Below are 144,179 nucleotides of genomic sequence, written 5' to 3' on the forward strand. Positions count from 1 at the left end.
ATGGTCATTAGCATTGCAATATTGCTGCTGGACTATAATGCAACATAATTACCCTTTTATAAAAGCAATCACATAGAAATTCAAGACATCTTTATTTCAAGAAATTTGTGCTCTCAAAAAAAGGTCTTCTCTATATTAGTCATCAAAATAACTCAAAGATGTACTTCATTACATCATTCTATTTTAGTTTAAGAATTTCTTCTTACAGGAACATACAACATGGTAAATCAAATGTTAAAATTCCACTTTTAATTTTGCCATGTGTATAATTTACGTGAAAAGCAATAAATTATTCAACAGTGGTTTTATTAGCATTATATGTCGTGCATGACAGTAACTGCTTTTATATTTTACAGAAAATGTGCTCCTTTTCTCATGTGAACTTTATAATTTGTCAGATAAGGAGTTAGAGTCGTTACTGTGTCAATTAGTGTTCACTAGCATACCAAAACATTTGCTTTACTGATATTGTGGTAGCGTTATGTGATGATGTCATAATTATAATTGCCAAACCTAATACCATTTCAATTAGTGTTCACTTGCATACCAAACAATTCTTCTCGATGTAGATATTGAGGTTTAGTTATAAGATGATGTCATCCCAGACATTTATTCCCTGGAAAGTGTAATGTTACCATGGTAACTGTCACTTTGGATTTACAGATAGGTATCTGCAATGTGCTAAAAAAAGAGAGAATGTTCTTCGATAGGTGACTAGGTCCTATGCTTTGTGAGTTCAAAACCCATCGAGAATTTACTGGCTTCCTTTTAACAGATAAAATAGCCATTGTACTGTTGTCACCTGTAGAATCCTGTTGCTTGTAGAAATGAACATGTCTGATGATGACACAAATTCAAAACGTACCTTCATGTTAAAGATTTTTATTGTCACAGATCTGATGGACCAAAAACGTGGAATACCTGATGATAGAACGTTGATGTTTAAACTTTAATGAACCAGCAGAGGTTTATAGGATGAAAAGAAAATGCCGATAGCATCAAGTCGTTGCGAAGTCTTGTTCATTCAGAATGTAGATGGAGTACATTTCATTAGCTGTTTTGAAAACTACAATCCCTGTCAGAGTGTAATCATGGTAAATTTTGTGGAATTATCATCTGATGTCACTGGCTCCACTTCATGAGATAGGTTGCTGTGATACCATCTTGTAGGGAGAAATTGAATATTTCCATGGCAACTGGTTGGCACATTGTCATTTGAATAAATCAGTAGAAACTGATACATATACCATGGTAACATTTTATGAGGTTATTTTTCTGTTTTTCATGCATATTCCATTTTTCATTTTGAATTTTGTTTGATGCGTTTAGTTTACATAGTATGATATCATGCTTTGATTCAATTCTTTATGTGCAGAATTTGAACTTTGGGCTACTCTTACAGAACAAGACTGTATATCAAAATAGAAATGTACTTATTATTTTAAACTTGCACAAGAGCAGTTTGAATAACATTTCATTGATTTTGATACACGTTCCTTTGTAAATATCTGAAATGAGTCAAGGAAGTCAGTTTCATTAATGTTATTAAATTGTTCTAAATTTGAACTGGTTTTTCGCCATTATTTTAATGCACAGAAATCCAATATTTGCATTGACAAAACAAAAACATCAATCAATGCCAGCAGTGAGAGCATTGACTGACAAACACCTTGGTTGTTGTATAATTTACAAGGTGTCATTAATGATTTATTTCCAATCAACAGTGTCTTCAGCTTGCCTTTTCAGACATGTAATAGTTTTTGAAATAGTCTTCTAATATTTGATGAACTGCTCAGAGTTCGTGTAATTCATTAAAACTGCATAGGGTAAAGTTTGGATGCATCAACTCTATCTGTTTATTCTCATTTGTCAGTTTTTTTTGTGATGTTTTATGAAATGTAGTGATGTAGATCTACCTGTTCTAGCACTGTCCAAGTTGTAACTGTCACATGTCATGAATCAATCTGGGCAGGATCAGATGTATTTGATGTATAAATTAGTTGCAAAATGACATGTCAAAACTCCCAACACCTGAGGTTCTGGAGTTAAGGAAATTTGTCATACATTATGAATGCAGTCACCCTATTGTCCTCTGTAGATGTCTGAACTTTGCTTTGAAAGTTCCAAAATGGTTTAACCAAACAGAACATCAATATCCAACAACATATAACTTGGCAACTTGTCCTGCATAAGTAGTTTTCATTTCTAGTTACGCAGAATTTTGTTTTCAGGACAATTTTCACGATCACCCACCACTATTACCACCTTTTTTTTCTAATATCCAGATTATATTTTGTGATATAATGAATGACTGTATTTTTGAAAACTTTCAAAGGCTGGTTGGAAGGAATGTAAAGCAAACATATTTGATTTTATTTATTATAATGTCTAATGTTATTGTGATGACAAATTAGTGTTTGGCGATTTGAGACACATCTGTATTATTTATGTATTTATATCAAATCTGGCTGGTTGACATGTATCTGGTGTTAACAGACATTGTGACCAATTTAGGCAATTGAATACTGATAGCTTTCCACACCAGTTAACTTTATGGAATTTCCTGTTGATAGTTGTTGCACATTTGAACATTTGTACTGTGCATTTGATAATAAAAAACTGAGTTGTAGGCCTTTCACAGAGTTGAACTTAAAATCCCTTCAATTTTTATCACCTGCTATTGTGTTTTTTGGGGGGGGTTGGAAGGGAGGGCAAGGGAGAATGGGAAATTCAATATTTTCTAGGGAAAAGTTAATAAGCAACTATTAGTATCATTTTTTCAGAAGTTTTACACTTGAAGTAATTTTCTAAAAGTGTAATCATAAACTGTAACTGATGCAGATATTTTTTTTCGACTCTTTCTAAATTTATGACTGAACTCCCTCTGTAAAATGTCACGTGTAGTTGTCTCCCTGAATTTCACCTTTTCATAAATTTGTCATAGACTGCCATTTGTCAAAGTGTACAGTAATAATTCCTTCTACATTTCACAGTCAATTTAGTTTTTTGAGAACACCAGTTTGTTCTTCCGTGATTGCACACTTCTCTCTTTGCATGGAGTATTGTTTTCACATTGAGATACAAACTCTATGTCACCTGTTAAATAAATTAAATAAACAAATGAACAATATATCAAACATACAGTCATTGTCTGCCGTTTCTATGTTGTGGCTTGCCATGCATCCAGTGCCTGTGGCTTGCCATGTATCCAGTACCTGTGTGTGTTGGCTTTAACAGGAAATCTGAGCATGATGATACATGCAAGTTTTGGAACAGAATACCAGAACTATGGCGAGGTTCCAGATAACTGGCTTTCCTTTTTGCTAATCTAGGATTACTAATAATCCTAGATTAGCAAATGGGTTGCTGAGGTTAAAGGAAATTTTGCTGCATCGTCATAAAAAAAAAAATTTTAGAAGGCAGCATTGAAGATTTGCAGCCAAGACAGAACAAATGTACCGGTATCGTCATTTTTCACGTAGAGCAACATAACAATATTTGCTCAAAATGAAGATAACTGCAAAAAACAACAAAATTTAACCATTCCTTCATGAAATACAGACCTGGTCACAAGCTTTTTGTAGATTTGTAATTTTTCTTGTCATATATCAAGAACAATGCAATACTGATCAGTGTTTGAATATAGTATTGACAGATTTATCTAACACATATATCTATGGTTTGATGTATCGAGAGCTGAAAGTGGAGTACTTCTTACTCTTGAAATGAATAATGTCCAAGAATATCTCACATGGCATTGTCTGAAAGTTTCAAATTTCACAGGTTTCTATTTCACAAAACAAAATCAGTCATTTTTATAGGATGCAAGCTAGCCTAACCTAGCAAAGAATACTAGGAAAGACATTGATGATCAAAACCATACAGCTATATCCTCACATTAATTTCTGGAGGTTTGCATGGATGAAGAATTACCTGGGAAATTCAGTGATCAACAACATATTACCTGTGCATGTACCGTACACATGCTGCATAAACAAGCTGAATACTGGCCATTATTTCAAAATTTTAACAAATATACATGTTTGGGAGATGAGTCTGAATTATCTTGTGTTGAATTTATATCTCTAATAAATCTTACCATAAAAAGTAGATAAGTATCAATGTAATGCTGCAAAACAGTAAATCCTTCTTGGGCTTATTACCCAACACACACCAATTTGCTCATGCAGTCATTACCTAAATCCTTCCGTATTTCTGAGATCTGTACTCTGGCAAGTCTAAAAGCTTTTAAAGGGATAATTTTTCAGTTGCCTAGGTGGTCTAGTGACTAAAATACCTTGAAAATTTAATTTGGAAAACATAGGATGTGAAGTGGGAAACAAGACAGCACATCTACAAAAGCCTGAACCGTAAAGCTCATTTCTTTTTGTTATTACTGTAGCTTACATCATCTTCTTACGTCTGGGTATATGTTTCTATTGATCTGAGAACCATCTGTCTTCAGCAAAGCAAAACAAAGACTGGCAGACAGCAAGCATACATCATTAGGGATTTTCACAGCTTTGGTTTGCAGCCGAGTAATTGATGAGATTGTAAATTTGGCCTGAAGGCAGCTATATTATCAGCTATAACACAAAGATTTGGCAATGGCCAGAAGGCATTCTGCTGTGTTCACATGGCTAAGTACCTGCTTACTACTGGGATATGGGATTGTATCGTCCGACTAATTATTTGTCTGGAATTACTCAAATTGCTAAATTGAGAAATGACATTATTATGTTGGGGATTTTTTGAGAAATGTTTTGCACAGGGTATTGCAGCTGCAGGCAATTGTAACTTCAAAGCGATGATTTCTGCTTGAATTAAACAAACTCTATCAAATCAAAACCATTAAATTCGTTGACGTGGGTGGTTCAAACAAACCTGGCGTGAGTGTCTGAAGAAGAACGGCAAACATTTGTTGTAGTAGAGGACTGATAATCATCCAAGCTGTTATTCATGTTGGGTTTACACTCAGCATATATTGATTTTTGTATTAAGAATAAATGAAGAAGGTTGTTGTATCTTCAAGTTGTTGTGAAGTTGAAGAACTGACCGATTTGAATGTCATGGCAGTCATGACACTGAAAAGACTAATCACATTAAGACAGTTTACCCCTTGAAAGTGAAATTTTAAAGTTTCTGTGAGGTAACTCTAAACCGTTCCCTTTTGAAAAAAAGAATAAATGTCAAGAGCCACAATGCAAAATTTGGTACTTGAGAAACAAGTTCGCGTCGGGCAATACGCTGCGCCAATGTCCTCGTGCATCCTTTGCGGTATTTTTGTAATAACCTTATTATTATACATCTTACATTCCTGAGGCATCAAATTGTCAGAGTAGTGACCGTTTTCGTCCAATGTCAACAATTTTTCTTCCGATTTTATTGTGCCAGTGTGGAACGCTATCTCGGACACGCTTCTGCAAGCTTTGGAGTGTGTTCACTACACACAAACGTACATACTGAGCGCGTGCAAGACTTATTCTGGTACTCTTCCAATGGGTCCCTTGAAACCGTTCTACAGTGAACGTGCAGATATAGCCGCAGAGAATGGGGAGCCTTGATACTGTACGTGTTACGGAACGGGCGTTCTGTACAGCTTTTTTAGCGCGCGCAAAATTCTATTGTTCTCGATGGTAGATGTATAATAATACCCAAGATTTACAGACACTTCAAATTCAAAATGGTCGCCATCCCTGTTAAATTCTAATGGTGAAAAATAAAATTTTTGACTTTCACCAAAATAAGTCAGTGGAAACCATATTTACCTCACAAGCTTAAAAATGAGCCCCCACAAGTGATAAACAAAACAGTATTGCATAAGTTTTAGAGTCAAAGTATCTGTCACGAAGTGCATTCTACCTCAGTTAATAAAAAAGTCAAACTAGCACAATGCGTAGTTGTTTCTATTTCTATTTGGTTGCAGAATTTGGTGTCATACATTTTTGATTATTTGTTTGGTTTGTTGTTTTGTCTTTATTCAACTTTGTCCTGTGGATTATAGTTTTCACTGAGTCTGAACTAAAATGAACGATAATAATAATAACTATTATAAGTATAAAACAAATGGCTCTTGAGAAAATAGAACACACAAAAAAAATAATCTACAACTGTACATGATGGCTACATTGCCTCCATATACTATGTTACCTTCTGGACTTTTATCAATACAAATTGGTGAATTTTCTACGAGAAGAAAAGCCATTATCTACAATTTACTCATTAAAGCCAGCCAGCCAGCCAAGCTAAATTCAGAGTAATAACACCTGAGATTGGTATTGTTGGTAGAGAAACTGAAGGCAGCCATATTACTGTTTAACAAGCACAGTCAGAACTGATGGTAAACTACCAAAGGACACAATTAAGAAGCAGAGAGTCAACACTCAGTATGATGTTTAATTAATACCGCTATAGCATTGGACCAATGTCTGACATCCACACTGTTATTGAAATTTTACAAAGCCTAGACTGCAAATACACAGAACATGAAGACCAAGTGACAGCTCATAAGTTCACAATCCGCTGTCAGGAACAGCTGTAACATCTGCAGCATCTGAGACTTGCACACAGCATAGTATTGTCCAAATCACCTTCTCGGCACAATTACACCCGGGTTTCTAATGGACCACGGTACAAGAAAAATCCTCATGCAAAAACATGCGTTGAAAGATGTGTATTTCTACATAGTTAATTGGTACATGTACATGTACAAGTTGTTTTTTCCGAGCAGCAGCATTGGATGCTGTTAGACTTACTGACATCTGCTTCTTGCAAAGTCTGTTTACCAGATGTGATGTACCGGTGTTTAAAAATCCAACTCTGTGGCAATATTTATGGACAAGAATCAATACATGCAGTGATTAACCCTTTGAGTGCCAAAGTTAATTTTTGTCACCTTCACAAAATATAGCCCAGTAAATTTTTTTCAGATTTTTGCTAGAATTTTGCTAAAACATTGTAGCAAATGAAATATGGTGTCCATTTTGTACAAAATTACCAAATAAATTACAGAAAAATTTATAAAAATTTGAAAAATGTTGTACTATAATTTTGGTGGGAAAAATTACTGCACTCAAAGGGTTAAACTGTATGTCACTGCCACTAAATACCAAAGTAATCAATCTTTTTGGTCCATTGGTGAATGCATGACTATTGTTCATGAAGGTTTAGGCAAAACTCTAAGCAGTTTTAATGAACAGCATTGCATCCACGAATGGATATTGTCACAATATTTTCATCAATGTTGAAGAAGGGTGACTATCAATCTATCTAATAAGTCTGAGTTAACTTACTGACTGACTTACTGACTTACTGTGAGAAAATCAACAATGCTGTTCAAGGGACACACAGACAACATATATGCCAGATGAAATGGTCAAATACCAACATTTTTATTCTGTATAAAAATTATACAAGGAAAAAAGCCAAAAAGTTGAAAAGATGAATATGTCACAGTACAAGATTAGTGTAAATGTTTTTCATGCAGTCATTGTCAAAATAGTCTGTATGATGTCATCCTACAATGGGTGTCTTTTATTCTTGTTGTCAAGGATTAAACTGGCAATTCCATGGATCAATATATGTCATCTAACTGCATGATAAAAAAGCCATACCACTGGACAGGCCCTTCTACGCAAATAATAAAGTGATCATGCATAAACATCTTTCAAGTTCACAGTTCAGCAAAATTTCAATTGAAAATTGCTTAATAGATAGTACTATGTAAAGATCTGGGATAACACAGATCTAGGTTGTAAGTTCACAGAGCTAGCCCCCTTTCAGGATGTAGCTTTGTGATATTTAACTATACTCTTCTAATTATTGCACAGAGCACTTAGTGTCACCAAGCCCTGTTTAAGGCTCCTTGTCCAGTTTCATTCATTGTTAGCCACACTCCTCCTGGTATCCCTTGGTAGTTGTAACATCCATACTGAATGAACACAGAGTCTGTGAGGAGCACTTGTCACATGACCAATCATGGTTACTTACTTTATACAGACAAATTCAAAATCAAGTGCAAACCTGGTACCGGTAATCTGTGTTTCATGTAAAATTTTAAAACAACCTGCTATTATTTTAGGCACAAAGAGACTCTTTTGCAATGTTCATACTGGATAAACAGCCTTAATTCCGGTGCTGTATGCTGTAGTCACTATTTTGATTTTGAGCACCAACCTGAACTGATTCATAAACTCGAGGCAACATCTTTCATCCAATACTCAGCAAGCATAAAGACCATCTTCCGCAGCTCTGAAAGATCAAAAGAATTGATATATTTTCTGGTCAATGATTCATAAATATTACATCTAATATCTTGGAGTTGATCTTCAAGTAGGTAATGTCCAAAATGAGACGTCTCTAACATGTGGATTTTTATCACTCAGTAGCTTCTGATATTTTATGACAAGCAGATATCCCAGATATGTCTGATGAACGAGTATTTGTACCTAAAAATATCCAGGGAAAATCTCCAGCAGTCGCCACCTGACTCTTCAATCATACGGCTCATTGAAATCCTCCCATATACAAAGCGATAAACGTCCAATACTATTATTAGAAAAAGAATTCCTTTCAAAAAGTTTAAGGACATGGATTAGAGTTTCATAGGCTTTTAATGATTAACAGCAGCCAATACTGATACTTGAATGCAAACCAGCAATGGAAATAATGTGATTCACTTGATATTGAAGAATTCAAAGCAAATGCTAAATATGAAGTCGTGACTTATGGTAATTCCATAACCACTAAACCAAAGATAAATCCCTTCATTGCACCTGGAAATCTGAAGTGTAGAAAACTGGCACAAGCCTGTAGTTCTGTATACAGTATGTGAGATGAATGGATCTCTATCTTAACCCTTTTGAATGCCAAAGTCAATTTTTGTTGCCTTTAAAAATATAGCCAGACAATCTTTTTTGCAGATCCAGACGATCCTTCTTCAGTTAGTTAGAACAAATATTCCCTTCTATATTCTCATTTCCCGGAAAAGGATGACCACTGGAAATAGTGGTGCTTCTAAATGAACCATTTACCCTTTGAGTGCTGTAATTTTCCCCCAAAATTTTTGCAACATTTTACCAATTTTTAATAATATTTCTGTAATTTCTTTGATATTGTTGGACCTTATTGAATACACTTTTCATTGCCTACAGTTGTTGAGCAAACCTTGGAAAAAGTCTGAAGAAGGTCTGTTTCCTGTAGTACTGTAAAATTCCCATTATTGGTTTGTCAATGCCGTGTGTTAACACGTGACCTGCATTATTATTGATGATAACTGAATTCAAGTCCAGACCTGAATAATGATCATGGACTCAAACAATGCAGGATACAGGTACGCAATCAATATTGACAAGCTGATTACTGGGTATTTAAACTTGCCGTACGAAGTAGACTTAGAACTTGTTGCTACACATGCAAAATAAGCTAAATAATGTCAAACTCTATGGTTACTGGGCCTTTCAGATAGGAAAATTGTAATTAATACAGGTATACACTGATATTTTTCAAATATTTTAATTAATGGGTGACTCTAACTATTTACAAAAAATCTTAAATAAACTTAAAGGGGAAGTTCTCAATCCCTTGTTCTGGTATAAGTCCTTGTTGACATTGAGTATTTATGAGGTGTTAGTCCTTTGTTTTCCATTGAATTTGTTATCAAGTTGGTTAATTTGCTGCTATATAAAGCTGATAAATGACCAGCCCCTTTAGACTTGAAATCAGTTACAAAAGCAGTTTGTGAGACATTCTAACAAAATAAAAGAAATTCCCAAAATTATAAAAAAGAAATATATGAGTACACCTTGGAGATTGTACGAGTAGAATTTATAATCTATTTGATGAGTGGTTTCTCAAAGACCTTTTAGACTAATGAGGTAAAATTGAGTCCTAAAAAATAAAAGATTTGTTTTGCAGTCTGCCACATTATCAGGAAATGTGAATGATGTCAACGAGGGAGTCTGCAAAAACCATGTATCAAAGCACTGGACCAGCAAGAAAGAAGATATATGTTGACAGGTGAGGATAAATTACGGCAGAAAGCTATCATTTGATCAGTTTTGTATTGCTCCCATTACAAAGCCATCATAAGCAGAATGGTAGTCTCTACGGAGATGATCAAAATGTTCACTGAGGATCTTTTGAAAAACACAGTTCCTTCTTTTGAAAAAATGTATCATTTGCCCAAAGAGTAATGTTACATTTTGCCTAATTATCCTCTTGTATCTCTCTGAAACTATCGTAGCATAGAATACGTTGGATTCAAACACATACCGTAATGTATCAATCTTTCCAAATTAAGGTTTTCCTAACCTGTTGAGCTATTCCAAACAGAGTTAAGGAGCACAGTGCGGCAAATTTGCATATTTGTGATTTGGAAGGGAATCTGTTCAAGTCTACACTTAGCTGGGTGGTCTGAACTCTTTGAAACAAGTGTATGCAATCATGAATTTTACATTATTAGTAAAAATCCTGCAGGCTGCCAACCGAGGAATCCCACAAAAAACACTAAGCCTCTCTGCGTTGCAAAGTAATCCATCTATATCATGTTGTAAGCTTTACGCCAAGTGTAGCCGGTAGATTTTGTCTGGTAGCATACAAAACATTTGTTTAGTGAAAAGTTCTACTAGAATACCATTTTGCAAATATTTCGTATCTACTAACACCTTTACTAGAGTCTTGCCTGACTAGCTGTCTTCCCCCTGAGAAAAGCTCTACCACAAATACCTCTTATTGTGATGTTGATTTTAAAAAAAATGAAACTACAGACCATACAAAATGTACCAGCAGTATTTTTCATGTTCTCACAGCTGACCTCGGGAATGCAAAATACCGTCATAACTTTCATTAAATGTGTTCCTTTGGCATATTGTATTTTCCAGGTGAACAGATGCATTTCAATACAATAATTGTACAAAATAAATATACATGTATGACAATTTAACTTTTACTATTTTTTAAACATGAATGTTTGTGGATTGTTATGATATGTCTTGCTCTATACGGAGGAATGGCTTCAACTTGCTAATTTTCCGAATCATACATGTTCACTACAAAAGTTGCTAATCTTACCAGAAATCCTTGGCCATGCTGTAACATGAAAATTTGCTGGTGGATATTTTTAAGTCTCCACATCACTGTATATCAAAATTGAATTGCACATTAATGTTTGTATGCTGGCATTTGAACTTAGGCACACACTGTTCATGATCTAATAATATAATGTTATTCACAAAATACTGGGATTAATGTCGGAGTACATCATGTAGTGGAGGTATTGTCTGAGACATGTAGCATCCAGGACAATACTGAAGCATACGATGTACGAGGACATAAATCCTGGTTTTTTTGTGAATAACATTATTATACACCATTTTAGTCCAACTTTACCAGAAAAAAGTTGAAATTAAGGTGTTTTTGGATATCCGTCGCGCACTGCACTGAGCAATCTGGTAAAGCGTTTAGCTCTTCCACTTAGCACAGAGAACGAAATTTCAACCCTCACTGAGCAGTGCACATGGTAGAAATTTTAGGTCAGCAGCATAATTTCAGTCAAATTCACAGGTTTTGGACTGACCATGATTTACTTTGTGAAGTACTGAAAGTTAAGAGGTATACATTTTTGTAAAAAATGTACAATCTTCTCTTCTTTTTCCTTATGTTGACGTAAAGGTGTTTTGAGTTCAAACGTCAAATAGTGTCCAAGAACACCTCAGTGAAGTTATTGTACTCCACGTCAAAGTTATTGGACTCCGTGTCCTCTGATACCGAAACTTGCTGTATGACGAAACTCCATGTGATAAAAACGCAGGCGTATATTGATTAACTATTCTCACAGCATTAAATGGAATATTCTTTGATGAGTTATTCCAATGGTCATCTGTAAATTGATAGCGCTGAAAACTGTTTTGTGGAAATTTTGATTTATTTTGAGATGTGTTTCATTATTTCTTTTCCATTCCACGGTCAAATACAGCAGGTGTTGATAAAGTGCAGATTCAGTAATATTTCCATTAAATTGACATGTCTAAATCACTGTATTGTATCCGGTACAATGACTCTGTAACTTTTGTGTATTAATAGCAATCATACGGGAGAGAAACTGAAAAATGAATTCCCAAAAGTAAGATAGTAAAATAATCTATGTCATGGCCACAGGGAGAACATAAGTTTACAGTATTGCATGTCTTTCAAAACTTGGCTGAAGATCGATGCACTTTCTTGGTGTTGGTCAGTCATTAGCTCTCAATTCTTCTTTTACAAAGGTTTGATCCATTATAGAAATTTGTGATAGAACTGCTGTATGGCGTTGTATAGAATTCTTGAAGTGTCACAACAGTGGTTTCAGCGACACATGAATGAATTATCTCCATCACTGATCTTTCTTGCATCACAGATACAGTGAAAAACAATCAATGCAGGAGATTTTTAAATGATGTACACGCTGATAAGAACAAATGTTTCTATTTTTTGCCTTTTCTGATCATTCATCCTTGCATTAATATAAGATTGATTGGTTTAAAGATGAGATTAAACTAAAAAGATATCTTAATAGATTTCTATCATCGTAGAAAGCAAAAGCTTGAAATATGTGGATTGGATATTGAAACATGTCAATCAAAGTGATGTACAATATGTCAAGGGAATATCCCTTTAATGTGAAGAAATCACTCTCATTTGGTGTTGTTTTGTGTCAGGAAAACTTAAAATATCAAAGAAAGCATGATGTCAAATGGTGATACATCTTGTAAAGAGAGTTAGCTGTCACTCCACTTTACAACAGTGCACTGAGGTTTTCAGATTATTACCGTAAGAGCATTATCAGGACATTTGAGGACCAAACCATTGATACCGATATATAAGTAAAACCTGCACATGGAAAATTAAACTCATTCCACTTTGTCTCAGACCCCCTCCCCTCCCCCTCCCTTTCCCTAATTGAAGGTTTGAAGCGCAAATGATTTACAACGAAATTGTGAATTTGAGCTTCCTTGAAACACCATAAATTAATTGTTGGAAGTTGAAACTGTTAACAGAATTATGAACAACAAACATTTCAAAACAAACTCTGAATGGTGAATGAACATTATGCATACACAATGTCCATGTCATAACAGTGGCATACACTGTACACTCATATGCATTTGCCCACACAATAAGGCTTATGAACCCTCCCCTTTCACAAAAGAAATTTCAATTTGTCATGGGCATGTTTTGATTAATGATATGCAGCCCTTGTGTCAGTAGTCTGTTTCTGGTAGAGTCAAGAAATTCTCATGTATTTTATGACCTAACAGCAACAATAGACAGTAGAGTGGCCATTGTTCATTATCTTACACACTGATAGGGTCAATGTCTATTTCCGTATATTGCAATATGCCTGAAAATACATCTGCCATCTTGAGTAAAGCAGAAATGACAAAAATAATTTAACCAGGGTGTAACTTTGACCCTCTATACTGTTTACAATACCTTGATGCAATGCATTGTTTCTGTTGAATCTAAATTGACCTCTATACATTGTACCATGGTACATGTACATTCTATGGGGTTAAATCAAATACTTTGTGTATGAAAATACAAAAAGTGTGAACATACTCCACTGAAAATACATTTGAAAATTTTTATCATCCTTCTGTTCCTTACTTTAGATTGGAAATATCTCATGAGGGAACAGCTATTTTTGCAGTGTAGCTCTTAATGTACTCAAACAAGATGAAGCTCTGTCGATATTAATTATTGATAGCAGAACTAGGTCAGAAGATGACAATACACAATATAAGGGTGAGGTTTTGAACACATGAATATTTCATTAGCAAGGTACAGACAGCGAAATTCATTCAATTTGACTACAGGTTCCATAATATTGAGTAAACAAACTCGGACTGATGCATTCAATCAGGTTCAAAATTGAAGTGCGTATTAAAATTTGGATAAAAGATGTAATTTGGGGAAGAAAAAAAGAGTTCAGACTGATAGACTCCATCGTGAACATGATGATGATGAATTTTGTACACATTAACTGTCCTACATTTTGCCACAGGTATGAACTATACTTTGTTCTGTGATGAGATACTGGCAGTCAACTCATTCCCAAGTGTTCCATACTAATAGACTGTCATTTGTCCAGTTCGCCACGCCATTTATTGCCTGTCAAAAGTCAAATGTAGGATTCATCATCGTGCACTGTAATGACAATCTGTCAAGTCATTTTCTGATTAATGTTATTGTAAAGACTTGCCTGTACTCATAGACAGCAAGGCAATGATGTAACAAGTGAATTTTAAAATGTCTCAGCCTAAAAAACTTTGTGCACATAACTACCTTTTCAACTTATCTTTTTGTGATCACCATTTATCAATGATTGAAACATAGAGTTACTTGCGGAATTATTTCAAGATTATCTTCAAAACTTTACTGGTGTCAATGAGTTTACTTCACAATAGCACAAAGATTTGGAAGTTCAGTTGGCATATATCAGCACAGATCCCTGTATATCCACTTTGAGTTTGTATATAATTTGTGTTCTGTACTTAATAAACTCAGTACTGTCAACGGTCAACTTGTGCTTCGATGGTCTTTGCTTCGCTTGTGCTACAGAGAGGGGTGTGAGCAGCCTGTTTCCCTTGGACTGGGAGAGTAATATGAGATACTGGTTGGCCAAAATACATGTACAATTGTATCTGTCACTGAGGTGCATTGTCCCTTGGTTTTTAATACATGTATATGTCTTTTATCTCACTTGATATAGTGCCAGAGTCTTGCCCTGATCCTATCTAAGGGATCTCAACTCTGCCATCCCTTTATTTGATGGTAACAAATTCAATAAGCCACCTACTTCGCGATTGATTAAATTAAAGGAACAGTAGCTAAAACTTTTCATGATTTTTTTTCATTATTTTTGTTTTCGATGTCAATAACAGTTTCTTGCTCTACTTCTGAAAGAATGTTGAGATACACTGTACTCAGCTTGTAAACTCAGCCTGTACATGTATATACTTGAGCATTGTTAGTTTTTGTCATATGAATTATTCATGTCCTGACCAGAATTCAAATGTGCACAATTACACTACATTATACACATATAGATCATGCAATATCGACAATCTAACTTATAATTTATATTTCAACGTTGTTAGGGGAGTAGAACAAATAATTGCAACTGACATGCAAAATAGAAATACTGAAAAAAAATGTCAAATGTTACAGCATCTGGTCCTTTATGACATGAAAACATAATATGTCTTATGTTAACTGTCTTCTATACTGCAACACATCAATGTAAATATGCAAAGCGTAGCTGAGGGATGACTTAAGCGCCAACACTGCAATGTGATGTGCAGATATTTAAATATCCTCAGTGTTCATTACTTTGCACATGGAACCTGTGTCAAATATCAGCATTTCACCTTGGGGCTGCCACTGCTAACTATAATTTTGCCAATGCCTTCACTCCGGTACCATTAATTTTTAACTCTTCTTCTCAGAAAGTACCATATCCCTTGGGCATGTCATCGCAGTGTCATCTCAAATATTTTCTAGCTTAACACAGCATGTAATCTTGTAGTGTTGTTTATGTCCATTAGTCATGATGAAATGACAAGCTTGAATGAAAACCCAAAATGTGTCTTTAATACTAATATTCCATGTGGATTACCATGTTATAATTGTACATGAGCTGTAAGTGAGTTATCTTGGTTTTTCTGGCGCATACATGTATATTTTCTCTACACTCTCATTTTACCACCAAAAGAAAACAGCTAAACACAGTGTTTAATAACTGTAAACATTGCAACAAATTCACATTTTATCCAATAGTTTTGTAGTTTTCAAAATAAATCTGTCTTTGTCATTTCCAGGACCAGGCAGCTGGCTAGTTTTTTCCCTCGCACAGAATACAGCAAACATCCCAACAATGCACTGATATCACATAGCCTGCTGGCTATAACTGTATATACAAGCCTTACTCATGCATTACATGGCACTATGAAAGCTATTATACATGCACACCTGACGACCTCCGTGCAGCTGGTCACTTAAAATGACTTTTTTGTAGTATGATATTCCTGTTTCTACGTGGCCTAAGGGGAAATATAAGTTTCAATACAATTCACAACAAATTTCATGATCTTTTGTATTTTGTTTATGTTTAAGCTTTTCTGCAGCATCACACTTGCATCTTAAAACCTCATACTTCTGGTCCCTTCTCTCTAGATTTGGAAAAAGGTGTCTCACCACTAGAGGGCACTACACGACAGCATGAAAAAAATTAGGGTTAGCATGTGTTGGTATGATGGTGCACAAAACATATCTTTTTTTTCTCCACAGACAATAATTGTTGAATCACAATCTTTTGCTAAGTGTATGTATACTTAGTAAGCGTTATCTGTTCATTAGAGCTTATATGCCAGCTTTGGAAATAGATCAACAGCAAATCAACAGCAGAAATATTCATGCCATCCTTGGTACATGTTTGGTCACAGTGTGGAGGGAGCGCAGTTTGGTGTTGTTTCAAGTTGCACAGAAATAAACAATTTGGTACAATTACTGACCAATTAGTTCTTAATAACACACGTGCACTCAGTGCTTACAGAACCTGTTTGCAGTACGGATTCATATGCAGTGATGGTTTTGAAAATGACGATGAACACACTGAGATTTGAAAGCTAAGCATTCATGGCCTTTGTGAACAAGCCCCAGGCATTTACTTGATACAAAATGCTGGTAAACGGGATGAGAAATGTCAGAATGGTAACATGTGGTGTGACTTAATTTGAGAATCAAAATCATATCAGAAGACATTTCGCCCACTGGGATGCGCTGACCTCACTGATGAATTTTAATTGATGCCAAAAGGGATTGCCCTTCAACATCTTCACTGTGATAAGAAAAACGCATTATTTTTAGAAAATTTATCTTTCTTGTGAGGTCCTCTGATTAGTTTTTGGCTTATTTCACCTTGTGAAGATAAGAACAACAAAAGTAAGCATATACACTCAGTGTGACAGTTTTCGGACGACCTCAGTTTACGGACATTTAATGACATGCTGTTCGTTATACTCACTTCGCTCTGTACTGATAGCGTTTTACAAGTCCTGTGACAGCATATTAAGTCAGGTAACGCTACTTTCCCGTTTTGGATTTTTTTTTGGTAGACGCTATTTCGGGCGCTACAAACTTGACGATGTTAGCCACACCGTACGATACAAGGCGTCGAACGTAACACACAGAGACAGCCCATGTCCTATATGTAGGCACAATACATGTCGAAATATAGTTGCGTTGTCCATAGATTGAACATGACTAATTTATCACGAAATTTTACAAACAGTTTTCTAAAGACATCAAAATTGAAAATCGGGGTTTGAAGTTTCAAAATATCAATATTTAGCCCCTATAATCACATTCAAATATGACGTCCGATTACTGCGATAGCAGTCCCACTCAACATGGGGTCAACAATTTGGCAACTTTGACCCCCTAAATACCACTTCCGTCCTGTTAACAATTTGAGGATAAACACAATGAAGTTTCAAAAAATATCGTTATAAAATTTCGGACTGCTCGTCATTTATGAAACGGCTTTGAGCGAAATTCACTACCCTGTCCGAAAACCGTCACACTGAGTGTATAGATCACAATTTCGCCAACATCTATAATGTATATGATTTTAAAGTTTCGTTTGTTTGTTTGTTTGTAAACCAGAAAATTTGCTAATTTTGAACTTGTTGAATGAATATTTTAACACTTTATACTATAATCATGTGTATATATAAATTTTTGAGCTAACAATTTCATGATCAGTATTGTAAAAGTGCAATCAATCAAAACATCAGAATATCGGAATAAAGAGTTCAGAAATTGTCAAAGTGATTATTGGTACAATATCTGCTGTAATGCCTATAGGTAATCCTATTGACGGTGATAGCGCAAACAATCTGGACCTGCACAACCATTAAAGGTTCAAGTCCTGATTGATCCCCAAAACGGCTAAAAACAGCATTTCGTCTGATTATAACCAAAGTTGAAAATGCCTTGGTCAACACACTGAATCTCCTGCAGAGAAATTTTGTCACGAATTTCCTGATAATGTAATAAAAGGTGATCACACTTGACGATGGTATGCTGTTCACACCTCATTATGATTGACATGTTTAATGGATGCAGGGCAGGTGTCATTCAATGCACACCACTTACAAAGCATGCCCACAAAGGGAAACATGACAAGAACAACCTGTCTTATTTGTATAAAATATGAATGATACTCATTGGCAGCAAAAAGAATGTCAAAAACAATTACTGTGAAATTTAAAAACAAAACAACAACTTATCAATGAAATACTGACTGACCAGCATGAGATTAAAACATTTGTTAAATGCAGTGCATAAAACATGAATGTTTCAAATTTAACCTTTTGTAAGCACTAAGGAAGGGTTGAATCTGAAATGTTCATGTTTTTATCCTCTGCTTCGAACAAGTGTTTTTGTGTTCTGCTGGTTGGTTAGTAAATTCTTGTGTATCACTTTCTACTTGTTGCAGTTTTATCCATCTTTTGAGGCAGTTTGTCTTTTCTGCAACTTATCAATCTGTCAGTTTGACATTCATCACATCGCCTGGTTTGTGTTATGAACATGGCGAACAACTTGGTATATGTAAAGTTGCATCATGACAAAGCCTATTTGGAAAAGTCTGATGTTATTTCTTATCAATGTTTCTACCCACAAGGCAATCTTTATTTCAGACCCCTAAGTGATTTTGATATTTTGCCCTACTTTGTGGCCAAACAATTAGAAAGGCTATTTTTGAAAATTTAAACATGACATGGCTTTCCCCTGCTTTGTATTTACTTTAATTTGGTTTTGTCAATTGATCATGATACGGTGAACAATTTACATGGATTCTAAATGATACAAGACGTTTGCGGTAGTTCTCTTTTGAAGAAGTGATAGCCCTGAAAAGGATCATTTATGGTTAGATTAGAATTGAAATCACTAAGTTTATTCATCTTATTCCGTGCCAATACCTGACACAGTCTTGGCTTGCTGCACATACACATCTAGTCTGGCTTCACTTCCAGCTGTCAATGACAGGAAGTTTGACCTCGTTCCCAACACATACTCCAGAAAGTAACTTATCAAATCGTAAGTAAACTAATTTCATAGGAACAGAAGTTTTGAAAGCCAACAGAGTTTAGGTCAGCTTATGAGCTACATGTACACAAAGCATACCTGAAGTCATAGATATGCAAATAAGTATGATTTTAATATGAAACAAAAATAAACCTGCCAAACAAGTTCATGGTATAATGTCACAGGGCAAAATGGTTTTTTGTTCTTAGCATGTTTCTCAGGCCTGTGTGGGCTGTGTATACTGCAGAAAAAAACGTTTCACACCTAATCAAGTTTAGTCTTGTTGTTATTTTACAGTCATCCTGGGAGTTGCCCTTCCTCTTATGCAAAACTTATATCATTTTTGATTGTTTACAAAATACTAGTTGCTTATTGGAGAGCGATTACCTGCAGTTACCCTTGTGTATTGTCATTTTGATCACAGTCTACAAAGAGCTTTTCTCTCATGACAAATTACATATTTCATTTCTTCCCCCAAGATGAACTAATCGAAGGATTTGCATACAAATAATCGTAAACAGCAAACTTCCCATGCATTTGCAAATTAAAAATTGTATCCTGTTCGAAAATGGCCGCCTCCATGTAAAAATGTTAAAAAAAATGGTGGACACAGTTCATACACACATTGGAATCTTCAGAACATGCAGTTATCCAATGGAAAACATGACACTGAACATTGAAGATCTTATGTTGCACTCTCTATGTCCTTTATACAATGAGCAGGTTTTAAAAATTTGGGAAATCAAAATGAACCTGACACGGTTAGCTCATTCCGGTACAAATGTATACATGTATCGTTGTAATGCCATAGAATGCTACCGGTATTTCCTTTACTGGGCAGAATTTTAAAAACTTCTGAGAAATTCAAAGATATTTTGATATCAAAAATTACAAAGAAATATTAAAGCAGATCATAGGTCTCTAGTATTTGCCTATTTCTCTCTATAAGCAAGCTGTTATAGAAAATGGCATTTTAAATAGGGAATATATTTATAGAATTCTGAATATATCTGCTATTGTTTACACAACACCCCTACTTGTAGCATTCACTTGTGTATGTTTGCAACATAATGAAAAGTAGAGAAATATCATTTCGCCTTCGGAGCAAAACATCTGTCTGGAAGAAGCCGATACAATCCACATCCACGGAAAGCTGAACAAAGCTTTGAGATATTTTGGTAGTATTGGATTCTCCAGAGGGTTGCTTGTCAATTATTTTGTAGCCAAGGACTTACCTTCAGGCACAGACACGTCACATTCAAGACTTTTTATACTTTCTTGGACAGCTGCCAGATGATGAAGTGTCAGACCCACTTTGATTTGAAGAAGGTTATCCAAAGCATCATCATTCACATTCCGTTCCTTCAAGACGGTCATGGACGTATCAAAACAGGATGATTTTTCCTGAAGTTCATTCACATTGATGGTACGCTTCACTGGAATAATGAGAAGGATATTTTCATGTTGTGACAGTGAAATAATTATAGTACTTGTTGCTAATCAGAATGTTGTCAATACTAAGGGGCCTTGGATGATTAAAACATGTGCACAGTAAATGCAACTAAATTGCATTGGCCTCAACCCATCCCACCTCTAAACGAAAGTTTTGAAGTGAGCCTCATTCTGTATCAGCATACCTACAATCACTTATTACATCACAGTATGAAATCATGCACACGATTTCACTCCCCCACCCCTCCACCTCCCAACCCCTCCCTACATACCCCTTTAAAATTAATCTTTGTTCAGCACCAACTCAACAATGACGCAACCAATAGAATGAAACGAACTGAACAGTGTATCTAAAATGATTCTTACATTATTTTACACTTTTTTTTTATTCATTCCATCATCAAATTGGCGCTAGCCCATTTATAGGATGAGGTACCCATAACCCACTACCCGTATGGAGCACAGAGGAGTAAAGTGCCTTGCTCAAGGGTACGACACTGAGCTAGAGTCTCGAATTCACCGTCCACCAGCAGTGAATCCGCCACTCTGGATCTACCGGGTCTTGAACTGGGTCTCGAACTCACCATCCTCCGATAGTGAGTCCGTTACCCTAAGCACAGAACCACATGTATGTCAAAAGAATGCTGGGCATGCCGAACAATATAAACAAGTCATTGACAATGACATAGTCCCCACTTGTAATAGGAGTATTAGTCTTGAGGGGGCAGGGAAATGTGGTCATTAAGAAGTATCACTGGAGTGTATATGTTGAGATCTATGGGCACATAGGTCTACATGTATGTCGTTGTTTCCCATTTGAAACACATGAGGCATGTCTAAGTTATGGTTCTAAATCAGGAAAAAAGATCAGACCTCTAGCTGTATTGGCCAGCCAAGAAATACATATGCGCATGATAAATGAGGTACAAGATGTGACATCTTAAGGTCTAATATCCTATCAAAATTGGAGGGTATAGAACTTGTGGTTACTGAGTTATGCATATATATGTATAATCAAGGTCAAAGATCATCGAGGTCACGTGACATTTTGAAAAAAAAAATTGTATTGCTAATTAATCCCTATATGCCAAAAATCAGACCTCTAGCTCTATTCGCTTGCCCAGAATTAGATATGTGCATAATTAATGAGGTAAAGCATGTGTTGTCATAAGGTCTCCCATCCTACTAAATACAAAGGACATAGCACTTGTGGTTACTTATTTATTGACATAAACGTATATTTTAGGTAAAAGGTCATCGAGGTCACATGACATTTGGTCAAAAAATTTCTCTCCTATAGTTATCCCTTTATACCAAAAATCAGACATCCAGCTCTATTGGCTTGCTCAGAATTAGATATGTGCATAATTAATGAGGTATAGTATGTGGTGTCATAAGGTGTCCAATCATACCAAATATAAAGGGTGTAGCACTTGTGGTTACTGAGTTATGGACAAATATGTATATTTGAGGTCAAGGTCACTGAGGTCATGCGACTTTTGTCAAAAAAATTGTATCGCTACGTTATCCCTATCTACCAAAAATCAGACCTCTAGCTCTATTGGCTCCCTCAAAATTAGATATGCACATAATTAATGAGGTACAATATGTGGTGTCATAAGGTCTCCCATCATACCATACATGAAGGGTGTAGCACTTGTGGTTACTGAGTTATGGACAAAATGTATATTTGAGGTCAAAGGTCACCGAGGTCACGTGATATTTTGTCAAAAAAATTGTATTGCTAAGTATACCCTATATACCAAAAATCCATTCTCGCGAGCCAGAGCAATAATTTCTGCTCCGCTGACCTACGCAAAAATCAAGCTCTGGCAGATTATGCTGGGAAACTGCGGAAGTACGAATGGGGGTAATTAATTATTCATGAGAACATATCATCAGAATTAGCCAATCACGAATCCGTTTTACAAAGTCATGTCGGGTCGTAAGCTCCTCATTGTCTGTGTGTACACAATCGAGCTTTCAGGGCCTGAGATCCTCTGGTTCAATTGCATCTCTTCCGATATAAGTTGCATCACCGTCCCTCCACCCACCGGTCTGGAAACAGCTCCTGTTTCTTTGTTCCGATGCGCGTTACGGGTAAACATATCAATTACAAAAAACCCGTGAATGTCTGACACCTTAAAGGTGACAAGTTCGTGAATTTGCATGAAAAATATGCTAATTTTAACCAAAATGACCAGAATACACTGCGCTATTCACTACAGCGACTTTGCTGAATAAACTTGTCGATATTGTTACACAAATGTTTCGATATTGAGGTGGGAGCCTCAAGGTTCTTTCACCTTTTTTTTACATAAAAATTCATTTCTTTTCAAAGCTGTTGCGTACTCTTTTGGTCTCCAAAACAGATTGAGCTTGCAAGGAATCGCCGCTAGACAACTGTACGCGACTGTAGCCCTAAGTCTTAAAACGGATAAACAAAGACACAAACAAAATCACTATCCAAAAAATCATCGTTTCGGACGAAAAAACATCAAAATAAGTGTCTCACCATTCGTAAAATATCGTAAATTTAATGTTCAATGACTGAAATATGCTGAGTGGGATTAGATTCAAACATGGAAGGGAGGATAAACTTCGTGACCGAAGAACCAACGTGCGCGATCAAAGTTTCAAATGGCATCGCGGCAAACTCAACAGCATTCCGAAACATCAAAAGCATTAACTTTGAGTTATGTTAGACAAAAAATCGATTCTAGAAAATAAACTTTTAGGAAGACATACACCTCACAAGTTAAATTTCACAGGGAATTTTTATGTTGATTGGCAATTTTCGTCGTTCAAAAAACGAATTGCCGACCTATGGTGGACGCCATCTTGATTTTTAACAACAAATGCATCGTCGAAAACTCAGGCAATTTCTACAACAGAACAGAGTAAACGACAAAAAAACGCATACTACCAATTTTAAATCCCCATCGCTGATTGATCACGCCAAATTCGTTTTGATTTATTCTTATTTCTACAAGTGAAAGGGGGGGAAACTTTCGTACTATAAGGTGCCCCTTCCTACCTAGCGAGGTCAAATTTGGTGGGCGAAAATTCGACGGAAAAACACGGAAAATCATAGACGAAAATCTAAAAAGAAATTACTCTCAATAAGCACAGTTTCTCTGTTGTAGCAGAAATCCTGGATATGGTAACAAAGTTATCTGAGGAGCAAAGACATGACAATAAATAAAAATACTCCGCACCGCAAGATGTTGCCAAGCGCTACTGATGGCGTCCCCAAACAAGCATTTACATCCGTAACGCGCTTTGTACCAACGGTAGAGCAATTAACACCTTTAAACAATAGCGCACGTGTCGCGTTTCCAGACCAAATCAGACAGCTTTCAAAATTTTGACAGTTTTTCTGTCATGATCGAGAGCAACGGCGACACCATGTGAATACTATGGCTTCGGTATGTACACAGACTGCGGCCAGCAACGAACCCGGACCGGTCCCACTGCAAGGTCGTCCCCGTACACTGTGTGACTATTGTCGGACGATCTCAGTTCAGACATTATAAAGACATGCTGTTCGTTGTACTCACTTCGCTCTGTATTGATAGCGTTTTACAAGTCATGATACCGCATATTAAGTCAGGTGACGCTGCTGTCCCATTTTGAATAGTTAATTTTTTCGGTAGAAGCTATTTCGGGCACTATAAAACTTTGCGAAGTTAACACACCGTACGATACAACAAGGTGTCGAAAGCAACACACAGAGACAGCCCATGTCCGATGTAAGCACCATACACGTCGAAATATAGTTGCGTCGTCCATGGATTGAACGTAACTAATTTATCACAAAATTTTTACAAACAGTTTTCTAAACACATCAAAATTGAAAATCTGGGGTTTGAAGTTTCAAAATATCAATATTTAGCCCCTAATAATCACATTCCAAATACGACGTCCGACTACTGCGATAGCAGTCCGATTACTACGCACTCACCATGTAGTCTACAATTTGGCAAACCCATGGAACAAACTAAACCTCTCTTGGTTTGATTCTGTTGTTAGCGTAACTGTTGTGATGAATTAATGAAACATAATCTGACTTGAACAACTACGCAATTTTCCGAGATCTGTGATTTCGGCAGTGTTGAGACGATCAGGAGCCTAGCGTACATTTGTGATGTGTATCGCGGAGCACCAGCTCAAATGAAAGGGCCCAATATATACCATTAATACGTTTCTAGCTCCATCTATACCCACAGCACGATAAGAAAGCTTTCAGTGTGAACCTAAATGAAGAGATCGATACATAAACGTTTATACATAACTTGTGGTAAAGTAGATTTATGATCAATAGTTTTGACCAACGGGTTTTACACAGCGGTGTTGTTCTACGCCTGGGTTGGACACAGTGCACAGCGAGGCGTGGGGCCCAGCTGCTCCAGTTATGCGATACCCTTCGATAGAACGCTTGTGAAGCACGATGGCCCGGGACGGCCTGCCATGCCTGGTAGCATACAGACTTGCCACCCATCTTTTCCTCGTAAAATAATTATCAATGGCGTCTTTTTGGTGTGAATAGAGCGGTTGAGTCTAAAAACACTAAACATTTACACATTGCGCGCTCTTCGTCGCTGTGTGGTGCACCGGTGGTGGGCACCAAGATCAGCCGGAAGTCGTTGTGTATTGCTCATTACAATAATTATGCGCGTTTATGAGACCTACGTTCTGAGTGGCTCCGTTCAGCCGGCGCTGGAAACCAGCGATAGATCCGCGAATCTCTGCGTAATCAACCATGGTCTCTTGACGGGTAGCGCTGAGCTGTTGCCGTAAAGAGGCGCGTGGTTTACGACGATGCAAAAATCAGATCTCTAGCTCTATTGGCTTGCTCAAAATTAGATATGTGCATAATTAATGAGGTACAATATGTGGCATCATGAGGTGTCCCATCATACCATATATGAAGGGTGTAGCACTTGTGGTTACTGAGTTATGGACAAATATGTATATTTGAGGTCAAAGGTCACCAAGGTCACGTGACATTTTGTCAAAAAAGTTGTATTGCTAAGTTATCGCTATACACCAAAAATCAGACCTCTAGCTCTATTGGCTCGCTCAAAATTAGATAATTTTATGTACATAATTAATGAGGTACAATATGTGGCGTCATAAGGTATCCCATCATACCATATATGAAGGGTGTAGCACTTGTGGTTACTGGGTTATGGACAAATATGTATATTTCAGGTCAAAGGTCATTGAGGTCACATGACATTTTGTCAAAATATCCGAGATATCTGCGTGAACAGATGGACTCATGGATGGACTCACGGACGGACATGACCCAATCTAAAAGCCCCCTGGACTTCATCCATGGGGACTAAAAACTGTGTCACTGCATCCTTTTTGCAAATATGAATACGATGAGAAACTAAATTTTTATTTTTCTTGGCCTTATACATGGGAGTCTATGGACTGCCTTATACATGGGAGTCTATGGACTGCCTTATACATAGGAGTCTAAGGAGGTGAAAACTAAAAAAGTCCTCTAACACAGCCAAATTTGATCGCATTGTGAAACAAATCGACGTGCATCTGTATGGGGTAGGGTACTATCCTTGTGCAAAGTTTGAAAGAAATTGACCGGGGCATGTCTGAGATATCTGCGTGAACGGACGGACGCACGGACATGACCAAACCTATAAGTCCCCCCGGACGGTATCCGTGGGGACTAAATATAGCACAATATTTTACGATACAAAAAGTGTATAGCGAGGTGTTGCGATATAAAAACATGTAGTGCGATTTTTGCACACAGTAATCAAAATACAGAGTACAGAAGTTGTGTTTGCCATGTGCATGTTTTAATTATTCCCTTACAGGATATTATTAATCCATTTCCTTATTACCATACTATTCATTACCATCGTTTGAAGTTTTATTTATTATTTTGTGATACCCTCATTCATGGATATCTGAAACAGGAGACTCAGAGTAGGATTACAGTACAGAGCCATGTACATCTGCAGAATGACCCTTGACAAAAACAATTAAAAGTGGTTCACTCATGACAAAAATATTAAACTACCAATATTTACCATCAGTGATATAGACGTCCCACACTGCTTCAAAAAATTCCTGCAACTCCTGACACTTTTCCTCTTGGCTTTTGACCCTTGACCTCTCATCTGCTACAACAGGTTCAAAGGTGAATTCATGACCTTTGCACTGACTCTGGTGTTGTTTCCTCTTTTTCTTCCTAAGTTTTCTCCTTTGGTTCTTTGTCATTGACTTTGTTTCCTGTGATGGCTCAGTATTGTTGTCATGGAGACCACATCCATCATTATCAGCCAGTGTTGTATCTTTGGTGGCTTCCAGTGTGTGTTTACCTCTTTTTCGTTTTTTCTTTCTCTTTCGTTTTGATATTTCTGAATGCACAGCAAAGAAATAAAATATAGTAACCCTGTTGCACATGTTTGAGAAAATATCAGAGCAGAGGGGGAAAGGTATTTTACAAAACCTTCATTACACTGGAGATAAACACATGTACATGTGAAAAACTGAAAACCATTACATTGTTTTTTCACTCATTCTCAAATTCATAAAATTGACAAAATTAAACATTCAATTGTGCTATGGATACACAGCTGTCATATTATCTTGCCACACTACTCGGGAAATCGTTGAAGATTCATGTGTTGTTCAGTTAAAACTGAAAACATTTACTAAGGATTACTAAGTTTTGATTTGTGAGTGCAACCAAAATCTTCACAATAGTTTAAATATAACAAGTAATGATAAAAACTATGAAATTGCAAATCTCTTCACAAATGAGGACGGTCAAGCAAGTCATGTGCCATGTATATTGTAACTATCAGGCTTCACAAATTAATGAAACATTAGCTCTATATTTCTGTGATTGTCATTACGTACTGAATTCATTTATTGTCATACTAGTCTCTCTTATACATATATTTATGCATTTATACATACATTTAGTTTCTCATCCTGTTTTCTCATCAGGTCTATACGTAGTGTAGGAAGGTAAATTCAAGATACTTTACTAAATATATGACAGAAATAGTTTTAATTTTGCTGAGGACTATATTTTCACTCAGAAATCCATAAAATAAGATAGATCCAGACACACACCTACTTCAGACTCTGAGGAAGAGCTGCTTTCAGAATTTGCTGATTGGTTGGTCTCTGTCCAAGATTTCAATAGACTGCAGCTTCCCTCAGGAGGAAGGCTAACAGAGTATACCTTGACATCTTTCAGTGATTCCTGCTTCATTTCTGTCTTCATTTTCTCATCCTCTGTTTTCTTATCAAGGTTGTAATCATAGCTGTATTCATTTGGCAGTGCTTTCCTCTTGGTCACATCATTGTCTGACACTGAGGGAGATTTGCATGACTTGTTCTCATCCTTTGAAGACTGATACAGTCTGTCAAAGACATGCTGTCTGAAAACTGACATGAAAAAGGAAAATCAAAATTAATAGCATCCCCACAAACATTTCATAAAATCTTGTTGATTTTTAAACTTGAAAATATTTTGTCAAGCTAGACAATGTAATCTATATTCCACTTAGACTGGCCAGTTAAGAAAGGTGATAATGTGACAAAAGTGCATAGAGAACAGTAGCTTTTTATCTATTTTTCACTACATTTGTTTATTTTGTTTAGTTTTGTTTTGTTTTGTTTTTTGATGTCAACTACTTTGTTTCTTGTTTACTCAAAAAATGGTAAATTAGGCCAAAGTAATTCAGCTTGTTATCTCAACCTCTTCATGTACTGACTGCGTTGTTATTGCTGTTAAATAAATTCTAGTCATGACTCAATTTCAAATGAAATCAAAAACAAGCTTGGTGTAATGGATGTTTCAAGATGGAGAGTAGAACAAGAACTTACAGTTGCCATTACACGACAAAATAGCAAAAAAGTAACCAAAAGTGACAGCTACTGGGCATGTGTGATCAAACTGCCAAACTTAATATCAAAGTGGCCACTAGAGGGCTCTCTTCAATACAAAACCAACCATGCATACAAAGATAATTTACAAATTCAGAATCACAGCAGCAACATGGAAGAAATCAGCTATACAGTGGCTTTAGACATTCAAACACCTAAAGCTATCAAAGTGTACACTAAGACCATGAAATTGGTATATTTTTGAGAAAATATTATTTGTGTGTTTTCACAAAACTTCATTTGTAGTCATCTACAGTATCAGGTTAATGCTGCAATATTTATGTTAAAGGGAAGTTGTTGTCGGAACTGCACATGTGCTACTTTCTTGTCTACAAACAATGTATTTCATGCATGATATCTAGATGCATCACATCAACATACCTGCATCATTTAAATTTTACAATATTCATTGTTAACAAACATGTTGTATCTTTCATCAATGTACCAAAGATACAGTGTTAACATTGGTCGTAAGGGGTCCCTGGCAAACTTTGAGCAGAGTTCCGATAACACCCTCCCTTTAAATATATAAAAGTTCTATCTAAAGGTGGAGCTGAATGTTGCCAACACAGTTTTTTTCAAAGCAATAATTCTCATAAAAGATGACAAGGAAACCCCCTCATGGTATATATTTTCAAAAAGCAGAGACCCTTAAGTTTAGTATGGTAGCAGTAGTTTACTCAAAGGATGAAGTGGGTGTATATTTGGGGTAAAAAACCTCAATTTTGGTATTAATGATAAAAATTAATTTAAGTTAAAAACTTGATGCTATTTTCTGAAATGTAATATTTCACTTGAAAGAAAAGTATATGTTGAAAAAAACGACTATTTTATTTTGCATTATCTATCCTCATTCTAAAATGGCAATGGTTGAAAGCCTGACACTCAAAAAAGTGATTAAAATCATGATAAGCAAGATAAAAATGCCTCTCGTTCAAAATGTAAGAACTTTATCGCCAAACAAAATATTCCTTTCGTAATATAGCATTCAAAGAACATAATGTGAAAATTTCAGAAATTTTGACCCGGCCAGAGTGGAGTTAAACTCTTTTGAAATTTTGAAATTGGAAGGAAAAAGAAGCCAGGAAAACGGGTGATTTACATACATTTGCATAAATTAACACTTCTTTATTATGCAACTTATGACTGCTTGACAAGCTAAAAGGTAATCCCAACCAATATTTTAATCATTGGTTGACAAATTAATTAACATTGAATGAATATTTGCAAAAATGTAATTTTTGAGCAAAATACGCTGTGTAAGGTGCAGCGCCCCCTTAATCTAATTGGAGTTCCAAGTATGGAATTATGGATATGAGGTAAATTCTCTGCAATAGTCTTGGTATCCTAAGTAGTTGTAAATAAAAAGTTAGAATTTCCTTGTGTGCAATCTAATCATGCAGTTATGAAGATGTGTACTGTAAGGGATGAGTTTTCATTTATAGTTGAGGCCATTATTCTTCGGTGGGGCAAGTTGGTAATTACCTTCCAATTCAGCTAGGGATATTGCAATATACCAAGTTGGTAATTACCTACCAATTTAGCTAGGGATATTGCAGTATACCAAGGGAACTTCCTAAGCCAAACTCTGTTTTCCTATCTGGAGCGGCAAGTTGGTACATGTAATTACCTACCAATTTAGCTAGGGATATTGCAATATACCAAGGGAACTTCCTAAGCCAAACTCTGTTTTCCTATCTGGAGCGCCAAGATGAAATCTAAACTAACACAGCGGGTAACAAATTTTACTGCCACCAATGGTGATCTGATATCTGGGATGAACCATAATGTACTCCACTGTCCGCTTTATATTTCAGTAATTTAGCTGGTCAGAGGGAACTTTGGTAGTGATTTTGTATGTGTGGCTCAGTTCATTGTGTAGTATGTTGAACACTGTTCTGATTGTCGGCTGGTTTTTTACAGTACAAGTATTCTAAAAAAATACCGTCAAGGACAGTGTGCTCACATTCGGTTTGAATTGGTAAATTCAAGAAATATTTAAACCAGAAAAACAAGAATGACAAAAGCAAATAAGGTCTGCAACTTAGGTACTGGAGGTCATCTTTAGGAACATGCATATCAACTTCTATAGCAATGGGACAAGCAGATCCTACATACATAAGCAAATGTCAACAAAAAAATTAGCCAGAGAAGCTTGACAAAAAGAAAAGGTGGGAGAGTGGGGAAAAAATAAAGAGTGGGAAAAAATGTACAAGGGATCTGGTAAAAAGTAACGCTACCTCATCAATCTTCTAGCCCCTACCCCCTCCTGATGTTCAAACCCTTACATAAGACCAGCTGGCATGGCAGAAAATGTATTTACAACCTTGGGAATGTTTTAATTAATGCTATGAGTGCTATCATTCGAATGTAAACAGCACTTAAATCAGTTACAGATAGTGAAATGCCTTCCACTGGGGGGGGGGGGGGGGGATTACGACATCTGGAATTATCCTGGATCCTAATTTCTCATCAGTTCTTGTGTGTCTTACATGCAAAAGTTGCAAAAATTGGTTCGCAATGAAAAAAATTACCTCAGCATTGTTTTCTGGATCAAATTTTACTACAAATTGATATTAAATATGACAAAATTATGTTCACAGCCTTCTAAACTCTCTCACAACATATCCTGGGTTGGTGTAGGTCATTTAAGGTCACAAAAGAAAATTACCTAAAATATAAAAATTTGGGGGTTTCCCAACACTTTGAGCAGAAAATTTATCTCATAACATCCCTCGGGACTTTTGTACCAAATTACAAAGCTATCAGACAAGTAATTTTGAGAACAAGTTTTCTTGACCAAAAATGACAAAATTGTCTTAAAAATACAAATTTGTATATTTCAGGACAATTTCCACATATCTAACTATTGTCATCTCTGGACATCTGTACACCAAATATAAAAGCTGTCTGTCCAGGGGCTTTAAAAAGAATATATCTTTTAAGATTTTTTGACCAAAAATGACAAAAATTGCCCTAAAACAGTAATATTTCCAATTTTGTCGTAATTTCAACAATTAGAAGGGTAACACCCTTGCAAACATCCAATCAAAATTTGAGAGCAATTGGGCTAGCGGTTTCAGAGAAGAAATTATTTTACTTAAAATGAGAAAAGTAACCAAAAAATTCAGCAAAAATACAAAATTCAAGATATCTTTACGATATTCATTAAACTGATTTTGATCAACCTTAGGAACCTGTATACCAAATATCAGAGCTATCAGATCAGTAATTTTTCAATAAAAAAAGTTTTGACCAAAAAGTTGGAAAATTGCCCCAAAATTACAAATATTAAAATTTCAATTCAATTTGTATACACTTGACTGAGGTCATCCTGAGGAACATGTATACCAACTTTCAAAGCAATCAGATGAGTGGTTTCAGAGAAAAACATTTTTTGACTAAAAACTGAAAAAATTAACCTGCAAATTTCATCCCTAATTTTAAACACCTACTTTAGAATGCCTAAAGGAAAATGCACACCAAGTTTCAACCCAATCTGACCAACGGTTACAGAGTTTTAGCAATTTGCAAGGTTTTCCTTTTTTTCCCTCATTTGCATATTTCTGGCACTGACATGTTCATTTGAACAAAGTCACATCTCCAACCCTAGTTGCACCTGTACACCAAATACTAAGACAGTAGGTGCTGTGGTTTAGCTGCTTTTGACGTGGACGGACATACATACATACATATATACATACATACAGACATGCAAATGGCATGCAAATGAACTGATTCAGCTTATACGATTACCTCACATTGGTATACCAAATGTGAGCTAAAAATTTACAATTACCTCACATTGGTATACCAAATGTGTGCTAAAAAAGGTTTTTGTCAATATTTTACTGGCTGCTATCAAGGGTTTCTTCACCCACAAGAAATTAAGCAACTAGTTGTGCGGTTCATGTTAAACATTTTGATTGTGGCCTTTCAGGATGTTTGGGCAATGGTACTGAGATTGAGATGGGCGATGACATGCTGAAGTGCAGTCTGTGGTGCATTTATTCTCTGAGCAATATTTACCATAGTTTCAACTTCATGTAGCTGTATACGATTATTTTCCTTGTTAAAATATCAACAGATTTTGTCATCTTGTCTTGAATTTTGATGGAGCTTTCAAGACAGACTGTAAAGTTGACTTTTTTATGAGTCACTGAGTGCTTTTGAATTAGACTCCTGTGAACCACACAGTAAAGACTGGCTTTTGAAAGATCAATGTACATGGGGTGGTGATCTCAAACTTTTGTACAAAATACCATGTTCTGTAATGATGTTACTTCATACAGCCTTTTCAAACCTAGTTATGTCTAATATTTATCAAAAAGAAGACAAGGCACGATATGATCTCTTAAGATCATGTTTCATTCCTTATAGTTTTCATTCCCCAACTCAGTACATGAAAATGGTTCATCCCAGTTATCAGATCACCATTGCTGGCTGTATTAAAAATCCCATTACCCGCTGTGTTTGTTCAGATCTCATCTTGCCGCTCCAGATAGGAAAACAGAGTTTGGCTTAGGAAGTTCCCTTGGAAGTTCTAGGAAGTTCCCTTACAGCAAATGACACCTTAAAGTAAAATGTACCAAATCGTCACTTCACTGTATTGACACATAGTAAAGATAGTTACTACGAAAATACTGCAAAGGATGTGCAAGGACGTTCATGCAGCATATTGCCCAATGCAAAGCATAGGGTGACATGTTGCACTGATATCAGAGTGAATCCTTTCCGGTATTTTGTAATTATATCCACATTATTATTCTACTTCTATTATTATTCTACTTCTGACATCCATGGCTGGGATGCAAAATGAGCGGAGTATTGTCTCTTTTTGTGCAATGTAAGCAGTTTTTCTTCCGATTCATAGTCTTGAATGATTACCGTGCCTACTATTAAAGCTTTACTCGTCAGTTTTTACCACCATGCTATTGCCAAGTACATGTAAGTTGGCAGGAACATAGCTGCAGTACAGTACACCCCCTGAACCAGTATCCGGTCAGTACCATTACCTGGTCACTTCGCGGAAAAGACGTTCCAAGTTCGTTCATTACCTTCTAGCAAGTTGGCAATATTTTCGGAGCAATTACAGTGGTGTATACACAAGTTGGAGAGGAGATAAGGACTTGTCGGTAATAATAAAGCAGTCAGGCGGTGTAGAGTTGAACTCTTTATTTGAAATATCATAGTCAAAATTAATAAAATCAAATAAGGTAAACCGTTGCACAAAAACACCTTCCTCCCCACCCCAGGGGACTTTCCCCTGTACCCTGTGTACATATATCAGTGTTTGATGAATACCCTCATTGATAATCTGTTGAAGTTTTGGTGCCGTACATATCGTTCATTACCTTCTACTGCACACTTTATGGTGGCTACGCAAGAGCAACACTTTCAACATCGCGCTGTCGTCACTATTTTATAGTTTTTCTACCAAAATTGTTGTGTTAGCACTTGTCATGTCATCATGAAGAGGTTAATATCTGGTTTCAAGATTGGTGGAAATTTTTTTGCACGCCTTTCCCGTACGTTGAGAGGACGATACTGTAGACCAGTAACTGGTCACCTACATGTAGACTTGCTACATGTATAGGGCATGCATTACAGTGCACTTTGTCAAGCAAGTCCCGACTTCAGTGCCTTATTTGCCCTGGGAGTTCTTATATTCGTAACTTACGGGGGCATCTGAAATTGCGTACACTTTTAATCTAATTTGCTTTAAAACTTTTCGGTTCATAAAAAAAATGTATTGCTACTAATAAGAAGCCAAATTTTTTATGAAAATATGCATGATAACAGAGCTTCTGCAAGTGTTGCAATGTGACCGCATACAGGTCAAGCGCACCCGATCGCTAGGGGATCTCTTTCACTTTGACCTTTACCCGCTTGACCCCGATTTGTGATTGTTTGTAATGATAGTCCTCAGTGCCAAAAAAACATGGCCTTGTTCTAGTATCTGAGTTGCCGATGAAGCGCAGGTGTTGTTTTTTAGCTCATATTTGGTTATACCAATGTGAGTTTATCGTATAGGCTGAAGTCGATGGCGTCTGTATGTCTGTGTGTATGTATGTATGTATGTATGTACGTACAGTATGTCCGTCAACATCAAAAACACGCAAACCGCTGCACATTTCAGCTTGGTATTTGGTGTGTGGATGCATCCTGGGCTATAGATGGGATTTTGTTCAAATGAAGTCTGCATTGCCAAAATTATGCAAATGAGCTTACAAAATGTGAAAATGGTTAAGAATTAATAACTCAAGAACCGCTTTTTTGATTGCTTTGAAAATTTGTGTGCAAGTACCTTAGGTGAACCTTATACAGTTTTATGAATATTGTGACGATATCCTTAATTTTGTATTTTTGCTGAATTTTTTTGTGATTTTTCTCATTTTCAGTAAAAATTCTTCTTCTCTGAAACCGCCAGCCCAATCGCTCTCAAATTTGGGTTGTCTCTTGCAAGGGTGTTACTCTTCTAATTTGTTGAAATTATGACAAAATTGGGAAAATTACTATTTTTGAGCAATTTTGTCATTTTTGGTCAAAAAATCTTAAACAGTATTTCCTTTTTAAAACCCCTGGACAGACAGCTTTCATATTTGGTACACAGACGTACAGAGATGACAATAGTTAGATATGTGGAAATTGTCCTGAAGTATAAAAATTTGTATTTTTAAGACAATATTGTCATTTTTGGTCAAGAAAACTTTATCTCAAAATTACTTGTTTGATAGCTTTGTAATTTGGTATAAAGTCCCTTGTTTGATAGCTTTGTAATTTGGTATAAAGTCCCGAAAGATGTTATTAGATAAATTTTCTGCTCAAAGTGTTGGGAAACCCCAAAATTTGTATATTTTAGGTAATTTTCTCAGTTTGTGACCTTAAATGACCTACACCAACCCAGGATATGTTGTGAAACAATTTTGAAGGCTGTGAACATAATTTTGTCATATTTGGTATCAATTTGTAGGAAAATTTGATCCAGAAAACAAAGCTGAGGTGATTTTTTTCATTCTTGATTTCCTGATTTAAATATTCTCGAATAGACCAATTCAAACCGAATGTGAGCACATAGTGGTCCTTGACGGTATTTTTTATAAAAGCGACCGGATACTGGTCCAGGGGGTGTAGCTCGCGGTTTTGCCGGTTGTATATTTGGTCGGCCGTCGACCCTAAACCACAGGAAAAAGCGGGAGCTACTGTACAGCACCTAGCATGGACATTGTGATACAATCAAAGGCATTTGGTAACTGCAAAATTGTAGCGTTACGGTGAGGCGGTCGGGTGTTTTTGGTTTTTGCGACTTCGCTCACCAGTAGCGCTACCATGCCGATGGCCCTGTAGAGGTGAAAATAAGCGCACCCCATTAGACAAGGCGTGTTGATGTGACTACCAACTTCCGGTAATGGCAGCTCCAAGAAACACCGATGCCCAAAGCACGCCCAATGTTTATGGAACGCGATCGACGTGTTTGAACAAATTCCAAACCCAATTAACGACAAGATTAGTGAAGTATATGAGTCTTCAGTAGTGATAAATCAGTACGACTAAATGCAGTAAATATGTAGCATTTCACATCAACACGCCTTGTCCAATGGGGTGCGCTTATTTTCACTCTACAGGGCCATCGGCATTGTAGCGCTACTGGTGAGCGAAGTCGCAAAAACCAAAAATCACCGACCGCCTCACCGTAGCGCTACAATTTTGCAGCTAAGGCATTTGCGTACGTTACGATTCGGTCGAGAACCTGGGAAGTGGTAGGGCAATGGGTCGTCGCTAAATACTGCGGACTACAGTATGGAGAGACCTCCATGCTCATAGCGTACGGTATATTTTGGGCGGTAGACGTGCTTTAGTTGGACCATGGACAGTGATAATGATAGCTGCAAAATTGTAGCTCTACGGTGAGGCGGTCGGTGAGTTTTGGTTTTGCGACATCGCTCACCAGTAGAGCTTCAATGCCGAAGGCCCTGTAGCAAACAAAATAAGCGCGCCACACATGGCGCGGCATTTTCATGTAAAATCCCACATACTTACTGCATTTGGTCGTACCGATTTATCACTACTGAAGACTAAACACTATACTACACTAACCTTGCCGTTTATGGGGTTTGGTATTAGCACAGACACGTCGATCGCGTTCCATAAACATTGAGCGTGTTTCTGGAGCCGCCATTACCGGAAGTTGGTAATGGCGGCTCCAAGAAATGTTTTTGGAACGCGATCGACGTATTTGAACAAATACCAAAACCCCATACACGACAAGGTTAGTGTAGTATAGTGTTTAATCTTCAGTAGTGATAAATCAGTATGACCAAATGCAGTAAATATATGGGATTTTACATCAAAATGCCATGCCATGTGCAGCGTGCTTATTTGTATGCTTTAGGGCCTTCGGCATTGTAGCTCTACTGGTGAGCGAGGTCGCAAAAACCAAAACACCGAACGCCTCACCGTAGAGCTACAATTTTGCAGCTATGATAGTGAGGGCGTTTACCGCCTCAGCCTGTGGCATGCCAAGGTCCAAAAATACAGCTATCCTGCAACGTTTACCACACATTTGACGATAATTTTCACATCGGCATTAAATTTGTAACCGTGTATCTTACCTTCTTGCCGCTTCTTTTTATTCATATTTGCGGCTCAGTCTACTTGTTCCGCAGCTTCGTTGAGCGTAATGTCACCATGGGCGCCGCCATCTTTGTTTTGATTTCAGTAGGGATAAAGACTCTTGTTCCCCTGCCCCATTTCTACCGCGTGCTGCGCTGTGCCAGCGAAAAGTTAGAAAGGAACAGAGCTATTAAAACTCAGGCTGAACGTCAATACCACGCGAGTTTGTAATATCGATATCGGGTAGAATGTAGCAACGATACTGTTGTCTGCGAGAAACAAAAACACGGGCCTCGCGCACTGATACATCAAGGGCCTGTGGTTCCATGTACAGCGAGACTTTCAAACTTATCTTCGGGAATGTCAAGTGAAACCAGTTATTTTCAGACATGTTTACTCGTCTGGTGCGATTCAAATTACCATGTAATTAATTATTAATTAATGAATTAATTAATTCAGTAAGTAAGTAAGTAAGTAAGTAAGTGAATGAGTGAGTTGTTGTTGTTGTTGTTGTTGTTGTTGTTGTTGTTGTTGTTGTTGTTGTTTATTCCTCCTTATTAAAGAGTTCCGGCAACACAATTTTTACGGCCTAGTGAGTAAGTAAGTAGGTACGTAAGTAAGTTAGTAAGTAATGTTTATTTACCCAACAACAATGCATTACCTGTCAAGACTAGAAAAATAGATAGAAGGAAGAAAAGGGAACATGCGAAATCGGAAATAGCTGACAGCAAGTCTGACCCAAAACCTCGCCATGATAACTTGTAAGAAAATCAATGAAAGCAAAGATTACTCACTCAAAAAATAATGGTTATAACATTCGAATGAAATGTCATGAATCTTCAGGTTCCGTGAATAGATAAAAAGTTTTTTTTTTAATTTTTAGACTCTTTGCTATTTCCTCACATTACATTACTGTATCCTGCACTAAAAAGTAATTTCCCTAAAGAAGATAGAAGTAATTGGGCAGACAAAAGAAACGTTGTTTTCCACTGGAGTTATTTTGGTGGAAAAAGTACGCGTCTCAGAGTATCTGGTTTAGCTGCACTTCACTCATGATGTCAGAGTGGAGCATCATAATAGCTACCTGATAAAATAAGCACGATGCTTTAAGGACAACAATATCTGAAATATATGGTTTTAATGTACATCCCTTACCTTTAGACCAAAGGAGATGTGAGGTAAAATAAATGCGTTATACACTGAGTATTACTAAACTTATCTGCGGGACTTTAGGCTATATCTTAGTTTTTACAACATAAATGTACAGGGTTAACTTTCAAATCTTTTTTTTTCAATTCAGCAACATGCTATTAACCATGCAACTAGTTGTCCCTTGTGATCATAATAAAAGGAGTACAATTCATTTTGAGAGAGAGAGAGAGAGAGAGAGAGAGGAGAGAGAGAGAGAGAGAGAGAGAGAGAGAGATTTTAGTGAGGGTTAGCACGTACAAATGCTTGTAAATGCAATGCGCAAGCTTTCTCACATGGGGTAATTATTGTATGAATCGCCAACAGTACAGTGTACTCTCTATTTTTATTATAGTACGCGATGTCGTGCGGATCGAGCCTTAACATAAGTGTTAAATTATATCCAGAGATACATTACTTTAATTTTGATATTATGTTAAACTTGAAAAGCCATGAGGAGAATATCACATGGCGTTAGGAAGTCGAAAGCGAGGCTGGATCGCATCATAAAGTTGAACTCGAACGCGAGGCTGGATCACATCATAAAGTTGAACTCGAAGGCGAGACTGGATCATATCATAAAGTTGAACTCGAAGGCGAGGCTGGATCATATCAAAAAGTTGAATCGGCACGTCATAATGACAGGACAATATAACATTAAGGCACGCATGACTGCAACACTATGAAAAGTACACAACACAATTAGAACAAAGCAGAACATAAAGATAAGACCAATTACACGCAGACACAACACTGGGTGACTTAATGTGATGTCCAAACCACATAACATAGACGTGAGTATAATATTAATGTTTAATGTTCAATAGTTTTCTATAGTGTGTGTTTTTGACAATGAAATATTCGAAAGCGCTTTACAACAAGAAAATAAAAAATATACGATGAATAAAAATACATTAGGAAAATTGTTTGAAACTAGATAAAAAATATCATCCCATAAAATTTTTATAATGTAAAAAGCTGAACACAGCAGATGATAAAATTGTTAAAAGGAAATGTTTTAAATTTAGATTTAAAGTCGAATTTCTGGTATACACTTAAATTCACCTGAGGAGCGAGTTCCATAACTTTGAGCCACAGCTCGATCGTTAAAACTGCTGGTTGAAAGATATATGTGTTAGATTCATACCAGAATTTATCCGAAGATTATATCTATTGACCCTGACCTTTTCTGCCAAGTCACAAATATACTGTGTATCATGACATGTTAACATGAGTATAACCTCATGACAAGTTAAGGTAGAACCGCCTCGGGGACAGATATTCGGACTTTTAAATTTAATCAATTCTCTTCCGATCTACCACTTGTGGGGACTAATTTTACAGCGCTTGTCGTAAGAAAAGTTTTCACCGTCTTAGTTTTTAGAAAGTCGAAAATTTTATTTTCCCCCAAAGAGTCAACACAGAGAAAGGCAGCCTTTTTGAATTTCAAATATCGAAAATCTCAGGGACTTTGTCTCTCTGGTATCAAATTTTATTTCTGTGACCCCTGATTTTTATTCTTGATGTGGTAAGAGAATGGTCAAAGTTTCATTGATAAAAATTCACTTTCGAGGTGCATACTACCTTGAATGGAATATATTTGTTTTATCATATGGTATAATTAGAATCGTACTGACTCTATAACATGATGACAGGACCATACAATATATGTAACACGATACACAACATTATCACACACACACACACACCACACACACACACACACACACACACACACACACACACACACACATACACACATATATATATATATATATATATATATATATATATATATAATATATATATATATATATATATATACATATAACAACACCTTATGATTTTAATTTCAACCCTATGATATTCATCGTAATAACGCTGTGGATGATGTTGACAAGACTTAATCATATATCGACGATACTATGGCACAAAATACGGTTTACGTGACCCGAATGAGACTCTTTCATAATAATAATTGCATGGATAACACTACGTTCAGTTTAATGCCAGATATACTACGGGTATTGTGTACGATATTGAAAGAAACAACGCGATAGGAAAGCTATGCAACCGAATGACAAGACTTGACAGCAGAAATTCGATACTAAAGAACGTAATGATGTCAAGTGTAAACAAACTAGGACGGATGAAATAAATATTAGACACACTTTTCAAGTCCTTCATGTGTTGCACAGGTGAAGGCAAAACTCTTTGGGGGGCCTCTGAAATGATCCTTATGAAAACATTAGAAAACAATAATTAAAAATTACTCTTCGCTGTGGTAAGTTAATCTCTGAAACTAATAAACGTAAATAGATTTGCCCATTAACCCTTTGGGTGCTGAGATATTTCCCACTAAATTTTTGGTGTAACATTTTGACCAATTTTCATGAATTTTTCTGTGATTTTTAAAATAGTTTTGGACCCAACAGACATGACGGTCACTGCAAAGCATAGTGACAAGATTACATAATACAGTGACTCGATGACAATGTTGAATAAAACATACCCGCGGTGTCACAACATGAAATCATTACTTCACAACATAATTACACAATAATGAAACAAAACGGCCTGACTATACAACATAATGAAGCTACATAGCACAAACACTTAATCATATTTGATAGGAACGCTGATATGGCATTCAAAAATTCTAACTCAGGAATAATTATTTTTGTCTTATAGGCTATTAATATTACTTGTTTATTTATCCATCCATCCAATGCATCTATCAATCTATCTATCTATCTGCCTGAGTGTGTTTATCTATCTGTTTATCTACATCTATCTGTCTGTCTGTCTGGCTGTCAGTTGTCTGTCTATCTATCTATATCAGTAAGGCCAAAGTAAGTAAATTCTTTGTTTTGCGTCCGCGCGCGCCTAGGTTTTTGGAGATTTTTCGGAAAAAAAAAAAACACACCTTTCCTTTCAGAATTCCGCCGTTGGTGGCGCTATTTTGTCGCAAAAACAAGTCGTGGCTTTTGACTTTGCGACGAAACACTCCTTTACGGCAGTCAGATTTCACTAATGGACCATGCGGTGACGTAAAACAGTACTCTCTACACATTTACCCCTGTCGATACTCTCAGCCTCACGCCCGGGCCTCACGTTCTCGCTGTCTGTTGTGGCTTTGCCTGTTGTGGTTTTGTCGTCACGATAAAAAATGGATGAAAGCAGGGAAAGAATCGAAGTTAAAAAACAGGAAACCTTTGCGCTGCAACTTGAAGGCATGGTCACTGCAAGCAATCGGGACTTGAACAGAGAGAGATTCAGTCGGCGGATTGGACTTGGGTACCACGACTCAGAAGTATGGCAGACGGAAAAATCGGAAAGTGTTGATGTCTATCCTATTGGTCTTTTAGTATTGCCAAAAATTTGGTTATTTCGTCCATTTTAACTTGAAACAAAAAATAAACCAGTGATCAGTCCTGTAAACGAAAGGCCTTACGTACTTTTTTGTTCAGTTTGGGTATGGGAAAGTATATTAGAATCCCTCTGTGAAAGTTCAAACTTGTAGGCGGTCGTAGCTGCTCTTGAAGGAGGTCACACTTTCTTCATTAATGACATCGACTGGCTGGTAATTTATTCCAGGTGTCTGCAACTCTTTCTGAAAGTGTTAAGTACTTTCTTGTGTATCGAATTTTGTTAGTCGAACGGTTAGTTTATGAAGTTTGGGACAGTGTCCGCGAGTTTTCAAGTCGGCTGCTAACTCAAGTGAAAGGTTACAGTGGTCATGGCCTTTGATAACTAATTATAGAGTTGAATCATGTCGTCGCGAATTCTTCTTTGTTCAAGTGTTACTAAACCAAGCTGTTTAAGTCTATTTTGATAATTGTAGTGTTGGGGTTTAGGTATTATTTGCCGGGCTAAGATTTTTATGTCCTTTTGTAGCCATGGTGACCAAGCTTGTACTGCATGTTCGAGCTATGTTTTCACAAGTTGCTTGTAAAGACGAAGAATGACATCTTTTTATTTGATCGACAATGATCGTTTGATGAGATCAACATTCTGTTTGCTTTTTTGCAAACTTATCACATTTGCTTGAAGGTTTCAAGGTAGAATGAAGTAGATCGCCCAATTCATTTTCTTCAGTTGTACGTCCCAGTGAAATATGTTCATTTAGTATTTATTGAAGGGGTTGTTGTAGCCAATATGCGTCCGCCAGTGTTCACTCATTGTTTGTAGCTTGTCCGAATCAGCTTGTAGAATTTCAGGATGAATACAATTTCGCAAGGGATGATATGTCTTGGTATTGTCAGTAAATTTTTGAGTTCAGAACTAATTTAACCGCAAGTATGATTGATGTAGATTAGAAAGAGTACTGGTCCAAGAACTGAATCCTTTGGGACACCACTTGTGACGTATTCTCCATTCAAATGATGCTCCATTTATGACTACTCGCTGTTTTGTATTTGTCAATCATGCTTTGACCCACTGTAGAATATTTCCATTTATGCCATGATACTACATCTTTTCAATCGATCTGGGGTGTGGTACTTTGAAAGTGCAAGGAATATAGATGTGAAGCTTCCACCTATATTTGGGTCTGATGAGTCTGTGTGTGGAGACTGACAATTGCGAAATGCTTTCTTTTATTTGATGGAAAGGAAAGGTGCTGGTTTTACGGATGGTCCCGAGGAAGCTACAGGGAAGACTTTTGTCAATTATATCACCAATTTCTTCTTCTCTCTGATGCCCCATCTTTCTAAAATTAAATGCAGAGGCTACAAGTTACCATTTCTGTTTGTGTTTTCTTTCAAAACAGACACCTTTCAGCAAAACTATGACATTCCATCAGAGCATAGACATTACAAGAAACTTGAAAGAAACGTACAAGAACTTGAGGACAAAAGACCGCTACTGTATACTGTTATAGTGTACCAATTCCTCAAACTGTCCAGATTTAAGTAATTTGATGAGGCTGTCAAGTTGCTGTGCAATGGTATTGACATGTGGACACTTTTAATGCACAAGAAAGAAATCTAAAACTAATAAGAGAAAAGCAAACGTCAAAGAATGACTGTTTATTTGATCCATTTGTTATGAAAATGCATACAGTGATTATACAGTGTGTCACACTGTGACAGGAGTATTCATGTGGTTTGAGAAAAATTGTCCAATAAAGGCAAACAGATTTTGTGTTAAATTTTCTGTGTGTGTTTTTAGCCGCTTACCCGCGTACCTTTTAGGATTTTGAGTGGACGCAAAACAAAGAATTTACTTACTTTGGCCTAATGTTATATTTCTAAGCTCAAGGCTTAGAAGGCTTTAAAAACTTACTTGCAGATCCACCACGAGGCGTCGAAACAGAGAGAGATCAGATGTCCGATGCAGTGTATTTCTTTCTCTCTTTGATTTTGGTGTTGCTTTTCGGCAACGAATAGCATAGTTTTTCTCTGGTCCTACCAATCAGAATGTGGTACCTAGACACTACCTATTCAAACAAAGCCATAATCCCGCTTTCAAGTTTGTAAATAGCCCGAGGCACACCTTCACCACTATACCTGACGTATTTGTCATTGAAAGCGCATAGGTTATGTAAAACCTGCGCGATCCAAACTGTTCCGCCGCAAACTGCACTTTTGACGGAAGAGGTCCGATCTGGGCGTGTGCGTCCAGTTTTACGGAGTGAATGTGAATTGGCAGAGAAAAGTTGTTGACGGAATATGCTTGAAGACGCTGGCACAGCACATTGAATCGGTCAGATGGTAAGTTTTAATCATTTTAGAGTGTTCACTGTTTTTGTCGACACTTCGTCATCTTCACCCTGCCTTGAATTTCCCCATCAAGCAGATGATAATCGAACAGACTACACTGCGATTCCAGTTTTGCGTTTGGCCGATAAAACAAGATTCCATTGTACCCATCAGCGAGCAAGGACAAAATCCAACATTTATTGAGAATGATTTTGCCTGAAAACATCGTCTACTTTTCGGGGTCCAGGAACAAAACACCGAACAGTAGAACCAAATTCTGACAGTTATTTCACAAATGCCAAGTCGGAAATTCAGGGAGCTATAAACAAGAGAGTACTTAATGAGTAAACTGCGTAAGACATTCAACTCCGAATCAACTCTTGATGAACTTTACTCCGCTCAAAATGCTCAAAGGTCGAATCTTGCATAATACATCGGCTTTCAACAGCGATCAAACATGTCGATTGTTACCTATACTGGCTATCTAGTGTAAACGTAACATGTTTGTGAACAAACTCTCATGTAACTAATAATGTTGACTGATATAGCAAGCTTACATGCATTGACAACTTCAGGTGCTGTCACTGTTTGTGCATTTGATATCCACAAACTTTGCCATATTTCTGTTCATGAATTTATCCACATTGGTCAATTGAAAATTGAGAACCCTTAAAATTAATGTATTTTTGTCAGACTATAGTGATATCCTTTGAAATTGAAATTGAAAGCCTTGTCGTTATAAATGTCGCACACTTGACTACATGACTGAATGTAACTCAAATTTACAAAACTTCTCGCTACAGCACAAAACCAATCGGAGCTAAATCTCGCAATTCTCGAGATCTGTTTTCAAAAGCAAAGCTCCCGAGATCGGTATGTTCCATGTTCCTTGACATTTTTGAATCACAACGCGTCCTTTTCGTCCTTTCGTCCGAGTTGAGAGAAAACACAAGCACTGCCCAAGGATCTTTTTTTTTGTGCGAGTGAAAGTGTCAGTATAGTAGCAAGAGTGAAATTTGTGAAACATTTGTCCGCTTCTTCTGAGATGTCCTTGCTGTTCACACTGGTTCTTCATCAGAGTCAGTCAAGCGAGGCTCTCTTCACGCGTACACCAAAGCAAATCTTTTTTAACATACGACAACGAACCTGCATGCTGATAATGTTGTATGTCCAGGGATCAGGAATTTACGCATTAGTGAGCATTTGAAGTATACCTTCTTTCCGATGCAAAGCCTTAATGTTCGGTCATCGAGGAATTAAACCAATCAACAAGCTGGGAGTATAAGTGCTCAGAGAATAAAGCTTATCGCGATACTTTTGGTGTGATCGTTGATGCAATGCTACACACAATCCGCAAAGAGTGAATGAAAAACATTCCACAGGCAAATCGACTCAATGATTTCAACTAAATTTACACCAGAATAGAAGTGTTTGGAGCCGTAACAGTAGTGGGAGAGCTCTTGGGGATTGGTATAATTGGTTTACCCTTTCCCATCGTCTTTTTTCCCTTTCCTATAGTGTCTTTGGGAGAAGAGTTGCCTCACTCTAAGTCTCATTCAAAGAAAATATCTAGAAATAGCACATAAGGGGTTTATTCGCTGACGGACTGTATGACAAATCTCACACTGCCTACATTCCCTGTATACAGCTGTGATCGACGGACTGTATGACAAATCTCACACTGCGTACATTCCGTGTTTACATAGGATCATAAAAGTACAGCATCTGCTGCTTGCAGATCGATCACCTACGGGCATCGTAACGTACTATTGGAACGTGCATTTATTCTGTACATCTTTCTTACAGCATTCCTGGCCATCAACAATGATTGAGACTATTAGGTTTTAATTTGTGACGATCACCGTGATTGAAAGAAAACCGCCCGGACAAAACGGATGATTGAAAACCAGAATTTAGGTCGTATGCACCCCGAAATTGAAAGACTTAAACTTTTGCTCAAACTTTCGAAAACGAAACTTTCAACTTTTCTCTCAACCAAGCAAGGATAAAATCTGGAGTTAACGTGCAAAGCATGGTTATAGAAAAAAAAAATTTCTAACAGTGACTGATATTTGAAATTCAAAATGGTCGCCATTCCTGTGTAAACTCTATGGGGAAAATAAATTTTCGATTGACACAAAAAGAAGACCGGGATATCTTCACGTACTCCAAGGGCTTTAAATTGAGCTGCCACAAGCCGTACCAGAACAGACCAGAATTGTAATATTAGAGTCCGAATATCTGTCCCCAGACACAATCTACCTTGATATCTGCCCGTCGACGATTGTATAAACCGTTATGGGTACAACAGTGAACAGCTACACATATTTATGTGTCAACGCTTTCATGAGGAGATGCGTCAGACCAAAACACATTTAATGGTAGAGTATGCTGCTTCACATTCATGCACAAAAAGTGTAATGTTACAGCAGTGTTGTCCACTTATTAATTTAATTTACATTGAGCAATTCTACAATTTTACTGTCCATATGAAAGAATATGCCTGGAGCCAGGTGGAATACTTTTTCAGCGTTTCTTTGATTTTTTAAAATTCTGTAAGTTTATAGAAGGTATAATTTAGTAGAGTGTACATACAAGAATGTTTCGATGTCATTAATATTATGCTGTCTTTTATTTGACAGGTTTTTTCTTACCAATGTAAACGTAGTTTGGCAACTTCTTTTCTCACTATCTGTGTATCTGCTTGAGCCGATTCTGTAACCAATATGATTGTGTTTTGTTTGTTTGTTTGTTTTTAGGTTCTACAATAATTTGAAGTGACTTCGAGCGCAATTTTACAACGGGCAATACCAGTCACGATTCCTTTCCAACAAAATTTGGATGTAACGATGGATCTGATAGAAGACGAGATCGAGACGAGAGCTGAAACAGACTTTTCATTCGTTGACGATAATATTCAAAGAGAAAATAATAACACAAAGAATGGGGACGAGGACAAGACTGAAGCTATTCTACGTGCAGTATCGAGCGCACTAGATTTAACAGTCGCTGTTATCGAAATAACGGATGATTTCTTTGAAATTGGAGGAAATTCAGGTAAGCAACACAGGACAGACAGAATCGAACAGTCGACGTAAAGAACTTCTAACCAGATGTAGACGTGCTTTACATGAAAATATTCTATTTTGGGGTATTCAAAACAAAACTAAAACCTTGCGAAGCGAGTGAACGCAATACGTAACTTTCTTTCCTGTACGATTTAAAAGTCTCCGCTACTAGTTTCTCCTTCATATCATTCAAAACTAGGAAAACAAACTCTTGGACCCCCCTATTTATCAAAAGAAGTGGTCGGCATCGACTTCACAAACCCTCTGTTTGCTGTCCCTTGACAAAGTTTATGGCAGCTATACACAACGATTTGTCAACCGAAATTTCTCGGGGTCTATTTTTATAACATTACACAATTGAGTCCACATTATTTGGTTTGTTGACACCTGTCAAAGTGGCGGAGACAGTTCGTCCAACTTCAATTTAATCATTTTATTGCCCAATTTGGCGATCTCGGTTGACGAAACTCATAAATGCTATGGAATGATACCATACAGTATAGCTATTGTTTATCTTTACTAAATATTTGATTTAGATAGACCCGCCATTTGAACAGCAAACGCGAAAATCAAATTACCACAAATTTATTTACACTGACACTATTTGTCTGTGGCATACATAAGGTACTTCAATGCTTGGCAGAGAGTGTTCTAGGTCAACATAACATGTTAAGGTAGAATGAGCTTGTCTTTTTTCAGAAATGCGATACAGCCGTGTTTCTTTTCGTTACAGCAAGAAGCATTGCGGCGATAGCAAATCTACAGAGAATCGGTTACACTCTATCGCTTCATGAATTTTACCGTGCTGAATGCCTTCAGGACATCGTCAACGTCGCCAGCAAGACAACCTTTCCATCGAAAGTATTTGTTGATGGACCTCAAGAAAATGATAAAGCTGCCCTGGAGAGAGGTGGTTTCGTCGAAGGTTACGAAATTGTACCCTTGAACGAGGCTGTCTCTGATGAGATTCAGATGGCGATGAGTACATGCCAGGAAGCGATATCGTGTGGCGAATTTCTCGGTGACTGTGTGGAAATCGACCCAGGACACAAACTTCAAATCATTTACGAGTTTGTTGATAAGCTATTTCTTCAAGAATCGTGCACAAAGTTTTCCTTCCTCGTGAAAAATGAACAGGAGAAGGAGATAGTGGGTGTATCTATCAATATTGATTTCTACAATGACGATATCCCTCGATTTAAAGACCTGGATACCATTCCGACTTTTGAGTCTATAATAGAGGCGTACAGGGATTTGGAATCAGACGCCAGGGCGGCATTTGGAGTGGGCGCCCCCGGTGATTGGCTCTTCCAGGTAGTATCGGTTGCAAAGTTTGACAAAGACGAGAAGATGAAAGCAACAATATTGAGGATGATTGAGATGGGTAAATCTTCAAATATAATCCACTCTTTCAGACTTCGATTTGTAACACCCGATTTGTATAGGACAAACGAGATAATATATTTGAAACGTTTACAGCACGTTTGGTTAAACGAGTTTACACAGACCAATAAATTTACCCCGCACTTGTTCCGTTCTTGCTGCCTCATGACTGATTCATTAGCTTCAGGGTATAAGATATGTTTCTATTCTCTCTCTCTCTCTCTCTCTCTCTCTCTCTCTCTCTCTCTCTCTCTCTCTCTCTCTCTCTCTCTCTCTTACTACGGTTAATGTAGGTCACCTGTGCTATAATTACTCACTGATGTGTCAACAGACCCGTAGATGGTCTTAAAAAATCGATTTAGCGGTTCATATCGTCTAATACACCGTAAAATGAAAGTCTTATTATAAAACTCTTATTCAAATTTTGTCCACACAGGAAAATACTAACCCATTCTTATGAAAGCTTTTCGTTCAATTGGCAAATGGGGGCATTCAGCTGACAGTAATTGACATCTAACTGTTCAGAAATGGCGATCATTCTTAAAAACACGAAGTGGTAAAGGTCTGACGTCATTCACGAAACACCTTATATGATAATGTGTTCGTTGTATTTCTAGAAAAGTAAGGAAAGAAATGTTTCGTACTTTGTTTTGAAAACGATATTAAACATCAATACCTTGCGCTTATTTTCTTCATCCTTTCATGCCATCTCAATTTGTTTTTTCTTACAGAAAAATTGTCCATGGCAAGGAAATGCAGATTCCACGGCGTTGTTGGATTGTATTCCAACTCGTTCTCTCAATGGTTGGCGGCTGAAATTGGAATGGAAGTTGTCCTGCGATCAAAGATTTTCCGAGATCAATATTATAAGTACATTTCACAATCAGACCAATCCGATTGGAAAGTTTATTTGATGGCGAAGACCATACAGGAAAGAGGTATAATTGTGAAAGCAGTGCGCATACGTTGTCTTCAGAAACTGCCGGGGCTTGTCATCCGGTTCCAATATGGTTGTAAATCATTGTCAAAAATTGCATCGTCCCGTGCGAGTGCCGAAAGTTCTTTTTGATAGTGTATTCAAATGAAACCTGTCTTCCTTGTTATCGTCAGAACGTCTTTTTTTTCTATTTTGTCATTTTTTGGTGTTAAGTTCATCTTTGCAAGAATCGAAGTCACCGTAACGAACTGATTTATAGAAGATACCGAAAAAACTACACAAGCACAAAACGCTGTTCGGCATTCGAATGGAAGCGCGAGAAAATTTGACATCAAATGTACTGCAATGTGAAAGCATTGCCAAATCAAATTGCATGAAAATGTGTTATCAGTCAAAGAATATCAACTTTTATTCCTTCAGAGAAATTTTTTTGACGTTGGAATGTGCTCTTCGGAAAGGAAAATATGTTAACAATTTCACTATGGTATTTTACTCGAGGAAAAGTTGATTGTTATTACATTGACATTTTGTGGAAAAATGTAGACTATCACAATTTGAAACTTGCAGCTTTATATTTTGAATCTAAACTAGTGTGACAAGCCAGATACATTTGTAATCTGTTTGCTGTGATATGGAAGCTGGTTGCGATATGGATGTAGCCAGGTCATGTGTCAATCCGTGTAAAGGCGATCTCTCTGCGAATGAGAAAGACTCGCAGGTGTTCGAAACAGTAACCGACAGTTTTAACTGAGAAACAATAAAATAGGGATCTCGGATGTATGATATGACGCTCTCATTCCAGGTCATACTAATGTTGATCTAATCAGATGTCTTCAGACTACAGTGTCCGAAGTTATGGCATTGCCATTGGAGCAAGTATCGATACAAAACCCAGTCTTTGCCTTTCCTGACACAACGGACGGTAAGTCAACGAGTTTTCACTCCGTTCTCTGCATTTCCTTCAAAGTTTGCCTTTCGTGGCTGCAACACATGTGTTCGTTAGTTGTCTAGCTTCTGTGTAACTGGATGTTTAAGGCAAATGAAAGGACATCGAACTGCGACAGTTTTACTTAAAGGCCATAATGGAGCTCTGTGGTAATGATGTTGTCGCTCATATTTTAATCTAAATAAGGAGAACAGTGTATGGGGTACGAATTGTAGATATGGAAGCCTTTAATCGAACTTCAAAGAGATACGACAAATTGATAACACATGGAAATCTTCAATCGACCTTCAAAGGAAGTTTTGTTTTTTCCTTCACTCGAGCTCCTCCGCGAATTGAAAGTAATATTATATTTTCACGATGGACCACCAACAATGCGTGCGTGGTGTCACTTTTATCCAAGTCGACGCTCTGAAAATCCAAGGCAATTGGCAGAATGGCAAGGAAAAGAGACAAAGAATTGTTTCGCTCGAACATGTGTAGGAATTGATCTGTTTCCGTTTGTCGACAATAAACTATTCCAGTCTTTGAACAGGCAACAAAGGATTCTACAACCAAAATACAACAGATTGTTTCTCGCACACAATGTCTTTTTCATGGACGCAATTTTACTATCGAACGGAATTCAAACAGGGTAACTGATCACACGTACCATTAGCGCAGAAAGCTACAGACCCAGTTCTCCGGGTTTGTCGTAGAGCAGGTCCTACAATTTGTCCTATGGATATGATTTGTTGCCGGCCAGCCAGGTTAAAAGTACTGGTCGAACATGACCTGAGTTATTTGTTGAAGCACGAGCCATCTTTATGAATGCAAATTATTGCTAATTTGTTCTATTCACCGCAGACCATATTGTACAGGTGGTCAGGCAACTTCGAAAACAGGGACTGGATGTCAGCATAGCTGACTTCACAGACGTGGACAGATCTTTGGAAAGTATCGCCGACTCTTGCAAGATCATACAGCCATCACTTGTAACGCTGGCAACCGGAATGAGGGCGTGCACCCAATCTGATTCGGGCGGGCAGCTACCTGAGGATGTGCTCACCAACTACGATGTCGTTCTGTATTCAGACGTTTCTGAGACTGACATGTCAGAAGCCTTGGACATTTGTGTGGAGCATTTGTTGGAAAATGACCCAATGGTCCGTTGCCTAGAGTTGGACATCGACGTAAAACGCACATTTGCTGCCGCGGCGGTCAGAGAGATCCTACACAACAACACTTGCCAATCAGCGTCACTCTTTCTCCGAGACAAACAAACAGGTCACCTGACAGCCGCCATTTTATGTGCCGACCTCTTCTACCAGTGTCACGCCAGTTATGAAGGGCTTGCCAACATGCCTTGGAAGAGTTATGTCAACACCCTTGTTACCATGGAAATGTACTTTAAAAATGTCCTAGGAGTGACATCCCCCGGAAAGTGGGCTTGCCAAGTTTTGTCAGCGGTGCGATCAACAGACTTCAAAGCGAGAACCGAGATGAGAAAGTTTATTATTTCAGGTGAGTTGGCAGGTTATTAAGTGAGTCAATGCTGTCACTGTGCAACGACAGATTTTTTGAACATTTAAATTTCAAACTGAAGATAAAATTACTTCTTCAAAAAAGGAATAATCAGCAGATTACTGTGATAAGTCGCCAGATTTGAGAAGGATGTTATGAAAAATCTTTTATTTTGCGATTGTGGAAGATGAACAAAATAATGAAAATGTAGATAAACCATTCTGTCGACGTAAGCCCATAATGTTTTGATGCCAATGCACATCATGTTTTCATCACCACCAGCCTTGCAGAGCTAATAGCTGTCTTTCAAAACTGAGTATCCGTAGTTGATTAGTGTAAGTTGCAACAATTATAGTTGTCTCTTTATGTGCAATTTTACCCATACTGCCTAACTGACTGTTCACCCTGCACCTGCTGAAAATGCGAATAAATCATGACTTTGCAAATCAGGTTTCCCCTGCATAAATAATTTGCTATCTTCATGATCCCAGCATGACCATACATACTGTTGAGATTTATTATAAATTCACTAGTTTGACTAAACAGTCTGTGTAAGCCAACTCTGGTGACTGAATTCCCCCCGGGACTAAAAAATAGAATGGTGTACGGGTATGTGCCGCTCGAAAGGGTCTCTTTTCATGTAAAAATCCCTAAACATGGTCGTTTTTTCATCGTGAAAACATCCATAGCAAGGCAAATGTCCCATGCTTTAAGAAAACCTTCACGTGTAACAGAATACAGGTGAAAATATCCCAAATTTGTCAAGCAAATACCCACAAAATCGCTCGTATTGTTGGAATATACATGCGTAGATATTTTTGACTTGTGGGCGGCACACTCCGTATGTCGGGAGTACCCCGGGGGGGGGGGGGCTGAGTTCTTCTCACTGAATTAGCGCCAAAACCTATTGTCAAGGAAACATTTGCATTTGACTCCAATGAAAACTTGAATTTAGAACACCGTTTTAATGCGCTAGGATGTAAAGTCACATAAAGGTAATAAAAGTAACTAGACTATTTTGGATATTGATTACTCACAATGAACATTCTGGACATTCATTTTCAGAGAGCATTCGAATTGCCAGAAATAACGGATATCTGCACATCCTGTGTTTCCATAGCAACCTCACGTGCCAAGAAATTTCTGCTGAGGCAGGAATGGATATCATCGGAACATCTTGTCGTGTTCGAAATATGAAATATAAAGAGGAGCGTCATTTTGATAGGATATGTCCACAGGATGCACGAATTGTGGTGATGGCAAAGGATTTCCTCGACTAATGATGTGCGCCTCCTACGTTCAAACTGTCGCCAGGCCGATTGAAGTCCTGAAATCTACTCCCACTACGAATCGACTCGGAGACTCGGCTACGCATTGCCCCGTCGACAAATAAATGGACAATTTCATATGGAGACAGAAAACTGATATTACAACTCTGAATTTTTAAAAATTAATTTCATATTTGGAGGGAGGCAGCCTTCAAGCCAAGTAGTAGTGACAGGATGACTTCTGAAGATGTAGTTGCCTTAGGCCAGTCTTTGCTTTATCTGGTCGCCTGCGTCATTTCTACTCGTAAGGGACCGTTCAGTTTTTACGGCCGGGGGGGGGCGGCAAAATCAAGGGGGGGGGGTCATCGTAATTTTGGAATCCGCAAAGGGGGGGGGGGTCATCGCTTTTTCACTGGTAGGAAGGGGGGGGGGGTCACCACATTTTCAAAAAGATAATACCAACAAAAAGTTCACTTTATGCCATGGCCATTATCGACCCTCTTTACAGGCGGGCCGCCTTTGGCGGCCCACTACAATAAATATACATTATGTCTTACCCATGACCCTCTTAACGGGCAGACGCCTTTGCGGCCCACTCCAATTAGGTTTACTTCATGCAATGGCAATGATCGACCCTCTTTACCAGCGGGCCGCCTGCGGCGGCCCACTACAATAAATTTACTTTATGTAATACCCCACGGCAATCTTACCATAAAATTCCCGATTGAAGCCGCGGCTTGTATTAGAAACATTTTTGAGGGACCCCTGGGATCACGCACTGAATAATGGTAATGGCCACGCGCCTTCAGCGGCCCTGTCCAGTAAAGTCTACTTTATGCAATAGCCATGATCGACCCTCTTTACCGGCGGGCCACCTTTGATGGCCCTCTAGAATAAGTTGACTTTACTTAATGGCCCATGACCCTCTTAACTGGAGGGCTGCCTTTGGCGAACCACTCCAATAAAGTTTACTTTATACAATGTCCATGGACATGAGTTGTCTATGGAAATGAAGTTAAAAATTGCCTTACAGTCGTCCTAATTAACAGACGTTTCAATGGATGTGGCTGAGAAGTTTGTGCACTGGCATCTCTGCTACACGAATAAAGTGCGCCGTGTACCGGAGTTCAAATCCAAACCATGCGGGTAAATTTGACATATGGGTTTTGGTTATTTTCAGGGGGGGGGGGGGGGGTCATCAATTTTTTTCGTCTGACAAAGGGGGGGGTCATCCTTTTTTCCCCAAAAATGCAGGGGGGTATATATTTTTTTGAACACCGACGACAAGATTTTGCCCCCCCCCCCCCCAGGCCGTAAAAACTGAACGCTCTCTAAATTGGCTGCCCGGAGCCAATAAAAAGGCAGCGGTAGAAGTGGAGCAGGGGACCACACATCTGCTTCGTGCACCAACCAAACTTTAAAACTACTCTCCTAAAACGTGCAGACACACGGTGAGCTAAATCGGTTGTCGGCGATAAGAAAAATGCACTTGACCATGACACAGGGTTGCTTCACATACCATACGTTAGCCTCAGGAAGTAGATCAACATAGTGAAATTGCTTTAGCCCAAACATTTAGAAAACGAGGACTCTAGATAGAGTCATTAGGGTTTTAGTTGATATGAAGTTGTAAATTGTTAACAATTAGCTGAATACAAATAATCATTTTCGGTCGTAACAGCACAAACATAGCTAAAGATAAAACATGTAGTTTCAACCCAAATCCTTGCAACGAATATATGTTGGCTATTTATGAACAAACACAAACACGTCATTATGTATCTGAAACAAAATTAGAACTAGTTTGGAAATTTGATATATTAATTTTTAAAATTTATCAAAAGTGTTGGGTGCAATATAGCTATAGTAACAATATTACAAATTACCCATAAGAACAAGTTTACTACACTATCCAATTATCCCAAGTTAGTTCCAATCGTGTTTCGATTTAATTCGATTCGAACCTCAACTGTTCAATGCTTTGACTCAAGCCTTGTGTATTTTATACATTTCATTGCTAAAATCCCGATGACCGACATATTCTTTTGAAGATTGTATCCCCGACATTGACCTTCGATCGTATATCACATGAATAAAGAACAATATCTCTCCTAAGAGTTTTTTGTTTAACTCCGATGAAGCTCGCTACCATGTATTGAAAACCTATCACAACCTTGACGCAACTCCGATGTAATACGTAAACATATCACAAGACACGTTAGTTACCGATCAGAAGATCTTCGCAAGGTTGGTAGGATAGTTAATCTGCATCGATGGGGATTGACCTTCTAAACGATACCGTATTTATTCGGGTAAGTCCCCCTAATATAGGGTAAACGCCCCTCCCCTATATTGTGTGGTCCTTTCACAGCGAAGATATAGACTTGCAAACGTCCCCCGTCACAGAATCGGGAAGCAAATGTGATGAAGGAATACTTCTGACTGACTAACGATCTTACTTTTAGAATAAATTGTGAAAGAAAACAGTGTAAAGTATATCATAATTTGAAGCCTTGGCTACTCAAAGTCTGCTCTTGTAAAGCTTCGTCTTTCATTCGTCATTACCATTTAACATCGTTCCATGGTGTGCTGTTACGATCCTTATATCTTCGACTGATTGTCGCTCCTTGATTGGCTGGTTTAGGTATTGCCAAAGGCAGAGCCTCCGCTAAAAAGAAAGCAGAAACTTTTCACTGACAAAATAAAATTCTGTTGACGGTTGGTTTTCGAACTGCACTTTTTTGAGAGGAGGGCGTTGCGGTGGGCAGTTATATTTTCTCCATACAATAAAAGGCGTATTAAATGTGTGAAAGAACAATACGCAAGTCACATGCAAAATCCACAATGTGCAGTGCACGACTTGCACTCCATCAGTTAGCGACACTTCGAACACGACTGCAAAAGAACTTCTGACGACAGCATGTAGTTTGAATGATGACCACACACATTTAATAAATCATAATTCACTTGGGAAGAAATTTTCAATGTCTGCATTTTATCGGTCAGGCGAGACGTGCCATAAAGAGATCTGAAAAAGAAGCTGGAAAAATGCTTTTCCAAGCCCCATCCTATTCACGTACTTATATTGTGAGCAGTACACTTTGTCTTATTTTGTCTCCGATTTCTCTTATTAAGATTCAGCGCACTCTTTTAATATTAACTTTATGTTCATGTAATTATGGTGGGATGAACGTGAGGAAGCTTAATTTTTGTATTAAAAGCTAACAAAAGCTCATAATATTGACAGGGGTAAGCTTTTCGTCACTATCACCTTTGGAATGCTGAGTGTAACTCTGCTACATTGTAAGCAAAGTTTGTTCTCACAGACTTCGTCGGAAATTCATTGTTGTGCAGGCACGTGGTGAATCCCTAGGCTGCTGTGAAAATTGACAATCGACCAATCAAATATAACCTTCCGAGGACGCTGCACATCAGCAGAATTTGGAGATGCAGCGTCGGAGCACTTCGTTAAATCTAGACGAGAGTTTCATCAGATGGCAAGTAAACACACGAAAAAACCCCAGATGAACACACAACTTGAATGGACATACTACGCAGAAAAGACTAAAGAGAATAAAATACAAGAAAAAAAGACACACAAACAAAAACGTCAACAAGAAACACAAACAAGCCAACAAACAGTCTCCATTTGGCTTACCAAATACAACATTCAATATTTGGGAAGATGTCTTGAATCTCTGTTATCAATCTATGCTGTCCTTGGAACCGTCATTGGAATTGATTTGGTGATTTATTCGGTCAACTAATTTCAGGCGTGTACACGCGGGGGCAATATTGGAGTTGTGCGTTCATTGCCGAACGTTTCGTGGTCACACTTCGATAAGCAATGTTACATGTTGCATTTGATTTCAAACCATCTTATTGAGGCTAAATGCAAAGAGATACAGCCAATGCTGGTGTGGCTTTAAGTATGTTGATCAGAAGTTTCGTAATTAATTCAGAATTGCCCTTTTTGTATATATTAGACATATACTTGTTGCATTCAGTCTGTCTTGTCAGTTACATACAGTGGGTTTTTTGTTTGTTAACTCGTTTGCTCGTCTTTTTTGTTTTCCTTTTGTCTCTTTATATCATTCTTCTTATATCTGCATGATATTTGCACATTTGTTAACTTGTTTGTTATTCAGCCTGAGACCCCCGTCGTTAAACAACACATCGTAATTTCAATTCGAACGCGCGACGGTCAAAGCTAACATTGGGATTCCCGAGGGTAGCCTCGTTCCATGGTTATTCAACGCACAGCCTCAAAGCCACCCCATTTAAACTACAATAAAACAAGTATCATTGAACACAACTTTCACTAACACGGTGCTATGGAAGATCATTGTCGATTTCTGTGACAAGTTTTATGTGTAATCCTTTCTTTTTAAATATATTTGTTTAATTCGAACATAGACCTTCATTTGTTATCACTTTATTATTGATAAGCTCTTTAACTTACGTATTTCGGTTACAGAAGATGCCTTTCTGATGATTTACAGTTGACTGCCCTTCATATCATGTCTCATCTTCTGCTTTTTCTACAGTGACAATGAAAAAATAGTCTGTCCTGAGTGGATGTGTTTATCCTGAAGAATCTGAGTGACTTTCCTCTTCAAAACTTAGTAATATATTACGGAAAGTTGCCATTAGTTTATACCAACAATCTTTCCTGACAGATTGACGACTTGTGTTAATCTTATTTTGTCTTTAACTGAGAGGTTCCCGTACCAATATACAATTTGAATCTTAAGATGCTCTCAACAAGCGAACAATACACAGTTACTAAAATATTCTTGCTGACATTAAAGCCTCTCAGTTTCCTGAGAAGGAATAAGCGCTGCTGTGCTTTTTTACAATAAATTCAATGTTGTCTGTAAAACGAGATTTCGAATCTAAAATTGTACCAAGATATTTTTAAAATTGATACTCTTTCAATTTGTTTTCCTTCTATAGTTATCGGTCGAAGTAGTGAGACGGAACCTGATTACAATGCCTTTATTTTTACCTACATTTAATTCAAGAAAGCTTTGATCAAACCACAGGGTACAGCAGAAAGTCCCCTGGGGTTGGGAGGGGCGGGAGGGATGGAATTTCTTCATTGGTTTCCTCTATTTGATTTTGTTTATTTTGACTGTGATATTTCAAATAAAGATTCCAACTCCAAACCGTCTGATTGCTTTCTTTATTTTATTACAACAAGTAATTTTATTAATTTTGACTTTGGTATTTCAAATAAAGATTTCGACTCCAAACCGTCTGACTGCTTTCTTTATTACTACAAGTCCATATCTCCTCTCAAACATGTGTATACACCACTGTAATTGCTCCGCAAACATTGCCAACTGGCTAATCCGCTGTCCGTATCAACGGATTAATTGATTAAGTCAACACCACAGCCGTCACACACGTAGCGAAATAAATTATTATTTTACTACGCTTTACATATAATTCTCTCTATTACAGATAACGGAGGCCAGACCTACTGGATGTTGACAAATTAACAAACTTCTTCATGGACACAAGCATGAAATGTACACACGTAAAATGGCTCAATGAATAAAGTGTCTGAACACAAACGTAAAATCTATTAAAAATAAGAATACATTATGAACGAAAACTTTGAAGCTTTGAACATAAGAATGGCTTTTGAATATGAACATTAAATTAATAAACACAAAAATAGTATATTAAACATACATAAAAGTTATGAATATATAAAAACAAAATTTAAGAACACAAACATGAAATTTTACAATATAAACATCAAAACTTAGAACACACGTTTGTCTTTGATTTTATCAATTCTGGGCGTCCCTAGCAGTTGCCATGCAATGCCTACAAACTGGAGGTATTTCTTAGACTAGTAGAAAGATAAACACCCTTTTTTCGGTAGGTCACTGTGCTTAGTTTTTCACAATTTTGCAAAATATAGCCAGGAATTCACTATTTTTATACTCTCTCATGCTTGTCGTTTTGTGTGCTTTTCAGCTGGTGCCATCTGCGTCAGAACTACGCAATACATGTTTATTTTTACTCTGCTGCATTCCTATTATAATACATATGTGGCTATATGATAATATTTTTAGGGGGGGGGGGCTTGAAACATTTTGATCATATAGACGGGCAAGACTTGAAAATGTTTGAGCGTATTGAGGGGATCTGAAAAAAATAAATTTTTAATTGCGATTCCTCCAGGCCCCCACCATTTTTACTAAACGCACCCTAATATGAATATGCCTTTGTGTTTCATGAACGTCCTGAGTACAGCCGGAAGACAGTTCCAACAAGTAGTAACAAAATACGGAACTTGCCTTTACAGCAGTTTGCAATTTGTTTTTTATGCAGTATCAGGGGAAATCTATCATTTTTCAAATTCCATCCTGATTGAAAATCCATGCACCAAACCCGTACACTGTACATGATTTCAAATTCTTTAATTTTTATCCTTTTGAGAATTGCTGTGTAGCCATCAAAACTTTACAATTACTTTTTAAGACTCATCATTTCCCCTCTTTTTGTCATTACATTGTGGAATTCCCAAAGTATTTGCAGACGTAGGGTATCAGTACGGGTGCTCTACTTTAAAAAAAAATTGCCTGCAATTATGACTGAAAATGTTAGAAGTGCATCATAGTTATTTAGAGTAAAGGTTCTTGTGATTAATTCGTTCAAGGGACATTTCAAAGCACCACCATAAATATTGCAGTTCCTAATCCCCTGATAGAAACACTGATAAAGCTTTCAATGTTTTATCGCTGGTTTACTCTAAATACTTATTCACGCAAACCATACACATGAAGACTTGATATATTTGGCGGTCAAAATTATGTTCTTTGACACTAAATTCTTATTCTCAAAAGCAGTACATACGAGCGCTTGAAACATTTGGCTGTCCAATTTTGTACACAGATGGACGTACAGTATATGTGGGACTTTGCAAATCGTCTCTTTGGATTTCCTGTCACGTCATTGGACTGTACATTGCAATTTAATCCTTTCACCCCTAGCTGTAAGTTCAGAGGTCCAACTTTACCCACTCAACAATAGGGTTGTTTCAAATTGGTAGGAGAGAGGGTCAAACAGAGCAAAATATCTTTGAAATATTTCTAAAGATCATAGATGCTAAATATGAACAGTACTGAAGAATATTTTTCGTTTTTACGTACAATCTAGAAAGTTTGTCTATAATTGTGCAAAAATATATTATAAACAATAAAAAAGGCAACTGAATTTTAGTAAACACCTATTACCATGTCATGAGGGCTATATCGCCCCGAGGGCCGTTCGTTGTCAGAAGCACATCGCTATGGTCGTGGCCAGAGGGGTATAGCGATGTGATTCTGGTAACGCACGGCCACCCGGGGGGGGGGGGGTAATGAACAGGTGCTATAGCCCGAAAAAATACTAGGTCATAGGTGTTTTATTGCACGCCAACGCTCATGTTGTTTTATGTTATAGATCTTATCGTGTTTTTATATCATGCACTGCAACAATCCACGGTTAGAAGTTTACCTGGCGATTTCTCCGGTTCACAGCTGTAACAGAAGTACCAATTTCTTTTACAAAAATATCCTAAGCATATCTAGCAACATCACTTGGTCGCACTTGGATGTTTGTCGTCGATGAGCTGTTCATGTTCTTACGCTGTTGGAATGAAAAATCTTGCTGTTCTACAGAGAGACTCGTCGCTCATCCCGGGTGCTCATCAGGTTCTTGTCACCCGCTATTGTTTCAAATCTGCAGACGACACTACGACGCGTATACGTATGATCACCCGACCGGGCACTTCTCCAAATTTGGGCAAAAACCATACTCTCTCACGTCACTTTTGTCGATTCAATGGGGACCAGAAGTATCTAATTTCTCATCACATGTCGTATTCTGGCGAAAAGCAACGCGGAATGAGCATGTGGAGTGTTATAATGTACACTATAGAATTCATTTGCCAATTTACCAGTAACACTGTACACTCAGTGCGACACTTTTCGGACGACCTCAGTTTTCGGACATTAGTGACATGCTGTTAGTTACACACACTTCGCTCCGTATCGATAGCGTTTTACAGGTCATGTTACCTCATATTAAGTCAGGTGACACTGTTGTCCGTTTTCGATAGTTTTTTTTGTAGAAGCGATTGAGTTTGCTATGAGCGGCGGTCACAAATTGTCGTCTGATACCGCGTCAGTGATACTGTCAACATACTGCCGTCAGGTCAAAGTAACTGAAATTTTGACTAAAGTCCTGATTTAGCATTGAATTTTGAATGTGGGGGAGAATAATGATTTTGAAAATATTCTTTCCATTGTTCCCTACGATTGCATGTGGTTTTAACGAAAACTGCGCAGTTGTTTCGAGAAAAAAGTACATTTAGTGAACGTAAGAAGTGTACAAGTTTTCGGACAGACAATATTTAGCATGTGTATAAATGTAGTAAGTGACTTACCGCGTAAAAACTTGACAGGTAAATAATTCCATACAATGAAATATACTCGCTATTTTTCTTAAATAATGCCTGTACGATTCTAATACAAACAAAATATGCAATGAAAACAATTATAAGTAATACTCAATGAAAAACTTAGCGAAGTTAGCCACACCGTACGATACAAGGTGCCGAAAGCAACACACACAGAGACAGCCCGTGTCCGATATCTAAGCGGTATACACGTCGAAATATAGTTGAGTCGTCCATGGATTAAACATAACTAATTATCATGAAATATTCTTATATACAGTTTTCTAAACACATCGAAATTAAAAATCGGTGGTTTGAAGTTTCAAATTATCAATACTTAGCTCCTAATCACATTCCAAACACGACGTCCGATTTCTGGGATTGCAGTCCGATTATTACGCCTTCAACATGGGGTCAAAACTTTGGCAACTTTGACCCCAAAATTCCACTCCCGTCGTGTCAACTGAGTTTGAGGATAACCACAATAAAGTTTCGAAAGGTATGGTAATAAGATTTCGTATTGCTGGTCATTTACGAAACGACTTTGGGCGAAATTCACTACCCTGTCCGAAAACTGTCACACTGAGTGTATATATAGACGAATACAGTAAACAAGGTTCACACTTTGTATTTGAACATATTATGGGGAGAAGGATAGAAAATTCTGCTTCCTTTCTTTAAGAAATTTGATGAACATGTTAAAAGTTACAGCAAGATTGTGTTGGGACGAGGAAAACAATGAAGACAGCATCCTTAGTCTACATATTTTAGACTGTTGACACTACTCCTCTGCCTATTTTTAGCTCACGTGTTCAGACACGTGAGCTTATGTCGCAGCGATGTCTGTCTGTCTGTTTGTTTGCCCAATATCTCAAAAACGGCTGATAAGATCAGAATCGAATTTGTTTCATAGATTCAGTTTGCAAATGGCAAGAATTGATTAGTGTTTGTTGGGTGTTGCTTGCATGCTTTTTGCTCATTTGCATGATTAATGATTTTAGAAAAATGGATATACATAGAGAACAAATGCACTCATTTGATGAGATTTTCTACAAATGTTGATCACACCAGGATATATCAGCCAAAAAGGTATAAAGGGGTGATATGAAAGATAATAGCTAATTTGCATATTTAATGAACTTTCCTTATTAGGGATATATATGTGAATTGACCTGACCGAAGTTGATGAAACTTGCTATGTACATTAAAGCTACTATGATATAATATTACTGAAAGTCATTCGGCATTTTCAGTTCTGCAAATTGCTAATTTGCATATTTAATGAATTTACCTAATAGGCCCGATACTAACGACTTTACCTAATTAGGGATATATATCTAAATTGACTTGATCAAAAATGACGAAATTGGTATGTATATTGAATATATTATGAGTTAACATTTTTGAAAGTTATTAAGTATTTTCACCTCAGTTGATTCCTAATTTTCATATTTAATGAATGCTCCTAATTAGGACATATATCTTGATTTACTACACTAAAGTTGACGAAACTTGTTATGTAAATTGAAGATACTATGGTATAATATTATTAAAGTCTATAAACACATTTACTTCAGCCAGTTCCTAATTTGTATATCAATGATCTTCCTAATTAAGAATAATATCTTCTTTGACTTGACCAGAGTTGACGAAACTAGCTATGTACATTGCAGATACTTCGATTCAACATTATTCAAAGATATCAAGCATTTTACTTCAGCGATTCCTAATTTGCATATTGAATAACCTTTCCTATTTAGGGATATATACATGGATTTACCCGTTCAAAGTTAGCGAAACATATACCAGATTAAACAATATTGAGAGTCATTTTGTATTTTTCATGTCAGCTAATTTATAATTCGCATATCTAATGAGCTTTCACAGTTTGGCATATATAGCTTGAAGAACTTGACTAATGGCAATTATAAGTCTTGCTGTATAATGTGGTCAGACAATGACAGCAGTCAAAGAATTTTCATATTTTTATGTCAGCTTATTACTTATGAATTATTAGATAATTACTTATTTGTATACTTATGACGTTAAGAATTAATCTCTGGTGAATATTGTTCATGATGTTGATCGTAACAGTTTCAATGAAGTCGCAAACATGGGGCAAAAGTTTAAATTTTATGCAAAACTGCAACATATAGTGAAACACGTGAGCATTGTCAGTTCATATGTGGTATTTCATTGTATACCGTCCATCCAATACCAAGGCGAAGTATTTAATGTTTGGCAACTGTTGCAATGGACAACACACAATCAACACTGTGCTGCCTGGTACATCAAAATTAGTGATAAAAATCCATCATATCAAAGTATGGGGTCCTCTTTTAATATTGTGTTGCATTGAATAATGTAAACAATATTTGACATATCATTAAACAGTAATATTTTAGTAATATTTTAGAAAACAACTTATTACTGGCTCGGATGTCTTTGGTTGTTTTGCTGTACAAATCATCACCAACATGTAAAATTCTAACTAGCAGTTATTAGGATTTTCACCACTTTCGCGGTTCATTATCATAATTTTCGTCAAATAACTTCTTTTGAACACATTCCAATTTCAGATTGAGCATTCATCGACACACCAAGTAAAACTGTTAAATGTGCAGCAGTTCTCAAGTTTTTGAATTGGTGGAATTGAACCGGGAATTTAAGAATGAGGTATATTTTTGGACCAAAAACGGCAAAAGTTGTCGCAAAAAAACAATCGTGCAGGTTTTTGTCACAATTTTAATACAACTGATATTGATCATCTCTACGAAAATCCATACCAAATTTCAAAACCATCGGACATGCAATTTCAGAGAAAAAGGCATTTTGACGAAAATTTAGGAAAACCTGCCCCAAAACACAAATGTGAAAATTTCACCACAATTTGACAAATCTGACTTAAGTCAGCTACAGGAACACGCATACCAAGTTTTAAAGCAATTGGACTGGCGGATTCAGGGAAGAAGATTTTTTAACCAAAAACGAGAAAAATTGCATACATACTTCCGTACCTACCTACCTACCTACCTACCTGCCTGCCTACCTGCCTGCCTGCCTGCCTGCCTGCCTGCCTGCCTGCCTACCTACCTACCTACCTACCTACCTACCTACCTACCTACCTACCTACCTACCTACCTACCTACCATACATATATACATACATACACAGACACCACTGACTCAGCATATAAGCTATCTTTGTTATATGTACATTCACCAAATGTAAGCTAGAAGTCAGAAGAATGTGACCAGTATATCTGAATTCTTGGTTTTCTTTTACAATTTTAGCATTTTTAACCCCATTAGCATACTTTTGGACAACAACAACAACAACAACACAACAAACAACAACAACACTACAAAATCAATAGTGCACTCTGGAACCAGTAGTTAAGAGTGGTACCAGGTGTCCGTAATAGGTAAGTGTATCCTGCTAGCATGCTACACCTGTCAAGATTAAACTAAAGTGACAAAGTAGTTGTACCGCAATTCAGCTAGTAGCCAAATTACTATGTAAGTCAAAGCTAGGACTACTGTCTCTCGTCATCTGAGTGGCAGATTTGTCATACTTTGATATAAGATCTCAATATCTACCGCAGAACTTCTCAAATGATCTAGCCAACCTACTTGGTGAAAATCCCTGTCTTACTAGCTATAAGACTAGAAACTATGTCTCACTTGAAAGTCTTTGTATGAATCACAAGCTCTACAGTATCTCACGACTTGTGAAATGTACACACCATAAGCTGGTTACTGGTTAAGTAGGGAAAGTTAATGATTTCAAAATTGAAATCGTCCCTTTTGTCATACTGCTTAGTGTGCAATTTATTTTCAAGATGTGACGCTGACTTCGTACTTTCTGTTGTTTCTTATATTTTTAGTTGCAAAATGTACATTATGTATTTCCATGATACAAGTTTTGAGTTTTAAATATGTGTCACTTAAGGTAGAGAAATATGAGGCATTGGCATAGAGCAGCCAGCAGTACAGGGCCGGCTATCTATTGTTGCAAAGGGAAGTTGTCATAAAAAGGCGTGTTTCGGAAAGGTCAGTTAGGGTCATACAGGTTTTGCCAATGCATGCATGTCTATTGTATGCTAATCTGGTTTCTATAATTTTCAGTGAAAGATTAGGAGTCACTTGTGCTATTTCTAAACTTAGTCTTTGTGATGCGATTGAGTATTGAAGTCGGACAGGAAGAGTTCACGTAAGTTTAAAAATGAATATTATGTATTTCCATACAAGTTTTGAGCGCTGAATATGTTTCACTGAAGGTAGAAAAAAGTTGTGGCATAGGCATAGAGCAGCCAGCAGTACAGGGCTGGCTATCTATTGTTGTAAAGGGAAGTTTTCATGAAAAGGCGTGGTGCAGAAAGGTCAGTTTTGGTTTTTGAAAAACCTACAAGCCAGCCAGCAAAAAAACAAACAAACACACAATATAGATCAATCGCATAAACTTTAACTTTCCCATCGGTTTATGGGTCACATGTATGAAAAATCATCTGTTACATTTACAATGCAGTGTTTCTTATGCTCTTCATTAGCACGTTGAAAACAATGCTTGGAAACAAAGGTTATATTTGTATAAGTACAACAAGCATACTTAGAGTTAGGTGACTGTGAGTCTGAACAAAAATTCCATAATAAACAATGGCAATAAACACTATACCAGTACATAGGCCCTAGTGTACCACATGTACAGTGTGATAGTAATCAACTGGTTGTGTTACGCAGATCTATAGTTTGTCTCTGACGGAGGTTTATGCACTAGGTAGTCATAGGCAAGAGTAAAACTATTAAAATAACAAGATCTCAATTATGAATAAAAAGCATATTTGCGACAAATGTAAAAGATGCAAATTACGTATAACGACGATGTTTACGAAGTTTTGAAGAAAACAAAATATATTTGAATCAACACCTAATGAAGGAACATAAGAACTTCACCGTTTACGCAATGGCTTCAATTTTGCAACGTGTCTAAGTGACATTTGTATATTAATTATGACATGTACATTTAAGATCGAGATCTGTATTGATGTTTACGATTGGACGTATATTTCCATCTTTAATTCATATCTATCATATGATCCAAACCAAGCCTTAAACATAACGTTTAAAATCCCATTCTAAAATAATACGGGAAAGGGAATACAAAGGACAAGAGAGAAAATACAACAGACAGGGCAGGAGGACAGACAATTGGAGAAGCGTATCTTGAGCGATGGCAGCTGTCAAGCTTGTCTACCGAGAAATAATTAAAGTTTATGTAGTACCAATTGACGAACTCTGAACATCTCGTGTAGTCAATCGAAGATTACCAGCACCTCTCAGCAAGCTAAGACGAGTCCATGAGTAAAAGCAGGCCAAGATGAGGTAATGAGATAATAGGAGAAAAACGAGTAGTAACAGTTGTTTTGACAACTGTACACTATGTATTTCAACATGTTGGGGTAAGCTTAGAACAAAGGGTGCTCTTGCAAAACCTGAAAATTCCAAATATAAAACTGCAAAAGTTACTGTGAGTATAACAAAGCATGTAGTTGTCACTCAGAAAACAAATGCTAAACATCTTGGTAAAAGGCGAAACTGCTATCCTTTCCATAAAATTAATTTTTTAACAGTAAGAAGAGTGGGTAGCTGAACAAATCATAACAGCCTTGAGTACAAATCCTCCTTTTTAAGTGTCAAATGTACAACGTACAGCGGTTGATGTACCCCTTTAAGATAGGTAATCTGATTTGTATGGAAACGATCGTACAACATTTGCGTGTTTGCGACATTAAAGTAAATTACTGCGACATTGCGAACAAAGGAAGGGCACATCCCGCAATATTTTCGATCATACGATCTGTGTTTGTTTTTCAGATTTCGTCCAAAAACCCACCCGCACCACAGGCGACCCAATAAGTATTACTGAGTTTTCTCTATCATTTTCTCTTCTTTCTTCATGCTCTGAATGATCGGAATAAATAAAATAAATGGTTTCTATAACCTAACCTCCGTGGACTTATCAGGGATTTTACGTGTTGGTCAACATCGCGAAAGATAGGATGGTCATTAACATCACTATCTTTCCGATGTTGACCAACCTCTGATAAGTCCACGGATTAGCATAATTAGTTGTGTTGACTAATTAATTGCAGCATGTGTGTATGAGAGATATACGTCCTTGTAATGGAGTGTAAAATAAATAAAGAGTCACAGAGGCTAGGTTAGGTTATATAACCATTTATTTTATTTACTCCGATCAGTCATAGCATGGAGGTAGTAGCTACTACTACCGCCATAGTCATAGCATGGAGAAAGAAGAGAAAATGATAGAGAAAACAGAGAGAAAAACTCAGTAATACTTAATGGGACGCCTGTGCCCGCACGCGGGCGGCAAACAAAGAATTTATTTTACGGCGCCTTAACTCCAGTTGTTTGTTTAACTCCCTACATAGCACTCAGCAATAGTTGGGACAGCTAGCCGTAGACAATGTGTATTTGTAAAAGTTGGGGGGGGGGGGCAAAAGTATACCTTTGCCCCCCCCCCCCAACTTCACCATGGGGGGCGGCCGCCCCCCCCCCCCCGGTTCCTACGCCTATGCATAGGCCCAGATCACACGGAACAGCGCCAGCCTCTTTGTTCTATTCTATGTGTCAACAGAGACACAAATTTTGTTTTTTATCGAGCACTACAAAGATTAAATTGAGCCGCTTATTCAATTGCACAATATTTAGCATTGATGAACCAGACCAACCACAATTTTAGCAGCATTATCTACTAGAGACATGAAACAGAAAGTTTGAGCTAAAAGTTGTAATAGTAAATGGCAGCTGTTGATAACCGTACTGAAAGTAACTTGTGAAACCCCTTTCCAAATATTGACACTGGAACAGTGGAAGTCATACTAGGTCACGTTTAATAGGACACAAATGGTACAGTATACAAACTCTGACTTTGCTTTCATGAAGGGACGGGACAGAAATTACAGGGGAGGGCTGTTGTTTAGTGACAGGGTCGCCATTTTCACGCACTTTTTTGAAGTGTCGTAAAATTGACGCATGGATTTAGGGAAGGGGCACCAATTTTGGCGCAAATATAAGAAGGTAAATAAGATGTGACTGATAAAGTGCTTCACTAAATACAGGGCTCGAAATTAACTTTTGAATCTGGTGGTCTGAGTGGACCACCATAGGTTACATTTGAGTGGTCCAAACTTAAGTTTGGTGGTCAATCAATGCGAAATAAAATTTACTTAGTATGTGTTTACCATGAATGTTTATCATGGTCAAAGTAACTTAGTCACTGTCATCCAAACGGGGTCCATATGGAGTTGTGTAAGGTCTCTGGTCCTCCTGCCAGCAGTCCACCACATTTCAACAGTTGGGCGGGGATTAAACTCTTCCAATGGTACACCCAGCAACTTGATACGCATCAGCTCATTCAGCCTGTCAGTTGATAGACTACTCCTCCAATCAGTCTTTATTTTACCCATAATACTGAAACCTCGTTCACACTCACTGGTATGGATAGGTATCAAGAGAATAATCTTCACTAAGGTAAGTACATTTGTGAATTCCTGTGGTTGCTGTCTCAGCTAGATAGCGTTGCCAGAAATCAAGGTAGGTTAACTGTGGCTGATTCACTACTCTCTCATGTGAAGCTAGCTTGAGTTCACGCCATTCTAGTGGGATTGCATCAATATCACAGTCTTGTCTGATAAGCAAGGCCTGAAAGTGTGTAGCCAATTGTTGCACTTCATGATGGCCATATTGCTGCATTCCATTCATGTCCTCGACAGGCCAGTTTCTTTGATTAATCACTTTGGCATTTCGTAAGATTTCATTTTCTTCAAATGTATGAAATCTAGTTTCCAACTGATTCATACAATTGTCAATAAATTCTACCTTATCTCTGTTCACTGTCGTATCGCATTCTGGCCTGGGTAGTGCTCTACCTCTCTCAGCAGTGTTACACTGTAAGCCCTCAAATGTGATGATATCGCCATTGACTGTGATTTTGCCATTGAATTCCACCTCTCGTGGACCAGGGTTGTCTCTCAGTTCTCCTAGATTACCAATAGCAGCACGTAAACAACTCTCAACTGTTTCAACTGAGCTGTCATTTTTTTGAAACATTAATGACAGACGTGCCAGTTCTCTGTATATGTCAAGTAGTACGTATATATGGACTTTATAAATCTGTATGATTTCAATAGCCTAACAAATTGACTCGCTTTGTTCTCGGCGTCAGATAACTGCCCGTTGATCGATATCTGATCAAGGTGAGTGACAAGGGCCACGTAATTCTTCGTCACATTGTCAAGTGCACGCTCGTGGTGGCCAATCCATCGAGTACCTTGCACGTTGGACATTTTGTAAACACGCTGATTGGCAGCAGCTCCAGCCTCTTGCAGATTGGTCCAATTTAATGGTGAATTCTTATAAAACTTAAAAATGTTCAACAGGAATACATCCACTTCTTTGAAATACTGACACGCTTCCCTTACAAAAAAGTCCTATTGGACCCCAATAGGAATCAGTCTGATAGGATTGTCCAATAGTATTTTGAGACAATGTCCTATGAGACAGTCCCATAGAAGTCCAATAGGAATGCGACACCTGTCCTATGAGACAGTCCCATAGTAGTCCAATAGGAATGCGACACCTGTCCTATGAGACAGTCCCACAGTAGTCAAATAGGAATGCGACACCTGTCCTATGAGACAGTCCCACAGTAGTCCAATAGGAATGTGACACCTGTCCTATGAGACAGTCCCATAGTAGTCCAATAGGAATGCGTCACCTGTCCTACGAGACTGTCCCATAGTAGTCCAATAGGAACATTAGACATGTCCTATTAGACAGTCCTATGGTAGTCTAATAATAATATGTCCTATTAGACAGTCCTATGGTAAACCCATTGGAACATTCGAACGTTCCATTGAACTCAGCTTGTACATGTGTAGACATTGTTATTGTTGAGAATGAATTCTGGTCTGGACTAGAATTAAAATGTAAACAATAACAATTTGCATTTTACACATACAGACGCTAAGAAGACAAGCTATATAGCGGGTATTTCAACGTTCATTAGGGAGCAAAGAAGAACTTCCTTGCAATGGATATACTTTTGAACAAAGAAATTTTATTTCTATAATCAGAAAGAATGACAGGAAATTGAAGAGAAGTATAAAATATTATACAAAGCTGTATGTAGCAATTATCTAATTAAACTATTATAGCTGAGACTACAGAAGCAATTACACATAGAAATTAAGTTCTGCCTTCATGAAATTTTTGAGTTGCAGTTTTATATGGCTCTTGTTTTAGGTGATAAGTTCATTTGATGCTGCTATGTAATGTATCCAAAAGTTATGACACAAAACATTCAATTTTCAGTATCATAATTTTAATAATTCAATAGCCAAATGAGCTCTATCAGCATAGAAAGAATTCAGGTTTCATGATGGCAATACATGAGCAGCAATCATTGAGATATCAACTTCCTGTTTGTTATGTAACAGGGGGTCCAACCCCATTGTTCCATTGCTCCTTTGTCTCACATAAATATCAATGCATTTTGGACCATATGTATCCAATCATTAACTACATTACTACCTTGGCTTTAAACTTCACTCCTGTTTATATTCTTTGTGTGGACGAAATGCCATAGTCAACAAGCTAGAAGTCACACAATGGGCATACACTGATCATGAGCAGGCAATTCAAGTAGACAAAGGACTACTGTAAACCTGGCTATTTCCGTAACTATTCAGTCTTCAAAAGGAAAACACTGACATATCATAATCTGTCCTACCTAAACTTGCTGTACTACAGTGATATAAAAGCTGTACAACACCCGGTTATGCTGCCACACAGTCATTTTTCAGAGCTACAACTGCCTTTTGTCTGTTCTGCAGCGGCCATCTTGTTTTGATGATGCTAGCCCATAATGCACTGCAGCCACCCAAATGCATTCTGGGCTTAGGTTTTCCAATAGGACAGTCTCATAGGACTTTAGAAAGGTGTACAAAATATGTGTTGATCAGACATAGATAAGATAATGAGGTGATATTGATTCTCATTTATGAATTTGAAGTGCTGGTAGTTGTAATAGTCCTCAGTCTGTGGAAACTCAATGATATTGTAACTGTGTGTTACTTATATGTATGCATGAGCCAGCATGTAAACTTAATTGCTGGGCCTATTTATTGATTTATTTTATTGATTTAAGTGTTTATTTATTTATGTATTTTGCTTGCTTGTATATTATTTTTCATTTAATTTTAGAAATAGCAAAATGTGACATTTTTACAAACCATGTTTCTTTTTGTACCAGTCCAAAGATTAATTGCAAATTAATTTGCAAAATATTTTGCTCTCAGAGAATGGTAAGAATAATTTTGTCAGAACAACGGCAAAAGCTAATGATTCTGAAAGAATTGAATAAATCCTATTTGAATGTCATTTACAAAAGGATTGTCCTGTAGGACATTCAGAAATTGTTCCCATAGGACAAGCATGGTCCCACAAAGTTCCTATTGGAATTTCATTTACAATGGGATTGTCCAATAGGACTTACAATCATCATTCCTATAGGACAAGCCTGGTCCTACACCATTCCTGTGGTACGCCTATTGGACCACGGTCAATCCCATTTGGGTCCTATAGGACTTTTTCGTAAGGGTTGCAAAGAGTGCTTGATAGCAAGTTCTATCCGATGGGCCACACAGTGCACACCAATCAATGAAGGCACAACACGAGATAATCTCGCACTGACACCCTGATTTTTGCCGAAGTTCACGGCAGCCCATCTGCTCCAAATCCGACAATTCGCTCTTTCCAATTTTCTATATACCGAGTTCATCGTTGAAGGCTGTATCGATCGATTTCAAAATCCCTTCACTATTTGCACGGTCGAGTGCTTGCAAGGAAAAATATTTCGTCACAGGTCGCCCCTCTTCGATCAGACGAAGATACAGTATTTCTTCGTCGATAATTGCCACATCGGTAGCAGAGTCAATTAAAAGCGAAAACAATACACTCCTGTCAACAAGACTCTTCAGTTCTTCACACTGGACCACTGGACTTCGGCGATGAAATGTAAAAATGTATACAGTCCGGGTTATGTCCATAGAGAGGATATTACGATTGACCAATCAGCGAACCTGCCGCCGCAACGTCATGAATAGATAACCATGCAATCCTTGGCTCGCAGATTGTAATGAGTTCGGAATTTTCGGCCAGATTTCACTCTTTATTTTTAGCACTAGGTAGTTTTTAGATGTAGACGTTATGCACAATGTCAGTACGGTCGAGATGGCGACTGACACTGGTGGTTATTACATCGAATATTACTTCTTTGGATGATTTTCCTGGCCAGGTACCGCTCCTAGAAATCAGGATTTGACCCTTGTAAATTTGCAGCAAGTTATTTGTCGCCAAATATCGCCTATTTTTGGTCAAATTTAATTTAACCTTTCCATCTGTAGCATGGAGAATGTTTCAAGCTTTGCAATGATGGGTCAACTTCTTGTCAATGATCGGAGCACGATGGAGCGCGATTTTTTCGATCACCATGCATTTCCCGGTACGATTGACCCTTCGCTCAGAAAAACGCGCACAATCAATCGCCGAGAAGTTAACCAGAGGCTGGTAAAGAGTACGAAAAACGTCCAATAACTCTTTGTCGAACATGGTCTAGGGTAAAGATACTCAGAAAACTATTCCTGAAGAAATCCTTACAATTTTTAACACCGTAGAACGTCGCAAATTGACTCAACACCTACCGGGTAGCCAACTTTCTCATTCGATCGGTCACGGCGGATCTGTCAGCTCAGATCGCGATCTCAGCATAACTTTTCAAAGTGAACCCACTTAACCTTTAACCGTCATTACATGTACAGTATGTGATTGGTTCTTGCCTTTACCTCATTACATATACGGTACGCCATTGGCTTTTCCCAACTATCCTCTATATGGACATAACGCGGACTGGTATACGCTTGTTTATCATTTTTGTAAGCTGACCCTAGCTCGACCTCGTTCAATTCTTGCAATGTGCACAAAGATGGGAAATCAGAAAATGGCCGCTCGGCGATAGCCAAATAGTAAGCAGTACGAAAAAGTCTCTCAATTTTCTTGATTTGCTCACGTTCGACATTTATAAATCCCTGTTCGATCGGTGCATTTGTACGTGTACCTTCTAACTGCCTGACCTTGAACACACCGACTGCTTTCTTGTGGGGTTCGCTTACTTCGTGTTTCGTAGATAGACATGAGAAAGTTACTCGTCCCTTGGCGAAACGCACTGTCAAGTGTTGTGAGATCGCGGCACCACTGGCAGTACATCGTATTTTTTCACCACAGTAAACCAGCCATGGGCGAGAGTCTTTCCACCTGTCAGAAAATTTCTTGATTACTTTCTGTTTTTTTGGTGATAACGGGGCGACCTTACTGTCACTATTGCCAGGTTCATGTTTGTCATCGTCTCCGGGTACGGGTGATATGATTCAGTTTGTTGTGCAATCTGTGCTGGATCTTCCACGGCTCGCATTTTCTGATGAGGTGGGAGTATCACAGAGTCTCTTGAAACCGAACTTAAATAAACCGCCGCTCATGTTGTTTAAATACCAGTTTAAATATCAAAGGAGATTTCACCTCACGTGGGAACAGGGACAACGCAAACTTGTGATGAACCTCATGGCAATTAATTATTCATGAAAGTTCGTAAAAAAACTTGCGCGTATGCAATACCATGGTGATGTCCAATAGTAGTGTTGTACGTCATATATGATAAGTAGTTGTATTACATATTCAAACAGTTTCATGGCTCTCCACAAAACATGCAAAACAGACACATCAGTAAAAGTTGTACGTCATGTAAGTGGGTTACGCGAAACAGTTGTGAGTGACAGGTAGAGGGTGGTACGTGACTCAGCCATTTCACCTCCAGAGAACAAATACGGAAATACCAATTGGTCAGCGTATGGTCATTTTTCGCCGGGAACAACGCAGTTTTCGAACTCTTGCTACGCAGACAGTGGTGGTCCAAACGGACCACCAAATTTAAAAATTTGGTGGGCAAGAATGGAATAGTGTTGGTCTTTGGACGCAAGACCACCGTTAATTTCGAGCCCTGAAAAATATCAAATCGTAATACATGAGAGTCTATTCGGCAAACTATTAACAATGTTACCCTACAAAACATGCTATATCTGTACATTAATATGTGTTTGATAATTTATGTAAATGTACTTGTTTGAAGTGGGAGGTTGCATTTGCGTACATGAAATTAGATTTGGACTTCACCAAAATGTTGATCCACTATACATGGTAGTCTATAAGAAACCTATGAAATTTTTTCTCCAATATAAAACTAACAATATCTCTGCATGTACAGACGTTTGATATTTGATTTAAGAGGGTGAATACAAATACATATGTGTACCAAAAATTGGATTTTGGAATTTCACCGAAAAAAAATCCAATTCATTATATATGGCAGTCTACAAAAAACTATGAATAGTTTTTTTAAAATTTTAAAACGATCTTAATCTGTGCTTTTTTAAATGCTTGACAATTGTGACAATTGATATAAATGTACGTGATTAGAAGAGGGTGTTTGAAAGTGCAAACGAGGACAACAAATATGATATTGGAACTTCACCTAAAAGTCACTTCTCATGGTAGTCTATGGGTTAACTATTTACAACCATTTTCAGTATTAGACAGCGAAGCTACTGCAGTGAACTGCAATAAAACTGCTTACACTAATTAGTTTCAGCTGTAGCTAGCTGGCAAAGTCGACAACATTAACGGAGTCAGATGACACAAGATCGGCTTTAACTCTGCATGTGGGCAGTCAAAATAAATTAACAGAAACTGCCCAGTTATAACACACTACACTGACACGCCAATCTGGTTTGAAACATTTTATCGCAGGAAAACAAAAATACTGGTCACACAAATTGTTACAATACAGTATAATTCTGTTAATTTATTTTGACTGCCTACACGCTCGGTGATTATTTCCCGCCAAATATGCTAATTTTCACCCCAGGCGTCTTATATCCGCAACCAAATACCCTCACTTGCCGTTTATAACCTCTAATTACATCAATATTAGTAGGATTTTGAAAAAAGCTCAACAATGTTTGTATTTCTTGTTATGTGGGTCATTTTTCCCCACACTCATGACCTGAGTTTAATTAATCTAACACATTCTTTAGGTCACTGTCCTTCATGACCTTGAAGTCAATTAGTCATTTTTACAACTTTCTAGAAATTCTATAAGTCACAAGTGGAGCATATCAAATAAGTTCTCGATTGTTCTTATGTTCTCTTATGTAACCATTTAAGTATAAATACTGGGGCGGCACATCTTCAGTCAGACATTTGGGATCGTGTCTCTGACGTGTTACTTCAAGACTTTGGAAACTCCAGCAGTATTAATTTCAAGACTTTTCAAGACCTTCACAGCAACGCTGGATTTATTCTGTGGACTTTGTGCAACCTCAAGCCTGTAAGCCAAGGACTGCATCGGTCTGTCTCACTGTCTGACTCTGGAGCCTAGTGCCGTCCCAGCTGAGATAAGTAGCCTGTAAACTTTTACAGTTTGTACTTTATTTTTGTTTTTCGTAATAAATTTTATTAAAAAGGAAATTGCTGAGTTCACTGGTTTGTTCTTTTTTCCTCACATAACATTCTTAAAAGAACTCAAGAAATTTGGAGTCGGTTAAAATTTTTTGATTCACTTTTACAGAGCAATAATTGAGAGCATTTTAAATTTTTCAATAATTGTCTGGTATGGTAACGCAAAACAACAGAAGCAAGAAAGAATTGGCACATTAGTTAAAATCGCCGTAAAATTAATTGGATATAAGTTTGCACCTATTGAATTTTTATATTATGTGCGACTGGTCAGTAAATCGCACAAAATCATCGCTGATGCTTTGCATCCGGTCCATGACCTTTTCCAGCTTCTTACTTTTTAAAGTGAAGATCAATCATGTCAAAATCTCACTTACCTTCTGTTTAGTGTTATTGGTCTTTTTAATATGACGTTTTTACACTGTAAATTTGTGCGTGTTTATGTTTCTATGCATTGCCAAGGCACACTCCTTTTCGAATTTTTCTTCGAATTGGCGAAAAACATGACAGAACCCCACGGCGCTCTGTGGTTTTCAAAGGCATTTCCGAGGGATACGGTGTATTCTGCCTGTGCTTTTCCGAGCGAAGCGCCCTCCAAGGCCATAGGGTTCTATTATTATAACATATGTTCCGCAATTTGTCGCTCGTCCTCGAAAAAAGAGCTAATCACGACACGTCCTCATTGCATATAGATTCTATATAGTGTGCATTGATATGCTGTCGATGAACTTTTCATCAGCTGCGAGCTTACTGATTGGCTAAGGGAAACTGCTATTCTACTATTCATATACAAATATGTTGATGCAGCGTGTGCACTGTATTTCTATCTGGACCAAGACACGAGAATTCTCGACCGCGGAGTGACATCAGTAGGTGTAACGCATACGACCGAGGTGAATGAGAGATCAGACGATACAGAAGAGCGAATGAGACAGAAATTTATGTGAAAAAAGCAGAACTACAAGTTATGTCATTTATGTGTATTGAATCTTTGAATATTGCTTTGGTGGTTGAAAATCCGAACTTCAATTATTTGTTTTCACGGCGCTGTGACACAAAAATGACGTAAGAACCCGCAAGTACCCGGATAGCCCGCGGTCGAGATAGACACAAACAAACGCGTTTCAGGACAGAAATCTGAAATATTTTAAATACATGTGAATAAAATTGACACAGATAAACTGTAATAAAAATTCGAATGACTTAAACTTCAAAATTGTGCGCGAAATTGAGTCTTAGATCTCAGAATCAGAGTCCGAGTACTGTAAGACTTAGCTGTGGGTCCAGCTTAGCTGTGGTGTTTTCAGACGGGATTCCTGCCTTTTACGGGCTGGTTTTTGACTTGTATGATTTTAACCCCGGCACCACAAAATCGTTAAAGTCAAAAACCAGCCCATAAAAGGCAGGAATCCCGTCTGACAACACCACAGCTATGGACCCACAACTAGGTAGGACTGAACTGCATGTGCACAGACAGCATCTGTTGAAAAAGACGTTTTGTTCCTGTGGCCGCGATGTTGAATGTAAAGTTGAACACTTCTCCGGTGATTTGAGTATTGGGGAATAGCCAGGGTAACTACTGTTGAACTTGCTGGCAACACCATTGCTAGGATTACGAATTACTGATCGCCGGCTTGTTTTCAGGAGCCAATCTATAGGGAGATGGGATGGGTGTGGGTATTATCGCTCGCGTTGCTGGCTACAGACGTTTGTCTCTGCCATGGTAGACACTGGTACAACACTATCGCTTGTCGATGTGCTCCCTCGCGTGCTGGAATATTTTTGGTTTTTTGCAACTCGACCATAGGGTCCTCGAGCTCCGATGATGATGATTAAACATTTAAAATGAAGAAAAATAAAAATTATTTGGACTCAGTAAAGTTGTTGTTGTTGTTATTGTTGTTGTTTGTTAAGTTTTATTATATTATTAAGTAGTTGATAAATTATTTATTGTGAAATGTGATCTCTTTTTCCTCGAATTACTCGAAATCTTGCATAAGTAATTATTTGTGAAATTAAAAACTATTCTTTGAAAGTTCAAAGGTCAAATAAGAATTATATGTCAATTGAGATATTATTGATATGGACTGTGACACACAGGGTGGAGGGTCACTATTTTCTGCGCATGAAAATGGGGAGGTCACTTGTTTTCTGCAAACACTTTTGAAATGTCACTATTTTTTGTACAGCGTCATTTTGAAAAACACTGACCCTTCCCCCTGCAATTTCTGTCCAGTCCCTAACAACTCAGAATTATGGTGAGAATGAAAGTTTCCCCCCCCCCCAGGAAACATCTTTCTGCGAGAACTCCTACTTACCTGTAACTGTTACTTTTGGGTTATCTCATTTGCTGCCTTCCAGAACGAGGCAAAAATTTAAATACACGTGATCTCATCCTAGGCGGAAACCGCCATGAGATTCCATATTCAAATAGTTCTCAACCTCCATAATAGCCTATCAAAATAGTGGGGAGGAGGGAGGGAGGAGTGACAGGTAAGTAGGAGTTCTCACAGAACGATGTTTCCTGGGGGGAACTTTCATTCTGCTTCATCCTCCTACTTACCTGTCACTGTTACTTTTGGGGTACATGGAATCCAAAGCTTAAATGGAGGAGGGTATGTCAAACAAAGACTCCCAACCTAGGTAGAGCCACACCTCTAAGAACCTAAGCAAAGCTAGCTTCCATAGGCACATCCTTGAGGTAAACGTTAATAAAGGTATTCGGAGAAGCCCAAAAACCAGCTTTACAAATGTCATCCACTGACACTCCTTTAAACAAAGCCCACGAGGCAGCCATAGCTCGCGTATCATGTGCTCTGATGGAATGCACAAGTCTACAATGGCCATCGGAAGAATCATAGGCAAGTTGGATTGTATCCCTTAACCATCTAGAAATAGTGTCCTTGGACGCTGGTCCATGTTGACCTGGAGACACCTTAATGAACAACTGTTCTGTATTACCACGAAGTTGTGCAGTCATCTTAATGTAGTAACGAAGAGCCCTACAAGGACAAATAAGTTTATCCTGAGGATCACTTGAAATATTTTCAAGACTCGGAATGAATATATCTGTACCAACACGAGATACAGATTCATTCTTTGACAGAAAACCTGCCCTAGGCAACAATCTAACAGCTGTAGGCTCCCATCTGAGATAAGCACTGTTAATAGACAATGCATGAATCTCACTACGTCTACGCCCAGATGCCATAGCTATGAGAAAAACAGTCTTCATAATTAAATACTTTAAACGAGATTCACCAATCGGCTCGTAAGGAGCTGGCTTTAATGAGTCTAACACTAATGGAAGACTCCAAGGAGGCAAAAGTCTCCTCTGAGGAGGCCTCTTAACAAAAACCCTTTAATCAGACTATCCAAAAGTGGATGTTGACCTACACTATGTTCACCATAACTCGGAAGGAAAGAACTCCACGCTGAACGATATGTTGAAGTAGTTTGGGACTTTAGACCTCTAGCCTCAAAAAGAAAAACCAGAAAATCACCCACAAACTTAGAGGTAGGTGCAGGGATCAACATCATGTTCTTTGCACCAATCACTGAATACTCTGAACCTGTAATTGTATGATTTAATGGTTGATGATCTACGAGAGTTCGCTGCATATTCTGCAGCTCTCGCTGAAAATCCCTCTGAGCAAAAACGTTTCTTGACAGTTTCCAAGCAGTCAACTGGAGGACTGATGGATCTGGGTGAAGAAAACCCGACAACGGTTGGCTCAGAATGTCTGGGGTCCCTGGTAGCTTTATTGGAATCTCTATTAGCAACTCCAGCAATCGAGGAAACCACAGTTGTCTTGGCCAATTCGGCGCTTTCAGAATGACAACACACTCCTCATGTCTCATCTTGCTTAGTACTAGGGAATCAGAGACACTGGAGGAAACGCGTATGCAAACATGTTTGTCCAGGGAACTGTAAAGCATCCACTGCCTCTGCTCTTTGGTCTGGAACTGGAGAACAATACACCTGCAGATGGGCATATTGTGTGCAGTTGCAAACAGATCTATGTGAGGCCTGTCTAACACCTTGAAGAGGGACTCTACCACCTGGTGTTTTAACATCCACTCTGTCGGGATAGGTCGTCTTCTGGACAGAGCATCTGCTATAAGATTGCACCTGCCTGGTATGTGAGCTGCCCTGATCCTGATATTTCTGATAATGCACAAATTCATTAGATGGCAAGTGAGGATGCAGAGAGATGCCTGTTCAAATATGATACTGCGGTTGAATTGTCTGCCCTTACAAGAACCAATCTCCCTAAGATATGAGGGACGAAGGCCTTTAAACTTTCCCATACTGCCTGAGACTCGAGAAAGTTTATGTGCTCTTGTCTCTGGCGTACTGACCAGATTCCTGAAATGGTCAAATCTCCCATATGAGCCCCCCCCCCCATCCTTGCATTGAAGCATCCGTGGCTATTGTGAGGTCTGGGAAGTTTGTTACTTATTTCTTTTTCCTTATGCCTTATTCAAAATGTGAAGTTTGTTACTTATTCCTTTTTCCTTATTCCTTATTCGAAGTTTGTTACTTATTCCTTTTTCCTTATTCCTTATTCGAAGTTTGTTACTTATTCCTTTTTCCTTTTTCCTTATTCGAAGTTTTTCCTTATTCCTTATTCGAAGTCTGTTACTTATTCCTTTTTCCTTATTCCTTATTCGAAGTCTGTTACTTATTCCTTTTTCCTTATTCCTTATTCGAAATCTGAAGTTTGTTACTTATTCCCTATTCGAAATCTGAAGTTTGTGACTTATTCCTTATTCGAAATCTGAAGTTTGTGACTTATTCCTTATTCGAAATCTGAAGTGTGTGACTTATTCCTTATTCACAACCTGAAGTTTTTGACTTATTCCTTATTCGAAATCTGAAGTTTTTTACTTATTCCCTATTCGAAATCTCAAGTTTGTGACTTATTCCTTATTCCTTATCTTAGCCTATTCGAAGTTTGTTACTTATTCTTTTTTCCTTATTCCTTATTCGTTACTAATTAAGTCGAATTCTGTTGTTAGGATTGTGATATCAAACCATACTTCTTACACACTGTCGCGGCAACAGTACGTAGCTGTTGACTTTCGCGTAGGCTACCATAAGCTCTTTTGAGTCAAGTCCTGGTGTGTACCGGCAAATTCTACGGGGGACCGCTTCAGTATGAAGCAAAACCGAAGACTAAATGTCAAAGATTAATGGAAATAAAATAAGCAATTTCTCACACTCTTGTTTAAATTCTGATAAAAAACTGCATTTGAAAGTTATTTACGATCACGGCAACTACCAACATTACCTTACCTTGCCATATTTGAAATACGAGGGCAGTGCACAACCCCCGTAAACTAAGCGTAGGGCATCGGCGGGGGCATCGGCAAAATCTTTGTCGCAGCGTGAATGTACAAAAGCGAATCGAAAGCAACGACATTAAAAACTAATGAATATTACACAAGTGAAGTCGAATTCTAGCTTTTTTCAGGTTGAGATCATTGGTATTTGTAAGAAAGTTACGATCGCGGCGACTATATAAGCTGTAGCCTTGTGTCACGCACAGGCGCCATCTTTGAAATTAGGTGGCTATGTACCCAAAACAGATGGCGAGGGCAAATTCTATGCCGTACCATGATCACGAAACATAATATTTGAGATCAAAATGTCAAAAACTAATGCTTACAACATCTTTACAACTCAACTCGCTTGCTCAGTTTGTTGTAGTAAATTACGTTTTTGAAAAATTTACGATTACGGCAACCGGCTATGTGCTTGCATTGATCATGCACACCGCACTGTAAGTGACATAGCGAACTGCCCGCTCGCCCGTCCGTCGTCACTCAATCCGACTTAGACCTTTATATAAACTGAATGCTATTATGATTTTAGAAAAAACCGAGCTATACTTATAAGGATTTTTTTCTGTGAATTGTGTGAAATAAAATTTAAAGCATTACAGTAAGGTCTACAAATAAATGTTTCCATGTCGCTGACCACGGGTACGTGTGGCCACAGTCCCTCTATGTTGATAGAGGGACTGTGGTGTGGCCATGTTCAACGGGAGAGGTGACACGATGTACCGGTTACATGGGTTAGCCAGCCTGCTTCCCGTATGCTGACAAATTTTCCGTTGTCGGCCAAGAATTTTAAAACTTGCATTAGTATGATTTTTATGGTCTGTTATGCGAGAGTACATATTTCTAATGCCAAAAAATGATAAAAAGTATATTTCCAATAATATATTTACGGAGCTTTGCCCTGTCCCAAAGTTTGATGAGCCTCGTGCATTGTCTATGGGCTCAAAAGCAGCCATACGGGAGGTTTGATGTTGGTTTGTATTTCGTTCCTTCAATTATGTTACCACACCGTAACACACGTGTATTCCTTATTCGAAGTTTGTTACTTATTCCTTTTCCTTATTCCTTATTCGAACGTGAAGTTTGTTACTTATTCCTTTTTACTTATTCCTTATTCAAAATGTGAAGTTCCTGATTCCTTATTACTTATTCCTTATTCAAAGCTATCGAAATCTCAAGTGTTTAACTTATTCCTTATTCGAAATCTGAAGTGTTCAATTCAATTCAATTCAAATTACTTTATTATCCATTAATGAAAACACGCACATCCACAAATGGAAAATTTTCTTTCGACACCACAAATCTCCTGACTTACAATAAAAACACACACACATATATACACAGTCTTGGGGAAAAACAATAAATTACGTATAAAATTCTGAGTTTAAAACTGCCACAGCTGAAGGTATAAGAGACTTATTGTACAAGTTTTTACGCGAAAAAGGTACCTTAAGTCGTCGACCTGACGGGAGAATTTTAAATTCAGTGCTGAGTGGGTGTGTTTGATCCTGATGGATCTGAATGGCTTTCCTCTTCAAAGATTGGTAATATATTACTGAAAGTTGCCGTTGTTTTATACCAACAATCTTTCCTGCCAGATTGACAACTTGTGTTAATCTCATTTTGTCCTTAACTGAGAGGTTCCTGTACCAAGATGCAATATTAAACGTTAAAATGCTCTCAACAAGCGAACGATACACAGTTACTAAAATATTCTTACTGACATTAAAGCCTCTCAGTTTCCTGAGGAGGAATAAGCGCTGCTGTGCTTTTTTACAAATAAATTCAATGTTGTCTGTAAAACGACATTTCGAATCTAATCTAGTCAAGTATTTGACTTATTCCTTATTCACAACTTGAACTTTTTGACTTATTCCTTATTCGAAATCTCAAGTTTTTTACTTATTCCCTATTCGAAATCTGAAGTTTGTGACTTATTCCTTATTCCTTATTCGAAGTTTGTTACTTATTCCTTATTCGAACGTTTTCCTTATTCCTTATTCGAACTTGACGTTTGTTACTTATTCCTTTTTCCTTATTCCTTATTCGGACATGACGTTTGTTACTTATTCCTTATTACTTATTCCTTATTCAAAGTTTGTTACTTATTCCTTTTTCCTTTTTCCTTATTCGAAGTTTTTCCTTATTCCTTATTCGAAGTCTGTTACTTATTCCTTTTTCCTTATTCCTTATTCGAAATCTGAAGTTTGTTACTTATTCCTTTTTCCTTATTCCTTATTCGAAGTCTGTTACTTATTCCTTTTTCCTTATTCCTTATTCGAAATCTGAAGTTTTTTACTTATTCCCTATTCGAAATCTGAAGTGTGTGACTTATTCCTTATTCACAACCTGAACGTTTTGACTTATTCCTTATTCGGAATCTCAAGTTTTTTACTTATTCCAATTCGAAGACTTATTCCTTATTCCTTATTCCTTATTCGAAGTTTGTTACTTATTCCTTTTTCCTTATTCGAACGTTTTCCTTATTCCTTATTCGAACGTGAAGTTTGTTACTTATTTCTTTTTCCTTATTCCTTATTCGAAGTTTGTTACCTATTCCTTTTTCCTTATTCCTTATTCGTTACTTATTCCTTTTTCCTTATTCCTTATTCGTTACTTATTCCTTTTTCCTTATTCCTTATTCGAAGTTTGTTACTTATTCCTTTTTCCTTTTTCCTTATTCGAAGTTTGTTACTTATTCCTTTTTCCTTATTCCTTATTCGAAATCTGAAGTTTTTTACTTATTCCCTGTTCGAAATCTGAAGTTTGTGACTTATTCCTTATTCACAACCTGAACTTACAACATGGCTTTACTGTCAGCTACGAGACAAAAGCTCCAATTCTAATACCACGGGGAAACACGAGTTACAATCGATCCAAGTAATATTGGATAAACACGTCAACATATCTCTCCGTTCTGAAGAAATCAATAAACTTCTAAAAACACAAGAAGAAACAGAATACATGAACAATAATGGCGTCGAAATGAATTTTATTCCCAATGGAACTACATGGTTTGGTGGATGGATTTTGGAGAAAGTTTTGGGCTGCACTCGCTTCAGCCTAGATGAACTTATAAGTTAAAGCGCAGTGGTCTTCGTGCTGTGCATGCTCCTGAGGGGGTCCCCTTGTTGACAACATATCCGAGAATGCCGCATGAGGTTGAGGGTTGATTATTATGTTGCAATATTGCCGCTGATATGGCGGCTGATTTGTCACAAGCATACCAACTTACCAAATCTAACACACAATGAAAGGTCAATTAATTAAAGTTAAATATCGCTGAATATTGAACAGTAATCAGAGTAATTACACGCTGGATTGAGATCACATTTGATCATGATTTTCTTGAATCAGTTGAATGGGCTCGCTCGAGCCATGGAGCTAAACACTTACCCGTACGTGTGTGTATGCCAACAGACTATCAATGACAGGGCTCTGGTCTACGACATCGCTAGCAAGGACGAGAACTTTCATTTCAAGAGGACCAACAGGAGTACAATTGACAAAAATGCAAGCTGCAGAAATCTACAGCTCGCAGAAAAATGCCCGCTGCAGCAAGAAACATCTGTTCCGTGGTCTGCATGAACGTCGGTGTCAAGAGAACTGGGTATATGGAGCGCTACACTCGGCAGTGGAGAATCTAGCTCTGCATGGCAGGGCTGTGTGTTACCGGCGTTATACGGCCTCCCACCACAGCCCTGGAGACTGATATAGAAAAAACCGCTGGTCCACCTGCAGAAATACGGCGGGCAGTTTATCCGCCGAAAACAGCCGATTTTGAATCCAAAACTTGCATTGATCTTCGTTTTCGAGCACACCCACCTCGCCTAGGTACACGATGTGCCCAGCCGCGCTTGTAAACTTACGCAAAGCCTACTTTTCTCTCTCTATGCGAGGGAAGCGTTCGTAACCGCCGCCATTGTTAATGTCATTCAACCCATGAGCACTCAGGCGAAAACCAGCCTTGCTAACAAAAGAGCATCGCCTTGTTGCACACTGTAATAAATATAATTTCTAACCACCACTCAGCTATGTATAATCTACGATGATCATTTTCTGTTGACAAAATAATTTTCTTTTTTTCTCTTCAGGAGTTTTATATATTTCACAATTTTCTCTTGTTCCACTCCTCTCAGAACGTCGACTTTAGAAGCTCTATATCGCAGCTATATTATTGCATCTTCAATGTACATAGCAAGGTGGGAGGCCGTATAACGCCGGTAACACACAGCCCTGCCATGCAGAGCTATGGAGAATCCAACTCCACTACAAAGTGTACCCCGTTGGGGATGCAAACGAGAATTCCGAGTACATGTATCAAGTCAAGCGAAGGACCTTTCATAGGTCTTCTTGTTATGTGGGGGTTATCTCATTTGAAAGAGGATTCAGACCTACCCGGCAATCAGGAGGTACAACAACGAAGTTTGCGTAGCACCGGTAGGCCTACACTAGCTAGCCGTTGGATCTCTGCCATGACCGTGCACAGGATCTCTCAATGCGTCCCTATGTGTAGCCGTGCAATTTTCCTGCCAAATGCCGCGAAAACCCGCTCGTTTTGTCTATTGTGTCCTGTCATTTGACTATTTCTTGCCACATATTACTAGAACCGGGACCGGATTCTCGCATATATCCGTGTATGTCAACGCGGTGACCTTCTCCCTTATCGAGCAACAGCACTCCCGTGTCCTGCTCTGGCTTGCCGGTCATGGTCTTGAGTGAAATTTTTGTGTTAGGCATGTGCTTGTGCTGTTGTGGTCTACATATAATAATACAATGTTGATCACCTTTAGGATGCATTTTTACCGTGCTGTACATAGCATTGTGTACAACCAGCGTGACCGCGCGCGATCAAACCCATTTGTTCACTGTGACTGCATGCAGTAAACTCAGCGACATAATGTGCAGAGTGTCTCAATGTTCGTAGCTTACATGAGTTGATAGATAGAAATACACCAACTGAAGTTCGTTTCCGATCTTAATATTTTAATATTGCATGATGTTGAGTCTAACAACAGCGTTACCAAAGTGGGGGACGCTCCCATCTCACTCCGATTAAAGTTGAGAAGACTTATGTTTACAAATATTTATGTTTTGTGGAGGGACCTTGTGTTTATCAACAAAAAAATCGCGCACGCGCAGCGCGACGACCACTGCGCTTTAAGCTTCGTTATTAACTTGGCTGAATGACCACCCAGCAGGACTCATATGCGCATGCGCTTGCATGCGTTCTGGCGATGATGAGCGAAGGTCCACAACGGCGTGTGCATTGAAACAGATGCCGCTACTTTGAACTGTCGGCGACTGATTCTATGGTATGGGCATTTTTAACGTGATATCAGAGAGAGCGGCAAAGGTCACAAGCCGTTTTCAATACTTATGAACTGATTGACATGGATAAAACGACAGCACCTACGAATGTGATCGGTACCGGACAACAATTAAAAAACGCACAAGATATTTCGCAAAATTTATACATCAACACTTCTGGCACAGATGATCGACCGAATACCTACCTTCTTGCATGCACTTCGCGAACGTCACAATCTTCAGATTTTGAATAAGTGAAAAACTTCAGATTTCGAGTTAAGGAATAAGTCAAAAAGTTCAGGTTGTGAATAAGGAATAAGTCAAAAAGTTCAGGTTGTGAATAAGGAATAAGTCACAAACTTCAGATTTCGAATAAGGAATAAGGAAAAAGAAATAAGTAACAAACTTCGAATAAGGAAAAGGAAAAAGATATAAGTAACAAACTTCGAATAAGGAAAAACGAAAAAGGAATGTGACGAATAAGGAATAAGGAAAAAGGAATAAGTAACACAACTTCGAATAAGGAATAAGGAAAAAGGAATAAGTAACAGACTTCGAATAAGGAATAAGGAAAAAGGAATAAGTAACAAACTTCGAATAAGGAAAAAGGAAAAAGGAATAAGTAACAAACTTCGAATAAGGAAAAAGGAAAAAGGAATAAGTAACGAATAAGGAAAAAGGAAAAAGGAATAAGTAACAAACTTTGAATAAGGAATAAGGAATAAGGAAAAAGGAATAAGTAACAGACTTCGAATAAGGAAAAAGGAAAAAGGAATAAGTAACAAACTTCGAATAAGGAAAAAGGAAAAAGGAATAAGTAACGAATAAGGAAAAAGGAATAAGTAACAAACTTCGAATAAGGAATAAGGAATAAGGAAAAAGGAATAAGTAACAAACTTCGAATAAGGAAAAAGGAAAAAGGAAAAAGGAATAGGTGACAGACTTCGAATAAGGAATAAGGAAAAAGGAATAAGTAACAACATTCACGTTCGAATAAGGAATAAGGAAAACGTTCGAATAAGGAAAAGGAATAAGTAGCAAACTTCAGATTTCGAAAAAGGAATCAGGAAAAAGGAATAAGTAACAGACTTCGAATAAGGAATAAGGAAAAACTTCGAATAAGGAAAAAGGAAAAAGGAATAAGTAACAAACTTCGAATAAGGAATAAGGAAAAAGGAATAAGTAACAAACTTCAGATTTCGAAAAAGGAATAAGGAAAAAGGAATAAGTAACAGACTTCGAATAAGGAATAAGGAAAAACTTCGAATAAGGAAAAAGGAATAAGTAACAAACTTCGAATAAGGAATAAGGAATAAGGAATAAGTCACACACTTCAGATTTCGAATAGGGAATAAGTAAAAAACTTCAGATTTCGAATAGGGAATAAGTAAAAAACTTGAGATTTCGAATAAGGAATAAGTCAAAAAGTTCAGGTTGTGAATAAGGAATAAGTCACACACTTCAGATTTCGAATAAGGAATAAGTCACACACTTCAGATTTCGAATAGGGAATAAGTAAAACACTTGAGATTTCGAATAAGGAATAAGTAAAAAACTTCAGATTTCGATAGCTTTGAATAAGGAATAAGTACTAAGGAACAAGTCATCGTTGATGACACAGTCCCCACTTGTTAATGGGTACTTTGATTACAGGTCCTCAGAGAGGATAGAGTCCTCTTCATTAGGTCTGTGATAAAAATACTTTTGAATAAATTCGCTTGATACATGTCTGAGTTATGGTTCAGGACATGAAAAAATCGTAACAAAATGGCCACAAGGCGGCCATATTGTATCGTATCACAAAACAAATCATTGTGCATAGCTGTGAAAGTCCTTGTACCAACTTTGAATATAATTGGTTACATGCCTAAGTTATGGCTTTGTACATGAAAAAATCATAACGAAATGGCCGCACAGCAGCCATATTTGATCGTATCACAAAAACAAATTTACGTACATATGTTTGACATTGGTCAATCTCCTTGTACCAACTTTGAATAAATTCGCTCGATACATGTCTGAGTTACGGTTCCGGACATGAAAAAATCGTAACAAAATTGCCGCACGGCGGCCATATTGGATCGTATCACAAAACAAATTGATGTGCATAGCTATGACATTGATCAATGTCCTTGTACTAACTTTGAATAAAATCGGTTGAGATATGCCTGAGTTATGGCTCTGTACATACAAAAAAATAGTAACAAAATGGCCACACAGCAGCCATATTGGATCGTGTCACAAAACAAATTAACTTGCATATGTTTGACATTGGTCAACGTCCTTGTACCAAGTTTGAATAAAATCGGTTGAGATATGCCTGAGTAATGGCTCTGTACATGAAAAATTGAAACAAAATGGCCGTACGGCAGCCATATTGGATTGTATCACAAAACAAATCGAGTTGCATCTGTATGACATATGAAGTAATCCTTGTACAAAGTTTGAATGAAATCGCTTTTGGCATCTCTTAGATATCTGCGTGAACGGACAGACCGACGCACGCACGCATTGACGGACGGACGCACGCACGCACGCACGCACGCATGCACGGACATGACCAAACCTTTAAGTCCACCCGGACGGTGTCTGTTGGGACTAATAACTAACATACTTCACATTTTGAATAAGGAATAAGGAATAAGTAACAAACTTCACGTTCGAATAAGGAATAAGGAAAAAGGAATAAGTAACAAACTTCGAATAAGGAATAAGGAAAAAGGAATAAGTAACGAATAAGGAATAAGGAAAAAGGAATAAGTAACAAACTTCGAATACGGAATAAGGAAAAAGGAATAAGTAACAAACTTCACGTTTAAATAAGGAATAAGGAAAAAGGAATAAGTAACAAACTTCACGTTCGAATAAGGAATAAGGAAAAAGGAATAAGTAACAAACTTCACGTTCGAATAAGGAATAAGGAAAAAGGAATAAGTAACAAACTTCACGGACCCGCTATGGTAACCTCTGGGGCTCCAGGGACAGTGAAACTCCCTTGAAAAAATTGACTCTGTTGGTCTACCAATGAAGATGCTGTGTTAACAGGGCGTCTACCTTACAGGATGACTGAGAGGATTCTGATGCAGTCTCCATTAAGACAGAAGGAAAATTTGAACTAGCCTCATGTTCAACCTTGCCAAAGGTATGAGCTGAACGCAAGATGACATAAGACCTAGGAGGCGAAGAAATTGCTGCGCCGTCTGAAAACTGCCGGGCAAGAGATGATTTACCATTTCGCAAATAGCTTGAAAACGCTCTGGCATTGGAGTAGCAATCCTTTCCTCCAAATCTATTTGCGCCCCTATTAATGAATGCTCTGACTGGCGCAAAGTTCTGACTTCTTTTCGTTTGGTAGCCAGCCGAGACTGACAGCTGTCCTAAAATACGTGCTGTATCCCGCTGCAATAACCTGATCTGCGTCTGCCTGGCTAGCCAATCGTCCAGATACATGTGGACATAAATTTGTTGCTTTCGAAGAAAGGCACCCAAAACTGCTGTGACCTTGGTAAACACACGAGGTGCTGACGACAGACCGAAAGGCAGTGTCCGAAACTGAAACACCTTGCCCTGCACTGCAAACCTGAGAAAAACGTCTGCAGTCTGGGTGAATAAGGATATGTTGATAAGCGATCTCTTTGGAATTAGAAACATTGAGCTGTAAAAACCTTTTGATCTGTCTGTGACAGGTTCGATAGCCCTCTTTGAGATTAATGATTCTATTTCCTGAAGGATAGCATTTCTCTTTCCTAAACCCGACGGAAGAGGAAAATTTATAACCTTGCTTGTAAGAGGGGGAACTTGAAGAAATTCCAATCGATAACCTTCTGAAACTACCCCTAAAACCCACGGGTCGTTGGTTATCTTGGCCCAGTGCTGACTGAAAAGAGATAATCTTCCCCCTACTGGCACCTCCGGAAATGGAATTTGAATATTTAACTGTGCTAGATTTACACACTGAGCCCCTGGCAAACCGTCATTGTTTAAAAGAATGGTCTCTGGGCTTATCCGGAAAGGGCGGCACTGGTGGTCTAAAGCTCTTCTTATCCCTTTTACCCTTAAAGTAATTACTAGGTGTAGCAGAAACAGACCTCTTTACAGAAAGTCTGTTAAGTTAGCGGAAGGCTGCGACTTTGGCTGAAAAGAAGCAGGTCGCTTAACTCCCTGACGTGGTCTAGAAAGGGAGACTATTTCCCTAACATCTCTAGCTGCTTCAGCTTCCTGGTGAAAAATATCTGAGACTTCTCCATGGAAGAGTTTATCACCCCGAATAGGAAGCTTAGTCAAACGATTTCGAGTTGATCTTGTAGGAAAATCCATCTGATCAAGGAATAATTCCCTTCTGGCAGAAACTGACAAAGCAATGGCACGCAAGAGTTGATCTGCTGAAGAAGTTAGAGAAAACTGCAAAAATTCCAAACCCTTAGACAATTGGTCATCAGGAATATTAGAGCCTGGCGAAACTGCCGTATGTACAAAAGCGGTTGCCAACAATGAATGTGCAATGCATCTCAGTAAAACTCTCAGAGCTTTATCTACCATAAGATGTCCAAGATCAGCCTTATTGGTAAACTTCTCAAATCCTTAGCTGAAAAATGTTTCTTATCAGCTGTCAATTTAGTGTGGACAAAACTTTCTACACTTTGCGCTCTGGCAAACTCCTCAAAATCTTTTTCAAGGAACCTGAAATTCTTGTCTACAGATTTTGTGTACTTGGACACTCTGGGCAAACTCTTCTCAATAGCTGTCCATCTTTGTGCAATCAGTCCCTCAATGGGCAAACGAGGAGCACCTGAAACTGTACTATCTCCACCAAGTAAAAAGACTGACGTTGACTATGATTGCTATCATCTTTTGTACAGCCAAGCACATTGCCAATAATGTTAATAATGTCACGTCATTTCCCAGACAAAGGTTCTGACATGTCAGCATCAGCAGTAGAAATTTCTGAATGAGTATCAGAATGAGCAATGTCACTTCGCACATAATCCAGTGACCTAGACATAAAATGACTGTCTCCATCTGCGCTCTCATCAAGATCACTCGGAGCAAACAAGAAACAGAATCAGGATCTCTATACTTGTAGGACGGCTGTGGAACAACTTCTGACACAGCTGCCGTCTCCTGATTACTTATCACCTCTGTAGGGTCCACATGTAAATCAGACAGTGCTTTTGGTGTTGGGGCTCCCCATGATTGCCCTCTGTTACACCAGCACTCTGAGATTGAGCAAGAAAACCAGCCAACAAAGAAGAAACCTTCTTCGAAAATTTCTCAAATCTAGTGTCCAGAATACCCTCAATCTCGTCCTTAGAAACATACACTCGTCAGAGGGCAAACTAGCAGCTGCACTAGCCGACTTCCTGGACTTGTCCTTCTGAGACTTACCTTTTGAAGTTTGCCTACCTTGCAGCAACTCAGGATTAGTAAAAATGCGCCATAGTTCATCCGACCAATCCTTGCAAATATCACAAGGCTTAGCCTTTGAACACTTACGACATGCGAGACACTTGTCATGGCTGTCATCAGCAGGAATAATCTTCCTACATCTAGGTGTAGCGCAAACCTTAGAACCGTCACTCGCAGGAACATCGCATAGGACCATGATACAAGCAGAACCGGTAAACCTACAGTACACAAAAACCAGCGCGATAAATACCATAAACTACAATGCATAAGAAACTGGCTCGCACAGCTGCAGACTGACCAAACACGTCACTGCATTCAAAAGCGTGGACAGCAAACAATAGCAACACACACTTGCTACATAAACTCAAAGCAGAACTTCAAACAGCCTGAAAACTTCTGTCAAACCAAACTGACTGCTAGAAAAGAGTAAATAAACAGGAAATAATAGATGATACCGTAACTCACGCTCCCAGGAAGGAACAGTGGAGCGAAAACGGACGTCAAAAAACCATATAGCGGAAGGTTGAAACACGGTGTATTTTCACACATCGAGGCAAATGAGAACTGTTTGAATATGGAATCTCATGGTGGTTTCCGCTTGGATGAGATCACGTGTATTTAAATTTTTGCCTCGTTCTGGAAGGCACCAAATGAGATAACCCAAAAGTAACAGTGACAGGTAAGTAGGAGGATGAAGCAGAATAGCCATTCGCATTACCCAAGAGTGCATTCAAATCCTGACTGGAATTCATTTGTCATCAATAACAATGATTATGGTCTTTACACATCTAAAGTGTATTTTGCAAAAAAAAAACAAAACAGAAAAACAAACAAAACAGAATATGTATTATTCTAGCATGCAGTGGAGAGTGGGACAAGAAATTGCAGTTAATGCAGAGACCAAAATGTACTGAAAAATGGCCGAAAGATACAGCTGTAAAATTTTCCTTTTATCCAATAATGTTAATTATGTTCAGTTTTCGTGACAGGTGAGGGACGTCATCCTGTTTCAAACCTATTTTAGGTTATCACTGTTTCTCTTTTTTACACGATGAAATTTCCACTAATAGAAAATGTCAAAAGAGCGCCCTCCTTCCATGGAAGAGAAACACACAAACAGACACACATATTCTGAAAAAACATAAAATCAGGCCAGTTCTATGTTGCCACTTTTATTTTGGTCACTGTCCTCAGTATATATACATATCCCAAATGTGAGCTAAAAGTCAGAAGAAATCCGGTCAGTACTTTCAGGATTCTTGTGTTTTTTACAAGTTTAACATTTTAAACCTCACTTGCATATTTTTGGACTTTCATTTGTCCAAGGAGAGCTCTGCATCCTATGAAGCGTCTCAACACTAAATATCAAAGCAGTATACACATCAGTTTTAGAGCAGATGTATTGGACAGACTGACATACATGTATAGATACACAACTGTACATACCTGACCCTGTACATACACACATACAGACAGTATGAGTTCTGAATATGTTTCGCGTAAGGTAAAGAAATATGAGGCATTGACATAGAGCAGCCAGCAGTACAGGGCTGGATATCTATTGTTGTAAAGGGAAGTTTTTATGAAAAGGCGTGGTGCGGAAAGGTCAGTTTTTGGTCATACAGGTTTTGCCGATACATGCATGTCTACTGTATGCTAATCTGTAATTTTCAGTTAAAGATTAACGAGTTAGTTGTACTATTCCTGAACTTGGTTTATAGCTACCATTGTCATATACATATATATACAATATATTATATATATATATATATATATATATATATATTATATATATATATATATATATATATATATATATATATATATATATATATATATATATATATATATATATATATATATACAGGGCTCGAAATTAACTTTTGAATCTGGTGGTCTGAGTGGACCACCATAGGTTACATTTGAGTGGTCCAAACTTAAGTTTGGTGGTCAATCAATGCGAAATAAAATTTACTTAGTATGTGTTTACCATGAATGTTTATCATGGTCAAAGTAACTTAGTCACTGTCATCCAAACGGGGTCCATATGGAGTTGTGTAAGGTCTCCTGGTCCTCCTGCCAGCAGTCCACCACATTTCAATAGGTGGTCGGGGATTAAACTCTTCCAATGGTACACCCAGCAACTTGATACGCATCAGCTCATTCAGCCTGTCAGTTGATAGACTACTCCTCCAATCAGTCTTTATTTTACCCATAATACTGAAACCTCGTTCACACTCACTGGTATGGATAGGTATCAAGAGAATAATCTTCACTAAGGTAAGTACATTTGTGAATTCCTGTGGTTGCTGTCTCAGACAGCGTTGCCAGAAATCAAGGTAGGTTAACTGCGGCTGATTCACTACTGTCTCACGTAAAGCTAGCTTGAGTTCACGCCATTCTAGGGGGATTACATCAATATCACAGTCTTGTCTGATAAGCAAGGCCTGAAAGTGTGTAGCCAATTGTTGCACTTCATGATGGCCATATTGCTGCATTCCATTCATGTCCTCGACAGGCCAGTTTCTTTGATTGATCACTTTGGCATTTCGTAAGATTTCATTTTCTTCAAATGTATGAAATCTAGTTTCCAACTGATTCATGCAATTGTCAATAAATTCTATCTTATCTCTGTTCACTGTCGTATCGCATTCTGGCCTGGTTAGTGCTCTACCTCTCTCAGCAGTGTTACACTGTAAGCCCTCAAATGTGATGGTATCGCCATTGACAGTGATTTTGCCGTTGAATTCCACCTCTCGTGGACCAGGGTTGTCTCTCAGTTCTCCTAGATTACAAATAGCAGCACGTAAACAACTCTCAACTGTTTCAACTGAGCTGTCATTTTTTTGAAACATTAAAGACACTACGTGACAGTACTCTGTATATGTCAAGTAGTACGTATAGGGACTTGATAAATCTGTATGATTTCAATAGCCTTACAAAGCCCCTCGCTTTGTTCTCGGCGTCAGATGACTGTCCGTTGATCGATATCTGATCAAGGTGAGTGACAAGGGCCACGTAATTCTTCGTCACATTGTCAAGTGCACGCTCGTGGTGGCCAATCCATCGAGTACCTTGCACGTTGGACATTTTGTAAACACGCTGATTGGCAGCAGCTCCAACCTCTTGCAGATTGGTCCAATTTAATGTGAATTCTTATAAGACTTAAAAATGTTCAACAGGAATACTTCCACTTCTTTGAAATACTGACACGCTTTCAAAGAGTGCTTGATAGCAAGTTCCATCCGATGGGCCACACAGTGCACACACAATCAATGAAGGCACATCACGAGATAATCTCGCACTGACACCCTGATTTTTGCCGAAGTTCATGGCAGCCCCATCTGCTCCAAATCCGACAATTCGCTCTTTCCAATTTTCTATACCGAGTTCATCGTTGAAGGCTGTATCGATCGATTTCAAAATCCCTTCACTATTTGCACGGTCGAGTGCTTGCAAGGAAAATATTTCGTCACAGGTCGCCCCTCTTCGATCAGACGAAGATACAGTATTTCTTCGTCGATAATTGCCACATCGGTAGCAGAGTCAATTAAAAGTGAAAACAATACACTCCTGTCAACAAGACTCTTCAGTTCTTCACGCTGGACTTCGGCGATGAAATGTAAAAATGTATACGCTTGTTTATCATTTTTGTAAGCTGACCCTAGCTCGACCTCGTTCAATTCTTGCAATGTGCACAAAGATGGGAAATCAGAAAATGGCCTCTCGGCGATAGCCAAAAAGTAAGCAGTACGAAAGAGTTTCTCAATCTTCTTGATTTGCTCACGTTCGACATTTATAAATCCCTGTTCGATCGGTGCATTTGTACGTGTACCTTCCAACTGCCTGACCTTGAACACACCGACTGCTTTCTTGTGGGGTTCGCTTACTTCGTGTTTCGTAATAGACGACAAACGAAAGTTACTTGTCCCTTGGCGAAACGCACTGTCAAGTGTTGTGAAATCGCGGCACCACTGGCAGTACATCGTATTTTTCTCTCCACAGTAAACCAGCCATGGGCGAGAGTCTTTCCACCTGTCAGAAAATTTCTTGATTACTTTCTGGGTTTTTTTTGGCGATAACGGGGCGACCTTTACTGTCACTATTGCCAGGTTCATGTTTGTCATCGTCTCCGGGTACCGGTGATATTGATTCAGTTTCCGTTGTGCAATCTGTGCTGGATCTTCCACGGCTCGCATTTTCTGATGAGGTGGGAGTATCACAGAGTCTCTTGAAACCGAACTTAAATAAACCGCCGCTCATGTTGTTTATACCAGTTTAAATATCAAAGGAGATTTCACCTCACGTGGGAACAAGTACAACGCAAACTTGTGATGAACCTCATGGCATTTAATTATTCATAAAAGTTCGTAGTGCGCGTATGCAATACCATGGTGATGTCCAATAGTAGTGTTGTACGTCATATAGGATAAGTAGTTGTATTACATATTCAAACAGTTTCATGGCTCTCCATAAAACATGTAAAACAGACACATCAGTAAAAGTTGTACGTCATGTAAGTGGGTTACGCGAAAGAGTTGTGAGTGACAGGTAGGGGGTGGTATGGTGACTCAGCCATTGCACCTCAGAGAACAAATATCGAAATACCAATTGGTCAGCGTATGGTCATTTTCGCCGGGAACAACGCAGTTTTCGAACTCTTGCAACGCAGACAGTGGTGGTCAAAACGGACCACCAAATTTAAAAATTTGGTGGGCAAGAATGGAATAGTGGTGGTCTTTGGACGCAAGACACCTTTAATTTTGAGCCCTGATATATATATATTGTGACGTAGCCACTCGATAGTTAATATTATATGATATTTTATGACTTGAATTTAGTTTGTATGACTGACAAATGAATGACCGACAGTGACCTATAGTTACCTTTTCTGCACGTGGTGCATCGTGAGAATGACTCCCTTGTTTATTTTCATGACCTTTGATGTAACCGTTCATCCGTCTTTAGTGAACTTATTGTTTTAACAACAGCTTAAGTCATTAACAGCGACCGGACACTTGAGCTGGACCTCCTGCGTTATGTTGACAGATGTACTGATGACAGCGACCTTCCTGTCCTTTGCACGTATGCCGACTGTCTTTACTTAATTCTTTAGATAATGATAGACGCATACAAAAGTCATGACAAAGCCAGATATTCACCCAATATATAACTCTGCATTTTAGTGTGTTAAGGTAGAAGCTGTAGAACCTGTTGAGAACCTGTTGCGACGCTCGAGACGACACTGACCGTGACCGACGCCTAGACTAGTGTGAGACATGTTTTACCGTGTAACTTTATGTTACTCAGCTGAATAAAGTGCTACGACTTAGAGTATGTATTTCGGTGTATCGTTGCCGTCTCTTATACGTCTACTGCCTGACGACTCTCTGCCACAGAGTGCATGTACCAATAATAGCTACATCACAACCACGCTAAGTGACAATATATATATATGACAGGGTAGCTCACAGGATAATATATGTGGGTATTTGCCCGCTTCCTGTTTATGCCTGTATAACTCCCTGTGTCCCCGTACCCAGCGATAATTTGGATTATCACACGTGCTATGCCTGTATTGCAATTCTCCTCTTGTTCAGAGGGTACTGATATGAACCCGTATTTTAACAGTTAAAATACGAATTATATTTTCACTGTAACCGAACTACTTACAGCTAGCGTACGCGTGACCTTCGCTTGTATGTTAATACTTACATAAAATCCATGAGCGAATAGGATATGACACTCCGAAACGTCACTGATAATTATGGTCAAAGTTTGTTGCTTGAGTCAGTTCATGGGCATTGCACTTAGGTTCAAGTACAATTTTACCGAAAACATACAAACGAACGCACCGAGACGTGTCATCCTAATCGTTCATGGCCGGTCCAATACGGTGCAGTGTTTTCATGTCGTCCAGTCTACACACAGGTCGATTAGGCATTATATTTGTGATGATTTTTCCTATTATTATCATAACAAATGATTATGAATATTAATAAATTATTAATATGAATGTTACAGAATATTAAAACTTTTTTACAAACAATGTCGTCTACTTTGTGTAAATGCCGTCTGGAAATCCATAGTTGTGATAATTATGATTACTAATAAATTACGATTATGATTAATAAAATCATTTTACATATTGTAATCTACTTATGTAAACAACCCTCTGGAAACCCTTACATAGTTTCAAAATCTATGCCAAAATATACAAGTGACGCCATTGCCCAGGTTCAGTCAACGGCGAGAGTCACCATTGCCCAGGTTAAGTCTACGGCGAGAGTTACATACACTGTGTAGTAACTCTCGCCGTAGATTGTGTACTCGTTCAGTGACTATTATTGTTAAGTATATTCGATGTTGTGCACAGACTTGTGTCAAAGACATAACCGATTGTAACCATAGGGAACAGTTGTCATATCCGTCTCAAGAGGTGGGGTAGATGTCTTTGTCTCCGCCCTGGTTTCTTGTTGCAATCGTTTATTTTTATACATTTTGGTATGATAGGTATTGCTAATAAAGATTTACACTATCAGCCGAAAGTGTCTTGGTCTTATAAAAGTGAGTTTCTGAAGTTTTCTTGTTGTTCTCGTCACAGTATCATAAACCCTTGTTTCCTCTACAGGCTACTACTGAATGCATAGTGACATGTGTTTGTCCTGTGATAAACTTACGCTGTTGTATCATTAGTGTGATTGCCTAATGCGCCAAATCAATCAAGTGAAAGTCGCAACTCTGTGGACGCAGTCACCAGGTTATCACCGGATTGACTTGACAAAGTCAACAACGAACGACACAAAGTCAAAAACGAACGAAACAGCAAGGGTAATCTTGTTGGTGCGTTCGTTGTTGTCTTTGTCAATGTCCGGCGATAATCTGGTGACTACGTCATTTATTTATTTATTTATTTATTTATTTATTTACACTTTTACTGAGCGGCCGAGTTACTGAAATAGTAATTTTCATCGGGGCTCATACAATTTTCGAAAAAAGGAAAAAAATACATCTGTCAATACAAGAAAGCAAAAGTATACTAAAGGGGAACATTTCTTTTAACATATTCTTTCAGTTTACATTTGAATGTGTACAGACTAGTCAAATTTTTCACTTCACTCGGTAATGAATTCCAAACTTTCGTGGCACGGAAATGAAAACTACGTTGTCCAGTGCCTAAAACACATCTTGGTACATGACAATTCTCACGTGCAGTAGAGCGTGTAAAATAATCATGAACATTACTTTGTGGAGTAAATAAATTAGATAAATATTGTGGAGCATAACCATTCATACATTTGAAACTTAGAAGTGCCATGAAATAAAAATTCTCTGTCTAATCGACATAACGTTGAATGTAGAAAATAAAGCATCTGAGGGAAAATCAATTGACAACTCAAAAAGTGTGCGTAACGCCCGTTTTTGAAGAGTATAAACTTTGTCAAGATTAGTTGCCGTTGCATTACCCCAAACAACACAACAATAATCTAAAGTACTCTGTATGAGACCATGATATAAGATAATACGACTATCAAAGGGATATATCGACGTAATCTGCGCAGTAAACCAATTCGTTGACTAAGTTTTTTGCATAAATTACCTATATGGACGTTCCATGATAACGTTTCATCAAGTGTTACCCCTAAAATTCCACCACATTGTACTTGAGGAATAAAAGTGTCAGCAACCTGTACAGATAATGAACTGTGAGTTTCATTCAGACGACTGCGCTTAGAATGGGTTGTAATCAGAAGGCATTTCGATTTCCTGGCATTAATTCGCATATGATTCGTAGTAATCCAATTTGAAATAGGAGTGATATCTTTTCGTATTGCATCGTTAACATCACTAATGCATTTACCCTTTGCTAACATTGTTTGGTCATCTGCATACATATGTAAAGTAGAAGAATCAACGAATAAGACATGTCGTTCATAAAAATCATGAATAAAAGAGGGCCTAAAATTGAGCCTTGTGGAACGCCTACTGTAACATCATGTCTAACAGAAATACTACCCATGTAGTCAACAACTTGCTGGCGATTTGCCAGATAAGAGTTAAACCAGTTAACAGTACATTCAGACAATCCGTACAAAGATAGCTTTTTCAATAAAAGGTCATGATCAATAAGGTCAAAGGCCTTGGACAAGTCAAGTAGAATCACGCCATTAAGAAACCCATTATCAATATTTTTCAAAATTTCATCAGTTAAACGGATTAATGCCGTTTGACAGGAGTAGTTCTTTCTGAAACCAGATTGCGTGTCAAAAAGCAAATTAGCAGTAGAAAAGTACCCAAACAATGCATTGTGGACATGTCTTTCCAGTATTTTTGAAAGGGCAGGCAAGATAGAAATAGGACGATAGTTTAACATGTCACAAATATTGCCTGTCCCTTTATAAAGGGGAACAACCCTTGCACACTTAAAAACATTTGGAAAAGTACAATGCTGTAGACTCATATTGAACATGTGAGTGAGACGATTTGAAATTACTGAAGCACCAATTTTTAAACAGATTTAGTAACAGTAAAAAGTAACAGTAAGAGCCAACTTTAAACAGATTTAGTAACAGTAGTCAACAGATTAGTAACTTACCTGTGCTTGCTTTGGAGTATTAAGCAATCAAACGCATCAAATAATAGAGGGAACACAGTCACAGTGATAAAATTTAGCTTTAAGATTGTCAAAGTACAAATACATGACATAGTGAAGGAGTAAAAATATATTTGCAAAACCAGTGCTAACAAAAGACCAAGACATCAAAAGGTTAGTCGTATAATTTTTTATTGACAATACATGTCATACTCAAATGTACAAAAGTAATCAATAGCGACAAGAAACCTGTGCTGAATCAAAGACACACTACCCTCACCCCTTGGGACGGACATGACAAATGTTCTCTTATGTTCAACACCAATAGTCGACACACAACACAGTGCACAACATAAATATGTTGAATATGAATGTGGAGGCAGGTTCCCTTACTTTACTTTCCAAAGTCTAAGTGCAGTGGTACCGCTGGCCATTGCTAACCGCAAGAAACCTGGGTGCTTGCGCTCTCCTGTGTCATTTTCTAGTCGCATTGCAGGGTGGAAAATCACAATGCTTGTGAAAGGGTAAATAAAAAGAGCGAAGTTCGGATTTCTCACTGCACCATTGCTCTCAGTTTCATTAGCGCTAAACTTAATCGTCATAACTTTTGCTGACATGCTGTATGCCTCGTAGCTTGTAACACTGCCAGCTGAAGGTGCAAATTAATTTGCTGGGCAACGGCAGGTAAATTTTAAATAGTTAGCCTTACAATTTTTTTCAAGTTTATGCAGAAATGCCGTCCGTTAAAAGGTATGGGGGTTACCATTTATCTAACGTAAGAGCCAAACTGATTTTTCAGGTGTCATAAGCTTCATAGCTGAGAGTTACTGTAAACTTAAGAATATTAATAGACGAGGTCAGTTGTCTCTCTAGACTGTCTCTCCAGTGGCATCTGGGTAGTCTAGATCTGTATGGGGAAAAGCTGTCATGATTTCCCCCCCCCCTACAGAGGTGTTCGTGAACGCAACCTTAATGCGTGTCACGCTGATAGCGAAATATTTAGCTGTAGCATGAAAAGTTGTTAGGCAAAATAGACTGTAAGATATTTTTTCAGACAACAACATATTTTGTAAGAGTTTACATGAATAATATTTGTATTATTAGTTTTCAGAGAACTCCTTTGACTTATACAGTCATGGCTTCATCGTTAGACTCCAGGGAAAAACTGCTGACTGACATTGATGACAAGGTATTGCTGTGTGCAATTTGTATGGAAAGGTTCAAGTCACCGAAAATACTGCCTTGTCATCACACATTTTGTGAACATTGTCTCACAAAATGGGTCAAACAAACAACGGTCAGCTTATATGTCCAACATGCAAAAATCAATGGTCTTTACCTACTGGAGGGGTACCAGCCATAACCAACAATCGATTTCTGAATGACCTTTTGGAGGTTATCAGAAGCAACGTCCTTCCTGAAAGGATTGGTGATACGGTGTGTGAAGGTGTAAGAAATCGGCCAAGTACTGGTGTGGCGACTGTGGAGGACATTTTTACTGCAATCTCTGTCTACAAACTCATAAAGTAGTGACAGTCTTGAAAGATCATGAACCAATGACAATTGCAGAATACAATGAGAAGATGTCAACAAAGCCCTTTAGAATGACTTGGCCAAGATTCTGTGGTGATCACCGTAGTACTAAATTAGAATCTACTGTGATACTTGTCAAGTGCCAATCTGTCATAAATGTATTGTCGTTCAACATCCACCACCAGATCATAAGATGTTATCACTAGAGTCAGCACTGGAGAAGTATATGCCAGAAATGAAAGCATACTCATTGAAAATTGCTCAGAAAGTTGGTGATTTAAATCTAGAAAGGACAGAGCATGTGGTGTTCGACAAGACTTGGATGCCAACAGGTCTACAGCTGAACAACAAATTAATATGTTGTGTGAAACATTAATTCATGAAATTAAAAAGCAACAAATTAAAATGCTTAGTCAAGTTGATGATATCTACATACCAAAGTGTAAACAAAGTGATTCCAATATAGATGTTCTGGAACATAAAATTGCCAGTGCAGAAAGTATGCTTTCATATCTGAACCATCTCTTGACTTTTGGTGGAGCTGTGGACATCATCACAGCACAAAAACAGATGAAGGATCAACAGAAGCACTATGATGATCTGACCAATGTACCTTGCACTGACATTGACAGTGACCTGGTTTTCAACGAAAATTTTGACTGTTTACAGATTGATCTTGGTGTTGTCGTAGGAAATCATCTGACCAAACAAGGTATGTTACTGCCAATAACGGTAATTTTGAAAAAAAAACACTTTTTTTTCATCACATTAGTGGTATACATTAATGACTGAGCAGTGTCATTTAAGTAATTACAAATTTGCATACATAATGAATTTTTCTTTTTAGGGTGCATCAAATTGTATGAAATTTAGTACAGGTGATAATCTGTAAGTGTTATAATAGAAGAAAAATTCGGCATTATCCTGTCGATTAATTACTACTTGTATCATTTAATGACGTTTTGTAATTAGGGTGGCTGCCCTTGATTGGCTTTACGTTATCACCACCATGGAGCTCATTCTCGATCATTACATCCATCTGTATTGCAATATTTTTGATCACAGACCTAATTAATGAACATGACTCTATCCTCGCTCTCCGAGGACCTGTAATCAAATTTCCAATTAAAAAGTGAGGACTGTGGTCATCAACAACGACTGATTAGTCTGGGGATTTGGCCGAGGTTTTGACAGTGATGTCTTCGCTAGCTAAGTGAGTGCCATACGCTGTGAGTTCGAATCCGATCGAAAATTTACTGAATTTGTTTCTGTAAACTGTGTTTTTGGTAACAGTATTAATTTACTTAACACAGATCAATATGTGTACTCTGATGCTTAAATTTTCTAGCACATAAATAAAAAAGCTGTCTGTACAGAACAAAATACTACAATAAGGTTGTCCCTGTACTTTGAATGAGTAGCTATTTCAAATACAATTTACCTGGTGGTGTCGACACTTGCGTCACCCTTTTAAGTAAATATTAAAAAGTTACTAAATCAAATGAATCAGTAAAAATGCATTTTTGTGAAGCTGATTACAAGGTAGAAAAAAATTAAAAGGCTTAATGTTAGCACCAATTCTTTGTGGTGTAAAGATTATACTTGCTACTTTACAGTTCAAATTCAATATCTTGGAGTGATACTTTTCAGTATATTACTACCTTTTCAGTATTAGAGCGCGAAGCCACTGCAGTGAACTGCAATAAAACTGCTCACACTAATTAGTTTCAGCTGTAGCCAGCTGGTAAAGTCGACAACATTGTATGTCCCATGCAGACAGTTTGTCTGGGGAAGTTGAAATAAAAAAGATTTGTACATGGACCAGTGCATGGTAATGTTACATTGTATCTTAATCTTGAACACAGGGTGCCAATCGTAAACTCTCATTTACAACCCGAGCCTCAGACAGAGCTAGTTTTGCCTTTGTACAAGGAGACTTTTTGATCTTTATCATGTAGCCTTGTTCAACACCAAAGTGGCCACGGCTACAGCTGAAACTAATTAGTGTAAGCAGTTTTATTGCAGTTCACTGCAGTGGCTTCGCGCTCTATTACTGCAAATGGTTTTATTTAACCTGGGAAAACCAACTACAACTATACTGTACATGTATTACGTGATTTCTCGGTAGTGCGCCCTCTCCTGTTAGCCTCATCAAGCTAGTTTTCCAATGTTCAACATGATAACACAAGAAAAAAGCAACGCTTTTTCGTCATTATTACATGAATTACCAAGAACAAGTCATCGTTGATGACACAGTCCCCACGTATAATGGGTACTTTGATTACAAGTCGTCAGAGAGGATAGAGTCCTCTTCATTAATTAGGTCTTTGATAAAAATACTTTGATAGAGATGGCGCTCAATGGCCAAGAATGAGTTCCATGGTGATGGAAACATAAGTAACCAATGTAGGCCACCATCCTTAAGGTCATAAAATGTGTAAACTAGGAATTAATCAACAGGATGTTGCAAAAAATTTTTGCATCTTATCATAACACTGATAGATTATCACTGGTACCATATTTTATAGAGTTTGATGCAGTGCTTCTGGACATTCACCCTAAGAACAAAAGTTCATCATGTAAATGCAAATTGGCAATTAATTTAATTTATTGGATCGTATCACAAAACAAATCGACGTGCATATGTATGACATAGGTCAATGTCCTTGTACCAACTTTGAATAAAATCGGTTGAGATATGCCTGAGTTATGGCTCTGTACATGAAAAAATCGTAACAAAATGGCCGCACAGCAGCCATATTGGATTGTATCACAAAACAAATTGACGTGCATATCTATGACATATAGGTCAATGTCCTTGTACTAACTTTGAATAAATCGGTTGAAACATGTCTGAGTTAGGTCTCTGTACATGAAAAAATCGTAATAAAATGGCCGCCTGGTGGCCATATTGGATCGTATCATAAAACAAATACACATGCATATGTATGACATAGGTCAATGTCCTTGTACAAACTTTGTACAAAATCGGTTGAGATATGCCCGATATATGGCTTTGTACATGAAAAAATCGTAACAAAATGGCCGCACGGCAGCCATATTGGATCGTATCACAAAACAAATTGACGTGCATATCTATGACATTGGTCAATGTCCTTGTACCAACTTTGAACAAAATCGGTTGAGATATGCCCGAGTTATGGCTTTGTACATTAAAAAATCGTAACAAAATGGCCGCATGGCAGCCATATTGGATCGTATCACAAAACAAATTGACGTGCATATCTATGACATAGGTTAATGTCCTTGTACCAACTTTGAATAAAATCGGTTGAAACATGTCTGAGTTAGGTCTCTGTACATGAAAAAATCGTAATAAAATGGCCGCCTGGCGGCCATATTGGATCATATCATAAAACAAATCGACGTGCATATGTATGACATAGGTCAATGTCCTTGTACAAACTTTGTACAAAATCGGTTGAGTTATGCCCGAGTTATGGCTTTGTACATGAAAAAATCGTAACAAAATGGCCGCACGGCAGCCATATTGGATCATATCACAAAACAAATTGACGTGCATATCTATGACATTGGTCAATGTCCTTGTACCAACTTTGAATAAAATCGGTTGAAACATGTCTGAGTTATGGCTCTGTACATAAAAAAATCGTAATAAAATGGCCGCCTGGCAGCCATATTGGATCGTATCACAAAACAAATCGACGTGCATATGTATGACATATGAAGTAATCCTTGTACTAAGTTTGAATGAAATCGCTCTGGGCATCTCTGAGATATCTGCGCGAACGGACGGATGCACGCACGGAGGGACAGACGCACGGACGCACGCACGGACATGGTCCGTGGGGACTAAAAACGTTTAAATAAAACAAGAATGATAAGAACTTCAAATGGCCAACCACAGGGAATTGAGTAATCTTCTTGTTGTTGTTGTTGTTGTTGTTGTTGTTGTTGTTGTTGTTGGTGATGATGATGATGATGACGATAATAAAAAATATTAAAAAACAATGTGTCATTCCTTGCTGTTGTTTGTCGATGTTGTAGATAATTGTAAAAGAAAACTGTAATCGTGACCAAAAAACGACGTAGGTCACCCAACGTCACTACCGTCCTATTATACAACCCCGGACGATGACTCAGCACTTCGCGGCATCCGGCAGTAAAACGCTTCGATCGAATATACAACCGCGCCCTTCCTTGTCTGTCCCCATGCTCCTGCAGAGCCCGCAACACCAGTGACAAACTCCACTGAGGGACCAATTTTCTTCTTGCTTAATTAACTCCGCCAAACTGTTCTACAGAGGCTTTGATTGGAGTAATCTTCCGTTCACCACACCAATCACAGAACTTCCGCCATTTGTCTTCATAGGTTGCCAGAGTACTGGTTCGCTGTGGTCTGGCGATAATGGCGGCAGTTGCCTTAGAAAAGCCTCTCTCAATGAGGGCTTGCTTGACAACTTGAACGCGTGAAGGTGGAACACGCTTGGTTCCGGGTGAGTTAGGAGTGTCCCCTGGGATAACAGATCTTCTCTTTGAGGCAGTTTCGAAGGGAAATCTATTATCAGATCTAATAGCATCGGAAACCAAGGCCTTTTCGGCCACAGTGGGGCTATTAGAGTTATAATTGTCCTCTCCTCTGCTAACTTCTTGAGTACTAGTGGTAAGCAGTGGTAGAGGGGGAAACGCGTATGCTGTTATGTTCTCCCAAGACATTGATAGGGCGTCCACTCCTACTGCTCTGTGATCCGGTATCGGCGACACAAAGAGCGGGAGCTTGCGATTTCTGAATGTCGCAAATAGGTCTAACATTGGAGTTCCCCAAATTGCAAATATTTGGTTCACAATGGTCTGAGGTAGTGCCCACTCTGTGGTTGCACTAAGCGGATCCGCAATAGGGCATCCGCTATGTGGTTTCGTTTGCCGGTAGATGCCGAGCTTGGAGACGAACATTGTGGTCTTTGCACCACATCAATAGATTCCACACCAGGAAACAAAGAGTGGGAGATCTCGTCCCCCCCCATTTTGTTTATATAGGCAACTACCGTGGAATTGTCTGTATTGACGAGGACACTCTGGTTGGTCACTGAAACTTCGAAACGCTGAAGAGCTAAGAAAACGGCTTGCAGCTCCAACCAGTTTATGTGCCTCCTGCCCTCGGCCACTGTCCACTGACCTGCTGCATACAGGTCGTCCAGATGCGCACCCCATCCTGTGGTCGACGCATCTGTAAAAAGGAACTTGTCGGGCCTGACAGTTTTCAGCGAAACACCCCGCTGTAAATTTTCCGTGTCCTCCCACCATAATAGGTGGTAACGCAGGGCAGGTCTGACAGGGATCGGATATGTTATGGCATGCCGATTTGGCCGCCACATTGACAGGAGGTACAGCTGAATTGGGCGTAAACGAAGTCGAGCCCATGGGACGATGTCTATCATGGACACCATCGTCCCGATTATGCCTAATAATACTCTGGCAGGGACTGACGGCTGTGGGAGAATACCGCGTATTAGAGACAGGAGTCTGTCTATGCGATCTCGAGTCGGTGATACTATGCCTCTGTCTGAGTGCAGTCTCATTCCCACGAAAACCATGTCCTGCGACGGTGTCAGAGACGATTTCTCCACACTTGGTATGAAACCGAGGCGGAGAAGAGTGTTCCAGGTCAACAAGAGATGCTCCAAGAGAATTTCCTTGGCCTTGTTGCGAAGAAGCCAGTCGTCTAAGTAAGGGTGTATTTTGACTGACTGCCTGTGTAGGAAAGCAACCACCGCAAGTACTACTCTGGTGAAAACGCGTGGTGCCGTTGCCAACCCGAAGGGTAGAGCCGTGTACTCGTAAACTAGTCCGTTTACTATAAAACGGAAGTACCGGCGAAAATCCTCGTGGATTGCAATATGAAAATATGCATCCTTCAGATCGATCGAAATTAGCCAATCGTCTGGTTCTATAGCAGCTAGGATCGACCGATTTGTCTCCATCCGAAAGGAATCTACCTTTAAGAAACGATTGAGGTATGTAAGGTTTAGGATTGGCCTCCACCCTCCTGTCTTTTTTGGCACAAGAAACAGGTGGTTGTAAAACCCTGGACCCTCCAGGGATGGGTTTACACGTCTTACCACATTTTTGGACACCAACCCCTGAACTGCTTCGGTGAGTTGAGGGGTCTGTGTTGTGTTGAGGGGGCGAAACTATACTGGAGTGCAAGCCAGGGGGGGGGGGGCCGGATGAGTGAACTCTGGCTTGTAACCCTCCTCTAATATATTCAATACCCAAAGGTCGTCTGTTATGGCATCCCACTTGGGGCCAAATTGACAGAGCCGCGCTCCCACTGGAATGTCCGGTGATGGTAAAGACGGGAGGGGAGGGAGCCCGTCAGGACTGCTGGCTGGGGTGACCCATTCCCCCAGGGGTAGAAGAGGGAAAGGTTTCTTAGCTTTACCCCGATTTGATTTGTTAAAAGACCGAGCACGCAATTTCTGTGACTGAGGGCGTGCTTTGGCCCCTGTGGCTCCACACTTAAATTTGTTAGTGGGTTTCGACACGTTAGTAGCTTTTGAACCACTCACTCTCTGTTTATTCCTTTCGAATATTAACAAGCATTATTTTGGCACTCCTGGGTAGCCTGCTTGGCTAGGTCTGGTAAAGTGCCAGCAACAAGTTCTTTGGGGAAAAAGGTGCTAATCGAGCCTTCCCTTTTAACTCATCAGACAATTGAACGGAGTGGCGACTCAAAAATGCATCGCGTTCAATAAGATGTAAGGCCACATGATTTCGGACAGCAAACTCAGAGAGATGATTCACTGAATTAGCGAGCGCCCTAAGAGACTGCTTAGCTTTATCAGGAGTTGCAAAGCTTGCAATTCACGCTCAGTTAACCCCAAAAGCAGTCAATATATGATGCTGCACGGATGGTCATATTAACTGTGTCACCCAGCTGGCGAAACATAGGCATATCAATCGAGATGGTCTTAAAAGACGATGACTGATTATCCACAGTAGAGGCGTCTTTATCCAAATGCGGGAGTCCCCCGGAAAAAAGAGAGGCATGAGTCTTATAATATTTATTTTTAAATAATAGGACGGGAGTGACGTTGGGTGACCTACGTCGTTTTTTGGTCACGATTACAGTTTTCTTTTACAATTATCTACAACATCGACAAACAACAGTAAGGAATGACACATTGTTTTTTAATATTTTTTATTATCGTCATCATCATCACCATCAACAACAACAACAACAAGATTACTCAATTCCCTGTGGCCAACCACTGATTGTTGACTACGTCCCGTTTATGCTATTGGAAATCCAGTACAGATTGCGTCGTCATTTCTCTTACTAGTCACTGAACGTTCATGAATTATACTTGACATCGTAGTCTACGGCACGTCCTATATGGTTATAAATATGTAAAACGCACTATATAGGACGCGCTGTACAATATGATGTAAAGTATAATTCATAAACATTCAGTGATATTTTCAAGTATTGCTGAGCACAAAATAAGCTCAACCCTGATGCAATACCCAATTAGTTTTATTGATAATATTTACATTTAATAACATTTTGTTATTATGATATTAAGGCTTCTTTCACAAAAAAAGTGAGGAGGCTGGAGGAATTCAGGGGAGATTCGAAAATTTTGGGGTAGTAGAGGGGGGACTTCAAAGTTTTGCTCTACCTGTAAGGACCTGGATTTTTTTTAATTTTACATTTTCCGATTCCAAGGTTGGGTAAGTAATTCAATAAAAAATCATAACATTTCAATACCGTCCTAATGTTCTAATGTCAGTAATACTTAAACAAAATCAAGAATAATTTTGTCACATTTCATGACTTTTATCTTGAAAAAATCTCGACTTGTATGATTTTTCGTAAAAAATAAACATGTAGGTATAGTAACGGGGCAAAAGCTGCAAGTGCTGATAATTCTTTTCAACAAACATATCAAATACAGTTTATTGCTGTCTCCCTACGTCATCTAAGACATACCATATTCAGTTTGTCGAGAAAGCCTGTATATGTAAATATGTATTGGATGATACTTGAATTAGATTTAAGACAAAAATGCACAGTACACATACACAGGCTTGTTGGCAAGCTGAATACTGAACAGCTAAACATTCTGTAGGGAGTTGATAGATACCTAGTGCGAAAAATATACCAGAACATTATTATATTTGAAACCATTAACAATGGGGGATTAATTTGGCAGCCATGTTGGGTTTATGCAAATTATCATACCGCTTTTGTAAAATATTGAATCTTCAAAAGCGATCCTTGATGCCTAAGAAATATATTTAAACTAAAAAGCACTGAAATAGCTTGATTTTAATACGTTGTGTATGACTGAAAATGTCATTTGTAGGAATTATGGCCGCCATATTGATTATGCGAATATTAAAGAGGCTATGTTAGACATTTAACTCCAAAATCGTTTGCCCATGCCAAAATATATATTCTGACTTAAAAAATCACTAAAATAGCTTGCTTATTGCATGATGTACAGGCGAAAATGTTATTTTGTAGGAATGCCATAGATAGCAGTCATATTGGAATTATGCAAATTATCAAAGTCCCCATGTAAAACATTACATCTCTCAAATGATTTCCTGTGACAAATAAGTAACGTTGGACTTTAAATTCACTGAAATAACTTGTTTACCATGTGATAGGCCTATATGGCGAATAATATTATTTGGTCGGACTGCTGGCAGCCATATTTGATTTATGCAAATTAGACATATTTTCCTAAATTATATTAGATTAAACTTTTAGTATGTAGATCTGGGTACCTCTCTTAAATGCATTCTGAAGAAAAAAAAAATTTCGTTGCAATTTTTGGTGGGTTGGGTGCCAAAATGTCGTGAATTGACTGGACTGGTTCAGCGTACGAGTAAAATCACTTAAAAATCATTTTAGATACACTCTTGTCCCGAGTCTGTCTGATAGCTCAGTAAAAGCTTCGTGCTTTTCCGATTACTATATGTGTGTGTTTGTACTGTGTCTGTGTGTCGTCTGCTCCATGCACACTGTGTTGCTCGGTCGTGCACAGGATTGTAACATCTAAGTCAATTACCATGACCAATTCTTTTGGGTTGGAAACGGTGGCCGACTGGTTTGTGTGTAGGCCTAGCAGCTAGGCGATGTTGCCGTGAAGTGTGCGGGGTTCGAATCCAGTTTGGGTTATAGTAAAAAATGTATTTCTATACATTTCATTCTGTTGGTTGAGTCATTGTCGAGTTGGCGCTGAACAAGTTGTGATTTTGAGGGGGATATGCCGGGGTAGGGGTGGTAGTGTATGCGTGATTTCATTGCGACGGCATTGCCGATACAGAACGTGGCTTTGCTGGATTTCCCACTTCCAAACTTTCATTTAGGGGAGGGGTTGAGGCAAAACGCACTAAATTGCGCTTACTGTGAACATGTCTCAATTAGGGACCGAGCACAATTAACGGCGGGGGGGGGGGGGCGGCGGAAGAGAAAATTGGGGGGGGGGCATAAAAAAGAAAGGTTTCTAGGGTGCGCGCCAGAAAATATCAGGGAACGGTAAGGGTAGGCTACCATGACAGACAGAGAATATTCTTCAGCATATATATAAATATATATGAATACCAAGTCTTAAACCTCACAATGCAGTTGTTATGTGTAAAATGAGCAATATTATTATTGAAAATTGACTTCATTTGTCAACAATAATAATGGTTGGTAATGATACAGAGGCTAGGTTGAAACTGATATTTCATCATGCTATAGGAAGAACTAGAATACGTAGTGGACACACAGGAAAAAAACTGAAAAAAAGGAGAAAAATGGCATTAATGGTCTTTTATAGTTAGCCCATGAAGGACTATTCCAATGGCAGACTGTCATTACAGTGGAGTAACATTGAATATCTTGGGTAGTCATAGAAAGGCAGACACTGGGATGTGGAAAGTGCATTGAAATCACAATGGTCATGTTATACATTTTCCCCAACATCTGAAAACATCATACAGATACTCAGTTGAAGTAAAGCATAGACATACGGGTACAAGAAATGCTAAACAAGCATACCAGCAAACAGACTCAAAATAATTATGCAGTTCAGTTCAGTCTTCTCAGTGACAAAATTGTCCTAAAATTCTTACTCTTTGCTGTATCATACTTTGGAAATTAAAAAGACAATGCATTCATTCTATATACCATGGGTAATATGTACATGACCCCTGTGTGACCATTTGTTCTGATGACTTTTGAGTAAAGGGTTAATTTAAAACTATATTAAACTGTGCAGTGAACACTGTCATCATTAAAAATAATTCATGTCTAAATCAATGCTTCAACTATAACAACTATAACAGCACTGAATGAACTTGTAGATTGTTTATAAGGTATTTGGTAATTTCATCATTCTTTGAGATTAAAATAGCACAACACAATACTGAAAAGTAGCTGTAGGTGTTACAAGTAGTAAAGCTTGAACATATGTTATTTTGTTTGTTTATTATTTATATATTTATTTGTTTATTATTTATTTCAAGAATCCAAGAATGTTGTTTTCACTAAAGCATATTTAAAAGTTATAAGGATTATATATGTGTACAACTTTGTACCTATGTAATCTTTCTTTTTTTTGGGGGGGGGGGCACAAAAATTTTGTTGTCGGTGATGGGGGGCCACTAAAATTTTTGCTGGTGATAGGGGGGGCCTGTAAAAAATATATGCAACACATAAACATATTTTCTCTTCCAGCCCCCTGCCGTTAATTGTGCTCGTTCCCTTATCAACGGCCCCTCATGATGAAATCTTGATGCGTTAAGCTGTGTACATATGTATTTTTGACTCATAAATTGTACTGTGTTGTGTATTATAAATTTATGATATCCAGTTATAAGTTTAATGCCATCACGACAGTAAGGAGAACGTGAAAAGGCACCATGAGTGTCATAATAAAGGTAATCTACTGAATTGTCTGCAGAACTACAGGATGCATGTCGGTCAAACATGGCGAACCTGAATTTTCGGTATCCTTAGGGGAGAACAACTTGATTAATTCCAGGGGGATGGATTGATGGATCAATGGAAGCAGTGGGTATGGCAGCAAATCCCCGGTCAATATGACAGTTAGTCCTGCATCAAATTATGTTTTTTCTATATATGCATAAACATAGAAAAATCTTCCCTCCTTTACCAAATTTTAACATGCTCAACAGAATTATACCTACATGTCACCGGTCAAGAACATTGTATCGAACCTGTAAATAATTTGTAGTGTTCTAAGCAGTTATGAGTATAAATTTACAATACATGTTCCTGTTATTTCAATTTATATACAAAAGATAACTTATAGTCCAAGAGGAGCAGATGTATGCAGAACATATATCAATTTCATTTATGCGTTGTTATAGTATTGTCATTGTCGTTGGGAAAGTAGTTTATTGAATCCATTATGTGTTCTTAAATTTTCACTATTTACAGGGTAATCCACATTGTAAACCAAATAATGTATATTAAAATTAAAAGTGTGAATTTTATGGTATTCCAATGCAAATATTGTGTGAAATGAATTTTGACCAAACTTTTGTTATGGTGTGCATATATCATAAATGCTGATAAATCATATTTGGCACACACCTACTGAAAAATGAGAGAATCAGCTTTAACATATTTTGCTGAACACATCTCACTGTATAATTGTTAACATTCATCACAATAATTCGACTAGTTTAGTCCATTATACTGTGCATTAGTTAAAGAAAACTGACGTTTGTTCCGTATTGAGTGCTTTCTTTCCCAAAGCAGCACCAGACTTCTGTCAGACGGTTTATCAATTATAGTAATCTTGTGCATAATATTATTGAAACAGGTGAATGTGGCACCTGGATAGAGACAATCACTCAAAATAAACTCCAGGAGCAGAGGGAAGAGGGAAGTGTGACTAAGCAAACTGGTAACACTGAGCTTGAAGTGATTGGAGAACGAGAACTCGGTGATGTTGGAAAGAAACAGACACAGCTTTCAGAGCACTTGTAGTACGAGCCAAGCATCGTCAGCCAACAAAAGAAGTTAAGCTATCAAAGAGAAAAACAACATCTACTAAAATCAAGAAATCAAATCTAAGACCATGTGCTATGAAATACATGTATCCATCAGGTAAGTGTATTTGATGAATTTATACAATATTCAGTACAAGATCTGACTTTTATTCTTTGGCAGGAGATTCACATACGTTTATGACAATCTGAAAGGGCAAAGTGAATGTTCATTTCAGGCATTCATACAGATAAAATGAACAGACTGGAAGGGAAACACTTCTCACTCAATGTTATGCTAAGCTTGTTGGACATATGAAGTTACATTTGTTGTTGTGCTGTGTATGAGGATTCTAAGATAGTACCACAAAGAGAGGACCTACCTTAGAGCAGATTAGTTTTTGTAGATGGGGATAAGCCAAAACATCTGTAGATGGTTACTCATTTAAGTCCATCACAATCAAAGTAAGACTTAAGCGAAATGGACACATGTCAAAACGATAAGGAACATGGTGTACCCGCAAAAATAACCGAAATCATATTGTTCATGCAGGTTAGTTTATACTATGTCAACCACAATCCAGGTAGTTTTCAGCGAAGTGCTCGATTAAGCACTTTGTTAAAGTTTTATATTTGCTTATTTTTCACACTCTACATTACCTCTATGCAAACTTCCAGTTGCTTAAATGCAAAACGTTTCTATACCATGTAACTTTTGATATTAGACAGACTATGTCACTTACACTTGACAAAATAATACATTTTTTCTCGTAATTTCTTTCAGTTCAACTCAGTATAATTTCTTTGCACTTATGGAAGTCAAATAGTTTGTGCGAAATTCTTCTGTACCACATTTGTGAGATAAGTAATTCAGAAATAAAGATTTTACATAGATCGTTGAGAATTGTGGCTCTAAATGGCCCTATACTTGCCTGCCTTGGTACAACAATAGACAGGTTTGGCTACATGTCTTCCTGAACGTGAACGCGTAACGTCACGAATTTCTGGGATGATGTCATCAACTTGTGCGTACGTTCTCCACGTACACGGAGCCGGCGTCGCGTATTTACGTGGAAACAGCTGTTTGCACGTAATTTGTAAACGTGTAGATTTATTCTCATCTTTAGGCATAAAAACATGATATAAACTGTGAATCATTCATGCACATTGTTAGTTGGAGATATGGTAGTGGCATCCTCAAAAGTATTCCTGTGTTTTCGTTATTTTTTATGTGAAATTTCTTCGTCGATTCGTGGCATACCTATAAGTAGCCATTAAGCTATCCCTGTGATGCGGAAAGAGAGTACGAGGACCCAAGCTGAGCCGAATCATTTCTTGCCTGTGCCACAAGAATGGGTGGCGTAACGCGTAGCCAAACGAATTTTTGCACGAGAACGGGTACGCCAACGCCAACGTGGATTCTACACGTCCACGTTCACTTAAAACGTGTAGCCAAACCTGTCTAATATCATGAAAATGTCGCAACAGATTTGAAAACCCTACTATATATTCTTTTACTATAAAAAGTATAACACTGGTGATCTTTACAAGGCCACATACATGATAATTGAACTGCTGGACTCCATGTCGTATTGTGGATAACTGGATTCTGTTTCAATCGGGATATAAAATTAATGTAGTTTCTGGAGAAACGTTTTTACAGTAACAAGACTGTTGAAAGTTAATGAATTTCCTGATAAAATGAAGTACTTTGGCTACAGTTTGGGAAAATTGCTGAATGATCTTGAAACCAGGGTAACATTTCTGTTGTTCCCTAATCTGACACCATTGATATACCAATTAAGAGAAAGCCTGGCAAAATGATCTGGGAACCCCGGTAACATTCTTTGACAAGTAAGAAACATTATTCAAAATTTATCCATTACAGATTAATCTTTACGGCCCTGATATGGCTTTTGCCACCCGAGGTCGTACGGCGGAAGGGCCCAAGCGTGCGAGGGCCCGTACGCCGTACGACCAAGGGCCGCAAAAGCCGTATCAGGGCCGTAAAGGTTTTATCATATACCTTATGGAATGATAAATGTAGTTTACATAATATTCAACAGTGTTTATAGGAGATAAAAATGCGTGCGATATCAAATATTCATCGCCATTAGTGTCACTTTTTCATAAATACGATGGCCACTTCCCATCGCGGATTGACATATATAATGACGTCATTTGTTTACCTGCATAATTCTAGAATGCGCAAAGCAACATCCGTGCTATTACGTGACAAACAGAGATCAGGCTGAATTCAAGGTGTAAGAAGGACAAAATTGTGATGTCAGTTTCTTGTAATTTATACTGAACAGGCATGCACACAGGATTTCACTAGAATTTAGAAATAAAAGCCCTTGTCACCTGCGCGACTCCACTGTCGCCACGCGCAACTACGATCTGAACGAGCAGACGTTCCCTAATCTCGCGCTGTCTTTGTGTACGAATGGAACGTTTGCGGATAGCAACGCGCGTAGTAACCAGAATCGAGATAGCTCAGAAATGCACGCGATTGCCCATATTTGGGCACCGGGCCGGGCGTGATACGTAAAAAAAATGCACGGATCTGAGGGCGCTTTCTCCCATAGCTTTTCACAGGCACGTGAATGTAAGTATATGATAAATTAGGATTCTGAGATAGAAACTCTCAGCAATCATAGACATTTTGTTTATCCAATCAGACATTGATATGTTCCCCGCTACTTTTCCTGAAGTTTTCTCCAGCGTTCATGGTCACGAGAGGGGATAGGAACTTGCCGCACTTCTACCCGGTAGTTTTAGTGGGCTATAGATTGCTGATGCTTCATGGCATGGCTGGACAAGCCTTGCTACTCTGGTGTTACTAGTTATTGTTATAGCTGAATTCGAATTGTAATAAAACCAACGTGTGGTTTTTACGGTACATTGATCGGAATACTCGCTTCTTTTAGACGTCACTTTAACTCAAACCCAACCCTGGGAGTATTCTCATCGTCACTTTACACCATCACATTTTTGGTGCCGAGACCAGATTACCCAGGAAAGATGTCAGAACAAGAACACAAACCGGCCTCCACCAGATAGACAAAACAATGAGCATCAGACAGCCACAGCGTTAATGAAACAGAAGAGATCGCATTGCGGTCAACGTGCACAAGTGATCCGACTATTCAACTGGACTGATGCTCTCATGAAAAAGTTTGGAGACGTTGATACCGACCAAGTGACTACACTTGACACGCTGGAAGCGCTGAACGATCAAGTAAGATCCGTCTACCGGTACCTCGCCGACCTTGAGATCAAATTCTCGATCTGATTGGCAAAGCTCACTTTGATGAAGAAAATGAAGCTGCGGGCGATTACCAAGCGGAAATCCACCAACGCAACCATTACATTGCAACATTTATGAAGAAAAACAGACCGGAGACACAAATACTTTACGATTTCAGAACAAAGCAGACTAGCAACACAACACCGCCTCACAGTAACATGCAACGTAAACCGTCACTCTACCAAAGGTCCAGCTACAAACTTTCTCAGGTAATGTACTAGTCTAGATAACATTCAGAAGTTTACCTATCTGCGAAGCATGCTCAAAGACGAGACAGCGAGAACAATCAGTGGATTGTCACTCACCGAAGCTAACTACTCTTACGCGATTGGCCTATTGAAAGAAAGATACGCACAAACTCATCTCATAATTGATGCTATATGACATGGTGTGGAACCTGCAGAAACCCACAAACGACGCTCAAAGTTTGAGAAACTTCTACTCGATTGAAAGTCACGTTCGCGGTCTGTAGTTGTTAGGCAAGAGGTAACGCACTTACGCGAACCTTTAGTTCCATTGATACGAGAACAAATTGCCTCTAAACATCAGAAAGCAGATAGCAAGAGACCATGGAAATTCTGCATGGACACTATTGGAACTACGACAAGCAATTCTACACAAGATAAACGCTCTCCAAGCCAGTAAAGCCTTAGATGAGATGACAACAATGAACAGATTCGAGCCCGCCAGAAATCACTGCCGAGTTTCACACTATAGCGCAATCGCCGAACAAACAAAGTCGCGCATGGGTCCGAAAACCTGCACTTTTTGCAAGGGATCGCGCATCGCATCAAACTGCTCCGTGATCACAGATACTCATTAGAGACTAGACATTATTCTGAAAGACAGATTTTTTAGAAGACATCGAGTTTCCGAATGCAAGTCGCGATATTCATGCAAGGAATGCTAAGAAACGACATCACACTTGCGCTACACTGTGATGATGTTGCCGTGGCAACAAGTACCACTGAGGACGTAAAGAGACACGCCCAACAACGACACCTGAGGTACAGTAACATTTACTAAAGCTGCTCGCTCCCAGACAAGAAAGTGAACACTGGACCCGTGCTACTAAAGACTGCGTTTGTCACCGATCTCTGCACACACGAATTCCCATTCACGCTGTTATTTTGTTTGATGAACGAGCAAAAAATATTCGTCTCTGAAGAAATTCGCTTGTCAAGTTTCCGCGAAAGTTACGTGTTGCGAACAAATCAAGTGTCACATTCGGTCGACAAACTTCAAATGTGCGTACCATGGCATTCACCGAACTAACTGTACACAGACTGAACGGGAATACTCAACCATTGACGCGATGATTAGTCCTGAGATATCGTCCGACTCAACTAATAACATTTCGCAGGAACTTCATAATATGAGCCATTTGAAAGGATTGATGCCTTTCGCACATCCAGTCTCAAGTGACAAGTCATGGCCGATTGATGTCCTTATTGGAGCCGACCAGTATTGGAACTTCGTGGGTTATCACGTTAGTTCAGGTATGTCTTGCCCAACTGCTGTGTCGTCCAAGTTGATGAGATAGCACAACCCAAGACAAGCCTATTGACCCCTTGGCCAGAGGGATTACCTACGAAAACCTGGAACATTCTAACCTATGGCAGCATGGGGCCACTACGGCCGAAAACAAGTGACGGTCCTAATTCTGTATTCGGTGCAAATGTAATGCATCCTGTGATTGAGGCTAGTGAAACTGACATGAATGAAACCACATCTGGAAAACAAGTTCAGTGCTTTAACAGGAAATACTCTTTCCTCCAACAGAAACTACAGCTAATGACTAACCGAGATCACCAATCCATAACGATTCCGGGATCCACAACGTAGTAGACATTTCCATATTCAACAACTTGGATAAGTTATTGCGAGCGACAAGTTATGTTCTCAGATTCATCTCTCCAATACAGAAATCACCAATGTTATGACTGAAGAATTACCCTGATGAACTGAACCGAGCCAAAAATATATGGATCAAGCATGTCCAATATCAGCAATATGGAGACACAATACACTCAGTGAAATTGAATTTAAGCAAGTTTGCCCCAATCGTGAGATAACTAGACTTGTTTGTTGGTGATGATGGTGACGTACTCCATTTTGGAAGTAGAGTTCATCCCCGCACCTCGATCCCACTTAGATACTGTCACATCACAAATTAACCGGCTTGATAGGACGGAAAACACACGACCTGATGCTCTATGAGGGAGTCCAGTCAACTGTTACTCAAATACGACAGAGATACTGGATCCCTAAGATACGGATCATCGTACGTAGTGTACTACGAGGCTGTGTTATATGCAACAAAGTTACAGGGAAACCTTTCTCACTAATCCTGTACAAGTGCATTTGCCAAGCTTTCAAGTAAACATGTTTCCAGTGTTTCTGATAATCTATCCACAAAAGCGAAAGATGGAGCCTGTGGAAAGGCTTAAGTTTAATAAATTGTTTATTCACGTGAGGCGTTGACGTGTGTCATTCACTCAGCGCTCCACACCAGACATGTCAACAAAGCGATTTATTGAAGTACAGAAAAGTTTCTCTTCGTCCACTGTGAATTAGCAAACAGACATGTTTCGAACACATCGCTTGTCCTTCATCATTGTCCACACTTGATCTGACAGAAAGATCCAAATGCTTGCATTTAAACAGCTGGAGGTGTAAACATACTCGAAATGTAAAAATGTTTCGTTGTCACAGAAAATGTTTTCAGTATGGACATAAAACTGTCCACTGACTTTCAAAATGGCACCATAGATGGCTGTACCTCATATTTTCCAACATTGGCGTTGAGTGGTGGATTGTTTACATTAATGCACATGGCCTTTAATAATGTCAACATTTAACACATTTTCTGTGACAATGAAACATTTTAACACCTCGAGTTTGTTCACACCTCCAGCTGTTTAAATGCCTGCATTTAACTCTTTCTGTCAGATCAAGTGTGTATTGTATTTCCCGGTACAATGTGACTCAACTGTGACGCACTCAAGCACACATGGCACAAACACATATGAATATCAAGCTTGTGCTTACCAATAAAACTATCAGTTGGCTCAAGTCGATATATCGATGCTCCACGCTGCAGAGCTGTAGCAACCAGAAGTCGCTGCTAATGTTCTCAGAGTCGTCGTAGCTGTTTGGACTCCTTCGGATAAACACAAAGAGAAGGCTCCAGTAGTACCAAACGGGAGGTAAAAGACGTCTCTGTATCAGGTTCCGGGATCCGTAGGTATGCACACCCACCAACTGCTGTACTGTATGTCTTTTATACTCCTAGCCAGGTCAGGTGACAAATACCAACCATTCCACAGATGACATCCTGGACAGCTTCCATCGTTGAGGTCTCCAGCACAGATAATTGCCCAAATACTACACTCTTTCCTGTTTTATTTTGGACTGGTGACTATCCGCTGATCTTCAGCTGGGCAATGACAGATAGCCAGATGGTCCTCTTCAGGATGATGTTAAGACTCTAGCTACTTCCGATGCTGGATACCATTATAATGTGGATAGCTACGTGATGACATTGGATTGGGAGTAATCGTACCATTATTCTATGTATCCCAGCTAGGCAGTTTTAGAGTCAGCAAGTGACGGCAGTCCAGATAGGGGGACAGAAGCCTCAGTCGAAGCCATACAGGCGCCTGGTGTTTTCCGCCGTGACCTTTAATAACCTGTTAAGGTCAGTACCACGGCTTCAGCCACCAGCAAAGCAACATCCCCGATAAAGGCAGGGGTGTTCGGCCTGGGTCCTCCCGGCACAGGAAAATACGGGAGTCAGTCTCGAGAAGAAGACGACTCTCTGGTACATCCCTGAGGGCCTCGATCTGAGCAGAAGTAAATACGCTTACTCCGCTGTAAAACCATAGTAGCAATTGGAAACGCCTCAATCCAGCACCGAACAACTGATTTGTCCCCCCTGAAGCAGCGGAAATGTATAAGCTGCTCCCTTCCGCAGTACTCCCAAACTATGTTGAGAGCACTACGGCCGACAGCAGCAATGCACCATCCCCACTTGCCCCAAGAATGTGAAAGATCAAAGGCTTCCCTCGAACACAGTAAAGCAAGGCCAGTCGAAAGCAAGGCCAGTCGGAACACCTTTTCTTGCAGGGGCCATTTATCTGGCTTAACAGAGTAATCTAATCCGATCTCACCAAGAGCAGTTACCTGAGGAGACCGGACCAGATCACCAAACACCTGCAAACGATTTTCCGTCAGTGATCCAACTTGCTTCGGATGTATTCCAATAGCAATCTTCCACCGAGGGCTACGATGGAGATCCTTTGGATATGTCGCCGGATCGCAATAAATCTCCACTCCACCCAATAAAGGAATCCCAGAGGAGGATTCTGAATTGAGGGATTCAAAGATGAATGCATCTGAAGTAGCAGTTCCGCATAGCACCCCGCCACGAAGAAGTCAGTCGATCCAAATGAAAATGTGAATCGAAAGCTCCCTGCGGCACAGATGCCAATGCTAACCCCTCTCCAGTCCTTTGACTGCATACCGAAGCACTTACCCTTGGAGCAGAGGCAGCTGCACAGCAGCAGACACATCCTGCACTCCCTGTGTTTGTGGAACAGACCGAGATTCCCATGCTGGAGAAACATTCTGCTGCTCTACTCTCCCAGCAGATGAAGCCAACCGGCCCTCAGAAGAGATATTCCCCCTAAAGAGACCGGCAAACTCCACCCGCTGCAGGGGAGACAAGAAACCCAGCAGAACTAAAAGTACCCTCCAGTGAATGAGGACTGCCGGCGAATTTGGTGGCTGGAGCCCGAACTGACGTGGGGACTCCCACCCCAAATCCCTACATAACTGTCTCATCACAGGAAGGCACCCCTCCTCCAACACAGCATCTCGGGGTAAGAAAATCTGGCCAAATCGGTTGAAATAAACCAATAAGTCTGAAGCCGGTGACCCTGGTGATCCTCCCACAATCCACGAGTGAAGCAGTCCCAAAGCATGGAACACTTTCCAAGTGTCAAGTGGGCGATCACCCCAAAGAGCTGGAGGAACATGGTAACGAAGAACATGAGTCCTAATGTCACCCGTTTCTACCAAACCTCTGGTAAAGGACACCGAATGCAGGTAAAGGCAATATTTCCCGCTGGCCAGGGGGCGATAGAAGCACTGGAAGTACAAGCCCTACAGGGGAAAAGGCAAGATTGAAAAGAGTTTTATAACCTGCCCCACTCCTCACATGACTACTGGATAATGTACATCTCCCAGCCGTCACAGAGGGCCGAACAGTGCCCCTTCTACCACGGCCTCTTCCAGAATCACCAGCTCCGGGCACCCTAACCATTCTCGTCATTGAGAAATCAGGAAGAGTACTCAAAACTGGAGTCCGTTCCAAAACCGATGAAGAAGTAGCTGTCCTTGGTCTCTTTCTTACCCTTTTCCTTTTTTTACCTGTTGATGAAGCAGTATCCACCCAAGCAGACACTGACTGTTGACCGGCCTGAGTTACTGTCTCCAAAGTTGGCATCTCCTCCTCGCGAGAAAGATCTACCACAGGAGCAGTCTCAGGCGCTGGAGAAATGGGATGTACTGTTTCTCCCACTTGTTCAACATCGTCACCAGATGGAGACACGACCATAGCCTCTTCTCCAGATTGGTGGACGGCGGAGGATCAGTTAATGATTTCTCCTGCAGGATGTCTGAGTGCACAGATTCCCACTGCCATCTTTCCACCTCTCTAGTATCCTTGAGGCGTATGTCCTTGTACATACCAAGAGGCGGGATATTGAACTCGGCCGACTGTTTTGATCTACGAGGTTTTGGCCACTTCATCTTTTTTGGATCTGGATGGGGAGTTCCGCATCAATCCAAGAGCGATCGAAGTTGAGAAGGGAGTCGCATTCCCTTCGAACATCCTCGATCCACCTCACTTGCTTCTTACGGACTGCGAATCTCATACTGACCCTTTATGGCATCCTTCGCCTGGAGAGTCCGGTCGGAGTCTGGCGCTGTTACGATAGCACCGGCAGAATCGATGAGTCCTTGGCAATCCAGAGAACCCCATGACTACTTGCCTCGGTGATCTGGGTGGTGACTATGCTGCCAGCCTCCACAGGTGTCTGTTTCCAGGCTCTCCTTGGTGACCCGAGGATGAAGAGGATGCCATTTCTAAAGACAAACAATGGGTGACGAAAAGAACATTCAATAGATTAGTCACAAGCCGGACAGGTATAGAGAGAAATCTTCCGTGAATCCTGTGGAGTCACCCCAACACAGTGGCCATGGTGCATTCATACAAATATCACATTGTATCATGAACTCACCGTGATAGGGTTTTCTACATAAACAATACACAGTTTGTAATTCATCGGAGACTCCTTCTTTACCCTTGCTATGCTTCTCAATGTTTTTCTTATAATTAAGAATCCATTTTGGAAGTTCTTTATTTCTACATAGCTTTAGTCTATCATGGTTAGCTGTAACAATGGCCCGCTGGAACTTTACCTTATACAAGTAAGGGGTCAATTTATTAACAATAATTCCCGGGCCTTTCCATGGATGACTAAGTTTCCAGCTTTTACTTTTTCTATTGATGACTCAAGTAAGTAAACACAATCCCCCATATTGTAAGAATAAATGTTTACTCTCAAATCATAGTCCCTTTTCATTAATTCTTGGGTCACCCTTAATTTGGACCTGGCTACTTCATGCGCTAACTTAATAGCTGCTTGAAGCTCACTAACATAACTTTCATGGTCTTTGGCTGGCTCTGCTGTGATACCAAAGACAAGGTCGGAGGGTAAATTCACTTCACGACCCAACATGAGTTTGTTAGGAGTGTAGCCAGTATGGCGGTTTACACAGGCACGTAGGGCTCCTGCTATCTGAGAAAGATGTACATCCCAGTCCTTTTGAGACTTACTCACAAAACATCGAATCGCATCCATCAGCGAGCGATTTGCAACCTACTTTCAAAATTGGGTGGCCCTGATCGGTACAAATCTCAAACGGACAACCAAAACGCGAAAAGAAGTTCTCTACAGCTGCATGAGCGTTTTCCATCCGCAGTCTGTGAAGGGAATGTGGAATACACTCAACCCATTTCGTGAATTGGTCGACCATCATGAGTATATACTCATTGCCTTTTGATGTCTTAGGCAAAGGGCCCAGAAAGTCCAAATGTACTCGCTCCATTGGAGTACCAGCATGATACTTTGTCAGCTGGTAAACGAGCTTTACGCACAGGCTTTTTACTTTTAGCACATACTGAACAAGAAGCAGACAAACTGGTGAATATCATTAGACATACCATACCAGAAATATTTTTCCTTGATTTTCAGTACTGTCCTGGTCATCCCCTGATGTCCTGATGCAGGGGTATCATGGTTTAATTCCATAACCTCAACCTGCATTGACTTAGGGACAACTAAGGTGCTTATAGTGTCATCATCCAGTTTTCTCCAATGTATGCCACTTTCTAAGTGAACGCCTCCCTGTTTATCCAATAATACTTGGCAGCAGGAGAGGCTAAAGATAGATTGTGACTACTTGGCTCGGCCTTGGTATTAAGCCAGGAAATAAGAATTTCCAAATCAGAATCCCGAGCCTGAGCTTTTGATATTTCCTCATTGCTATACCCAAGAAAAGCAATACCCTGTCCCTCCCCACTATACCAAGTAACGAACACAAACTCTTGCATGTGGTTGATTACCAGGCACACTGATGAGGTCAATAGAAGGATAGAACTCTCCTGAGTCAGCAATTGTCTTAATATCCTCAATCTCAGGATCATGATTAAATTCTTGGTCCTCCCATGGCCAAGTAGGAAACTGGTTCATAACACTAAGAGTATTAACCTGTAACGAAGCCGTTTGTTTGACCACCCTGTAGGGAACTAATGGCACCACATCATCACCTCGTCAATGAACGAGCCCAGTTAGGCCGCGTTCAAAAAAGGAGGAGAGGGGGGGGGGGGGGGGCTGGAGGAATGCGTCGAATCTTATTTTTTTTTCAGATCCCCCCTCGATACCCTAAAAAATTTTCAAGTCCCCCCAATTTCCATATAATCGCATATTTATTAGGAATGCACGCAGATTTAAAAAAAACATGTAATGTGTCGTTCTGCACGCAGATGTTCAACACTACCTCTTATCAGCAGGTTGTAGAGCCATATACCTAGGGCAAGTTCTTAAATTGATTCATTTTTAAATGCATCAGTGAACTTTTTGGATTTCTCAGTCTTAGCCGACTTGATTTATCCAACTCTGGCCAGTTAAATGGCGCCAGCTGAAAAGCACACAAAATGACAGTCATGAGAGTATGAAAATTGTGTATTCCTAGCTACGTTTAACCAAATTGTGAAAAAATGAGCACAGTGACCTACCGAAAATTTTTTTTTTCAAAAGTACAAGACATATACAACTTAGATGCCACTTATAAAATGTTTTACAAAATTGACAATACTGGAAGGTTAACATATTCTATGAAATTAATGTTTTAATTTCAGAAATTTTGGGTGTAATAATGGCAAATTTAATAAAAAATAAAAAATTCCATTTAGTCGTACATTTTTTCCATTTAAGTTAGAGTCTTTACTGTTCAAAGTTTACTTTTGTGTTATTGGTACAATGAGATGTGAAAATTTCATTCACTGCATGAACTTGAAATGAATGGTTTTATATATTGATTTTAAGTGATTTTAGAAAAACTGACTTTTCATCGTACATTTGTATAAGATCAAGTATGGTGACCCCATCTTTTTCTCTAATATTTGATTGTTCTCATATGCCAGAATTCAAAAATCCATGGTAACTGTTAGTCCCCTAGTCTTCTATGTGTTGCTCTCTGGCTGGATCTTGTGTACAAGTAGATGTATGTTTCAATGTCAATTGAGTGTCCTATGACCGAAACTCTTCTTAAACTACATCAGAGTCAGAGCTACATGTATCACTGTCACTGCCAGTATGAAGTAGCAGGGCAGTAGTTGTATTAACTTTTTATTTTGACAATATCTTTGTTCAGTTTATACAATTGCGTTCTTGTTCTACTCCCTATAGCATGTTGAGCTGTCCAATATTCAGCTTGCCAACACAGCCTACGTGTACCGTGCATTTGCATCATTCAATTATCACCAATATTTAGACAAAAGGGCTTTGTTGACAAACTGAATATTGTGTTTTTCAGCAGCATGCTGTAGAGAGACACCAAGAAACTGTGTTTGGTACATTGCATAGGAATATTGAAAAATTATCAACAGGTAGCTCCTGCCCCATTACAAAGCCAACTTGTTCTACAAAAATTTAATGGCATTCATACATTTTAGACTTTTTCGAGATTAAAGACATAAATATGACAAAACGGTTCTAGATTTTGTTTAATTATTACTAACATTAGAACCATTGGACAACATCAAAATGTTGGGAGTCAAAATATTTTCAGGTCCCCCCCCCCCCTAGGCAGAGCAAAACTTTCAAGTCCCCCCTCGACTACCCCAAAACTTTTTGAATCCCCCCCTGAATTCCTCCAGCCCCCCCCCCCCTCCACCACTTTTTTTGAACGCGGCCTTATTGTGAGCTCGGGCACAATAATGACATCCCCCACAGGGAAGATCTTCCAATTTACTTCCAATGGAGAAACTAGACAGATTTCACCTTCGCGCAAACGGATAGAGCATCGGCATTAACATGCTTATTACCTGGCGGTGCTCAACAGTCATGTTAAATTGGCTAAGTTCTTCCAGCCATCTCGCCAACTGGCCTTGGGGTTCCTTAAACCGTAATAACCACAACAAACTGCTATGGTCTGTTCTTACTGTAAAATGGTTCCCCAAGAGAAAATGCCTAAATTGGCGAGTGAAACGCAAAACTGCGAGCAACTCTTTCCTTGTAGTGCAATAACAGTAACTCTGCGCCACATTGTAAATCTGACGCGTCCGTGTTCAGGATGAAATGGTCATGCTGATTGGGTGAAACCAGTACCGGTGCCGACAACAAAGCATCTTTTAAACAATCAAATGCTTGTTGTTGCGCATCTTCCAAGTGAATGGTTTCTTCCCAGTGACAGCGTACAATGGGATAGCTGTCTTAGCGAAATCCTTAATAAAAGACCGGTGGTAGTTAGCAAAACCAACAAACCTTTCCACATCCTTCGTATTTTGAGGGATAGGCCAGTCTTTTACGGTACTCAAGGAATCCTTGTCCATCTCTAGCATGCCATCTTTAACGATCCGACCCAAGAATACAACTTCTTTTTGAAACAAAGCACATTTGCTAGGCTTCACTTTGAGCTGATAGAGTCGTAATCTGTTAAAGACGGATCTGAGATTGGTGAGATGATTCTCAAAGGAAGTTCCGAGTACCAGGATATCATCAATGAAAGCTAAAACAATATCCCAATTTAGGCCTCTCAATATCAGATTCATAACCCGACAAAATGTAGCTGAAGCATCGCAAAGACCAAAGGGCATTCTATTGAACTCAAACAAACCGTATTTAGTTGTGAAGGCAGTTTTCTTCTGATCTTCTGTCTTTATTTTAATCTGCCAATACGCTGAGTTTGCGTCCAATTTTGAAAACCATGTTTTCTCTGCCAATGTATCCAGACATTCCTCGATTAAAGGCAGAGGATTAGACGTCTTTGGTGGTCTGATTATTCAAAGCTCTATAATCTATGCACCATCTGACACCACCATCCCTCTTGCGCACAAGAACTGGTGCTGAGGCCCATTCAGAAATGGATGGTTGGATCACACCGGCATCTTGCATCTTCTTTTGATGTGCTTCTTCTTCTGGGCATGGTACATAGGAGTTCTTCTCATCCGTTGTTTAATTTGACGAGCATCAACAGTGTTGATGTTATGTTTCTATTTAGTGAAATTTCCCAGGTTGAATTCAGTGTTCGCAAAGACATCTTCATACTCAACCAGAAATGACTTCAGTTGAGACTGCTGGTCTTCGTCAAGATGTTGAACGGACTGTTCATACAGTTTTTGAAGATGTGTGGGAATTTCCTTTTCATCCATTTACTTTGAGTCTTCTTGATTGACGAATCATAATTGGAAATAGAAACTGCCCCTGCTTCAATTGCCTCAGCAATGACCTTACCCTTACGTAATGTTACAGGTTGGTCAGTGATGTTTACCATGCAGATCTTTGGCAAATGACTGCCAGAGTGAAGAGAGCTGGGTATCATCACTGGTAATGACCCACAGACTCCACTACATAATCAGACATTTGTTCATCGATCAAACACGGAAGTCTTACTGCTGAGTTAGGTGGGATCTGCACCCTTTCTGTTAAAGAGACTTTCGCCACTTTAGGGGGACCCTCCACCACATTGAACTGCAGAGGAATAATTTCATTCCCAATAGACAATCCATCATTAAGCAAATCTAAAATTGCCCCAGTAGATTTCAAGAAATTTACACCAAGCAACATTTCATTACCAATGGGGGCAACATAGATTTGTTCCTTAAACAAATTGTTGCCCGATTCAATGTCAACCGGTCCGGCCAAAAAACCATGTGCACTCATCTTCAATTTCCTTCCGGCAGTTTGAAAAGAGACAGGTTTAATGGTAGATGGTTTAACACAAAATTGCTCATACAATTTGTCTGAAATGAGTGTCACCTCCAAGCAGTGTCAATTATAGCCTGAACACAATGGCCATTAATTATCAATGGAACACTGTACATATTTCCAGACCACAATTGACATATTGTCAACTCCTCAATTTCTTGAGAGTCGTCAATTTCCTGCTCAGGAGTCACTTTCGAGTTACCAGCTCCTACTACCCCTAAAACACAACAATCCTTCCATTTTGAATAAGAATAACTGAAGGGCTCTGAAAGATAGACGGATAGGCACTCAAAAACTTCTGATTACCTTCTCTGTTATCAACATCATTTGCTCCTAAAATACCACACTCCTCCTTTTCATCAGGATGAAGTATAGAACTCTGAGGAATCAAAGGGTTGACAACCGAACCAGAAGATTGTTGGCCGTATACAGATGGGGAGGTGGACCCTGCCTGTTTGTTGGACTGGCAAAGGTTACACCTCTCTCCGGGGACTTTGTGGAGGCAAGCCTTCCCTGGGCACAGAGGACAATGGACAGTCCTTCTGAAAATGCCCCATTTTACCACAATAGTAACACGCATTAGAAGTTGGAGATGGTGACCTGGAACGCGATTGTATAGCAGGCCGATTTCTGATCATTGTAAAATGTTCTAAATTAACGGCCATCCTATCAATACGCGAACCAAGGTCAGCTACATATTTTCCAATGCTTTCCATTTGTGAACCAAAGTCCAACAAATGTTGTTCTATTCGTGTTACTCGTTGTTCAAGGTCTTCGGTCTTCTTAACATCTTTTCTTGATGATGACGGGGAAATAGCTTGTCTCCTCGGCGGTGGGGGTGAATAGTGAGATCTCTGCCTGGATTCTGCATTGATTGTTGTTGCTTGTACAGATGTTCTTCCTCCTCCGTGTCGGTGTTGACAAATCGGACCCTCGGGCGAACAGCAGTTTCCTTTTGACGGGACAATGCTCTGGCCTTGTTATTGTACTGGCAAAACTTCACCCGATTGATGGCCTCTTGCATGGAGGATGGATTGGTATTGGCGGCAAAATTACCAGCCTCTCTTCATAAATACAGCCCTGGCAGAATCTAAACACCACTTGTTTAATCATGAAAGAGTCCGAAACCTTACCATAGGCATTTGTTGCCAAAGACAGAATCCGATCTGCCCACTGCTCCAAACTCTCATCGGGTTTTGACACTGATGAGGGAAGCTAAGTTGGGCAGTTTCCGGTAATTCTTTGAAACCGAAACGATTATTCATCCTTGACAACAACTCCAAGTAGTTGATGTTCGGCTCCAATTCCATGATCCTATAATAATAGTCCCCAGTTTAGCCATCCAAACACCAGCAGAGCTGATCACGCTTTCCATCCAGAGTCCAACCATTAGAATTGGCATACCGGGTGTATCTCATTAGCTTTCCAATTTCCTACACCCTTGTAAACCATATTTTACGGTTGAAAACATTGGATGGTTTGCATATCAGTCTCCTGGCGTGATCGCAAATGAAACTGATTTCTCGACGGAATGGTAGTCCCTTGCTGGCATATATTTCTACGAACACGAGGATACGCTTCACGTGAGAAGTATGGAGAATTACCTGCTGTCTCCACAGGGATCTGTTCTGCATGTGCCGGCAATGACATGAATGTTGGAGTTGATGAGTCATTGGCATAAATGAACTCGTCTGTGCATGGGCAGTAGTTGGCTGTCCACCCACACTTGTCATTGGCTGTTGCATAGGCATCATCGGCATATAAGATACATACCCTGAAAAGGTGCAGGCATGTACGGAAAACATGGTTGTTGACCTGACATTGGCTGAGGAAATTGTGACATAGCTTGCCACGCTGTATTCGTCTGATATGGATAACTTACCTGTTGACCAGAATGTGGCATAGATGGTAAGGCTCCATACGAATACCCACCCATCGATGTCAATTGCTGGGGAACAGAGTCGGTAATAATATGACTAGTTTGCCCCACAGACTTTGAAGTCTGAGCCGGTGGCGGAAAGAAACCACTTGATGTCAGCTGTGAAGACACTGTGGCGGACGTAGTATAAATTGGTGTTGTTGTTGTCAACAATACTGACGTCGTATGCACCACAGTTCCCGTTATCACAGACGGCATACTCATACTTACTACAGCATCTCCCACCAGAGGTAGGACCATTTGCATGCGTCCATCCAAGGGTGGTAGCTGAGTACCTGGTTTAATACCAGCCTTAGGTTGCTTTGGGCGAGTAGCCTCATGTTCAGTGATAACATCAGAAACCTGATCAATAAGCTGTTTCATTCCGTCATCAGGTTCTGTGACAGGCAAACTTTCCTCTTTCACATCAGGTACAGTTTCCTTATGTACAATACCAGGTTCAGTGTCCAGTGGAGTTGTTACTGTCCCTGGTTTTTCAAGGGAAACTTCTCCCAAAGGAGTAGTAATTACCCCACCAGATGACAACACTGAACCACCAGTAGCTGCAGGCGTAAAGTCTATTCTCTGCATAAAATCTTTGGAGACCTGAATGCGAGGAATTCGACCAAGATCTTCGAGTTCAATATTCCCCAATGCTTCCCTCAGCATAATAGTTTCTGCCGGTTTTATTCAAATGCCATCAATGGTCATGAGATCATCAATACCACACTCATTGATGTACACTTCTCCATTTTTAAACGACTAATTTAAACAAGTCAATTATTCTTTAACTTGAGAAAACTAGTGCTACACATTTAATCAAGTCCTAGAATATACCTCTGAGAACTTGAATAAACTAACAAGTAAGGGGAATTTTCTATCAAGGGGCTAATTTAATAATCCCAGGCGTATTTGTTTCCAAACACAAGGAAAAATCTTTCGCCCAAGACAAATAGTCAAAAATTCTTGTCTTGTCTAAAAAAAATAGGCTCATAAAAATAAACAGCCTAACAAGACAAGAAATAACTATATACAAAAAAATAATAGTCCACTATATAACTTTGATACTGGAATTAACCCACACGTGGTACGGAGAATTTTCTCACTGCAAAGAATGAATAAATTACCGCACAGGTGGCACAGAAAATTCGACAGTGCGACAAAACTACACAGTCTCCGAGGAGTTCACTCACACAAACCGCAATAAAAACAGTGAGTCTTGTACTTACCTTCCCTCTATTTTAATTGAAAAATGAAAACCCGGTGCAGGTACGAAGGAGTCGCAGCGCCAGTATTGTATTTCCCGGTACAATGTTGACTCAACTGTGACGCACTCAAGCACACATGGCACACACACAATATGAATATCAAGCTGTGTTACCAATAAAACTATCAGTTGGCCCAAGTCGATATATCGTCGCTCCACGCTGCAGAGCTGTAGCAGACCAGAAGTCACTCCTATGCTTCGCAGAGCTTATGTCGTAGTCTGTGTTGGACCCTTCGGATAAACACAAAGAGAAGTCTCCAGTAGTACCAAATGGGAGGTCAAAGACGTCTCTGTATCGGGTTCTGGGATCTGTAGGTGTGCACATCCGCCAACTGCTGTTTGTCTTATATACTCCTAGCCACCCTAAACCAGGTCAGGTGACAAATACCAACCAATCCACAGATGACATCCTGGACGGCTTCCACCGTTGAGGTCTCCAGCACAGATAATTGCCAAAATACTACATGTGGACACTGATGAAGGACAAACAATCTGTTCGAAACATGTGTGTTACTAATTCACAGTGGAAGAAGAGAACTTTTCTGTACTTCAATAACAATGCTTCCATGACGAACATACACAGTATTAGCCATTTAAGCATGCATTTAGAAGATTTGCTGCAAGACGATCTTTGCCAACTTGAATACTGTCTGATAAGGCATTGACTAATTTAGCAGCAGCCGATGAAATCAAAACATTGTTTGACACCCTAGGATTCAATGACTTGCTCGGCACATGCTGAGGACGGTGGTCATTTGTAGCATGCACCCTGGTTTGGTGGTTTCTGGAAGAGACTGATTGAAATAACTAAACATGCGATAAAGAAAAACCTCGATCGAGCATTCATATCCTTCGATGAACTCACAACAGTCGTAACTGAATTGAAGCCGTCTGAATGCCAGACATTAACATATGATTCACCCAGTATACACAACAAGAATGGATAGACCCCAAACCACCTGCTGTATGGGAGGACACTAACTGCCAACATTGAGGTCACCGAAGAGGAGGTAACTGATCCAACGTACTCAGACCATCACGAGTCAACAAGAGATATGAACATTTATCCAGACTACACGCGCAATTTTGGAGAAGATGGTCGTCTGAGTACTTGACAGCCCTACGAGAACGACAGCTGACTACAGGAAGTCGCACCAATGTCATCAAAGTTGGTGATGTTGTGATTATACAAAGTGACATGGAAAATGTCAGAAATGGCATCTGAGAACTGTAACAAAGTTGATATATGGGAACTGCGATCCGTGGAGTTGAATACTGCAAATGGCCCGACAAACAGACCCATCCAGAAGTTATATCCATTGGAAGTCGTGTCTGAACAGCTGACTACAGCAACAGAGCATGAGAAGGAGCTAACAGATGTCAGATCAGACTCCTACTAATACAGGGGCTACTGTGAATTGGACGCGTAATGACACCACTAAGAAGATGCATTACGTCTTTCCTAGACGACCAACAAGAGACTGCTGTAGCTGCTCGAATGCGAATAGTGGACCTTGTTTGACTCAGACAATTTGCATGATTTGCATGCATTCTTTATTAAACTGTATGTGTCAAAAGTCAAATTATGCTTTCGTGGACAATGTGAGCAGCGTTTCTAAATTCTATAGTATAATGGACAAATTTGGTGACCTTTTTACTCGTTAACTTTCATGTTTTCTGAGATTCTCTCTTCACGTGTTTGATGCATTTTCTTTTTTTCACGCAGCGGAGAATTTGGAGAAGTGTAGAACGTAATTCAAAATTTATTCATTACAGACACTAGGATCCTGAGATAGAAACTCTCAGCCAATCATAGACGTTTAGTTATATCCAATCAGACTTTGGTATATTTCCCGCTCAAATTACTTTGCTACTTTTCCTGATGTTTTCTCCAGCGTTCATGGTCGACGTCACGAGGTAGAATCGGAACTGGCCACGCTTCTAGTTTACCATGTTGTTTTGGAGAGCTCTATAGACAGCATGGCTGGACAAGCCTTGCTACTCTGGTGTTACTAGTTATTGTTGTTGGATTCGAATTGTAATAAACCAACATGTGATTTTTACATGGAGCTGAAACACTCTCTTCTGTTTCGACGTCAGTTTAACTAGAACCGTATCCCTGTAAAATCCCATTGTTACTGCTCTACGAATGATTCTGTGGTGAATAGTAGACGTATTTCCATCATACATGCCTATTAATATAGCTATTTGCATTTTTCTATTGTTTTATAATTTCCTTTTCCAGAAAATCAATTCAAATAGCGAGCCCTTACATGTTGAGCCTGGTGTGGCGACCAATTTTAAACATAGCGACCATCAATTACTTTACAATCCCATAGTTACTGCTCTGCGGATGATTCTGTGGTGAATAGAGGATGCATTGCTATTGTAAATGGCAATTAAGATAATCGCATTCATACCAATCCATAATCAAATGACAGTAGGTCAGAATTCGCAAGACAATAGTTGTTAACATAGACACAAAACAGTACAAAACAGACAATAAATAGATGGTATACAAACAAAGTCATATTCATGAAACTAAGATATATGGACCTCTGGCCAGAAGACCAAGAAGTGATGTCAGGTGTTTCAAAAATAGTAAGCGCATCCTGCCCCACATGTGGCACCCGCCATATATCAATCTGTAAGTCAGATAGGTAGTGGTCACTAACTAAGGCCCAATGTCACAGATGCCATCAGCAAACATTTGTCGAAGATAGATATTGTATTTATCTACAAGCTTGCGATACCTGCCAAAAAAGCGTTTGAATGTAGAGACAAGTCTTGCTCTGGTGTAACCTTGATTTAATAGTTTGTAAGAGAGATGGCCATGTCTCTCTACAAAATCACCATATGAACTGCATGCTCTAGCATATCGAATAAGCTGGGAAATGTATACCCCATAAGCTGGTGAGAGTGGAATATTACTTATGAGGTGTGGAAAATTGATTATACTAAAGTTGAAATCATCTCTCTTGTCATATAGCCTAGTAGAAAGGTGACCATTAGAGTCAAATTCAAGTAAAATGTCCAGATATGAAGCAGAAGAGGTCGTTTCTGTAGTTTCTTCAATCTCCAATTCTGGAGGATAATTCATAGCGAGATATTTACTGAATTCAGAGTTATTCATTGAAATAACATCGTCTATGTATCTATATGTTAGATTGAAAGTTCTAGCTACAGATACCTTTTTCTGTTTGATTAGGTTCTGGATAAATTCTGCCTCGTATGTGAACAGAAATAAGTCGGCAAGCAAGGGAGCACAGTTAGTGCCCATAGGAATTCCTATACACTGTTGGAAAATGTGTCCTCCAGTTTCTACAAATATGTTGTCAATGAGGAAATCAAGCATACTGATAATGTCTTTCTCGGTATAAAACACTTTAGCGTTAGTAACATTTTTAACAAAATATGTAGAATTATACCCTAATACTACATATTTGTAACGGCGTGAACCGTTTTTGTAGAAAAATGCTTGGTTGATGATGTTTTTCAAGCGTTCTTTCAATTTATCATGTGGTATTGTGGTATACAATGTGGAAAAATCGAAAGTTTTAATAGATGTTATTTTTGAAACAGATCTTGATTTCAAATTTTCCAATAGTTCCTTCGAATTTTTAATATCCGCATTTGATTTATACCAATCCGAGAAAAGATAACATCACAGTATGCTTGAAGTCCCCGTTTAACAGTACAAAGAACAGAAGTCAGTATCTTCGATAACTTTGTTGTTGAAAATGTTGAAGATCCTGCGATAAACCTAGCTTTGTAAGATGTTTTGTGGAGCTTTGGTATCCAGTATAAGCTAGGCACCTTATTATGGTCATCCTTTGTTGTAATATTAAAATTGTCCATGAATCACTTATGGTTTGCCAAAATTTCAGATTTGTTGAACATTGATTGTCTGTAAGTGAGTTGGTGGAGGTCTAAGTTACATCAATTCCGTCTATAAGACATTCAAAAGAATATACTTTTACAGACAAATACAATCTTATGGCAGCTTTATCAGCAGGGACGACAACATATTTGTCATGGATATCATTCAAACACTTAACAGCGTCAGGATCTTTAAATACAGAATAGGGTCTTCTGCAAACATGTGATTTTAGTCGACCAGTACGGCCACGCACTATTTTCCTCACAGATTTGACCCATTCGGACAGTGTGTTCAACTCTACATCCTCCCTTTTAGCTCATTTCCTGGCATATTCTTCAACAGAGTCCATAATGATCTTAAAAGTATGGTTCCAGTTGATCCTACTAGGCAGTTTGTTTTTGGTCATTGACACTTGACAAAATGATGCGGTGATGCGATTTTTTTTAAATTTTTTTTAAAATTTTTTGGCTGGGTTCCTTTAATGTAATTTAAAAACTTTAAAGTTCACACAATAGATCAACAGTTAATGTTTTCACTGCCTGGAAAGTAGTCCTCTTTCACATTTTTCAAATTCTTACAACAATAGTTAAACAAATAATGTAGTCCTCTGTCTGAAAAGTAGTTCTTCCAAACAACTTTCAAGTTTGCACAATAGTTCAACAGTTTTATGTTTTCCAATGTCCGAAAAAAGTACTTCCTCTTCCTTTTTAGAATTGTTTGAAGAGCCTCAAAACAGGCAGTACATGTTGGATATATTTCTTCAGCTTTTTCCCTGGTACTATATCTGGACTGGCACAGTGGCAGCATATTGCTGGAAAATCGCTGAAGAATAGTGTGGGATTTCCACAGGATCATTGCACTGCAGGTCAGCTCGAACAAACACTTTGGCAAAGATGTGGTTTTCCTGTCCTTCAGGATTAAGGCGCTTAGGGTTGAACCACAGGCTCACCATTCCTCCCTATCAATCCAATTCTACAAAAAAAATTAAGAAATATTATTAGTTTCTATAGACAAAGAAAAATCATTGGTAAATATTCCTAGCTGCTAATGTAATTAATAGGCATCACATTACAGACTCATGTACAGCCTTATCCATTCTTGCATCAATCAAAATTCATAAATATTTGTATGTAAAATATATGGCTACTTCTAAAGACTCGACTGTGAAGCCTTACCTGAATTTGTTTATAGACTATTAAAATATCATGCACAAAATTATTTTGTCAATAAAAATGCATTAAGTCACAGTGCACAGGAAAAAACACAGTTTACTTCATTTATAAATACACATTAAAATATTGAGCCCTACCTGCTCTAGAATTTTGAAAAGCAGCTGTGCTACTGTACTGGTTCCTGAGTTCATCCCCTTCCAAGCTTTTCATCACATGTCTGTATGAGAGGCTGGTATGTTGTATCCTTGAAACATATCGTACTAAGAGGGAATATAGCACTGCTTTAGACTGAGTTTTACACGATGAGGGTCAATTAACCACAGCGCATCACGCGTTACTTTAACAAACTTGTCCCCAAGGCTTTTACTGCTGACATCCCATCCGAGATTGTTCTCTATTAGCCAACTGACCATATTGTTATGAAGTTTAAATCTGGCATTTGGTCTGTCCAATTGCTTCAGCGACGGCCAAACTTTCGAGCTGACCCCAAATCACTTTGATTGCGTTCTGTACTGGCGTCTTGGTTACATCATCAGTCTTATCAAAACTGTATCTCAGATCGAATGTCCTGTGCACTTTCCAAATTCTGACACGTCTCCAACTTGTGCTGTCATTGGAGCCAACTGGGACTGACTTCATATATCCTTGGCAACTTTCGCTTCCACTGAACAGTCACGGTTAAAAACAAATCGGTTGCCAGAATTCAAGATACCACGAGACAAATCCTCGTATAGTTTATGCAGCGTCGATGATACAGAAACGTCAACACACAGTCCCTCTGGACCATGGTCGACGAGGCCAAAGGGCTTCAAGATCTTGGACCCATGGGTTATAACATTTCAATGCCTTGAATAGCGGCTACAAAGCTATGAATGCATGATAGGATATTACTTGTGGACCAAAGGTCAGAGAACCTTGCAGGATCACTGGAACCATAATTTTAAGACCATTATGGACTCTGTTGAAGAATATGCCAGGAAATGGGCTAAAAGGGAGGATGTAGAATTGGACACACTGTCAGAATGGGTCAAATCTGTGAGGAAAATAATGCATGGCCGTATTGGTCGACTAAGATCACACGTTTGCAGAAGACCCTATTCTGTATTTAAAGATCCTGATGCTGTTAAGTGTTTGAATGATATCCATGACAAATATGGTCCCTACTGATAAGCTGCCAATAACATTGTATTTGTCTGTAAGAAGTATTCTTTTGAATGTCTTATAGACGAACTTGGTGTAACTAAGACCTCCACCAACTCCACTTACAGACAATCAATGTTCAACAAATCTGAAATTTTGGCAAACCATAAGTGATCATGGATAATTTTAATATTACAACAAAGGATGACCATAATAAGTTGCCTAGTTTATACTGGATACCAAAGCTCCACAAAACACCTTACAAAGCTAGGTTTATCGCAGGATCTTCAAAATGTTCAACAACAGAGTTTATCGAAGATACTGACTTCTGTTCTTTGTACTGTTAAACGGGGACTTCAAGGCATACTGTGATGTTGTCTTTTTCTCGGAGTGGTATAAATCAAATGTGGATATTAAAAAATGTGAAGGAACTCTTGGAAAATTTGAAATCAAGATCGGTTTCAAAAATAACATCTATTAAAACTCGATTTTTCCACATTGTATACCACAATACCACATGATAAATTGAAAGAACGTTTGAAAAACATCATCAAACAAGCATTTTTCTACAAAAACGGTTCACGCAGTTACAAATATGTAGTATTAGGGTATAATTCTACATATTTTGTTAAAAATGTTACTAACGCTAAAGTGTTTTATACCGAGAAAGAATTAGATTTCAATCGTGATTCCTCCAGCCCCCCTTACCATTTTTTTGAACGCGGCCTAATTATCGTTTCTAAACTTTATAAAGTAACTTATTAACAAGTTTTGCGGGGCGTTCATGATCAGTAAGCCTCATTAACATGCAAAATTGTGCGGGGAATGTAACCCAAGTTATCTCTCACTCTTGTCCCTGCATCTTCATTCATACGTAGGCCTACATACAAACAAGCACAATAATATTTACTGTGTAACAAATCTTCAAGCTATACCGCTGAAATAATAACATTTTGTTGAAACATCTTCAATATCCCCATAATTGTTACTGTTATAGATTATTATGTAAACTAAAATTTCACGACGTAAGAACACGATCATCTTTTTATGTAATATTTTTTCTATGTGTGTTATTTTTATACGTTATTTTTCATAATTCATTTAACATAAAACTGATCTTGTGCAATTTGATATTCATTTCCTGATTTAGAAAATTCACATTTACACCCCTGAATACACCTTTACACCAAATAGTGTAATGGTAGGTGCTTCGGTTTTTTAGTTTTTGGTTCATCTGTCACTATCCGTCTGTCCGTCCATCGAGGTATGTAAGGGTGCCGGAAATCGACAAGTGCGGGGCCAAAGTGAGGGCCAGCACAATCAAAGTGCGAGCGAATGTGAGGGCTTGAAGTGAGGGCTCTCACAATCGAAGTGCGAGCGAATGTGAGGGCTTGAAGTGAGGGGCGCCTTGAACCGATCAAATTCGGGCTCAGACATACGAAAAATGAGAGTCAAAGTCGTTTTCAACGTTGAATAAAAACTTACTATCTCCAGAACACAGTCGCGGCGCGGCATAGCTCTGTGAACAGTTAACAGTTGAATGGCTGAGCGCGGAACGAGTACACAATGGCCTGCGTACAGATCATGACCCATTACATCACTTCCGTCTTTTTCGTTAACCTTTTCGTGTTTGTTAGTCATTGCATTTCAAATGTCACTGATATCCTTTTTATTATTAATACATGCAACTCAAGCGAGCGATACTTCTTCTGGTACCATTGTACGACTATAGCGCGACTGATAAATGTGACTTCAGTCAATCCAGTTCGCGACCTGGGCACGTGGACTCTGATACTGTTTATCCGACATGGCGTCGTATGCGGAGTTTTTGTCGGAGAATTTTCGAAGAAAGAGGAAACTTTTTTGAAGAAATTTTAGAGTGGCTTGTTCACCAGATAAAGTAAGATCATGGGAAAATGTATTTTTGGAGACTTGTCTGGTTCTCTATGATTAACTTTTTGAGGATAAAAAAAATTCAATAGCTACTAAAACTGAGAAATCAGACAACAGCAAATGACAAGTTCTTTTTTACGTTTGTACTGACAGTATGCTTTTTATTTTCTCTGTACACAAATTTTGATAATCATTTCAAAAGATCAATTGCATCAGAATATCAGGGTCATGAATGCTTGTAACCTTTACATTTTGTTAACAATGATGGATATTTTACCTCAATAGAGAATGCCATTTTGGTCAACGAGCCCTTGAATATTGTTCACTGAATCAATCTCATGGTCAATTATATTGTCACAGAAATCATAGCTATCTCTGTGTAGTCAGCGATTGACCAGTCATTAGATAGAAATTTGACTGTCTCCTTTGTTTCATACTATAGGCCTATAATCAGAAAGCTCTGCGACCTTGCATCACATTCATACGTTGTTTGTCTGTAGCGGAAATGATTGTGCCGTCTCTGGCTCTGAAACTTTTAAGCCAACGACTTGATGATGAACAAGCAATCTATCGGCGAGCAACACATCGCGACCGAATCGCTTGCTGTAAAACGAATATGCATCACCGTCCTATGCATGCATCGTGTATCAGCCTTGAGATAAGGGACTGGTCAGTTTCTTCGGCCTGGGGGCGGTGGATTATTTTTTACCGACGTCAAAAAGTGGCTGACCCCCCCTTATTCCAAACTTTGAAAACAAGGTGACCCCCCCTATCCCAAATTTCGAAAACAGGTTGACCTCCCCCCCCCCGCACGCGACAACTGTAAAACAAAAGGTGGACATAATATATATATATATATATATATATATATATATATATATATATATATATATATATATATATATATTATATTTTACATACATCTATATTTTAACAGTCATTCTGTGTTTTAATGAAATTGTTGACATGTCAGTTGTAAGATAGGAATTTCAAAGTGTCAATCTTGAAGTTTGAATACAGTACATTTTGAATGGGTTGTGAATGTATTTCACATTTTCTATGCTTAACCAGATCTCCTGAACAGAAATGGATGTCAATCATTAATATCAAAGAGGAAAAAGCAGTAAATCAAAAATTTTGATGGGTGTTAAGACTTGCCAGCCATCCAATTAAATCTCCTGAGGAGCCATAGAGAAGCATTTTAGCTAAATCTGATGTGTGCAGTGTCTGAGATGACCTCTTGTAACATTGAAACCATAAAAGCACAGCTAATAATGACAAAAACTGCCCTTTTTAACTGTTATTTTGGTCATAAAAAAGCATTCTACAGAAAACCTGAGACACAAAGGAAAACAGTTGCATCAATGACAATGAAAGATATCTTGTCATTTTTCTATCTCTAAAATAAGTCACTTTATCAAATATATATTGTGAAATATTTGTGTATATTGCTTTCTCATACTGAATTCTCATAGAGAGAACAGAAAAGTATCAGGAATTTGTCATGCTTTTCATATGAAATGCAGATTTCATAACGGTACACTTTCACTTAGCAAACATCAAGATATCTCTGGCATATATCTCTGATTTATTAAAGTATGGCGCCCGAGGGCGCAGAGAAAAATATGAAACATCCTGATACCTCTGATATATATTTCTTGTTTATTAAAGTCATGCACAGGAAGGGCGTGCTGAAAAATGTCTGATATATTAAAGTACTGTGCTCGAAGAGCACGCCGAAAAATATTGAACATACAGATATTTCTGATATATGTATGCCTGATATGTTAAAGTTGGGGTGCTGAAAATATGTCTGAAATTCAAAAACACACTGACCCCCTTTTGGGCATTTCAAAAACATGGTGACCCCCCTATCACCAAAGTCAAAGACAGGGTGATCCCCCCCCCCCCATGAATCCACCGCCCCCCCCAGGCCGAAGAAACTGACCAGTCCCTAAACATAAACTCTGTGACAGGCATGTAGGATGCCAAAGACATTTTGTGCATTTACGTTTACAACAACCTAGACTTAGTCGATCGTAAGAAAGGTGGTGTTGAAACATATTTCAACTGAACGCAGTGGCTATTTCCCAGTAAAATACGTAACTCTCTCTCTCTCTCTCTCTCTCTCTCTCTCTCTCTCTCTCTCTCTCTCTCTCTCTATGTGTCAATATCGGGTGTGGTCTCTCAGCGTACCGTCATTCTAATTTGTGTTAGATGGAAATGATCATTGCAGTTTAATCTTGAAATTGGCCAAACGTCATAACTAGACACTTGTCATGGTCTGGAGCAAGTTATCAGCTTGTATAAAAGTCGGAAGTTTTTGCTTCCGAAGGGGCGCACGCGTAAAATACTGAACGTGTAACTAAAACTCACCGTTGACAATTTTCTGACTTTCAAAATTAAGCAGGTTGTACTGTCAACAATAAATAAGACAGAGCAATACTGCCGACCTCAAAGACTCCGCGTATTTTTCAACCTTACCAATGCAGCAATGGCGAGAGTATGAGTCTAAAAATATTACATCACGGTATTTGGCTTGAATATGCCATCGATGGACACCTGAACCCTGACGCTACCCTGACGCAAAACCTGTAAGGTGGTGAAATCTCCGATATATATCGGATATTTACTTGCTATTTGACAAAATCTAGTATCCTCTAGTATTGAAGCTAGAGTCAGTCCTTGGAAGTCGGGTTTGGCAAGAAGTGTGAGGTGGTGAAATCTCTGATACATTCAGATATTTACTTGCGATTTGACAGAATCTATTATCGTCTAGTATCGAAGCTAGAGTCATTTCTCAGAAGTCGGGTTTGACCAGAACTGTAAGGTAGTGAAATCTTAGATATGTATCGGATATTTACTTGCGATTTGACAGAATCTAGTATTGTCTAGTATCGAAGCTAGAGTCAGTCCTTGGAAGTCGGGTTTGACCAGAACTGTAAGGTGGTGAAATCTCCGATATATATCGGATATTTACTTTCGTTTTGACAAAATCTGGTATCCTCTAGTATCGAAGCTAGAGTCAGTCCTCGGAAGTCGGGTTTGGCCCGAACTGTAAGGTAGTGAAATCTTAGATATGTATCGGATATTACTTGCGATTTGACAGAATCTAGTATTGTCTAGTATCGAAGCTAGAGTCAGTCCTTGGAAGTCGGGTTTGACCAGAACTGTAAGGTGGTGAAATCTCCGATATATATCGGATATTTACTTTCGTTTTGACAAAATCTGGTATCCTCTAGTATCGAAGCTAGAGTCAGTCCTTGGAAGTCGGGTTTGGCCAGAACTGGAAGGCACAGGGCAAGTCATTCTAGTATCGTTTAGTATCGATATTTGTGGCGAAGGGAAATTCGTCTTGGTGTGACTGATGGGCAGACAAGCAGACACGATGTGTTCTGTAATTCTGCTACAACACACATTTTATTCCGTGGTTCTACTTCTATATATACACCAAAGCATAGACCCTCGAGAAAAACGGGACAGGCAACTGCTGGTTTTTTTTTTTGTGCGATCTATCTTGGAATATATTAAGTTTATTTGCCAAGCGGTCCCCGACAACAATACTTCGTACTTAACACTGAATCTCATTAACGATCAAACTGACGTTCTGAATATGTACACTTTGCT

At 38.7% G+C, this 144,179-nt stretch overlaps 3 protein-coding genes across 3 annotated transcripts; 1 reads left to right on the plus strand and 2 right to left on the minus strand.

Annotated features, from left to right (window-relative positions):
- Window positions 1-7,362: 7,362 nt before the first annotated feature.
- Window positions 7,363-37,242, minus strand: LOC139134093 (transcriptional regulator ATRX homolog). The gene is made up of 5 exons (XM_070701000.1): window positions 37,131-37,242; window positions 27,700-28,017; window positions 26,646-26,975; window positions 20,364-20,564; window positions 7,363-8,250 (listed from the first exon to the last, which is right to left on the minus strand). Exons 1-5 carry the CDS (start codon window positions 37,153-37,155, stop codon window positions 8,186-8,188), a joined length of 939 nt encoding a protein of 312 aa, XP_070557101.1. The 5' UTR covers window positions 37,156-37,242; the 3' UTR covers window positions 7,363-8,185.
- A 6,491-nt stretch (window positions 37,243-43,733) lies between these two features.
- On the plus strand, window positions 43,734-53,374 carry LOC139134094 (uncharacterized). The gene is made up of 7 exons (XM_070701001.1): window positions 43,734-44,033; window positions 46,781-47,078; window positions 47,823-48,473; window positions 49,204-49,410; window positions 50,212-50,331; window positions 51,199-51,855; window positions 52,921-53,374. Exons 2-7 carry the CDS (start codon window positions 46,871-46,873, stop codon window positions 53,133-53,135), a joined length of 2,058 nt encoding a protein of 685 aa, XP_070557102.1. The 5' UTR covers window positions 43,734-44,033; window positions 46,781-46,870; the 3' UTR covers window positions 53,136-53,374.
- A 53,866-nt stretch (window positions 53,375-107,240) lies between these two features.
- LOC139133760 (uncharacterized) lies at window positions 107,241-123,050 on the minus strand. The gene is made up of 3 exons (XM_070700527.1): window positions 122,946-123,050; window positions 122,262-122,437; window positions 107,241-108,150 (listed from the first exon to the last, which is right to left on the minus strand). Exons 1-3 carry the CDS (start codon window positions 123,048-123,050, stop codon window positions 107,241-107,243), a joined length of 1,191 nt encoding a protein of 396 aa, XP_070556628.1.
- Window positions 123,051-144,179: the final 21,129 nt, after the last annotated feature.

This window comes from Ptychodera flava, chromosome 5 (assembly GCF_041260155.1).
Source record: "Ptychodera flava strain L36383 chromosome 5, AS_Pfla_20210202, whole genome shotgun sequence".
Lineage (NCBI taxonomy): Eukaryota > Metazoa > Hemichordata > Enteropneusta > Ptychoderidae > Ptychodera > Ptychodera flava.

Bases quoted from the DNA above. Each gene is read 5' to 3' on its own strand.
- LOC139134094 (XM_070701001.1), top strand. From the start codon at position 46,871: ATGGATCTGATAGAAGACGAGATCGAGACGAGAGCTGAAACAGACTTT. The intron at 49,411-50,211 runs GTATAATTGTGA...CTCTCATTCCAG, and splicing joins GAAGACCATACAGGAAAGAG to GTCATACTAATGTTGATCTA. The intron at 51,856-52,920 runs GTGAGTTGGCAG...ATTCATTTTCAG, and splicing joins GAGAAAGTTTATTATTTCAG to AGAGCATTCGAATTGCCAGA.
- LOC139134093 (XM_070701000.1), bottom strand. From the start codon at position 37,155: ATGAATAAAAAGAAGCGGCAAGAAG. The intron at 26,976-27,699 runs GTGTGTGTCTGG...CTGTGCATTCAG, and splicing joins TTCCTCAGAGTCTGAAGTAG to AAATATCAAAACGAAAGAGA. The intron at 8,251-20,363 runs GTAAGTCCTTGG...TTGATCTTTCAG, and splicing joins TGACGTGTCTGTGCCTGAAG to AGCTGCGGAAGATGGTCTTT.
- LOC139133760 (XM_070700527.1), bottom strand. From the start codon at position 123,050: ATGGTTAGGGTGCCCGGAGCTGGTGATTCTGGAAGAGGCCGTGGTAGA. The intron at 122,438-122,945 runs GTGAGGAGTGGG...TCTCCCCTGCAG, and splicing joins GTACATTATCCAGTAGTCAT to CGGGTGGAGTTTGCCGGTCT. The intron at 108,151-122,261 runs GTAAGTGCTTCG...TTTCCTACACAG, and splicing joins CAGCTGCCTCTGCTCCAAGG to GCAGTCAGTCAAAATACACC.